Source organism: Leptidea sinapis, chromosome 12 (genome assembly GCF_905404315.1).
Source record: "Leptidea sinapis chromosome 12, ilLepSina1.1, whole genome shotgun sequence".
NCBI lineage: Eukaryota > Metazoa > Arthropoda > Insecta > Lepidoptera > Pieridae > Leptidea > Leptidea sinapis.
The window spans coordinates 472,606-616,784 of record NC_066276.1 but is presented as its reverse complement, the minus strand read 5'-3'; the positions used below and the strand labels follow the sequence as shown (position 1 = coordinate 616,784).

At 37.4% G+C, this 144,179-nt stretch overlaps 2 protein-coding genes across 2 annotated transcripts; one reads left to right on the top strand and one right to left on the bottom strand.

Moving 5' to 3' along the window:
• Positions 1 to 40,687: 40,687 nt before the first annotated feature.
• LOC126967028 (probable 39S ribosomal protein L23, mitochondrial) lies at positions 40,688 to 41,598 on the bottom strand. The gene is made up of 3 exons (XM_050811341.1): positions 41,390 to 41,598; positions 41,024 to 41,303; positions 40,688 to 40,907 (listed from the first exon to the last, which is right to left on the bottom strand). Exons 1-3 carry the CDS (start codon positions 41,401 to 41,403, stop codon positions 40,749 to 40,751), a joined length of 453 nt encoding a protein of 150 aa, XP_050667298.1. The 5' UTR covers positions 41,404 to 41,598; the 3' UTR covers positions 40,688 to 40,748.
• Positions 41,599 to 42,479: 881 nt separating this feature from the next.
• Positions 42,480 to 142,933, top strand: LOC126967010 (tyrosine-protein phosphatase non-receptor type 9-like). The gene is made up of 15 exons (XM_050811310.1): positions 42,480 to 42,510; positions 52,651 to 52,872; positions 60,466 to 60,555; positions 62,411 to 62,551; positions 106,231 to 106,439; positions 116,352 to 116,464; positions 116,731 to 116,854; positions 118,679 to 118,755; positions 124,301 to 124,496; positions 125,231 to 125,394; positions 127,762 to 127,988; positions 132,134 to 132,270; positions 133,279 to 133,355; positions 133,610 to 133,767; positions 139,596 to 142,933. The coding sequence occupies exons 4-15, from the start codon at positions 62,486 to 62,488 to the stop codon at positions 139,665 to 139,667; spliced, it is 1,620 nt and encodes a 539-aa protein (XP_050667267.1). The 5' UTR covers positions 42,480 to 42,510; positions 52,651 to 52,872; positions 60,466 to 60,555; positions 62,411 to 62,485; the 3' UTR covers positions 139,668 to 142,933.
• Positions 142,934 to 144,179: the final 1,246 nt, after the last annotated feature.

The following is a 144,179-nucleotide window of genomic DNA, read 5'->3' as shown; positions in this document are numbered from 1 at the left end:
ATGGATTTTTTATTATACTTTCATAAAGTTAAGTGATAATTCTCTAAGTTATGGAAGAAAGTGGTGTAATTAATAGTGCCGGAAAAACTGATAAGCTCGTGGGTCTAAGTAAGTTACAATTCATACATTACTATGACATGTATTGTATACATTATAAACATGTGTGCTTTATTTATTATTATATTATATTATATTTTCATTTATTAAATATTGAATTATCAATATAGTTCATACGAATTTATATGAGCTTTGCACATAATTAAATGTTTAATTGAATATGGAGAGTACATATAGCGCATTTTACGCTAACCGCTAAAGCTATAGACAATTTTTAAGCTAACCTTTTCTTTTATTTTTTTTAATATATATATTTTATTTATTTATTGTGATTTATTTTCTATTAACTATTTCTGTAGTTTCAGTTATGATAATTAATGACTCGATACTATAATTATAATGATGTAATCATGTAAGATCTACTTAAATGTAAAATATTTGATATATAATATTTCACCGAATAGTCGTAAAAAATGTAAATAAAATAAAAATATACTTACATATTCTTTAAGAATTTTCATTAATGCGTTTATTTACCCTTACATATGATGTCGATCTTTATATTTAATACGCTTTTCTTAGCTTCTGCTGTATGTCTGTTTGTAACCGACTCCATAGTCCATTGGACTTGATGTTGTTTAGTACCTGTTCAAAGACAATCGTTCTTGAGGAGTGAACTCCAGTCGTGCGTCGGAGCTGACACACACTTTTTTTTTCCCTGTCTCCTTCCCCTTCCGCGTAGATTCGCTCTCTCATCATCCTATTTTCTTTTCCTATTATGCTCAATTTCGGGAAAGACTGCCGCGAGTTGAAGAGTAAATACAATAAGTATATCCCGGTACGAATGTTTTAACTAATAAATTTCGACACGGTAACAATATGATTTTTCAAATCTACCATAATATTTTTATATAGTCTTTTTAACTATCCAAAGTTTAACAAGAGTGAAAAAATAATATAAGTGAGTAACATGTTTTCACCTAAAATATTTCGATGCGGTAGCACTACAATTTTCAAGAGTACTAAAGAAGTACCTATCATATCTATAAATGCAAAGAAATATAATAAAACCTAATATTAATATTATACCTAATCTGATTATACAGGAATTGTTATTGTACCTACCTCCAAAAATAATTAAAATTGATTGAATCAGCCCCAATTATTTAGTTGTAACAACTGATTTCAAATAGGCATTGTTAGGAGCATCTATTATATTGCACGTTTACCACTACAGTACCCATTTTTAGAACAATAGATTGTTTTCGGCTTATCACTGTTGGAACTTTAGTTGTTCAGGCGTATAAAAACGTGCACGGCGGTACTTCTATTAACTACTATTTTTACTATTTTTCTAACATTACCCACAATGTTGTAGTTGGATCTATCACATTGATTTTATATACACGTAATGGAGGTTGCTCGCATCATTCTTTATATCAAACTTCGATTGTAATTAACGAGTACTTACATTAAACCGTTTCTACAATTTATTCGGTATTATCATTAAAATAAGTACTCCAGTGTACGAGTAACGTACGTAATTGGCGACCGTGACAGGACACGTACCAAACGGACCGGAATAGTGAATCGAGATCCGAAATTATTACACAGTTTCAAAGTCTAGCTGAAGTTGGCCAGCACAGCACCGCAGCCATCAGTCGGTCAGCACCGCGCCACAACCAGCCTTCGGAATATACAACGGGAATAGCATAGAAGGAATCTAGCATCGCCGGACATTGATGAGATTTGCAACGTCACGCCGCAGCGCAGCAGGATTCACCAAGCTAAGTGCCTTTCCTTTCCATTCTATTAAATCACATCTACATCCTATCCTCTTAATCCATTTTTTGAATTGTAGAAACGGTTTAATTACAAGTACTCATTAATTACAATCGAAGCTTGATATAAAGAATGATGCGAGCAACCTCCATTACGTGTATATAAAATCAATGTTACACATCCAACTAGAACATTGTGGGTAATGTTAGAAAAATATTGACGCGTTGTGAAGTACCGCCGTGCATGTTTTTAGACGCCTGAACATCTTTTTTTTTTAAATTGTAGAAACGGTTTAATTACAAGTACTCATTAATTACAATCGAAGCTTGATATAATGAATGATGCGAGCAACCTCCATTACGTGTATATAAAATCAATGTGACACATCCAACTACAACATTGTGGGTAATGTTAGAAAAATATTGACGCGTTGTGAAGTACCGCCGTGCATGTTTTTAATAATAATAATAAACTTTATTGGCAACATAATTACACTGCTAAAATAGGTCATAGTTTATAATATAATAACTTTAACAAACAAGTAATTTTAACGTAAAATATTAGATTAAAATTATAAGTTAACAAAATTATGAACTTTTTAAACGCCTGAACATCCTCCCGGCCGTTAAAAGTCTCCGAATTTTAACTCTCGACGAGTTCCTCCGCGGCTAATAAGGGGCAGATTCGTGTGAAGGGCCTCCGGTAACATCTATGGGTAGTTTGAACGTCAGCTACACGGCTTACACCATCAGGGCCAGGAAAGAGTTTGATGATGCGGCCCATACGCCAGCATAGTGGTGGCAGGTTGTCATCCTTTAGCAGTACTAGATCACCAACGTTCAGGGAAGAGTCATTAGTCCTCCATTTTGATCTTTGTTGGAGTTCGGACAAATACTCCTTCTGCCATCTACGTCAAAAATGCTGCCGGATTTGTTCTATCCGCTGGTATCGCTTCAATTGAGAGGCCTTGCAATCTTCTAAGCTCGGTGAAGGTAAAGCAGTTTAATTGAATCTTGAACTAATTTTCGTTCAATAAACTTCATGTTGCGTAGGTAGTTAATTAAATAAATATATTAGTTATAATAAAATATCTCCTTCGCTAAGTGTATTATTAAGGTAAGACTACTAAATGCTATTTGTGTATTTTTATTTGCTGAAGATACAAATGTGTCCATTTGGAGGCTGTCAGTGATCTCTCGAAGGACTCCTTCATCCTTACTTTACGTAGATTCATATCTCGCCGGGGTAGACCTGCAGAAATATTTAACGATAATGGTCGCAACTTCGTAGGAGCAGCTAAGGAAATAAGTGACTTCTTAAAACTTAATCGCAAGTCAATTCTAGATTTTTCCAATGAAGAACAAATTAAGTTTGTCTTCACTCCTTCGTACGCTCCCCACTTTGGTGGCATTTGGGAGGCCGGGGTCAAGTCGGCAAAATTTCACATAAGACGTGTGATGGGCAACACACATTTAATTTTCCAAGAATTATCCACATTGTTTGCACAACTGGAGGCCGTTTTAAATAGTCGCCCACTTTATCCTATGTCCACCGACCCAAATGACCTTCTTTTCCTTACCCCAGGGCACTTCCTGCTTGGACGGCCGCTGACTGCGTTACCTTCACCGAGCTTAGAATATTGCAAGGCCTCTCAATTGAAGCGATACCAGTGGATAGAACAAATCCGGCAGCATTTTTGGCGTGGATGGCAGAAGGAGTATTTGTCCGAACTCCAACAAAGATCAAAATGGAGGACTAATGACTCTTCCCTGAACGTTGGTGATCTAGTACTGCTAAAGGAGGACAACCTGCCACCACTATGCTGGCATATGGGCCGCATCATCAAACTCTTTCCTGGCCCTGATGGTGTAAGCCGTGTAGCTGACGTTCAAACTACCCATGAATGTTACCGGAGGCCCTTCACACGACTCTGCCCCTTACTAGCCGCGGAGGAACTCATCGGGAGTTAAAATTTGGAGACTTTTAACGGCCGGGAGGATGTTCAGGCGTATAAAAACGTGCACGGCGGTACTTCTATTAACTACTATTTTTACTATTTTTCTAACATTACCCACAATGTTGTAGTTGGATCTATCACATTGATTTTATATACACGTAATGGAGGTTGCTCGCATCATTCTTTATATCAAACTTCGATTGTAATTAACGAGTACTTACATTAAACCGTTTCTACAATTTATTCGGTATTATCATTAAAATAAGTACTCCAGTGTACGAGTAACGTACATTAGTGATAGCGCCAAAGAGGATATATCTAATAATCTGTTATAGAAATGGTCTATTGTTTTATTGAAATATAAAATATTTTCTCAGGAATACCAAAAGGCAGGTGCATGTAGTAAAATTATTATCAATTTTCAACATTGTATTCAAATAGGCAGAACGTACCTTAAGTTATTAAATTTATTTTATGTCGCTTATTTACTTAGTAGGTATTTGTATTCTTTGTTTATAAAATTCCGGTAACAACACTAATCCAATATTTTTATAAATTGTTAATGTATATTTTGATACACAAAAGAAATAAAAACTCTAGTTAATGGACTTATAAGTTGATGAACGTCTATAACTAATAACCATTTAAAACAGTAAAATATCAGAATACATGAAGTCCTAAAACTGAAAAAACAATTTTAATGTTTTAGAAAATAATGAACACTAGAACACGCGAATAGAGCACCCTCTTTAATATAATAGATCCCAAACATTATGCACTTGGTGTGTGTTCGCACTATCGGCAAGACGATCACGAAATGCCGATTATTCATCTACTCACAACGCGAATTTTTGCAGGGAAACAACAGATCGCTGTGCATGTGCAGATATGATGCTATCATTAAAAAAATAAATAACACCCTACTAATTTGATGCATCAACACATTCCGAGGAGAAAGATATTTTTAACCGACTTCAAAAAGGAGGAGGTTCCAAATGCGAATGATTTTTTTTTGTGTACGACGTTTTAGGAGTTTTTAGTTCCAGTTGATCATATATAATTATTATTCACAAAAAAAACTACATTTAAAAAAACCGACTTCAAAAACTGAAAAGTATCAAATTAGTAAAAATTTAATTTTATACACCTCTTATGCACCTTTACCTTTAATATTAATAAAAACTATTATTTGTATGTGCTACATAATAAGTGCTATATGAAAGCTTTGAAGTCAGTGCCAAGTCAAATGTAGTAGTACGACTTTGAGCGGGATAGCTTCGTTTAGAACAAAACAACCCAAGCGGACAGACAACCTTAACAAGTATCGTAAGAAAGCTGTTTATAATATTTCGTTTTATTTTGTTTATGGTTTGGCACCAACTTAAAACCTATCAATAGGTATTCTTTAGTGGATTTCACTTCCTCAAAATCTGATTTTATTTCTTTCATTTCTTTTGATGAAGTAGTCCCCTTTTCAGCTTTAATAATAGCCACGTCATTCCATAAAATCGCTATTTTGTTTAGAAACGATGTCGAGTCAATATAATTAAAAGAGACAGGTGGGGTTTTCTTTAGATCTTTTGCGACAAAAATAGGCAGATAATCAGGGTCGCACTCTTTTATCAACTTAATCATGCTTTTCTGTTCTCCGCCGCTTTTTCTTCTTAAAAATTTCTTGTGTGGTGCCAACAATTTACAAGCTTCTACGCTGCTACGAGCTTCTTCCATTTTTTCCTGTTTATGGTGTATGCAGTCATGCATATCTCTAAAATCGCCGTCTCGGGTAAACATCAACTTTATTATTGAGGAATGCAAGTAGTATATAATAACTGCACATCCAGAACACTGCACGTCCGTGGCTGTATCCGCAGGTGGCGCGTTGCGATTTGTATTTGCTTGCGAAGCGACAGGGGATCGAGAAAAAAATCATCGTGCGACTCGGGCGCATCTCGCACGGCAGCCGGCGAGTGTCTCAATGTACCTTTACGAACTGATGTACCATACTCAGTAATGTAATTGGCTAGAATGCAAGTTCTGTCTATGCGCTTAGACTTCCCCCTTGGCAATAGATTGTTAATAGGGCCGGACCAGTTATCAATCTAATAGTAGTAATCTTGGACTTGTGAGTTTCACCAAGTTTGTGAGAGAGCTTAAATTCTATGCATCGTAGAGTTTCTATTCCCTGTCAGCAGCCACTGATCTCCATTCAGTATTTAACACATAGCTTCTTGGATGCCGCATGATTGATGCAGGTCATCTAGAAGGGAGGGGGACAATCAGTTCTGGTCCAAATGCATCTGTCATCTAGCTTTGGCTAGTAAATCAGTGGTATCGTTACCTCTTGAATCTTGATAAATTTGAACCTTGATAGATTGAAAGGCTTTCAAGTGTGTGATAGTGTTATATAAGAAAAAAATCCAGTCTGTGCTGTTAACAACTAAGAAGTTTCCTCCCTAAATAATAACCGGAAGCACAGTTCATGTCATAATAAGAAATAAAATTTCATATTCAATTGTGTAACTTTAATTTTTAGTAGATATCGATAGAAGCTAAAACTAGAAACCCCACAAACCTAACCGATAATTAGTGAATGATTATTTTTAAATTGCATTATTAGTTATGAATGGAAAAAATTATCCTTTGCGTGTTGGTAACGAGCCGCCCTTAGCTTCTCGTCGTCTGCGAAAAGAATTTTCAATTTCCATTTCCATTTCTGGAGGTGGTGGCATTTCTGGCGGTGGGGGCATTTCTGGTGGTGGCATGGGTTCTTGTCTCACGACCTGTGAATATAGAACATAATATTTTTGTAATAAGAACTAGGCGCACTTATCGCTTTATTTTGTGGGAACTGAATGAGGAATGAGACTGAGCGCTTGTTTGAGAAAAGTCGTTTATTCCGTCACTCTTATTATTATTATCCATCCGATCCAAAAAAGGCGAGAGTTCAGATCCAGCAAACTACAGGCCTACTGCTATTACCTCCCTGCTTTCCAAAATCATGGAGAGCATAATTAACCGCCAGCTCTTGATATACCTTGAGGGTCACCAGTTTATCAACGAGGTACGGCTTTTCAAATATTGCGCGATGCATAGCGATATCGAAATATCGAGTGAATAAGCTGCCTATGCGTCGATTCCTTGCTCATTCTATCACTCCCTTTGGACAATCAGTAAGCCGCTCGCCGTTAATTACGAAACACCTGTATTTTGTGTCTGTAAAAACCTTAATGGCCCTCGTGAGACGCCATACCTATAATCTATCCTAATTAATCCCGCTGAACCTTGTGTAAAAGCTTGGAAGTATAGTGCGATTCTGCTTAAAACATTATAAATTGTGTGAGATACAGTGAAATTTAGCAGGCCTGCGATGTAGGGTTTTTTGTGAACATCAAGAAAATCAGTGCATTGGCGTACTCTGGACAATTGGGCTGCATCGTGTACGTCAAATACCTCGAATAAGAAGAATCGTGACGTGACTCCCTTAAGTTTCCTACTATAATCAATCCTATTATCCATTCTCCTGGTAGTGCGTGGACAGATATATTCCAATGTGTATAATTTTTGTATGTTAGCGTCGTATGAAATAAAAATGGGTTTTTGAGATTAAAAGCAAATACAGTAGTGTGGATCTGAGCTGAATTAGCTCCTAATAAATATACAGTCCACCAAAAAATATTACAACATAAAATAACTCATTAAAGATCCACCCCTCAGACAAAAACATTTACGAGGATTGCCACTAACATTATTATTTTTTATGTCCTTCATAAATATACCAACCATCAAGGCAAATTATCAACGAGGGACAACATACACAAAAAGCTCTGGACTGACTATGACTTACAGGAATATGTCACGCTACTGCTGATATATAATGTACAAAAGTCTCAGCACGTCACCATATTAAAATATTTAAGTTTTACGGTCTATGCGCCATGGGTTATATTATAACTTTCTAATACAAACGGGTCGTAAAACTTTACTGAAGGCATAGATACTCGCCTCACTGAACACGTTAAAGAAAAATATAGGTAACAAATACCAATTGACCTTGAAACTATATTGCATTCGTTGATAAAGAAATAGATTCCTGGTTTAATTTACATAAATGGGAGGTTTCAACGCCATTGGGATTGAAATCAACAAAAGCAAGGCGTACCATTACGAATAAGAAAAAATGTTATACAAGGAAATATTATATAATGTACTCTGTGAAGGAAACCCTGGCTTATCGTCAAATCTACTCTCAGCGGTAGTTATTAAAATAAATCTAAGATCTTTTCTAGTTGAGAAAAGCTTGGGATCAATTTGGACGGTGTCTCATTAAAACTAAAACACAAGACTTAACAAGGTAGAAAGCGTAGAAATTTTCCTGGGTAAATCAAAGGTTATGCAAAACGGTTAGAAAACTCTCAAATTGATTACACCGAAGAGTATAAAATATATAGATGCTATTTTATTTCTAAGGGAAATCAAGCCTCTACAAAAAAATAGATAAAAGAATAACAAATGACTGGAGAATATTCTGGGGCCTGAAAAAAGTTACGAAAGATAAACAGCGTCATAAAAATATTCAGTGCAAATTAATTAACATCTGCATACTACCTGTTCTTACGTATGACAGCCAAACATTGATTTTAACACTGAACATGATCTCGTAATATTAAGTCAGTACCTAATTGTATTGTGAATGTGAAAACAAAGATACTAAAAGAGTTCATGCAGAAGTACAGTAGCATCTGAAATTAGAAAGCTGAAATGACGATGACAAGACAAACCTGTAACCTGAAAGTCAGAGAAGGTCAAAGGAAAAGAGGTAGACTTCAAAAAGATTGGAAGTTTATGGCAAGAGTAATATGGAATAGAGTGGTTAGTGAAAGAATGCCATAGAAGAGGTTGGGGGAGGCCTTTGCAGACTGGCTGACAAATTTACAGTAAAATACTATTATTATTATGTAGTCGGAATTAGCGATTCACAAAAGTATAGAAATAAGCAACTTACTCTAGTCAATGTTGGCATTGACATTTTCATGTGAGCATTTAGCTCGTATTTATTGGTTTCATCACCATAACACGAAACTATAGTAACAAATAATATGACGCAACAATATTTCATTTTGTATGACTTCTACTTGAGGATACAGCTATTACACCCAACACTCATATTTATAATGGTTCCACAACTCCAGTCCTACATTGTAAATTGTAATATAATCGGAAAATATGATTGCCTTTGACAAACAATACACAGTTTCCTGTGATGAACAAGAGCATGTACCTAATTGAAAAGATTAAATATTTTAGATGTTGATAAACCTAATTACCCCGTCCATTTAGCTCATCAAAATAATTACGGTACCTATTGTTATTAGCACGGAATGGCGTGTCGATTGTTTAACTTGATAATTGTTGATCCACAGTGTTGACTGTTGATCATTATAAAATGAAGGTATGTATGTATTTTTAAAAAGATGAATTGTAATGGAGGTAGAAAAATGTAGTGCTTTTGTATCTATACAGTATGGTAAAGGTATTCTAATTAAAAGGATTAATTTACTTAGTCAGGCCATAAATTAAAAATAAACAAAATATAACATTTCAATAAGGAATCTGTCATTTTTATACGATTGCTCATTGAATTTTCTCATTTTGGCGCCAATACGTTGAAATCCGTTCATTAGTTGAGGAGTTCACTGGAAACAAACATCAGGACACTGGATTGAGATATAATAAAATTGTACAGAGGCACGTAATAGGATTTATTTTTATATCTACACCCATGCTTTAAATCCTCTATTAAAGATTCTGAAACAGTTAGCTTATTGCCAACATTAAAACACCCAATGTTCTAATAACCATTTCATCACCCAAAAGAGTGTTGTAATGCTGTGCTGAATTTCATAACAACACTCCTATGTTTTTTTTTATCCCTTCATGCGCAAAGAGTTTCAACATACAGCCACATTCTTATTGATCGATGCGTGGTATCTGTATGAATTTCAAAAAAAGAACATTTTCGTTTACGCGCGCTCCACACTCCCAGAACGTCGCGTGCCGTAAAAAAAAGTAGGTTATTCGAATCCCCGCCATTTTTCTTCGATATTTTTATTGTTTTGTTTACAAAAAATGAGCGATTCATTTTAAACGCTGCAAAAGAACATTATATTCGAGTGAATTTTAATTATTGCACTATACAAAATGTAAATTACTACTAAAATAAATAATTGTTTCTTAATACTTATTTTATTTGTATATAATCAGTAACGCATGATATTAGGTTACTACTAGGACTGGTGTTTTAATGTTAGCAGTAAGCTATCTGTTCCAGAATCTTTTAGAGGATTCATATTCTGGGTGTAGATAAAGTCTTGTACGCAACTGTTGATAATTAGGTATTAAAACACTCATGTGATACTATTATCACACTCGGCCCCTTATTACACAACAGTTGCGTAAATAACTATAACATGTCACTCAGGCGGCGGCAGGGATCTTGCACTGTCACTTGATTTTGCACTATGTCACTAATTTCACTGACAAGAATCAATCTGTCGCACGAAAAGCACTCGCATATAAATATGAAATGTTCGATATCAGATTTAAAGTAAAGACGGATAATCAGATGACGTAAATGTATTAGCCAAAGAGGCATAAGTACTTTTTTTTTTCTTGTTTTGGCAATAGCGCTTACTTTTTGCCAATAACGTAAATTAAAAGATTGGGAAACTAAGTTAAAAAAGGATACGGAACACGGGAAAGGATCAGATAAGTACAAAGAGGATTGAAACGGATATTAAAAATTTCATAAATATACATATATACTTGCTACTTACACAACATTACAAATATTTAAACTTTAATATGATTCTGAAGAATGAAAGATGACAATATTTTATAAAATTTACATGGATACATAATTAGACAGGATATACAGGTAGGAAAAGGAAATTTTTTTTTTTATGGAAGAGGAGGACAAACGAGCGTACGGGTCACCTGGTGTTAAGTGATCACCGCCGCCCACACTCTCCTGCAACACCAGAGGAATCACAAGAGCGTTGCCGGCCTTTAAGGAAGGTGTACGCGCTTTTCTTGAAGGTACCCATGTCGTATCGTCCCGGAAACACCGCATAAGGAAGCTCACTCCACAGCTTCGTGGTACGAGGAAGAAAGCTCCTTGAAAACCGCACTGTGGAGGACCGCCATACATCCAGATGGTGGGGATGATATCGTAACTTGTGGCGTGTCGTGCGAAGGTGAAATTCGGCGGCAGGAATCAGGTTGAACAGCTCTTCGGAACACTCCCCGTGATAAATGCGGTAGAAGACACACAATGAAGCGACGTCTCTACGCAACGCCAAGTGATCCAGCCGTTCACAGAGTACTGGGTCCCCGACAATACGAGCTGCTCTGCGGTGCACGCGGTCAAATGGATCGAGCTGATACTGGGGTGCGCCAGACCAGAGATGACAGCAATACTCCATGTGAGGCCGGACCTGCGCTTTGTAGAGCGCTAGAATGTGGGCCGGCTTGAAGTATTGCCGTGCTCTATTTATGACACCCAGTTTCTTTGAAGCCAAATTGGCTTTGCCCTCCAGATGGCCACGGAATTGGCAATTGCTCGAGATTTCGAGACCCAGTATTCCGATACTAGGCGAGGCTTTAAGGGAAGTGATACGGCAAATGGGGTTTTTTTAGTGGTAAACGCGCAAACTTGAGTCTTCTGGGGGTTAAATTGGACAAGGTTCAACTTACCCCATTCCGCGACCTTCTCGAGAGAGGACTCGATAGAAGACACAAGTTTCTCCCGGCACTGGTCGACGTTTTCCCGAGAGAGACCTGCATGGCCCGAGTATACGGCATTACCAGTGCTGTCGTCTGCATAGCAATGCATGTTGGCGGTGTCCAACATATCATTGATATGCAGAAGAAACAGCGTGGGAGATAGCACACAGCCTTGGGGCACTCCAGCGTTCACGGGCTTGGGATTCGAGCAATAACCGTCGATAACGACCTGTATGCTGCGCCCAGTGAGGAAGCTGGAGGTCCACTTGCATAAGCTCTCCAAATGATGGAAGTTTTGCGAGGAGCGCCTTGTGCCATACACGATCAAAGGCCTTCGCTATATCCAGACCAACTGCCAGGCCTTCCCCCTTGCTTTCAATAGCCGCCGCCCATCTATGTGTTAGGTATACCAGAAGATCGCCAGTCGACCGACCATGGCGAAAGCCGTACTGCCGGTCGTTGAACAACTGGTGACCCTCAAGGTATACCAAGAGCTGGCGGTTAATTATGCTCTCCATGATTTTGGAGAGTAGGGAGGTAATAGCAATAGGAGACAGTTCGCAGGATCCGAACTGTCTCCTTTTTTTGGGATCGAATGGACAAGGGCTGACTTCCATGAATCAGGGACTACGCCTTTTGAATAAGAGTGCCGGAATAAACGCGTTAGCACCGGCGTCAACTCAGGGGCACACATTCTAAGCACGATTGGAGAAATGCCATCCGGCCCGCTCGACTTCCTGACGTCCAACGAAAACAGAGCTCGCCTAACAGTTTTCTGTCGGAACTGTACTTCAGGCATGGAGCTCTGACACCGCGGGATGGTCGGCGGTGTTTTTCCGTTGTCGTCAAGAGTCGAGTTGGAGGCAAAAAGAGTGCACAGGAGATCGGCTTTCTCTTTTGCCGTATGGGCCAGGGTGTCATTCCTCATGTGCAACGGTGGCATGGACGGCTGGTTGAAGTTACCAAGAGCAGCTTTCGACAACGACCAGAACTTGCGTGTTCCGGTCGGGTAACTGGAAAGCTGCTCGCCAATTTTGATGACGTGCTTCGATTTCGCACGGGCGATTTGCCGCTTAAATAATCTGGAGGCACGGTTATATTTCCTCTTCAGAACTTTGCAGTTCGGATCCTTTGAGCCCAGCGCCGCAACCCAAGTTCGATACGCCTGTTTTTTGCAGTCAGATGCCGCATTAACTGACGCATCGAACCAGGGCTGTGATCTGCCACCGATCGGTACTACAGAGCTTGGTATAAAAATATCCATGACCTGCAGTATCACATCGGCTACTGCAACGGCGCAGGCACTAGGATCATCCGAAGGGAAACAAACCCTGCCCCAAGGGTAGGATGCAAAAAAGGAACGCATCCTATCCCAATCTGCTGACTTGTAGTGCCAAACGCGGCGGGTCGCTGGTGGTCTGCGACGTTGGCGTCGGATAGGCACTACACTCCTGACCAGGCAATGGTCGGACGTTCCGAGAGGGGCGTCGACAGAGACCTGGTAACCATCGGGATGTGTAGTTAGCAGAAGATCTAATAAGGACGGCATGTGGCTATCCACATCCGGGAGCCGCGTCGGCGACTCAACCAATTGGGACAGACCATACGCCAATGCAAAATTATGCACAGATCGCCCTGCGTAGTCTGTGGTACGTGATCCAAGCCACTCGGCATTGTGCCCGTTGAAATCACCCAAGACTACGATTTCAGCGGAGGGGATCTGAGCAAGCACGTCATCAAATGCCGCTTGAACGCAGCCCATGAGGTGATCCGTTTCTGCGTTACCACTATGGGACCTGTAGACACACGCATAGATGCGGACGCGGTCCTCTAAATCTACGCGGAGCCAGAGAGTAGACAGGTCTCTACCCTCAAAATTGCCGAGACGGCGACAGCAGATATCCTCCCTAACGTACACACATACCCCGGCATGAGGCATGAAATTATGCTCAATTTTGTACCCGGGTACGTTAAATATGACGTATCGCTAGGTCGAGATATCTGCGTCTCCGTAAGGAAACACAAGGCCGGCTGCGCCGTCTCAAGGTGGTGGTGGACGGCGTTTAAGTTGGAGTGAATTCCCCGGATGTTACAAAAGTCCACATTAAGCGTGGAGCGGGGTGCCGTGGTGTTGCTGCCCTGTTTGTCCTGTGACATACGCGGTACTGTGCCCTCCCCAGAATACGAGGGGCAGCCCGAGCGCGAATGCTCGGGGAGGGATTCTCCGGCTCTACAAGAGCCGGTACCCTCCTGGGGTAATTTCTTTTTTAGGACCGCTCTCATATTTTGTTGGGGGGGGGGGGGGGAAAGGACGGGGGGGAATGGCCTCCGGTCCTCGACACTAACCTATGCGAAACATAGCGGCACTAGGCCGCTACTTCACGCCGGTATTCTGTGCGAGTGTGGTAAGTAACCCGGACGAGTCTGGCCCGATTGTGCTGACGTCATAAGACAGCAGCGTGACTCTCCCACTTTCAAAAAGCCCGTAGTCGCCTCTTACGACACCTTTGGACCTGGGACTACCCTATTCTTTTTACGCCCCGGGGCAGCACAGGGCAAAACAAGGGAACATTAAGAGATATTAGATCATTCAGGAATGAGGAGCGGTCGTATAGAGAACATGAAAGGAAAATGTGATCTAGATCACATTTATCGGATTCACATTCACACATGTCAGTAGATACAATGCCTAATCTATTAAGATGAACAGGAGTGCAAACATGACCCAAACGCATTCTTATGATAGAAGAACATACTAATTTATTGCATTTGGCACGGAAAAACCATGGTTTAAATGAAATAAGTGGCTGAAGGTTTATTTCCTGCCTTTTGATTGACCAGTTTCAGTCCAAAGTCTATTCCAGCAATCCTGAAGGTGAACTATAGGAAGAGCACCTAGATCCTGACAAAAAACTTTATAAGGGAAAATGTCGCCATCGACCACGGCTTCATTAGCTAGTTGGTCTGCTTTTATATTACCAGGAATGTCCCTATGGCTGGGGATCCATACAAACAAAACAGAAAGACCAAAGTGATTGCATTTATTTTATAGATTTCTTATTTCTATGACAACAGAAGAAATATTTTTTGATTTAAATGGGAACCTATTGAAAGACTGTAAGGCACTTTTTGAATCAGAGAAAATTATTGTTTTTGGAAGTTTAAATAGAATAATATATTCAATAGCCTTAAAAATACCATAACATTCCCCAGTAAACACCGATGTTTCCGGAGGTAGTTTAATTTACTGTGATATTTTAAATTGAGCGTGATAGACACCTACACCAACAGGATCCGAGGAGGAATGTTTAGACGCGTCTGTGTAAATATGATGGTAATCAACCCAAACAGTATTTTTAAGAAGATTAAATGAAAAATTTGATAAAGTTAAAACAAATATCGTGCTTATTTAAATCTGAGTTAAAATGAATTTCTGGAAGAAACATTAATGCTTCAAAGCTAGTACTGAAAAGAGGATAATTAATGGATCGATGAATAGGAGCTTTTATGTTGATAAATTGCTTAAAACTATTGATTAGACAAGGTGGTTTTTTATTTGACCAATATGCAGATGAATCTATATAATGAGAAAGTTTCTGAAGTTTGATATAAAGAGAGTGGTTAAGAAACTGAAAAGATCGGAATATAAATTTGTCTGCTAAATATTGACGACGTAGATGTAGTGGAGGATCACCACATTCTACTTGAAGAGCATTGATAGGACTTGACCGCATAGCACCAGAAACTACTCGTAAAGCTTTGGACTGTATGAGATCTAGTTTTTTAAAAAATGGCGTGACTACAAAGTACACATGTCAGAAGTGAAACTTATTTGTGAAAACCAATTTTTAAATCTCGTTTATATTAATAATTATCCTAGTCTGTTCTCTAAACCAATTGATTTTAATCAATATTAGAAATTCTTAGATGTTTTACTAATTATTATTACTCATTAAACCTGCACGATACAAAGCTAGTAGGGAAGATGTTCTACATACTCGCAGCCGCGCGCTAAACCTGTGTGATACAACGCTAGTAGTGAAGTTGTTTTACTTCATAGCGGTACCGTCTGCTTCATGCTACATTCGCATTTTCTCAGTCTATCTCAATCAGACTCAATCTCCCTCCCCTCTTCTTGGATAAAACGTCCTTCATTTTCGTAACATTTTATTCCGTTCCATCCGTAAAAATTTTACCCTCATGCGGGCAAAGAAGTTTCACTTCAAAAATGATCCCAAATTCGTTCTCTGCACCCTCGAGAACCTCGAATACGATATCCATATTGTTGAAATCATAATTTTGCGCGGCGGCCATCTTGTATTTCAAAAGTGATCCCAATTTCGTTCTCTGCGCCTTCGAAAACCTCGGAGTCGATATCCATATGTTGAAATCATAAATTTGCGCGGCGACCATCTTGGATTTCAAAAATGATCCCAAAATCGTTCTGTGCACCCTCGAGAACCTCGGATACGATACTCATATTGTTGAAATCATATATTGCGCGGCGGCCATCTTGGATTTCAAAAATGATCCCAAAATCGTTCTCTGCACCCTCGATAACCTCGGATCCGATACCCATATTGTTGAAATCATAATTTTGCGCGGGGACCATCTTGGATTTCAAAAATGATCCCAAAATATTAAAATATGAAGTAAATCAATTTATTTGGGTTTAAGATAATAATAACATTAAAATGAAGAAGCGCACATACATCTCATCTAAACAGCATTTTACAATAATTCATAATATATGTATAATATTCCTATGTTGTAAACAGTATATACTCAATAGTAATTTTTAGTTTTATACGTTACATATCTTGAGGAGATTTTCAGTTTCTGTGTATGTTTTTGGTAGGAGCCATTTATTAACAACGGATTTACATGAAAATTTTGCAAGAGGATTAATGTTACATTGTTGATTTATTTTATTATAGAGATGACTTACTTGATGATGTCGACTGGCTAGAGAAGTTCTAAAATTTGGAACTGGACAAACTCTTTGCGATTTTCTTCTTTTACTTTTATTTTTATCGTATGAGAGTGTGTTGAGTTTTCTTAATATGGAATGAAGTATAAAGAGCTTCATCTATCCAGATTCTTTGTAAAGCAAGCGCGTAGAGTATCTAAAAGGTTTACACGTCATTACCTTGATAACAGCTCTTTGTGCCCGTTCTAGTTCTAGAAATCTGGTCTTTGCGGCACCTCCCCTTATTGAAATGCAATAGCTGATGATGGACTGGCACAGAGCAAAGTAAATTAATTTTAGCGTATCAGCGGATGATCTTATCATTTTAAATATGATTTAATTAGTAGGTTCACTTTTAAGTTTACGGCCCATAGCGTTTCTGTTGCGAATGCATTTAAGCAAACCCTGTGTAATCCATGGTTTTATCAATCTATTTTTAGATGGAACTTGTCTAATTTTAGTTTGCTGTTTAAGGATTTCACCAAGTTTCATCACAAACAATTCTGTTGCTTTTTTGGCGCTGGAGGTGTTTAATACTTGGCTGAAGAACGTGTTCGATATGTCAGTATGAATAGCGGTATAATCGATTTGGGTTAGTTTAGTATTTTTATTAAGTAGGACTATTTTTAATTTCATTATTAGTAAATATTTGAGAAATTTAGATAACAAAACCTATAATATTTAATCTTCATTCTTAAAATACAATATAATTTAAACAAATTACTTCATATTTCAATAGCTGGTTCATAAATTGCCAAGGAATACTATTCCTCATTCGAAACTGGTAGATTCAATATTTTTCATGATTTTATAAACCATGAGTACTATCGAATCTGCCACTTTCTATGAATTGGCAATTTATATTGACAAGGCACATCATCGCAAATGAAATATATATAAACTGCAAATTAAATTCTAAAAGGTGTAAGCAAAGGAAAACACATTAAATGAACTATCTTTTATAACATTCTTATAATTTATCATTTGAGATCAAAATACAACTTCAAACTGTGCTGCTGTAAAATATGTGATTTGTACTTTCGATACTGTTCGTTGCGGCAGTCGATAGTACTTATACTAATTTATCGACGCCGGAAAGCAATCTTGTCTTAACACCAGAGCCAAAAAAGTATTTCAAAAATTCATAACTTGTAAACTACAGGACTCAAAATTTTTCTATTGATTAAATTTTAAACTGAAATCTTTTATATGCAATCAATCGATATATTCTAAGATTATTGTAATTGGTTTAATTATCAGATACAGCAATCCGTTTTTGAAATACAAACAGCAAATATGGTGTATCTCCAAAGAGTATAATAATATATAGGGAATCAAAAGGGAATAATGTGTATGTCAAAAGATGAATGTATGGAACAACACTGATTTGTACAAATGGGCGGGCAGCAAACTTGCTGTATATGAATATGATTTTTAAATGATTGGCATTTCTTTGTTTTAAATCAATATTTATTTTGAAGTGTTTTTGCGATTTGTTATTGTAATAATACGTAACTAGTATTACGACCATTAGGGTCGTACAAATAAAATGTTGTTCGTATGAAAATGTATTTATTCAATAAAAACAAAAATGTAAAATATCAATGCTAAAAACTATATTGGTTATTAATAAAAAGTGTCTGTGTGTCAGCTCCGACGCACCACTGGAGCTTACTCCTCAAAAAACGATTGTTTTTGAACAGGTACCAAACAAAATCAAGTCCAATAGAGTCAGTTACAAACAGACATAACTACTGCAGAAGCTAATAAAAGCGTATTAATTTAAAAAAATATATAAATTTTAAAACTTACAACAACTTTTAAGTTGTAATGGTAACTTTTAATAAAACTTTTAACGTCCGTGGTAGTGGTGGGTGCTAAAAGTTATAACAATTAATATTAATTGTTTTAAGTCAATATTTATTTTGAAGTGTTTTTGCGATTTGTTATTATTACGTACGTAACCAGTATTACGACCATTAGGGTCGTACAAATAAAATGCTGTTCGTATGAAAATGTATTTATTCAATAAAAACAAAAATGTAAAATATCAATGCTAAAAACTACATTGGTTATTAAAAAAAGTGTGTGTGTGTCAGCTCCGACGCACCACTGGAGCTTACTCCTCAAGAACGATTGTTTTTGAACAGGTACTAAACAAAATCAAGTCCAATGGAGTCGGTTACAAACAGACATAACTGCAGAAGCTAATAAAAGCGTATTAATTTTAAAAAATATATAGATTTTAAAACTTACAACAACTTTTAAGTTGTAATGGTAACTTTTAATAAAACTTTTAACGGGTACTGGTGGGTGCTAAAAGTTATAACAATTAATATTAACTGTTAACCAGAAAATAACATTAGCAATGCTATTAATAAATGCTTTATAAGACTATATTTAACTTCATTCATCAGGACGCGTTCTCAAAACAGTGACGAATCGAATCGCACTACTACACTGACACCGCTCAAACACATACACCGCAATTAACATAAGTACGTGACTTAAAGTTAATTGCGGGAATCAAATGAATTTGATACTTTAGCAAGTTTGAACTTTATTTTTTTAATACCTATAATATGATAATTGGTTGATGTATTCGTTTAGTAGTTAAATATTTGAATTTTAGATGGCAATTCTGTCGCAAAACGTCGTGTGCAGTAAACGCAGTTTTTTTTTAAATTCAAGATGGCCGCCGCGAATAATTATGATTTCAACAATATGGGTATCGTATTCGAGGTTATCGAGGGTGCAGAGAACGATTTTGGGATCATTTTTGAAGTGAAACTTCTTTGCCCGCATGAGGGTAAAATTTTTACGGATGGAACGGAATAAAATGTTACGAAAATGAAGGATGTTTTTATCCAAGAAGAGGGGAGGGAGATTGAGTCTGATTGAGATAGACTGAGAAAATGCGAATGTAGCATGAAGCAGACGGTACCGCTATGAAGTAAAACAACTTCACTACTAGCATTGTATCACACAGGTTTAGCGCGCGGCTGCGAGTATGTAGAACATCTTCCCTACTAGCTTTGTATCGTGCAGGTTTAATGAGTAATAATAATTAGTAAAACATCTAATAATTTCTAATATTGATTAAAATGAATTGGTTTAGAGAACAGATTAGGATAATTATTAATATAAACGAGATTTAAAAATTGGTAGAAGATATACGTTACATTTATGTAATAGCTTATACCTTATGATTACAATACCTATTGAAATAACTATTCTTAACATAATATGGTGGTAATAATTGATAAGAAGGGTAGAGCTTCTTGTGGTTAAAAAGGGGATGAAAATGTAGGGTATCATTAGATCGGTCTTTCAAAATCAAATTTTGAGATTTTTTAATTAGATTGGTAACGGAATGTGTTTTGTACATATTGTGGGTGAAAATTTGAAACGTAAATATTTCTATATTTAGGGAATGAAGAATTAATTAAGCATGTGGGATATTGTAAGTTATATATTGTTTGAAAATTTTGTAGATTTCATAGGTGCCATAATGGATTTCGAATTTGACCCGCTGTTCGTTATTGTTAACCCCAAAAACTATGAAAATGACACCCATGATAAGAAGTTGGTAAATTTCATAGTCGCCATCTTGAATATCGATTTTGACCCGATATTCGATATTGTTGACCCCGAAAACCATGAAAATGAAACCCATGAAGAGAAGTTGGTAAGTTTAATAGGCTTTTATGTATAGAACATCATTGGGTTTTATAGTTGATTTATTGATGTCATAAGGATATATTTTATTTTGTTTAAAAGGTCAAAGTTATAACTTATCTATTATTTATTCAAACCTATTGTTATTTTATTTATAAGAAAAATTTTGCTGATTTCTTACCAATGTTTTGATATTATGATTTAATGTTATGTTATTAATATTTTTCTTAATTTGAGAAGTGTATTAGTTATTAACAGATTTAAATTTTATTTTATTTTTTGTATATATATATAATTTTATTGCCAATGTTTATGGTAGCAGTAGACTTGGGGGATTATAAATATATAAATATTTAATTCTCAAAGTCTGTGTCTCGGTGTCTAGACAATACCAGCGTTGAGAAGTAATATTCCCAACATAATGCTGACTAGACACCATTTTGGTTCTGTAATGTCCATAATATTGTTATTAATATCAATTAATACAAATGTCTAATATCTAACTTGTAACGTAATACCTTCGTAGCATCGTAGAAATATTAATCGTGCATAATAACTGTAATAAGCGTATGCCGAAAGATTTGTTCTGAAAAGAACATTTTATTTTATATAACGTAATATTAGCTCTGATAAGAACCATTTCATAATGCTGTACATCAACTCATAGAATCATACAGATCACCAGTAGTCATCTCATCGAAGCACAAGCATCGTCACGTTCTCTCGACGACCGCAGATATACTCACGTGATCAGTCATATGCTCCGCGTTACACAACCTCATAGCAAGGCCGAGCGTACTCGACTGATGCGTCGGGGCGTCGATCACTATTCATGCAATTTTAATCAATGAGCGACAGAGTAGGTGTTACATGCTCGTTGACATCGTATGATCGAGGTTCAACGCGAGTTTACACAAGCCCGCGCTCGCTGGCCGGTTTACTGCGATAGCATTAGTTTTAGAGCGAGATAGAATACATAATATTATTCTCAATTCTTATTGAATGAAACGTTTTACTATTGGTCAAAATGTAAGCTTTAGTATTGGTGTGTATTTTCTAAACTTGTGAATATTTTTTAAGTAACAGGCTTAATTAAAATTAGTTTTAAGGATTTTGTATATATATCATGTAACTTTCTAATAAATCATCTTCCACATATTCCTCACAGTCAAGCAGTTGTTTTATTTAACCGTCAAACGCTGTCTCTAAAAGGTGAAAGAAGGCACCCTTGTCGTAGACCCGCATGTACCGCTATTTCATCCGAGATGAGCCCATTATGTGTCTCTGTATAAGAATAGTTCTTGTATAGAGCTTTAGTGATATTTATTATTTTCTCGGGGACGCCGATTTCTCGTAAGCGAGACCATACACCGGTCCACTTCAACGTGTCAAAGGCTTTTTCAAATTCCACGAATGTAAGGTACATTTCTCTTTGCCATTCTGATGCCTGTTCTAGTATGATACGTAAAGTGTTTATGTACACGATCGATTGGGGCGGAAACCTGCTTGCTCACTACGGATGAGGGGGTCGATGACCGTCGAAAGCCTATCCATGATAACTTTACATAGCACATGCATCTTTACCAAAAATAAATTATTTTAAAAAATTATTCGCATAATTTATCAAATATCTAGGCATTTTGTATTAACTTTCGTTATTTTTTCAGTCATCGAATTTGAAAATGAAATATGAATGAGTGTCCAATGTATAGTAATATTAGCATTTGAATTACAAATAACGCCCTTATCAAAATTTTTCACAAAACTGTCTGTTGCCTTCTCCTTCTATTTTTATTAGAGAAAAGTGGTAAGGCCCATGGACACCCGCAACACCAGGGGTCAAGAGATGCGTTGCCGTCCTTTAATTGGGAGTATGTCTTGAAGGTCCCTAAGTTCTCCTTATTATTTCTTTTCTTTCATTTATATAATATTCATACGTCCATTATATCCGTGAATCTGTCCTGTTGATTTCACGTTTATGTGTAATATGATTTTTGCTTCCAATGCAATTCTTTCCAACCAATCCTTTCTCTGAAGGCTTTCTTAAACTCTAGTAATAAGTGGAAAAGCGATGATTAAATCTGGTTACGTCTTCCTCCTGACATATCTTTGCAGTTATATTTATATTATGTAATTAAACAAGAATAGCCTTAGACAGCGATCCTTTTTCATTGCTATAAAGTCATTCATGAGGATCTTATAATCAGTCTCTTTTCCATTTATAAATTAAGTATTTCCTTCATATCATTTTATTTTTCCATCTTAACAGTGCTTTGATTTTGAATTTTCAGAGGAGTATTCACACTCCATGATAATTTAAAATCATCATTAAAATTAAGCTATGGTGTATCACACTCTTATATTCTAATTAAATTGAGTTTATATTTTCTGTTATGTCCGCTTTTTTGTATTTGTTACTTACCAGGACCGCTATATTGAACAACGAGAAATTGATTACTATTTGCTGGTAGACCTTCAACATGAAAGCTCGTAGTTTTATATTGTATACCTTCAGAATCAATAGTAACTTAGATGTTATGATCCATAAGACTTAAGTTTCTTTGGTTTTTTATAATATTATTGTCGTCAAAATTGTTTTCAAGTGCTGTAAATGTATTCAATGATTATGTAGTGTTTTCTCTGGTTCTAAATTACTTTCCATGGTAGGCATGAATCTCTTGAATCTTCTACCAAAATATTTATATCAAATACATACACATCTACTTATTGCATTAGACATACATCGGAATGCCAGTATATGAAATATTCTCAACCATTGTATTTGTTTAGGAAAACATTATATACTTTTTATATGTTCAAGACTTGGTGGAACAATAATGTTCGTATAATGAATTGTAAGAACTTTTACTGATCGATTGACCATATTTTAGAGACTGAGCGTTTGGCGATTAAATAAAACAACTGCTTGACTGTGAGGAATATGTGGAAGATATGATTTATTAAAAAGTTACACGATATATATACAAAATCCTTAAAACTAGTTACCCAATTACAATCGTTACTTAAAAAATATTTACAAGTTCAGAAAATACACACCAATACTAGAGCTTACATTTTAACCAATAGTAAAACGTTTCATTCAATAAGATTTGAGAATAATATTATGTGTTCTATCACGCTCTAAAACTAATGCTATCGCAGTTTGTGTAAACTCACGTCGAACCTCGATCATACGATGTCAATGAGCATTCCGCACCTACGCTATTGCTCATTGATTAAAATTGCATGAATAGCGATCGACGCCCGAGACCCGATCAACAGCAATATGAACTTCAAGAAACATATTGATACGGTATGCAATAGAGCCCGATTTGTCCTCAGTCGCCTTTATCCACTTGTGTGTGGGCGAAGCAAACTTCCGCTCAAACACAAAGTGACGCTGTACAAAACCATCGTACGGCCCATACTGTCATATGCAAGCGTCGTTTTCGCGCACACCCGACCGAGCTACTTACGTCGTTTGCAAGTAGTTCAAAATAAATTCACGCGCATGGCAACCGGAGCCCCGTGGTTCATCCGAAACGTTGACCTTCACCGCGACCTAGAGCTTCCGACGATAGCTCAACACTTTAAAGAGATCTCGCGACGCTTCTTTGACAAAGCGCCTAACCATCCCAACATCTTGGTAAGGAAGGCATGCGGGTACACCCCCCTTCACCATAGTCTCAACCCAATAAGACGTCCCAGACACGTAACGGTAGACCCGGATGACGACATCACCATCGCGAACGCGAAACCCACACAAACACCGACACAGACACGCACACACCGCCTTCGCAGGCGTAGGCGCGGTCAAACCGCAAACCACTGGCACTCGTCACTCTGACGATGGCCAGCGGCCCGCACCCTAGATACACCACACATTGTTTTGATACCCGACGAGACGTTAGTCCTCGTCCTGTAATCGCTTCACTACACTCACTCACACACGGACTGACATACACCACTTACACAATCACAAACACACTCCACAAACAGACACAAACACAAACATACATGCACACAAACATTTACACTACGTACATACATACAAACACACATACATACAATCATAAACACATACATACACACTTACATACATTACACAAAACATCACCACACTCGCCGGCGAGTGTGTTCTTATCACCTTTTCATCTTATCTTCATTTTCATTCTCTCTCCTTCCCACAAGCACACAGCCGGTCTGAGGTTCGAGTCTCCTTAGGAGACGCCCCGCGACTGTTGTTGCGTAGTCTTTGCGGCCTCCACGGCCCACGTCCTACTTCGCTGTGAAAGCCAGGGCTGCTAACAGCACAGAGGAGGTTTTAGTCGGTATGGGGTGTCCGCTAACGCGGACACTCGAGTCCGAGTATTTCCTCCTCTCAAAAAAAAAAAAAAAGCCCGAGTCCCGACGCTTCATTCGAGGACCCTCGGCCTTGCTGTGCGGTTGTGTAACGCGGAGCATATGACTGATCACGTGAGTATAGCTGCGATCGTCGAGAGAAAGTACGATGCTTGAAACTTCACTGATATGACTAAACTGGTGATCTGTATGATTCTATGAGTTGATGTACAGCATTATGAAATGGTTCTTATCAGAGCTAATATTACGTTATATAAAATTTTCTTGTCAGAGCTAATATTACGTTATATAAAATAAAATGTTCTTGTCAGAACGAATCTTTCGGCATACGCTTATTACAGTTATTATGCACGATTACTATTTCTACGATCTATAATGCTACGTTACAAGTTAGGTATTAGACATTTGTGTTAATTGATATTATTGGTTGTAGGTACAGCTACAGGAGTCCCCTTCAAGTGAAACGCACCGGCAACTTGATGTGTCCTTGACATTTTGATAGGCTGGGACGTCAAGTTGTTCGTAGGGTCCGGTAACGTGGTATTTTGGGTATTGGTGGTATGTTTGTTAGGTATGGTATCGGTAAGGTTTTGGGTAGCTTGTACAGGTAAAGGTAATGAATATAATGTACTGTTTTCTTCAGTTTCATTTAATAAATATGCAGGTTTTAAACGGTCGATCGATATGTTTGTTTGTCGACCTGGTAACTGAATGGTATTTTAGAGACTGAGCGTTTGGCGATTAAATAAAACAACTGCTTGACTGTGAGGAATATGTGGAAGATATATGGAAGATATGATTTATTCAAATCAAAAAAAAATTTCAAATTCCAAATTTCTATAATTGATCTTAAAGTATATATACAAAATTACTTAAATCTACTTATTAAAGCAATTTACAATTAAGCCTTATATATGTAGTTATCAGAAAACTTATTTCTACAACCCTATCTACGTATTGAGGGATAAAACTTTATTATGCTTAAAAAACTAATACATGAGGTTTGTGGGGGGGGGGGAATCCAGGAAACTGGGAAAACCTGGCTATTTGCTATTGATATAACGTAATATTAATCGTAACCTATCACTTAACCTAACTTAAGACTAATGACTAGAACTTAAACTAAGGTAAATAAATACATAGATATGTATACATACATATATAATATATAAATATAAGAGGGGGGGGGGGATCTTGGGAAAGGGAAGGAGGGAGAGGAAATAGGAGGCCAGTTTTCGCCGTTATTTAATTCTTATAATTAAACCAATTTACAATATATTGGTTTTACATTTACCTAGCTAGAACTCTGTGTGCGTGAGTGTGTGTGTGTGTATACGCTAGTGTTCTGTGAGCTCTAACCAGTTGTGATGTGGTAATGCATGTTTATAACGTTTTATGCGAGAGAGGCAGTACTCTGTGAGTGACTTACGACTACAAGTCGACCGGAGGGCGGGGTTTATTCCGTCCTTCAGTCGGCGTAGCCCTCTGTAGAAGCTATGAGATATCTCTTGTATGTGTTGTTCTAGTGTTGGGATGTTTTTCTTTACATGAAGTCGTTTAAGATTTGTACGCGGGTGGGTCCGGTAGATGGTTTTAAGGGATCTATTTTGCACAGTTTGTAGTTTACGATAATTGTTTTGATTTGTGTTAATCCATACCGGACTTGCGTATGTCATGACCGGGCGTATGTAGGACTGGTATAGTAGACGCTTGTTACTAGTTGAGAGAGTGGAATTCCTATAGAAAATGGGTCTCAACAGGCTCAAGACAGTAAGTGCCTTAGAGCGGGCGTAATTAATGTGAGGCGTGAAGGAAAGTTTCCGGTCGAGGATAAGTCCTAGGTATTTAGCCTGTGACTGCCATTCGACCGGGTGGTTATTAATATGTTTTAAAGAGATATTGAGGTTACGGGAAGTTTTGTATAAGAAAAGAACCGCCTCGGTCTTTGTGTCATTGATTTTAAGCTTCCACTTAGAGAAGTAGTTGCTTACACAATGTAGGGCTGTATTAAGGTGGGAGACTATAGATTTGATGTTCTTACTGCTGCACAGATAAGCTGTGTCATCAGCGTACAGGGCGAGGACCGTGTTCGGAGGTTTTGGGATGTCTCTCATATAGAGTAAAAATGCCCTCGGTGAGATGATGGAGCCCTGTGGAACACCTGCTACTACTGGATGTGGGGGGGATAAACTATTTTTGACTCTAACTCTAAGAAATCTATTCGTAAGGAATGATTTTATTATTCTACAATATTCAAAGGGGACTTGTGCTTCGAATAATTTGTGAACTAAGGCATCATGCCAGATGGTATCGAAGGCTTTCTCAAGGTCGAGTAGAACCATACCAGTCTGGTGTCTCAAGTTAAATTGGTGTGTTATATGTTCGACTACGCGCGCCAGTTAGTGAGTAGTCGCGTGTGACCTTCGGAAACCGAATTGTTCCTCAGGTAGGTTTGATTCTATAAGTGAGTTTATTCTATTATTAATTAAAATTTCAAATATTTTACTTTGTGTGCAAAGTAAACTAATTGGTCTGTAGTTCGCGGGGGAGGTGGGGTCTTTTCCCGGTTTGTGTATCGCGGTGATTACTGCTATTTTCCAGGACGAGGGAAAATAGGTAAGACGGAGGCACGCATTAAATATATTAACTAAGGTGTCTATTGCTTTTGAAGGGAGGTGTTTTAGAAGTATGTTCTGTATGTCGTCGTGCCCGGGGGCTTTTCACGGTTTACAGGTTTTTAAAATTAATTTGACTTCGCGAGGTACAACTGGTGTAGGTGCGGTCGGTCCGTTTATTTTGTAAAGGTGGTCTAGAGACCGCGACACCTCGCGTTCGTCGTCGGGGTCGCTCAGATCCACGGTGAGGCTATGCTGTCGCTCAAAGTGTGTATGTACCTAGGGCCTCGGCCTTTTCAGCGTCCGACCGGGCGGGGCCCGAGGGGGTGCTGAAGCAGGGTAGAGGGGTGTGTACGTTTTTAAGGCGTCTCGCGAACTGCCAGAGGGAATTGTCGCGGGTTTCAAGCGATTCGAGCTTTTTGTTCCATTCGTTGGAAGTGAGAGATTTTATTTTAAAAGATATTTGGTTTTGAAGTGAATTAATAATCGTGTTAAACCGACGCGTATGAAGTCTCTGTGCGTGATGTCGGTATTGGTTTTTTAGTTTGATAAGTCTTGTTATGTCGTGTGGAAGTTTGTTTGTTTGTTTCGGTGTGAACGTCGGGATGTTCGCGTTACGGGCTTTGATTATAGTGTCAGTCAGTGTTTGTATGGCGTTGTCCACTAATTCGGGTCGGTGTTATTTTAAGGAGCCGGAGGAGGGGAGGGCTTCGTTAATATGTTTTTTATAAGTGTCCCATTTAGCATTACCGTATTTAAAGATAGGTCGCGAGATGCGCGGGATGAGGCTATTAATTTCGAAAATAATGGGACAATGGTCTGAGATAACGTCATAAGTCAGTGGGTCTGTAACGTTTGTGATATTTTTGGCAAGGGTGAGTTGTAATTTAGCGGCAGAGTGCCTAGGGTTGGAGGGGAGGTGGGTCGGTTTGTCCGGAATTAAAATATTATATTCGTGACCTGCAAAGTGATTAAAAAGACGCGATCCATTGGAATTTGCTCGATTGCAATCCCAGTGTCTATGGCGGGCGTTAAAATCTCCGGAACAGATGACGGTGTTGCCGAGAGAGAGAGCTTTTGCGATGGCTGTCGTGATTTTACTATCTTGCTTAGGGCAATAAAAGTTAACTATTGTGATGGGTGTCTGTCCGCGGTGAGACTCTAATCTAATTGCAATTATATCGCATATATCATGCTCCACCGGTGGAAGTGAATGATGCGATATATTTGACTTGACAAAAATTGCGACGCCACCTCGGGCGCGGTTGTCTGTCTGTCCGTCACGTCTGTAACAGGTGTAACCGGGAATTGAAAAACGTCGTGTGGGAACGAGGTGTGTTTCTTGTATGAGTGTAATGTCGATGTTGTGTGTACCTAGGAAATGTATGAGTTCTCTTTTCCTACTCACAATACCGTTTATGTTAAGCGACGCTACTCGTAGAGGACGAGCAGTGCCAGTCGGGGGAGGGGTCGCCGTCTCTTCATCCACGGATGCTCAGGAACTAAAACACTGTGATGATTTGCTCCTCGTAGCTCATGCTGCGGCGGAGCAGAGGCTTCAGCTGACCTGCGATTTTAATTAGTTTTATAATTTCGTGGGTTGACATTTCCTCAGAGTCTGGCTCTTCGGTTGTCTTAAAGGGGGCTGAGTCTGTCTCGACTCTTTTAAAGCCACCTGGCATAGGGCCAGTGGGCCTAAGGCCTGGGAAGATTTGTCATCCGGACTGGGTGCCCGTGAGGGGCGGCGGTCCGGCAGTGGACCGCGTTGTGGGTGGCTGAAGGCCCTGTGGCTGAAGGCCTGACGGTGACGGGGCGTTCCCTGTCATTACTGAGTTCCACCCGCGGCCGTTCGCCATGTTCGATTTGAACAGGCGGGGCTGGGGTGGTGCGCTTTGGCGGGTCTGGAAGCGCTCCTGGCGCTCCTTGACGGCCGCAAGGTAGATGCGGCGTTGGGGGCACTGGCGGTACGAAGCCGCGTGCTCTCCGCCGCAGTTGCAGCACCGGACTGGAGCCTCCTCCTTCCGGTCGCGCTCCGCTGTGAGGTGGGCTCCCGTGCACTTGACGCAGCGGGCGGCCCGGTTGCAGTTCCGTTCTGCATGTCCGAAAGTCTGGCACCTGGAACACATGGTGCCGTATTTATTGTTTGCTTTATATTTATAAATTCGCACCGATTGGTGACAGATATATTTGATTTTCCTGAAGGCACCGATATCAGTGCTCTTCGGGAGCGTCACTTGGTACCTCAGTACCAGTGCGTCTCCCTTGAAGGCGACAACTTTGGTGGGTTTGAACCCCAGTTCCAGATGTGCACTACCTAGCTCCTCTGCGGAGCTATAGTACAGGCCTTGGACGACAGAGATGTGGGCTCTGTCGTCCTTGTCAGTGTTTGTGTGGAACTGCAAACGTTCCACACCTTTGAGCGCTGCAAGGGCTGATTCTTTATCGGCCTTAGTCTTGCAGGACAGCTGTGCCATATGAGGCTGTATATTAAAATTAAAATTTTTAATGCCCGCGGTGAGAAGCGCCGCTCGGCACCTTTCAAAATCAAAATTCTCCTTGGAGATAATAATTGGAGTCGGCCTCGCCTGTGAGGGCTTGGCCTTTACCTTGGCTCCCGGTGTCTCCTTTACTGGGAGCGGCTTAAACACGTTGGCCGTCGCCAACGGCTTGGGGCGACCGTTGTCCGGGCGCAGCTTGGCCGCACGCCGCCGCTTCACGGCGATCCAGTCCGGCAGGCCGCCGTGCAGCCGCTGGCCGGACTCCTGCTCCGGCGGCGAGGCCGGGCTGTCCACATCCATCTCCGCGATCACCTTCGCCGAGGGTTGCTCACCGGGGCTAGGGCAGCCCCTCTTCATGTCCTGCGACACAGAACTACAACACACTAATTAACTTTCAACTGTTTCGAACCGTTAAAAAACGCGCCAAAGGGGCGCGTATAATTAATAATACAAGGAATTGCGATAGTAAGTTCCCCGAAAACCAGCGCGCAAACACGTCTCGTCCGTTGAAGCGCAGGTAGCGGAATCCTTATAAAAAAACCGATATGATTTATTAAAAAGTTACACGATATATATACTAAATCCTTAAAACTAAAAAAAAATATTTACAAGTTCAGAAAATACACACCAATACTAGAGCTTACATTTTAACCAATAGTTAAACGTTTCATTCACTAAGAATTGAGAATAATATAATGTGTTCTATCACGCTCTAAAACTAATGTTATCGCAGTTTGTGTAAACTCGCGTCGAACCTCGATCATACGATGTCAATGAGCATTCCGCACCTACGGCTTTTGTTCATTGATTAAAATTGCATGAATAGTGATCGACGCCCGAGTCTCCCCCCCGGCGGCGTCGGTCCCGCGACCGAGGCCACCGGCGCCCGCGTCCGCGGCAACAGGTAACTAAGGCGGCAGCGCCTTTGCCTTCATGTTCGAGCTGTCAGAGCTGTTCGACATAGATGAAATCACAGCCCTGGCCAGCAGGCTCGAGGCTGTCCGGGACGACCCGCCGTCGCTCCTGCAAGTTATGGCAGACAACGCCAAAATTTTCCGAGCCCTCACCGATATAGGGCGAAAGTATAAAAACATTCGCGATGCCTAATTACGTAAGCGGACGGGTTAAACCACATACGCTCCGTATAGCGTATTTTAACGCCCAAGGCCTTAAGCTTCAACTAGACTTGGTGAAGGAGTTCGCTCACGAACATCCGCGATTGTGGTATCACAGCTTTGAAGCCGCCACCGATGATCTCAAGAGGAGTCAAGCCCAGCTGACACAGATGGTGCTCGTCCAATTATAAAAGGCTGACATCGAACAAATCTCCGACATCCTATTTAACATACCGAGAGACAAACAATATTCAGCAATCAAGGAACGTCTCATATCGGTGTTTGAAGAATCCGACAGCCGCAAGTTAAGCCGCTTAGAGAGAGCTGAGGCGCCGGTGGCAAGACACCAGGTATCTTCCGCTCAGGACCGAACTGAACAGGCTGGCAGCTCAGATAAAGAGGGAGTTGGATGAGGCAGCCGCAGAGAGCTGGGAGGAGCGGATTGACGGTGCAATGGATGACTGGGCATCATTGCACAGGCTGTGCCGTCAATTCACGAACACATCACCCCCAGTAAGACCTCTGCGGCACGAAGATGGCTCGATGCGGTACGCTGCGGAGGACCGCGCCGACATCTTCGCCAAACACCTCGAACGCCAGTTCCAGCCGAACCCGACGGACGACACCGCTCATCTGACAGCAGTCGAGCAACACCTGGAGGACTACTTCAGAACACCGATAGCTACAAAAGAAGATGCGATGTTCTTCTCGCCCAACCAAGTCGCCAAAGCCATCAGACGCACGAGGCCTAAAAATGCCCCGGGCGTGGATGGCATTACAAACTCAGCACTGCGGCATCTGCCGCGGCAAACCATCGCGGCAATGACGCGGCTCTATAATGGCATCCTACGCACGGGGCACTTTCCGTCCATCTGGAAAGAGGGCCTCGTGATAGTGCTTCCAAAGCCCGGGAAGGACACGCTGCAGGCCGGAAGCTATCGGCCCATCACGCTGCTCCCCACCGCCTCCAAGGTGTTCGAAAAGCTCCTGCTGTCTCACATCACGCCACACATCCAACTGCGTGAAGAGCAATACGGGTTCCGCGCTGAACACAGCACAACGCTTCAGCTATCCAGAGTACTGCATCTCCTCACAGCAGCCCGAAATAAAAGGGAGAGTGCTGTTCCAGTATTTCTGGATATGGAAAAGGCGTTCGACCGTGTTTGGCACCAAGGACCGACTTATAAGCTCTCCCAGACTTCAGCTCCAAGGCGACTGGTGAAGATAGTCGCCAGCTTTCTTGAAGATCGCCGATTCCGAGTGCGGATCGATCATCATATAACGCAACCGCACAAGATCTGCGCGGGCGTACCACAGGGCAGTTGCCTTTCTCCCTTGTTGTACGCCCTATATACAAACGACATCCCACTCGGAGCTTCCACCACTCTGGTGCTGTTTGCAGACGACGCGGCGTACATCACCACTTCCCTCACGTCGAAACACGCCGCGTTGAAGATGCAGCGCCAGCTGGATGAACTACCAGCCTAGCTGAAAAGCTGGCGACTCTCGGCAAATGCCAGGAAAAGCCAGGCCATCTGCCTATACAGGCAGTCCATAAGCCTGCAAAAGCTGAAGTTCTGCGGAGAGGACATCCCGTGGTCTTCGATGGTCAAGTACCTCGGAGTCACGATAGATCGTCGCCTCAACATGACGCAGCACGTCGAAGACACTGTGACGAAGGCCAACGTCGCCGCAGCGCTCCTCCGTCCGGTGCTCTCCTCCAGCCTCCCTCTAAAGAACAAGGTGGGGGTCTACAAGACTTACATCCGATCCCGCCTCACGTACGCAGCACCAGCATGGTACGCGCTCGTGACAGGCGGCTCAAAAAAGCGACATTGCGTAGAGACGTCGCTTCATTGTGTGTCTTCTACCGCATTTATCACGGGGAGTGTTCCGAAGAGCTGTTTTACCTAATTCCTGCCGCCAAATTCCACCTTCGCACGACACGCCACAAGTTAGGATATCATCCTCACCATCTGGATGTGTGGCGGTCCTCCACAGTGCGGTTTACAAGGAGCTTTGGTACTAAGCTACTGGAGCTAAGGTACCTTAAAAAAAAGCGCGTACACCTTCCTTAAAGGCCGGCAACGCTCCTGTGATTCCTCTGGTGTTGCAAGAGAGTATGGGCGGCGGTGATCACTTAACAACAGGTGACCCGTCCGCTCGTTTGTCCTCCTATTCCATAAAAAAAATAATCCTCTTCTTGAGATGTTAGAGGAGCGGATGCTCCCCTTTACGGTCATCTTCTTCATGAATTGGTAGGGGAGCGGATGCTCCCCATGCGGTCATCTTTTGGTTTTTGCGCCCAATGTAAGGATAATTGGGCGCGGCGTCATATCCGGTAGCGTGGCGATCGTCGCCCCGGGTGGCCCAGCGATCAAGCCCCTATGAAGCGATCAGCCGTGCAGTGGGACGAGCACGTCGTCACTCCTCCTCTTCTTCGACCCGCGACAGAAGATCTCGCGGGAAGCGGCGGCCGTCGGGTGGCCTCGCGTGCAAGGGCGCCAGGTCCCGCAAATGTGCGAAGTCCGACGCGTCTGCTTGCGAGAACATTGCGACGGCGAGGCGCCTAATGAAGGCGTCCAGGCTCTCAACTCCCAAGTCCCTCTGGATCGTGGTGTTCCTCACGTACTATGGGGCGCCCGCGACACGGCGGAGAATCTTATTTTGAAAAACTTGTAATCGCTTTTTTGAGCCGCCTGTCACGAGCGCGTACCATGCTGGTGCTGCGTACGTGAGGCGGGATCGGATGTAGGTCTCGTAGACCCCCACCTTGTTCTTTAGAGGGAGGCTGGAGGAGAGCACCGGACGGAGGAGCGCTGCGGCGACGTTGGCCTTCGTCACAGTATCTTCGACGTGCTGCGTCATGTTGAGGCGACGATCTATCGTGACTCCGAGGTACTTGACCATCGAAGACCACGGGATGTCCTCTCCGCAGAACTTCAGCTTTTGCAGGCTTATGGACTGTCTGTATAGGCAGATGGCCTGGGTTTTCCTGGCATTTGCCGAGAGTTGCCAGCTTTTCAGCCAGGCTGGTAGTTCATCCAGCTGGTGCTGCATCTTTAACGCGGCGTGTTTCGACGTGAGGGAAGTGGTGATGTACGCCGCGTCGTCTGCAAACAGCGCCAGAGTGGTGGAAGCTCCGAGTGGGATGTCGTTTGTATACAGGGCGTACAACAAGGGAGAAAGGCAACTGTCCTGTGGTACGCCCGCGCAGATCTTGTGCGGTTGCGTTATATGATGATCGATCCGCACTCGGAATCGGCGATCTTCAAGAAAGCTGGCGACAATCTTCACCAGTCGCCTTGGAGCTGAAGTCTGGGAGAGCTTATAAGTCAGTCCTTGGTGCCAAACACGGTCGAAAGCCTTTTCCATATCCAGAAATACTGCAACAGCACCCTCCCTTTTATTTCGGGCTGCTGTGAGGAGATGCAGTACTCTGGATAACTGAAGTGTTGTGCTGTGTTCAGCGCGGAACCCGTATTGCTCTTCACGCAGTTGGATGTGTGGCGTGATGTGAGACAGCAGGAGCTTTTCGAACACCTTGGAGGCGTTGGGGAGCAGCGTGATGGGCCGATAGCTTCCGGCCTGCAGCGTGTCCTTCCCGGGCTTTGGAAGCACTATCACGAGGCCCTCTTTCCAGATGGACGGAAAGTGCCCCGTGCGTAGGATGCCATTATAGAGCCGCGTCATTGCCGCGATGGTTTGCCGCGGCAGATGCCGCAGTGCTGAGTTTGTAATGCCATCCACGCCCGGGGCATTTTTAGGCCTCGTGCGCCTGATGGCTTTGGCGACTTGGTTGGGCGAGAAGAACATCGCATTTTCTTTTGTAGCTATCGGTGTTCTGAAGTAGTCCTCCAGGTGTTGCTCGACTGCTGTCAGATGAGCGGTGTCGTCCGTCGGGTTCGGCTGGAACTGGCGTTCGAGGTGTTTGGTGAAGATTTCGGCGCGGTCCTCCGCAGCGTACCGCATCGAGCCATCTTCGTGCCGCAGAGGTCTTACTGGGGGCGATGTGTTCGTGAATTGACGGCACAGCCTGTGCAATGATGCCCAGTCATCCATTGCACTGTCAATCCGCTCCTCCCAGCTCTCTGCGGCTGCCTCATCCAACTCCCTCTTTATCTGAGCTGCCAGCCTGTTCAGTTCGGTCCTGAGCGGAGGATACCTGGTGTCTTGCCACCGGCGCCTCAGCTCTCTCTTGTGGGTAATGAGGTGCCAGATTTTGGCCGGCAGCTCTGGGAGTCGGTGAGACGACTATTCTGTCGGCGAAGCACCGCCAGTCTATCACCTTGCGTGGTGGTGGTGGTGGAGTACGTAAGGATTCGTTTTCTAGTGTGATCAAGACTGGCAGGTGGTCCAATTGGAGCTCATCAATGAGCACCTCCTGAGACATCTGGCAGTCGAGGCCCTTAAGCACGGCGAAGTCTATGACATCCGGCTGGTAGCCATAATAGTCTGGATAGTGTGTTGGAGTCTCCGGGCCGTGGACCTCATACCCTTGAAGTACGGCATCTCTCCATAGCCTAAGTCCGTCCGCTGTTGTCCGGCTTGAATTCCACGCTGGGTGTTTGCAATTCCAATCACCCGCCGCGAGAGTTGCTTTCGGAGAGTTAAGCAGCTCTCGTACTTCTTCTATGTCTAGTCGATGTTTTGGCGGGTGATATATTGCGTAGATCCTGGTGTCTTTTTCGTTGATTCTGGTTTCCACACCCAGCGCGTAAAAGCTGGAGAGGTGCAGGTGTGGCAGTGGTAGGTGAAGCAATCCCCTCCTCACGAGCACGGCGAAGCCCCGATAAACGCCGTACTCGCCGACTTCATCCTTCCTAAAGACGACGAAGCCGGGGACCCGAAAGGCGTCCGCGCTCGCCAGCAGTGTTTCACTGATGAGCGCGATGTCTATCTTCTGGTCGCGGAGGAGATGCTTCAATAATGTGGCTTTCTTCTTTAGGCCACGTGCGTTCCAGTGAACGATCCTCAGCGGGCTAGCCATTTGTGTTGTATTGTATCGTTCCGCCGAGGAACGTTCGTGCAAAGGTCTCTAGAAAGGCGCGCATTGCCTCCATCGTTAATGCTGTCCCGGGCATTGTATTGGTGGGTACAGTATCGGCTCTTGCCTTTCTAGGCACAGTCGGCGCTTTCTCTGGCGCCGCAAGAGGGGCGCTTTTCTTGGTTTTTGGCCTCCTCTTCTTTGCTTGACCCTTTGGCCCTGGCTGTCGGGATTTGGGCATATTTGCAGGGGCCATAAGGGTCGGGGCTTCCGGCGGCTGTTCAACTGCTGTTTGATTTGTATGCGTGGCGGCAATCCTTGCGCTTGTTGTGCGCGCCACTGTGCCGGCCTTCTTGTTTCGTGCCTCCTGTTTGAAGACGGGGCACGAAGAGTTGTTGGCCGGATGGGGGCCTCCGCAATTTGCGCATGTTGGAGGCTCCGAGAGTGGGCGCGGGCACTCCTTGACAGTGTGTTCCTCGCCGCAGCGCACACATGCCAGTCTACGATGGCACCCATGCGAGGAGTGCCTAAATTCTTGGCACCTGTGGCACTGGGCGGGACCTTTTTTTGGAGCGGCACAGCTCGATCTTTACCCCTGACATATTAAGTAGTTCGTCTACTTCGTAAATGCCAGGGGTAAGGCCGGGGGTTTTCTTCAAAATAACGAAGAAAATACACCCCGGTCGGCCTTTTGCGAGCTTGTACTCAATATATCGGTGTCTGGCTGGAGACGGCAGCTACCTCCTGGATTTGCTCCATCATCGTGTCAGCAAGCAACGCTAGTTCCTACAGCGTGGACTTCGCGCTGAATGACTCGCTGACGGCGAGCACGGAGCGGACGTGGGCTGGCAGCAGCTTACTCCACATCATGCGGAGGGTGGAGTCGGTAACCTTGTCCCTTGCAAGGTTACGCATGCGTCGCAGTAGTTGTGAAGGCTTCTGGTCTCCAAGCTCCATCTCGGCGAGTAGCTTCTGGAACTTGCGGCTGTCGGATTCTTCATACACCGATATGAGACGTTCCTTGATTGCTGAATATTGTTTGTCTCTCGGTATGTTAAATAGGATGTCGGAGATTTGTTCGATGTCAGCCTTTTCTAATTGGACGAGCACCATCTGTGTCAGCTGGGCTTGACTCCTCTTGAGATCATCGGTGGCGGCTTCAAAGCTGTGATACCACAATCGCGGATTTTCCCGCCAAAATGGTGGTATGCGCATCGACAGTGAAATGCTGGAGATTTCTGTCGCGGTGGGCGCTGGGAGTGGCTGAGCCTGGTTTGTTTCTTCCATTTCTTCGTCGGGTTGATATTCCTCGAGCAGAGATTCGTCGAACAGGAATTCGTCATTTCGGCGAGCTGGTGAAGCTGTTCTTCGATGTGTAGCCGGGCAGAGGTTCGGTGTATTCTGTTCTGGCTTCCTTCCGTCGGCGTTCTTGTTCAGGTTCCTTCCGTCGGTGTTCTTGTTCGGGTTCCTGGCTTCCTTCCGTCGGCGTTCTTGTTCGGGGTCACCACTTAAGAGACTGAGCGTTTGGCGATTAAATAAAACAACTGCTTGACTGTGAGGAATATGTGGAAGATATATGGAAGATATGATTTATTAAAAAGTTACACGATATATATACAAAATCCTTAAAACTAGTTACCCAATTACAATCGTTACTTAAAAAATATTTACAAGTTCAGAAAATACACACCAATACTAGAGCTTACATTTTAACCAATAGTAAAACGTTTCATTCAATAAGATTTGAGAATAATATTATGTGTTCTATGACGCTCTAAAACTAATGCTATCGCAGTTTGTGTAAACTCGCGTCGTACCTCGATCATACGATGTCAATGAGCATTCCGCACCTACGCTATTGCTCATTGATGAAAATTGCATGAATAGCGATCGACGCCCGAGTCCCGACGCTTCATTCGAGGACGCTCGGCCTTGCTGTGCGGTTGCGTAACGCGGAGCATATGACTGATCACGTGAGTATGTCTGCGATCGTCGAGAGAAAGTACGATGCTTGAAACTTCACTGAGATGACTAAACTGGTGATCTGTATGATTCTATGAGTTGATATACAGCATTATGAAATGGTTCTTATCAGAGCTAATATTACGTTATATAAAATAAAATGTTCTTGTCAGAGCTAATATTACGTTATATAAAATAAAATGTTCTTGTCAGAGCTAATATTACGTCATATAAAATAAAATGTTCTTGTCAGAACGAATCTTTCGGCATACGCTTATTACAGTTATTATGCACGATTACTATTTCTACGATCTATAATGCTACGTTACAAGTTAGGTATTAGACATTTGTGTTAATTGATATTATTGGTTGTAGGTACAGCTACAATATCTTTACTCCATCTTTGTATACAATTTCACTTAGGAAGTCATAATTGGATTATCTTCTTTCTTATTTTCCTAAAAGCAAAAGAGCGTGAATCTTTAGAGCAATTTACAACTATATAGGTATCACAAGTTATTAAATTTATTATTATCACTCAATTAAAATTATTTTTTAAGAAAAAAATTCAAATTATAACTACCAATGATAAACTTAATTGTGAGTAACATTCACTTTTAATTCATTTTAAAATATTATTTAGACAAAGGTGATACACTGTATCTTCTTCACACTACATAATCGAATTCCCAGTGAGGCCTTTTAGGTCAAACTGACGAAAAACCATCCACGTTGTATCTACGCGCCGAAGGTGAGGTGCAAGCTTAGCAGTGTATAATCCAGAAAAAAGTATAACAGACACTTTAAAATTGGGTAAAGCATCGAATTTTAATAAAACTATGCACTAGGCACATTAAAATAGTGTAGGTATAGAATGAACATGACTGAAAGTGAACTAGATAATATCTCAAAGTGATCTATAAATCTAGAGCGGCGATTTTTCTGTATCTAAGTTAAACTAAATTGCAGTGTGATGAAATGATGTAACTCATCACAATTAATGCAGCTCGGCCGAAGTAAATGGCTTTCTTTACAAAATAGCGGATTTTGGGTGACATTCAATAATTTTCTTAATTTGAAATATTTACAAGAAAATTAACGTCGTGTAACATGAAATACTCGTTGAATAAGTAAGTATTAGACCCAGATCATTCGATGAAGTATTTTTTTCTGATTCAAATGATGTAAAAAACACATTTTCGCATTTTTCGAGATACGACAATATTGATTTCCGGTGTCGATATATTCTTTGTTAATAGTGTTCTGTGGTATTAGCGGACAGCGACAGCGGCGGTTGCTCTCAAAGAGCAATTAAAGAGAATTTAAATTTTATCCACTACGTTTCAGTTGCTCTCGCAAGTCCCAGTTTAAGTTTATTATTACGCGAAAAAGATAAGATATTTAAAACATGGAAACTATAAAAGCTCCAACTATTGCAGATACGTCAAAGAAAGTTTATAAATTATCCAAAAGGCTTGGGAGAGGTATTCCTACAATAACATCAGCATATGGAAATATATGCTCATGCAATAGGGCTAAAGCAATTGTATTTTGTCGAGGCTGTGGTTATCACTGTCAGGGCCGAATAAAGCTTAAGTGCCAACAACATCCACACGTAAGTATTCTCGTGTTTTAAGTTGCTGATGCCTATAATGTGCCACACCCACTCACATATTATTGAGGGTAGCTATATATTGGAGTAATTGGGATTCTTGTTTGAATTGCATAGCATTAAATATGACTAAAACATATCCAATACATTATAATAATTTATACTTTCATATTCTCTTAATTAATATCTATAATTGTTTGAAAACAAAAACTCAATGGTATATATTATTATGTTACAGGTAACATTTTTGTTTGATATTGCACAGTGCCCAAAATGTTACTCATCAGTGTATTTAGATGAGCATCGACAAGGATAGCTTTTATGGCTGCTGATGTATTATGTAAATTAGAAGATATATGTTTTGTTATATTTGTCGTTTAAATTTTATTTAAACTATAGATATATATTTTTCTGTGTTTCTACATCATAAGTGAAACTGAGTTTTTTTGATAAAAAATATCATATGTTTCTACAAATGTGAGTCCTCAAAGTGGAGCTTAAAGTTGTAAGGTGCTTATAAAACATACCATAATTTAGCCTTGTTGATTAGTTCCTAGACTTGGGAAGTTTATTTTTCATGAATAAATTTATTTTAGACCTACAATGTTTTATTTACATAGAAATGATAACCATCTACAAGCTACAATCATAACATTATGTTATGATTGTAGCTGACTAAATTAAACAACTTGTTATATATATACAACAGTTCTTTTCCATATTTAACTAACATTACTTTTAACATCATATTAGAGAAAATACTGAGTAAGGCTTCTTTGTTGTCAGCAGTTTCTTAACTATTGTGTGAGAAAAATAACCTGTGTGAGCTTGTATGAGCAAAACTATATTTTTCTTACTATTGCTACAGTGACAACACTGAGCTTAGTCGACATAACAGTGTTACACAACTTAGGAAAAAATCATGCTGTGTGTATATATGAGGTATATAAATTGAGCTAGGGACAAATACATAGAACACTTATGGCCATACACACTAGGACTTTGTTATGAGCATATCATAAGAGTATATGTCCCTCTGCTATGTAGAAAATGACTGTGCCCCATCTTAGTTTATCACTACCCCTGATCGAAGTTATTTTACTCACAGCTTTTAGAAATAAGGTAATTCAGTACCTACAAGCGAATCTTTTCAATTTATTTTGTAGAAGGTAGAAAAGTTATATTGAAAGTTTATTAAATTCAAATGGGTTTTAAAAAGTTTAAAGCTGTGCAGAGTGGTTATTGTTAGATATGAAAAGAATTTAATGGAGAGGAACTTTTAAGGAGCCTTTTTGAAATAAAAGAAATCAGTATTGCATCTAAATTTATTTTCTATATCTATTAACTTACAAAGTTCATCCTAATCCAAGACTTAAATAGAAAACCAGCTTGGCACATCTGGTCTATCCTTATTACGATTAATATATTTTCTAAATGATTTCTTAGTTTCCTCTAGAGATTTTGTATCATCTTCCAAATCTCCTTTTTTCTTTTCAAATATGTTTGGAAACTCAAATGTCATAGTTTTTGGCTGGAATTAATAAAATTATGTAAATAAACAAGTCAAAAAGAAATACCAATTTCAGTAATTTAAGTAAGTATACTTAATAACACAAAACTGAAGTATATAAAAAACGGGCTACTTACCAACACCACCATTGCATACTTGATATCATCATCCTTTACAATGTAACCCTTTCCAGCATCTTTTCTAAATCTACCTGTGGTGATTTTGGTTCTAATATCAATAATTGGGACATTATATATTTTATCTAAATAGTTCTTGATGTCATGTTTCGTCATTTCCATTGAACATTGAAAGTGAACTATGTTTGATGCTTGCTGTGGTAGAGGACGGACTAATTTCATCCAAAAGTTGGGCAGGAAGACACGAAGTTGTGGATTACCCCTTTGATATATTGGGTACCTGAAGTGATGCAATACGATTTATGTGATTATAAATTCTAGTCAATGCCTTTTTGAATTAATATTCTTTAGGTAACCAAAACTTACCAACGAGTCGACATTATAAATTTATTAGGGTTACAAATTCCTTATATCATATGTTGAACCATACTAATAAATATTTGTTGGTTACGAATATAAAACTCAACTTTACTGTTTAATACCTAATTAATAATATTACAAGTATTAATTAAATATTATGGATAAATTTGATATTTTTTTTTTTAATTTATTAACGGCTTTGGAAGTTTGGACATAACTTTGATAAAACTATTACAAATTCCACATAACTTTAATACTCTTTCCACAGAATACTAGCTATCGTACTCTGTAACTATTACTTTACTCTAGAGTCTAGTCTGTAACGACAACGGCTTGACAAAGTTATACGGCTCATCAAACTTAGCCCCCCAAAAAAAAATTTTTTCTATTTTTGATTTTTTTTTATCGCATATCGTTATTTCGTAGTTTGTTCTTAATTGTTCGCTATAAATAATTGCTTGTTCTTTTGTTGTTTATTTAAAAACAATTAATTAAAAATGGGGGGAAACGCCTACTATTTGGTTCTGGCATTGTTTTAACTGTTCTAACATAACCTAACCCAACCAATTTTAATGAATTGCAAATTTAAAAAAAAAATCGAGAAAAAACAAATGTTTAGAGAGAACAATCAAGAACCAATGGCGAACTAACGATGTAATAAAAAAAAAATCTGGGGGGCTAACTTCCTTGAGCTAAGTTATACGACTACGAGTCCTAAACTAAACTCTAACAATACCTAATTCTATGGGTATGTTCCGATATGCACTGCGAGCACTGCACAGTGCTATCACTAGAAAATTCATTCCGTATATAATATTTTTACAAATTATTATTACTGCTATAAATATATTTAGAATGTTAAGTCTTTAGATAAGCCCTAACAGAGGAAAGAAGATTGTACAGGTTTAAAGCGAAAGAAACACTGAGGGATATATACAAACTACCTATCTCACTATATATATTAGCCGTAGCTTATATCAAGCTTTAGCTAGGCAACTCCCTACCTTTACTTTATCTATGGCACTCCATATGTCAACTGTCAATTTGTCAATGCCATGTTCTACGTCACAAACATAAAAATAATAGTCGTAAAAATGGCGGTGGCACTGTCACCGGATCAAGAGTTGGTAAGTTAAAAGGAATTTTTATATATAAATGTAACTTATAATTAATAATGCCATTAGTGTTCTGGAAGGAACCCCAGCTATCTATCTTTATTTAAATCATATTAAGGGGTAACCTTAATTATTGATCTCTGATTGAAAATTATTGAGCCTCTTGCTTACCATGTCATCACTCTCAACAAACAATGTTTGTTTTGATTTCCGTTCCATGAAAGTTGAAATAGGATAACTTAGAATAATATTGTTGATAATTGATATGCATACTAAATGACATAACTTAACATAACTACATATATCTGTTAATTAACAATTTTGTGTTTTGATAACATACCATATTCACGTTAATTTTAAAATACATCATTTTTATATTGCAATTCAGCATCATTAACAAAATATTAAATTTTTTAATTTATTTTTGCCTACTAGGCTACTACGTCTTGAATAAGCATAGTATAATATTTTATTCTGTAGTTTTTGTGACATAAGTCTATATTATATTATAGCAATAGCTTTCTTGCAAACCATATCATTTTGATTTAATTAAGGCATGAGTAGCATCATATTTTTTGACATTGATTGTGTATCTAATTTCCCAAACAGATATCAATGCTGACATTTTTTTAGATGTCAATGCAACATATCTGGTGACTAAACAATAATTTAGGTATGGTTACATTTGTTTGGTTTGCACTTGATATTTTGATAATATATATCGGATTTACTACCCTAATATCTAAATTATCTCAATATTATTTAATTTTAAGTTTATTATTTAATAGTTGTTAATCACAAGTAGTAACTTGATAATGTTAATTAAATCCATGTGGTTGAAATTTTGACTTTTATATTAGCTTGACCTGTATCTATCTATGAATCATTCGCAATTGACATTAAATATGTTTTTACAATAAATACATTTTTATTATGATGGATACTATATATATTTTTTATTTAATTTCATTCCAATTGCATGAATTGTGGTTGCATCAGAACTCTTCACCTAAAGCCATGATCCATCTTATTCCATGATTCATGCAATTGGATGGCAAAGTACCCATCATAATAATTACAATGTCAAAGTTTCCCCATGATATAAGTTTAAAAACATAAAATATTGTTGTTATTCCTTATTGAATTTTTTTTTCTATAATATTGAGTTTGAAATTTGTTGAGTATAAAAATTACTATGACGCCATAAGAGTTATTTTATTGATCTAAATAATAAAAGCATTGAATAAAATTAATACCAACCTAACAATAGCCATCCAATGATAATATTTTTTGTTCAATGATGTTTCATCTCTATACAAATAACACTATCATTTCATGTTATGCAGAAAGTACAGTTCTATATTTATGGATATTTATCAGATGTGATATGTTGATCTTCAAATTAATTCAAAATAATGTATGTTTTGGAAGCTGTTATGATAAATCCAAATATCTTAGCAACTGACTGGGAAATATCTTGTATAAACAGCTGTACATCAATGAAAATCATTTGGATTTTTCATCTTTTAATCTGTTCTGTGTGTATGTTAATGTCAACATTCAGTGTATGTTTTAGAATTATGGAGTACTTAAAACAAGTTAAAGTTCCCCTAAACTTCTCTAATATGGGAACAATTAATGTCACCAAAACTCCCATATTTCCAAATTTAAATCTATTTGTAATACTCAGATAGCAATTATATAACAAATTTATGTAAGACTGCCAAGAAGCCTTTTTATTGTTGTTCAAAATTAACTCTTATTACAATCCCGAATGTAGCTATTATTTTAAATTTCATAATCAACATAGATATTTTTCCATTACACAATCTAATAGCACAAAGCAAATAGTACAGCAAATGCAAGAGAAACATGTAGCCAAATTAAAATATTTAGCACTACCAGCAATAGATCTTTCATTTCTAACTTTAGAGCAGGGGTGCTCAAGCTTGAACTGCTGGCGATCTACCTCAAAATTGTTAGACTACGATCGATTGGCTCTGAGAGGCTTCAAGTATGTGTGATGAAGGATTGTCGTCTAGGTAGAGTGTCACGATAACATAGATATTAGTTTTGCGCAAAGTATGCATTTTTTTAGTTAAGGTAAGTGTAGGTCTGCTCTTAAATGTCAATGAAAAAAACTCATAATTATTATTCAAAATTGCGAGTTTATTGGTTCTTACAAATCAAACGCGTTCTAAAGTTCTAAGCGTAACTAAAGAGCAACTTTGGATGTTGAATCTGCATGACACTGCATGTCCTGAGCATACTTTTCATTAGATGGTACGTAATTACCGAGTTTAGTTTATCATACCGGATTTTTTTCTCGAGATCCACTCAAAAGGCACTCGCGATCGACCAGTTGATCCCGATCAACCATTTGAGCACCTCCGCGCTAGAGGGTGTGGTATTGAAGCAAATCTATCACATAGTAATTCATGTTCGCATGCATCTATTATAAATGTATATTTTGACTAAATCTCTTAACTTCATAAGTGAAAAACAATTAAGACCTTTGAATACATATTCTTATTCACATGTTTTTAGTACACTCCAAAGTTATAGACATGGATTTGTTAAAAAAAATGATATTATGGTTACCAGAGCAATTGTCATCAAAATTCCTGAATTGAAATCACTTAAATCAACCTTTTTTTTTTATTTACTGGCTCCGTCTACTGAATGTCGACAATTCGGCCAATGTCAAGGTGGAGAGATTTTTTTATTTTAATTTAGCTGATTGAATTATATAAAGAGCTGATTTAAAAGGAAATGATCGGTTGATATAGCTGTGGTTTGTTTTGTGAACTGAAGAATAGGCAACAAGAGTTACGGTTAGTAAAAAACACCCATAATAATATTAACTACCTTGTTAGTATCTAATCTATTAAACAACTTTTTGCTTCTCTTACTGACAATGCATTAGGTCCATAAACATTACAATTTTTTTCATGGATTGATTTGCATCTTTTCTTTTTTGTAATAAAATTTTAAAATGTATGGATTCTCTTCATAAGAATCACTCATTTTGACTGAAAGAAAAACAAATGAAAAATAGCCGGAAACAGCATTTTATGAATTTGCTTAGATAGAGATTTAGAGCAATTCACACACACTAACACAAAGTGTACAAACCGCAATTGTAAGATGTAGCTTGCCACGCAAACTAAACTAATATTCCTGGCCTGTTTTTCTCAGTTGTCTAAGAGACTATCTAGTTTCAAACATAACATTTTTAATTTCATCAAAACCATCTAAAAGCAGAGAGTGCAGTCACAGATATTTTATTAGTTTCTACATATTATAACACTAATAGACTAATAGACATTTTTCCCTGGCCTATTATTACGAAGATACAAAATTTATTATTTCTTAATAATAATTCTTACTAATGGAATGTAATAAATATTAAAAAACAATGAATTGTCTTATTGACAAATTAAAATGTCTTCATCATACAAAATAAGGATGTATGTCTTGTGCTTTTTATATTACGATATACCAGCTCCCTCCCAGTATCACAGTATCAATAAATTACATTTTATTCCTACACTTACTAACAGTATTAGTGGACTGTATATCTTGATAACATGATTCAATTTGCTCAAGGGAAAGTGAAGTTTATTGCCAGTTTTGAGTTTGATAAGTTATATCAAAAGGAGGAGAATCAAGGAGTTCCTTACATACATACATCATGTTGCTCACATAGCTGGCAATACTTGTAATTCTGTAAAAAGCAAAGCAAGTAGGTGATGCTGACATACACCATTCTTTGCCTCCATTTGCCTTTTTTCTTAGATATTTTACTCTTTTCTTCTACTTTTTTTTTATGGAATAGGAGGACAAACGAGCGTATGGGTCACCTGTTGTTAAGTGATCACCGCCGCCCACAATCTCTTGCAACACCAGAGGAATGACAGTAGCGTTGCCGGCCTTTAAGGAAGGTGTACGCGCTTTTTTTGAAGGTACCCATGTCTTATCGTCCCGGAAACACCGCACAAGGAAGTTCATTCCACAGCTTTGTAGTACGTGGATGAAAGCTCCTAGAAAACCGCACTGTGGAGGACCGCCACACATCCAGATGGTAGGGATGATATCCTAACTTGTGGCGTGTCTTATTATTATCCTACTTGCTTCAACACTACTATGAAAATGTTCTGGATCCCGCATATCCACCGGCTGCGGCCACGCAGGTCTCGATCAATTGAGTTATCTCTTAATTTTTTTTTTGGATTTTATCGCCTGGTAAGTTATCTCTTGACAATGTCGTGGAATGCGGTAAATGAACCTTGTTCAATTTACCAAATTAAATTAACACAAGTTTACGCGTTAACAACTAAAATCTCGTTCGTTGTATCAGCGCTCCTCGGAAATACTCTACATTTATTAGCTAAACATTAAGATATCGTATTTATATCTCTCAAATGTGCGTACGAAACCTGCATCCGTAAGAAAATTTATAAAATTATCAGTCTCACGATGTCGTGCGTTGTTGCCGCCATCGTCCAACGTGCAAACGCGTCTATATTAAGTTTTTTAAACTGAAATGTTGTTGCTATATCACTTTTTTTATGCAAAAGGAGGACAAACGAGCGTACGGGTCACCTGGTGTTAAGTGATCACCGACGCCCACAAAATGGCCGTATAGCATTAAGGCCACCATACGAATTTATGATATTTTTTATGACAGTAAGACGAGACCACCCGAAAATTCTGAGTGGTAGCATAATCGCGCTCGCCACCCTGCGATGTTAAGTATCATTTGCCCAACAATTTCACTAGCTACGCCGCCCTTTAGACTGAAGCAATAATTCTTATTCATTACTGCTTCACGGCAGAAATAGGCGCCGTTGTGGTACCCATAATCTAGCCGGCATCCTGTGCGAAGGAGCCACTGGTAAACCACATAGTTTACTCTTTTCTTTCTGTGACTGGCAAAATACGTGGTAACCGTTTTCATGAAAGCCATTTTAAGATGAGTTTCGCGATGAAGACATTTACAACAACGCGCTGTTAGCTACATTTTCTCTCAATTAAAGTTTTCAGTGTTCACGCGTAAGAAGCACAATTTGTTTTATAATAATAACCGTTTATTTATTCGGTGTTAGTAAATAATGCGTTGATGAATGCAATTGTATTGTAATGAGCCTTACAGTGACTCTGTTGAATGTATGAAGTAGTTCTGAACGTCGATAGCTGGCTTACGATCGTGCCGTACCAGCGTGGGCTGTGAGTCCTTCTACAACTATTAATATATTCGTGATTCGATTGTGTTTTGTGTATATAACATATTGCATACAGTGCCGAATAGGTTTTTACAAATAATCAAGTGATTTGATACAAAGTATACATACCTAGTAATGCATTTTAATAATATTTTAAGACATGTATCCTAGACCTGTAGTAGAGCCTTTGGTCATAAAATACCTATTTCTTATTAGGATTCGTTGAATCGTTTATCAAACATGAAAATTTGTCGCGGTGTCTTATATATATTTTTCTTTCTTAAAATACTACCTGTTATGATTAGTAATGTTTATATATTTGTATGTATGTATTTCTCGTTGTATTTAATAAACCTTAATAAAAATTGATAGATGTGTATGTAAATGGGAATGATGACAGTATTAAAAAAATTATTATGATAATAGGATTTTAAAAATTGAACACATTTTGGATTCCAATAATTTTTAAAAGATTAAAAAGATATTTAATGAAATGATTCTCGTGCCAGATTTTGGCGAGACAACACGTCCTGAGGATGCCTCGTGTAGAGGCGAAACACGTGTCGAATTGTTTTAAAAACAAATATTGGCGAAATTAACACTAAAGAAAACTTAAATGATTTGTATAATTATGGATTTCCGCAAAGTAACGCCTATTTCAATAAATTTTCTGAAATGAAGGTATACAATACGAAAATTACTTGTGTCAACTCAAACATGAATGACGTCACTTCTCAATAATCATCACTGCGGTCTGCGTCGCTTAAAGTTTTGGTGATTGCATTACGCGTTATTATTAATTTCTAAAGCGTGACTTCAAAATCGGCTCATAAGGACGAGCGTTACCGTGTGTGATACGAAGTAGGTACATTGATAACAATACAGTAGTAAGTAACATCGCTGAAGCTTTTTTTTCTCAAAAATACGTGTACCGTACCGTATACGTGTATATTACCTAATATGCCATTTTGTAAAAATTTATAGCAAGGCGTTTTTACTTCTTATACATCAAATTCAGAATAAACAAACTCGCGATTATTAATTAAATTTTATGAAACCATTATGATGATTATTAATAAAAAGTTATTCCAAAGAAATGTTGGTTAAGAATTATTTATTTATTATCTTTGAGACTGTAGCACCGTAGTAAATTCATACATATTTTGTGGACCCTACATAATGTGTTTCAAACCTTAGCAGTTGCGGGATCGGGGCTAGTAAATTGGGATTTGGGTATTAATCTACTTTTGCTCATCCGGAATTTCATTATACGTAGGCCTAATGTGGTGTTGAGAAACGTTTACTTAGGCGTCGTATAGTCCAGGATAAGCTGAAAATGAGCCAGCTCAGGAATATCAAAGATTCTTCCTCATCATGTGCTTCACTAAATAAATTTGTGTTTATCCTGAATGGCCTTCGCTACAGATTTATAAATAAGGACAAGTCTGTCCCCGGCATGTCGCAGGGCATTTGAGATATTAAGTATCAACATGTCTCTATTTGGCTGGACCAACAGGTCAGTGATTGATTCCGCCACCTTTTGCACACGATCTCTCTCCCACTTCAACTTGTTTCTCCAGCTTATCTAGTTGCTTCCCGGCAATATTACCAAATCGAATTAAAGACAGAACTTAAATTAGAGGTTTGCTCGAGTGGAAGACGCCAGGGAAGTATGTCAGGATATGCGTCTGAAGATTTGCAAAGGTTGCTCGCAGAGCGTTGTGATTCCAGCTTGGTATGACATGTGTGTCTTAAAAATCGCGCCCGGAGTATCTTAAATTAGCAATTAGCTCATGTGATCTCTCTGGTGTCGCAAGAGACGTCCTGTGCCATTTCCATATACAGATGACATAATTTTCGATATTTTTAAACATTTGTTATGGCATGCTACATTTGCTATCGGCAGTGGTAAATATATCATGCATTCACAGTGCGTGCTCAGCAATACTAATAAGTGAACAGGATATACATCCCGGAAGACCGAGCCCCTCGCGTTCGCTTACCAGCAGTACCCGACGCTCTACACGCGTACAGTACTTACATAACATAACATTGAACCACAGACTAAGAATATACTAGACCACCTGGCAGATAATGTGACCATTATATGACATAATGCTAACAAAGCTAATGCCAAGTCTTGTTGACTGTTTTCGACTTGTCAATCAAAATAGGTGACAATAATAATAAATTCGCTGCTATATTTCCTTTAGAGATATTCTTCTCTCTCGCTTTGTTTGTCTTAACTCTGGTATTTGTAATTTCATGTATTGAACTATCGAAACCCCGGACGCTTCAGTGTGGTTTACTCTACATAAAATCTTATAATAAAGATATAATTTAATCTTATACCAAGTGCAAGCAGTAAGTTGCCAAAGTTTCATATCATTACATACATTCTGTCGATAATTACTTCATGTTTATCAATTTAGAAGTTCAGAGATTAAAAAGTTTAAAACTATGCGAAGGCAATACGTTATTCTCGAAATGTAACTAATAGTAATTTACTACGTTTGTTAGTCGATTTAAAAGTAGATATTATATTATGAAATATGGGAAAGGAAAGCCCTTAAAGTTTTTGTAATCATTTATCGACATACTTATTATTATTCAATAGATACAACTATTAAAATTCCTCTTCTTAATTCTGTACACTACATTGCATGCCAAACCATGTTTCATTATGATGCGACGAAAGTGTGACAAAATAGTGAAATCTAGTTAGCCATAAAATGAATTGTGGTTTCATCGAACATTGCTTATAATGAAGTGGTATTACCAAAAGAAGGCTGAGGGGCTGAAGATGAATACGGCTTTCTTGAGGAAACTTATGGCGCTTCTACGGGTATAATCTACTTGTATTATATTATTTACTTTTTAAAATTTATTTTCATGATCCTTGTTCATTCAAAAATAAGATTAGACTTCATTTGTCGTCGTACATTTTTCTTTTCTATTTGATTTATTTACTGCATCTACTTATATTGTATCTATCATATGTAATTTGTTCAACGAAGAAAGTCAAAAAGCATTTTCCATAGCACGCTGAGCAAGTTTAGATTTGTGGAGCATTTGTACTACCTTGAGTTCGTTTTCCCACTACGTCCTATCCGAATCCGATTCGTACCCCTGAGGACACAGTCTGAAGTAGAACTATTTCGAGTACGGAAGCCGGATCTAGTTCGTAAACTACCATAGAAATAGTTTTACGACTACTTCGGACCGTGTTTTCACGGGTACGGATCGGATTCGGTTCGGACGTAATGCGAAAGCGATCTGAGTGCCAACGTTCCGGATACGTGATAACGGGAGAAAGTAGAACCCGTTGAAAGACTCACTAGCCACTAGGAAAAAAGTTTTGTACTATTTACATATTAGGTTATAAGGTGCTGCATTCAAGAGACAAATCGGTTCAAGCTTTATGGACTGTATATATCGTAAAAACGATATAAATAAAGTATGAGGTCTACAAAACAATATATTCAATATTTTAATTTTATCTGTTGTTTCGATCTTGTCCGATGTTCCGGATGCCTTCTTGTAAGTCATGATAATATATATATTTATCCTGTAAAATGTTCTAAAGTTTTGTACCTAATAATGTACCAAATTAAAGTTTTTAGGGTCAAAATATCATTCCCTTTTTGAGCTGCGGTATACGACGACTGGTGGACTAGTTTTGCTACGCAGTTGTTGAGTTTATTGTCGATTCTTCTCGCCGCTTTACACGAATGTGTGTTAAAATAATAATATTTGACGATCCAAAAGTATTTTTGAGCGAAGCTAACCTGAGCGGAGTTCCCACCGGGTGACTCCAATAATTGATTTCTATGTTAAATTGTTTCTCGACCATTTCTGACCGATTTGAATAAATTTTGAATTCATAGAAAGCTTTCGAAATTTTGTTGGTTATTGTCGAGACAGAATTTTGAATTTCAACTTGATTCAATTATTATAATTTGAAAACAAACATGATTTTTAAATTATTCAAAATTAGCACGCGCTATTTATATTTATATAAAAATTGAGCCGATTGATCAAGTATTGTTTGTTTTTGTACACACATTTAGTTTACCTCGCTTCACTCAAATAAGCGCCGCATCGAACGGTATGACAGGCGACTGCGCCATCCTAGTTATTAATCTGATTGGATAACTTTTGGATGATTTTCATTATACACTAGAAATAAGTGATTGCTTGTAACTAATTCTAGAAGCTTCATAAGATACATAATAGCTTTAAGGGTAAATGTATACACTTTTATAATGAAGTCCCAGCCACTGTTCAGGCATTATCTATAAATAAATTTAAATGTTTTATAAAAAAAATGGCTCTTGTTCCCGAAGCTCTAGAAAAAGTAAAATCTAGAATCTAATAATCTAAGAATCTATTAAAAAAATAATTCTAAAGGAATCAATTTTGAGAAAATAAATGCCTTTTAACATATGCTATGACTTAAGCCTTCTGTAATAAACAAGATGGCGGATTCTTATATAGTTTATATCTATTTTATGACACTTTGTGTTAGTTTGCATGCATTGCTCAATATAGAGGTATAGAAATATTATCACAAAACTCAATTTATTTCAACGTTTTCACAGCTGTCTCAGTCTATCTAGTGTCTAACCCCCTTATTCATAATAGTCTGCTAACTTAAAGCATTGCTAATTCGCACTCTGTCTTCTTCTATTGACATATGTCAGAGTGAGAAAAAAACACTCCTTAGCGGCTGTTTAAAGTTAGCGGACCATTATGAATAAGGGGGTAGATGTATAAAATATGATCTAAGGGTGTTGTTAGCTGATGAATGAATATGGTATTGTTGCTGTATGCCTATTGTGCCCCACGCTCTACCGACAGTAACTGAATATAAAATTTGCTTTCAACACATTTTATTTATATTTAACAGCAGTGTGTAACGTTACAGGCGACAAAGGCGTTTCTAGACGCGCTAAGCGAGTCGGGCGCGGGGTGCGTGTCTCGCGCGACTGCGCTCAAGTTTCTATTGGCTCGCAAGTTTGACGTCGCCCGCGCGCACACGCTATGGCGGCAACACGACGCGACGCGACGCCGCGAGGGACTCGTCAAGTTCGAGCCCTTCGAGGACCCACTCAAGTCGGAGCTTGAGACGGGGAAGTTTACCATATTGGTAATTATTTCTTTTATTTCTAGTGTTCAGTAGCCAAATGGCAAAAAGCGGAACCCTTCTAGATTCGTCTTGTATGTAATTTTTTTCCAAAACTATACTGTTGGAACTTGGTAAGTAGATGTATCCTGTGAACCGCATTAAAATTTTCACACAAAAACAATAAATTTTGGGGCTTCTAAAATAATTTTACTTTCTGTATAAATTTTATATTATGTTACTTGCTACTACGGAACCCTTCATGGGCGAGTCTGACTTGCACTTGGCCGCTTTTTTAATTACGTATAGATGTAATTCGGGCGCGATCAGCATGTGCGATCTTTTGGAACTTAGCTACGCGAACCTTCGACCGGCCATAGCGTCGGCAAAGCAAGCTCGCGTCCAGGCTTGCGACAGGATTAGGCTAAAAACGCATAGCGATAGCAAAGCTTTGATGAAACATGAATACAGAAACAAAATAGTATTAAACAACCGCAACTAAATATGTGTGTTCTATCCACCGCCTCCACTCAGATTTTTTTTTAATGAAAATAAGGGATGAGACGAACAGGACGTTCAGTTGATGGTAACTGATACGCCTTGCCCAGTGCGGTGCCGCTTAGGATTCTTGAAAAATCCAAACATTGTGAGTGGCACTACAATTGCGCTCGTCACCTTGAGACATAAGCTGTTAAGTCCCATTTGCCCAGTAATTTTACTAGATACGGCGCCCTTCAGACCGTAACACAATAATTGCTTAGAAACTGAAAAAAAAAATTAGAAAGGAATTCAATACGTGTGTTATAAAATGCCTGGAAGAAAATCGTCTGGATTTGCTTCAACTTAGCGCTCGAGAACTGTGATTTTTAAATTTTATTTACAATTTTGTTAAACGATATCTTAAGGTGTCCGGTACTTATAAAATGTTTACTCCAACAACAAGTATTAACTTGAGCTCGAATTATTAAATATGTCTATTTTGTTCTTGTCCAGAGATTGCCATATTCTTGTTCTCTGAGACCAATTTCAGAATGTTACTGGTTTCGGTGACAGCGCCTCCCCCTCTGCTGCTATATTTCTTCCTTATATCCAAAACTTTCCTAAAAGTCATAACTAAGGATAGAAATTTAGGTGTCTCAGTTCCAACGCTAACTTCAAAGAGTATCTACCTAAAAAAAACTTCGTCATTATGTATCATAATTTTAATGCGATGTAGATTGCAGATTCCCGATGGATTGACAGATAATTATCCATATTTGGATTCAGTTTTGTTCGTAGTTCATATTATCTTTTATTTTTATTCTATTACTAGCTTTTACCCGCGACTTCGTTCGAGTTCAATAGTCACTTTGAGCAGCTTTTTTTATTTTTTAATAAGTATACTCACTTTGCAAATAATACACATAGAAACTGCTGTGGTTAATACATTTTTATAAGCTACTAAAATCGCGATACAAAAGTAACTGTTTATCGTAGATGGGTGAAAATTTGAAGTTGTATGTATGTTTTAATGCTGACTCATAATCACACTTTAAAACAAACAAAATTTAAAAAAAATATCAAAAAAATTAAAAAAAAAATTCGTGTGGACCACCCTTAACATGTAGGGGGATGAAAAATAAATGTTGTCCGATTCTCAGACCTACCCAATATGCACTCAAATTTCATGAGAATCGGTCAAGCCGATTCGGAGGAGTTCAAAGTTTAACAATATGACACGAGAATTTCATATATTAGATTACTTTGTGATGCACCACAGTCGGGCAAATAATATATTTTGTAATAAAAAGTACTAAATGTTCATTATCGGCTTCCTGTTCTCCTTTTAAATTATCGAATTACAAATATAGTATTATTACAATATAAAAGTACTTACAAGGCATATTCAGCCAGCACTGGTAAACAAAAGTAGACTTACTCACTTTTTTGATGAGAAAGGCATAAAAATAATGAAGAATTGCAAGCATAGCACAGGTCGTATTTCGTCCCTTTGCTCGTTTGAACATCGTTCCGGCGAGCGACCGGCGCTTTACAAGTCTCGACGCTTTGTACTGAATATGCAAGTTTTTTTTTACAGTAGGTACTTTCGAAACTAGATAAAATTTTCGTGATCCCCCACTTACACCTTGTGACCCATCAATATTTTTCCCGCCAACGTACACCGCCGCCGGATCACTTAGGGAATCACTCGTCTTGTCAAAAGTACCTACAGTAATACAGACGTTAAGAGCGCTCTGGCACTACGTCCGATCCGTATCCGATAAAACACGGTTCGAGGTAGTCGTAGAACTATTTCTGTTGTAGTTTACTCACTAGGTCCGGTTTTCGTCATCCGATTTCTGTCAATCGTAGAAATTGTTCTACGACTACTTCGGACTGTGTTTTCATCGATATGGATCGGACTCTGATCGGCAGTAGTGCGAAAGCGCTCTAACGTTGATATTACATTTAGCAACACCACACGTGGCAAACGCTGAGTATACGCAGAGTGTTTGCTATCTACACATGTTTAGGGGAAACATGTCCCCTCTGTCCCCCTGCACCCCCCGCCAGTGAGACCCTATTTCCTATTTCACGGCAGTAAAAGGCGTCGCTGTGGTAAACCTAGCCGGCATCATGTGCAAAGAGCCACTGACTCCCACTTGTAAATTAATTCAAATTCAAATATTTTTATTCAAAATAGGATGTGAAATCACTTATTGAAAGTCAAAAAACTACCACCCATTCCAAAATGAATGCCTCAGGCCTGAGAAGAATGGGCGCAACAAACTCAGCGGGCTTTGTTTTTTCATCAAAAATATGTTTCTCAATTAAAGTAACATTTACAAAGTAACATTGTACAATTAAACTTATTATTTAATAGCCTGAGGGCGGTCGCTCCATTCCCATAAATTAAATAAATTATTGAACTGGTATTGATTGTTATATAAAATAACAGCTTTTAACTAAATACATAATATGAATGTCTACAAGCTGCTAATAACAGAGAACCAAATTAAAAAAGAATCCTTCTGACTTTGTGTTGGTCTGTTTGGTTCTCGCCTCTCTCCGTTTATAATGATTTATACGGGACTTTAAAACTGGCACATGGCCCATGTTATTAAGTAGTAACTTGGCCACTTTAACATAACAATAATATGTGTGAAGGTTGAACTGTCCTTGGAATGACAATTGAGCGTCAGACTCACTGAAAAGTGTGATGACAATAACGTTGAGTTCCGGTTGACCGCTCAATGTGCCCCCTATGAGTACAATTTTATCATTTAATATACATATTTATCTTGTTAAACTTTATACTGTAATCATGTTTGGTTTTACTTCTTAATCTATATCTTTATATATACATTTCTTGTGTGCGTGTGTATGTCACTGAACTCCTCCTAGACGGCTGGACCGATTTTGATGAAATTTTTTGTGTGATTTCAAGGGGATTCGAGGATGGTTTAGATTCACAATTGAACTACCTCCTAAGCGGCTGGACCGATTATGATGATACTTTTGTGTGTTCCAGTGAATTTGAGATTGGTGTGTGTTTTCAGGTGGATTCGAGAATGGTTTAGATTCACAATTAAACTACCTCCTAAACGGCTGGACCGATTTTGATGATTTTTTTGTATGTTTCAGTGAATTTGAGATTGGTTTAGATTCTCAATTCTGTCCATATAATATAATTCTCCTGCTCATGTGTATTTTAGTGAACTCCTCCTAACGGCTGGGCCGATTTTTCAAATTTAAGACGTGTATACATGACAACGTCTGTCGGGTCCACTAGTAGTATATAAAAGAGAATGTATGTTTGTATGTTCCCTAATAACTGCTAAACTATTCAACCGATCTCAATGAAATCTTTTGTAATAGATTCGTTGAAGCTCAAGTAAGGTTTATATTATATATAGGTGTTTGTCGTGTCACGATCCCACCCACGCATTTACCATATCTCTCGAACCATTTATTGACAGAACAACGTCTGTCGGGTCAGCTAGTTTTATTATAAAGGAGGATCAACAGTCTTAAATTAAAATACTTAATTAATAATTAATTTGAATTCAATAGATCAATTACAGGTCATCGCTAGTAGAAATACAGTAGAGGCTAGACGTACTACTCTAATTTTAATAATGGTTAAAAGAAAACAATGAACTGAAGTATTAAGTAAGATTAAGTATACAAATAGAGTGCAAAATTAATTAAAATTATTTTTTGAAGAACATCATTTCAATTGATGACTCTTTGACTAGTAAGAAAAATATTAAGGTTGTTGTTATTCTCTATTTCATTCTAATTAATAATGAAGGTATTACTCTTTCGTCATATGAATTCTGTGAACAGTTAGAGTGCTCACATGCGAAACAGAAAGCGGAGTATTCGTATGCGATGAAGTACCTACAGGGAATTTCAAATAATATAATTAAGAGAGAAGTATCGGAATTTTTTACTTTATTTAATGAAAATAAGGGTCGAGACGATTTAATTTATTCGCCTTGCCCATTACAATAAAGTAACGCGTAGGATTCGTGAAAAACCATATAATTCTGAGCGGTACCACAATCGCGCTCGTTGCCTTGAGATGTTAGTATCATTTGCCCAATAATTTAACTAGCTATGCCGCCCTTCGACCGAAACACATTAATTCTTACTCTACTGCTTCACGGCAGAAATAGGCGCCGTTCTGGTACCCATAATGTAGCTGTCATCCTGTTCAAAGGAGCCTCTCACTGTCAATTAAACCGGACACAATTTTCATGAGATATATATCATCAGCTATTTCTCTTTTGTGTTCCCATTTGAAAAGGCAAATAAAATGACTAAATAGTGCTGCACTCTGTTTGCAACGACAATCTATAAACATTCCACGGGCTTATAGTTATATAATGACTCAAATATGCCGCCAGCAATTAAATTTTTATAATGGAATATCTTTTACCATCATTCTTTCTAAAACAATATTTTTAGCGTTTTATTGTTATATTTTTCTGTGAATGCCTAGAGGTAGTGCTGTTTATTAAAAAAACAACCAATGGATGGCATTACTAATGGATTTTACCAAGCATCGATTCTTGTTCATGGGGCTCCAATCAGTGGTCGGGATTCGGCGTAGAATAGAATGTCTCCGTGCTTATAAATTTAAATTCAAATATTTTTATTCAAAATAGGATTAAAAATCACCTACACATAGACTGCCACAGAACTGAGAAGAACAGGCACAATAAACTCAGCGGACTTTTTTTTATATAAATATGGATTACATTGTAATATCGTACAATAAACATTAATAATTAAAGAGCCTGAGGGTTTTCGCTTCATTCCCAGTCTGTGGTATCATAAAGAAAATCGTTAATGCTATAGTAACCTTTCCCACACAAACGTTTTTAACAATTGTTTTTAATTTCGTAACACATTTGTTTTGTACATTTTCTGGGATCATATTGTAGAAACATATACAGGCACAACAAGCTCATGTTTGTTCCTCGTGTTAACATTATGACTGTCACAATTCCTAAATGACTTCTTGTCTTATGACGATACGTCACTCGAACGGTTAGCTGAGTTGGTTAGAGCACTGGCACGGAACGCCAGAAGCCGTTCATAAAATTTTGTTTTTCTAATTTTATTTGTGTATATAGAACATTATCAACAATGTACCTATTATTTAAGAACACTTTAGTAAAGAAGTTAACGGTAACAGCAACCTATAGGACGCTGTTGCTGTGGTGACACAGCAATGAAATGGAAGCTTTTGCCATTCTATGCGTAAACTTGTTTTTTTTTTTTTATTATAGTTTGATTTGAGTAAGTGAAACCTTTTATGTGGCGCTGAGCACTTTTTATTAAGGGTCTCGAATGAGATTGACTTATCAGGCTCGGCTATGTAACGCTCGTTCGACTAATGTCGGCTCGAGTCGACTTACGGCCGTTTACAATAACCTATCTATCCTTAGTTTAACTTACTAGAGGAAGACAAATCGATCCTTCTAAGCTTACTTACATTTCAATAACCTATCGACAGATAGCATTGGACTGTAACTAATAATAAAACTGTATTGGACATAACTATGGATAGATAAGATCTAGTCATTAAACGGTGGTAGCAATGTATCCGTAGCTAGAGATACGTTATTGAAAACGGCCGTAAGGGAGCGCCGGGTGTCATATCAACCAGAGTCCTTTAGAAATAATTATAATTATACACCGTTGTTAAAAAATTAACAAATAAAACTGAATTTGAATTAAACAATGTCAAAATTTATAGAGTCCCGTGATAGCCACTCCAGTCTTTATTAATGAACATCAATTATATTCATAATTTTAGCCAGGATATAATTAAAATTTACCCCCTTATTCATAATGGTCCGCTAACTTTAAACAGCCGCTTAGGAGTGTTTTTTCTCATTCTGACTTAGGTCAATAGAAGAAGACAGATCTCAATCTGTCTTCTTTTATTTTTATTTCTATTTTTTAGAATTAGCAATGCTTTCAGTTAGCAGACTATTATGAATAAGGGGGTAAATGTATAAAAATTGTATTACGTTGCAGTCCAAAAATAAACTGACTACATATTTACGATCTCTTAATTATTCTGCACTGCGCGACCTCTTTTTGTTTGTAAAACCTAACTAGCTGGATATATATTGTAAATTTTATTCATATATGTAGAACAAAAAATAAATGTATTTTCAAGACACCTGCTCATAAAGTTTGTTCTTATTTCATCGTTCATAGGGCCTAAAACCGAACTATACACACAAGTGCATAATACAACCCTACAAAGTTAAGTTAGTACCTAACTGCAAATTATATGAAGTACACAGAGCATTTTCAATTTTGGCAGGGTTAAACAGATTTTTTTGTAATGTGTTCTTAATTAAGTCGAAATTAATATTATAAATTATTTATAATTCAAAATAATTTGTTATAAAATATGTATATGGATTTTATCACTAAAATTACAATTTTGAAGTAGGCTTAATGGCTATGCTATCAAATCCACCTTACATTTGGCGCGTTCAAAAAAAAAATAATCCCTTAATTTTCATAATATGTTTGTATCGCATTTGTTGCTGTGGGGTAAATAATTGTAATAAAAAAATCATGTTTTAGTACAGAAGACAAACATTTGATAGATTTATCCCCGCCAGAAATATTAAATGCAGCAGAAACTGTTAAATTGCCATAAAAAAAACGTTTTAAAAATTGTACATTCACCAATTGTTTTAATATTAAAACGATGCCGCTCAGGATTCTTGAAAATCCCAAAAATTCTGAGCGGCACTACAATAATTGCGCTCGTCATCTTGAGACGTAAGATGTTAAGTCTCATTTGCCCAGTCATTTCACTAACTACGACGCCCTTCAGACCGAAACACAGTAATGTTTACACATTAATACTTCACGGCAGAAATAGGCGCCGTTGTGGTACCCATAATCTAGCTGACATCCTGTGCAAAGAAGCCTCCCACTGGTAGAGCCTCGTGTATAATGAGCAACTTATCTCACTTGTATCATAATATACTGTACTATACTATACTCTATTATGAACCTCGCGCAGCCTGATCGTTTATGTTAACATTATTTCCTTACGGTTTAACATTTGTAATAAATATGGTTGTTATGTTGCAGCCCAGTCGAGATGCCACAGGAGCGGCCATCGCGGTGTTCACAGCCAACAAACATTTCCCCACTCAAACCACGCATCAGACTACGTTACAGGTATTCCTTCAAACTAAAATATCTATTTACTAAAATTGCCAATAGATGGCGTTGCTACCAGACTTTACCTAATTATAAGTGGAGACATGTAAGTCTAGCGCTGACCGCTATTGTGCAGAAGTCAAAAAAAAATCTTAATCTAGGGGGGGCTAGAGGGATAAAGGGCGAGCTTGCGTAGTGCCGATTGGGTCGGCAGTCGTATTCCATTCCCCGTGCTGATACGGTACACCGGGCACTTCCAGTGTACAGTCAAGTTCTGTCTGTTAAACACACACACTCTCGCACACACGCTCACACATTCACGCACACACACACACATTCTATAGTTGAGAATTTTTTGACGACTATGGCACGTAATTAACTTTGTACAGAAATACCTAACACTTTAACATTAAATATTTTTCAAAGTATAATAGTTGCGTTCGCAACAGTACCTTCCCACACGCAGCTATCCTCCACATTTTGCTCTGTGCAAGACTAACTATTTATCATTACATTAAAATAATGTCATTAATATTATTTTACTATAAATTAATTAAAGTAATATTTGTAAAGTGTGCGCGACAGTACCCATGCGCAGCTATCCCCTACACGTTTTGTTCAGCGCTAGACTTACGCGCCTCAACTTATACTGCTAGTGGTGGTAAACTCTAAAGTGTAGAAATTGTGTCGAAAATGTCGACATGCTCATTTCGAGAACAGACTTATTTTATGCGGTGTCATCTGCCCGTAATAGTGGCAATATGATCTGAGCTTTAACTCATAATGGATGAAAAAACGACTTACCGCGTAATATAATGCCCGAGACAACCCTGATTAACTGGCTGGTAACGATCCTTTGATTCCTCTGGTGTTATTATGTGAAATGTGGATGGTGATCACTTTATATCAAGTGACTCACACGCTCGTTTGGTCACTTTCACCAACAAAATAGAAGAAGAGCGAAAGATAAATAAATACCATACCAAATACAAGTAGCAGAAGTAAGAGGATTGTATAGTATAGAAAGAGAATAAAAAAAGAAGCGATTTTTGAATTTGCTACTGGCAAGTAAATTTTGAGATGAAGAAAGGAGCATGTTTGCGCATGGTGTTAATGAGGTTAGAAGTGTTTGAACAAGTCTGGGAAGTATGTAGGTAGATTAATCTCCACCTGTCTCTTTGGAAACAACTGTGGATGTGTGTATATCACGGTTGAATTATCTGCACTCATGTAGAATTCTTCATTCGCCTCGAAGTGTACAACCAGAGCGTACCGACACCATGTTTATTACCATATTTTACTCTTAAAATATGTATTATTTAATGAAAATATAAAAGCATATGAAGAAAAAGTACATTAATAATATATATATTTAATTTCTCTTGTGGGCGAAACAACCATCGCTCAGATTCTGACACTAGTGGAGTAATGATTACAGTAACGCCAGCGATAACTGTCATATTCTTGCAAACTGCAGTATACCTGTCTTCCTAGCATCATAACGCGTCGTGAGTAGTTAACTCGTACTTACAGGATGTTAGCTCTCAACTAAGACCAAAAACTGAAAAATACGGGAAATAATTCGTGTATAAGCGATTTTTACTACAGTTGTACGTATTGGTCTTTATTACATTATTTGACAACTTTTGTGATACCTGATACCGTCTCAACGAGTGCTGCTTGCAAGCTGCTCTGGTAGGAGGAAGTGTGGGCTGATCGGATTTCGACTTCATCGATGCTCTCAAAAAAACTACAACTATGCCAAAAATCGCTTATGCACGAATTATTTCCCCTATTTTTCCTTTGTTGAGTGGACTGTATACGTGATTGATTAGAGCCATATCGAGTCGCGATGTAACGGCGACCGTTGCAGGGTGTGGTGTACCAGCTGGACGTGGCGCTTCAGTCCGTGGAGACGCAGCGCGCAGGCCTGGTCTTCATCTACGACATGACCGACTCCAAGTACACCAACTTCGACTACGACCTCTCGCAGAAGATACTCACCATGCTCAAGGTAAGTGCTTGTTCTAAGGCGCCTATACCACAATCAAGTTGCAACTGCCTGCAGACACACTAGGAGACAGTAGTCGAAAGATTTGTTTGACATTATTATCGTTGTATATATCTATAGCAGCATTACAATAGAAATATTTTTAAGTATACATAGTTCTTACAGCACTAATTTTGAACTGTTTACGTAAAGTACTTCAATATCGAATGTAAAATATCCCGCTGATGCTATTCGATGCAGTTCAGAGGATGCAGGTTCGTATAGTCTGTCAGTCTTAATAATATATACACCATTCACAAATGCAAGCAAGACGGTGCATCCATTTAAGCAGTGAGGCAGCCTACCTCGTTGAGAACGATATCAATAACTTATCAAATATTTACAACGCCTCTAGATACTAAATATTTAACGGTAGGCAGTCTCCAGGTTGCGTATTCTAAACAAGCATCATTTCATCCGACTTATTTGAACATTATGTAAGTATTTTTTATGAAACGGCTACTGATTTTATTTGAGGCATTTTAGGACCACAAAATTGACATGTCACAACGTCAACCGCCTCGCGTTGTGAGGTGTGCAATATTTAAATTTATAACTATTATAATATTATTAGGTACATAGAGTGAGACAAACTATAGTATTAGGTTGACCAACTGGTCTGGAAACTATATGCGAAACACACAACTTCAATATTTAGACCTCAAATGGAAGAAAATGAAGATGAAGACCATTTGAGGTCTAAATATTGATGTTACGGATACATTGCTGTCACCGTTTAATGAGAAGGTCTTATCTATATAGTTATGTTTAATTTAGTTATAGTCCAATGCTTTATGTCGATAGGTTATGGAAATGTAAGTAAGTGTAAAAGGATAGATTTGTCTACCTCTAGTAATTTAAACTAAGGATAAATAGGTTATTGAAAACGGCCGCAAAAGAAATGCTTTTGAAACGGCCAGCGAAATAGGAACACAAAAGCAGGCGAGGTCTGCTTTGTGTTTATAATTTTATTTTGTAGTTTTAAATACTACGAAAATCACCTCCGTAATAGTGAGGTTCAAGAAAGACATGGCCAAACGCTGGTAATAAACTTCCGAGCTTTCTCACTATCACGGAGCGTGTGACGTTATATAGGTACTAAACTTAGTCGAAACTAAACCTGAACTGAAAGCAATAAGGATGACTTATTTATCTGTTTCTAAGCTGTGTTCACATGCAAAACTGAATCTAGTACATATTTGATCGAAGCTGACAGGCTAATGTGTGGTCACTGATATCCAGTGTTATCTATTGACTCCGTATAGTCGGTCATTGTTCTCAATTCAGCGCCATCTCGCTCTAGTTAGTGCTATTATATCTTGTAACTGAAAGCGGTACGCGGTCTTGTAACTGAAGAAATACTGATTCCAACGCCATCTAGTGACAAGTGATCAAGTAGTTTTATTGCATCGAGCGCTACCTAGGTATACAGTACCTCTAATAAAAAACAACTTAAATTCCTTAAAAGCTTACAATGTTCCTCCTCTGGTGTAAGCAGGAGAGTTTGGGCGGAGGCGATCCGTTAAAATCTGGTGAACTCGTATGTACGTAAGTCCTCCGCGTCGATATATTTAATAAATAAAAAGAAGAATCATAAAATCGTTAAATATAGACGACCCCTATAGCCCAGTGGTTAGTGACCCTGCCTACTGAGCTAGAGGTCCCGGGTTCGAAGCCCGCTAGGTGCAATCATTTATATGATGAATATGAATGTTTGTTTCCGGAATATTTATGTATGTTCAAGTATGTATATTGTATTCCAACGCCATCTTGTGACAAGTGACCAAGTAGTTTTATTGCATCGAGCGTTACCTAGGTATACAGTACCTGTAATAAAACGAGCGCCATCTCGTAATTCGAGATAATAGATTTTAATATCTTTTCACCATGTTTAATAACCTGGAGATCTCCTGGGTGACCCGAAGACCTTGACCTGATTCCTGCCGCCGAATTCCACTTTCGCACCACAGGCCGCAAACTTGGATATCATCCTCACCATCTGGATGCTTGGCGTTCCTCCGCAGTACGTTTTTTAAAACTTACTGCTACCTATTACCAAACTGGACTGAGCTTCCTTGTGTATGACATGGGTACCTTACGTAAGCGTGTGCAAATTCCATAAAAGCTTACAATGCTCCCCTTCTGGTATAAGCAGTGAGAGTGTGGGTGGAGGTGATCACTTATAATTGGGTAAACTCGTATGTACTTTAATCCTCCGCGTCGATAAAGCGTAAACGTAAGTGTAATCTTGTTGAATTAGTTAAAAATGAAACAGGACGTATTTCTGAATGAGCATAGCCTTCAACTGCCGTTCCTTGTCATTGTCCTTGTCGCATCAAACATTTATATGGTGTACAAGAGTAAAATATCTTATTTGTTTAAAATGATAAGGAATAATATCTTATTTGTGTAAACAGCTTTTACAATAATCACTTTATAATTGCCAATTTTTAAAGTATTAAAATGAATATCGTGTATTATTTATCCTTTAGGCGAGGTTTTCCCAACACTTTAGTTAAAAATTGCGCGAACGTTAGATTTGACAGGTACGCATGGACACGGGCGTCGGGCATGGCTGAGAACGAACCGAGCGATGCGGGTCAACGACCGCCGACCCAGAAGGACCGCGTAATATTTTTTAAAACTTACAGTTGTGCTAAAGTACGGAATTACTGTGATAATATTTTTTATGCATTTTTGAAGTAAATCTTTTTTATCGACGTATGAGAGAAATGTTATATTACGCGCAAAATTATGATTTCAACATTATGGATATCGTGTCCGAGGTTCTCGAGAGTGTCGAGGACGAATTTTGAGCGGTGGCCATCTTGGATTTCAAAAATGATCACACAATCGTTCTCTCCACCCTCGAGAACCTCCGACACGATATCCATATTGCTGAAATCATAATTTTGTGCGGCGGCCATCTTGAATTTCAAAAATGATCACAAAATCGTAATCTGCACCCTCGAGAACCTCGGTTACGATACCTATAATTTTGTAATCATAATTTTGCGCGGCGGCCATCTTGGATTTAAAAAATGATCCCAAAATCGTTCTCTGCACCCTCGAGAACCTCGGACACGATATCCATATTGATTAAATCATAATTTTGTGCGGCGGCCATCTTGGATTTATCTAACTTCCATAAAGTACATACATACAAAAATCCCGCGTGGCATAATATTCAAAATAATATTACGTATATTTTATTTTAGTACTTTCCGACTTACATTTACCTATATATTTCAACAAATACGCTGTAGCATCATCATTATTTTTTTACTATGATTCCCGCTTTGTACTTGTTTGCTAAAATATAACGTAATGTGAGCCCGAGAGACACGAACACAGTACCTTCCTTGACAGTGGTCACGGGCGTACTGCTGGCTTGAGCGAGCATGCAACCAAGGCGTCGCGTTTGGTTTATTACGAAAAAAATTAATATAAAATAGTTCACAAAGCGTATGGAGAAATCCCACAATGAAAACTTATAAATACTAATAAACTATCGAATAAAATAAGTTTTGTGTTTATAGCTATCATAGTTTTATGATAATATAAACAATTCAAATAAAAAAAGACTATTTTTCAAAAAATAAATCTATCGAGAATTTTTTTCGTAATCGTATTTTCCAAACAGCGATAATTTAGATAAAGAAATGAAGATAAACATGTCAAAAAATTGGAACCGTAGTATTTCTAGAAGTATTTTAAGTAGATTTTTAAAAATGTTACTTTTTAGGACTATAGCGCCTTAAGAGATAGCCAAATGCCATCGCGGACTTTTCTATAGTCCTTAATAAGATACACAGTTCCACCAAACATTATTTTGTTATATCTTAAATGGCTTTGACAGCGCTTTTATTTAAAGCTTCCTTCTTTACTTTTTTTCGATACCTACAACAAATATCGTTAAGGCGAGGTTTTCCCAACACTTTAGGTAAAAATTGTGCGAACGTTAGATTCGATAGGTACGCATGGACACGGGCGTCGGGCATGGCTAAGAACGAACCGAGCGATGCGGGTTAACGACCGCCGACCCAGAAGGACCGCGTAATATTTTTTAAAACTTACAGTTGTGCTAGACTACGGAATTACTGTGATATTTTTCATGCATTTTTGAAGTAAATCTTTTTATCGACGTATGAGAGAAATGTTATATTACGCGCAAAATTATGATTTCAACATTATGGATATCGTAGCCGAGATTCTCGAAGGTGCAGAGAACTAATTTGGGATCATTTTTGAAATCCAAGATGGCCGCCGCGCAAAATTATGATTTCAACAATATGGGTATCGTATCCGAGGTTCTCGAGAGTGCAGAGAACGAATTTGGGATCATTTTTTAAATCCAAGATGGCCGCCGCATAAAATATGATTTCAGCAATATGGATATCGTATCCGAGGTTCTCGAGGGTGTAGAGAACGATTCTGTGGTCATTTTTGAATTCAATGATGGCCGCCGCTCATAATTATGATTTCAGCAATATGGATATCGTGTCCGAGGTTCTCGAGGGTGCAGATAACGATTTTGTGATCATTTTTGTAATCCAAGATGGCCGCCGCGCAAAATTATAATAACAACAATATGGATATCGTATCCGAGGGTGTCGAGGACGAATTTTGAGCGGCGGCCATCTTGGATTTTAAAAATAATCACAAAATCGTTATCTGCACCCTCGAGAACTTCGGACACAATATCCATATTGCTGAAATCTTAATTATGAGCGGCGGCCATCTTTGAATTCAAAAATGATCACAGAATCGTTCTCTGCACCCTCGAGAACCTCGGACACAATATCCATATTGCTGAAGTCATAATTTTGTGCGGCGGCCATCTTGGATTTCAAATATGATCACACAATCGTTCTCTGCACCCTCGAGAACCTCAGACACGATATCCATATTGCTAAAATCATAATTTTGTGCGGCGGCCATCTTGGATTTCAAAAATGATCACAAAATCGTTCTCTGCACCCTCGAGAACCTCGGAGACGATATCCATATTGATGAAATCATAATTTTGTGCGGCGGTCATCTTGGATTTATCTAACTTCCCTAAAGTACATATTATATACAAAAATCCCGTGTTGCATAATATTCAAAATAATATTACGTAAATTTTATTTTAGTACTTTCCGACTTACATTTACCTATATATTTCAACAAATACGCTGTCGCATCATCATTATTTTTTTACTATGATTCACGCTTTGTACTTGTTTGCTAAAATATAACGTAATGTGAGCCCGAGAGACACGAACACAGTACCTCCCATGACAGTGGTCACGGGCGTACTGCTGGCTTGAGCGAGCATGCAACCAAGGCGTCGCGTTTGATGTAATACGAAAAAAATTAATATAAAATAATTCAAAAAGCGTATTGATAAATCCCACAGTGAAAACTTATAAATACTAATAAACTATCGAATAAAATTAGTTTTGTGTTTATAGCTATCATAGTTTTATGATAATAGTAAACAATTCAAATAAAAAAGACTATTTTTCAAAAAAATAAATCTATCGAGATTTTTTTTCGTAATCGTGTTTTCGAAACAGCGATAATTTAGGTACAGAAATGAAGATAAACATGTCAAAAAATTGGAGCCGTAGTATTTCTAGAAGTATTTTAAGTAGATTTTTAAAAATGTTACTTTTTAGGACTATAGCGCCTTAATGTATACAAAAATTTATTAAATGATATAATAAAACCTTATTCGAGAACCACGTTATCCACTGGTGAAAACAGCAGGAAATTCAGTGCAGAATTTTTTGAGTATATCGCGAACAGACAGACAGACAGACGCAGCGGAGGTCTTTGTTTTATAATATGTAGTGATAACTTGTGTCATTTTGATGTCCTTGAAAAGGCAATATTAAATAAACGTTTATCAGATCACTGCGGTCATAAATTCTGGGTTTCAAACAAGCGCGAGAAGTCATTAAACTGCCTGCAGACGAATAACAGAAAAACGTTCACGTGTTTTTCAATATAATGTGTGTGAATAATTAGCATATATCAATGTGAACCCAAGTGACCCCTTTTATTATTCAATTACCTACTTATTTCATGTATTGTGTAATGAATTTGATAAAAAATACCTAACGTATCGCTAGAGTACCTAAGAAGTAGCTGTCATGCACACTAAAGTAATAAACCTGGACTGTTATCATGTGTTGCGTAACAACAAGACGTTCTTTCTATCTAGACGTATAAATTATCTAAGTACTTTATTTGAAATTTTTGTACATTTCGCAAAAAACTAGATTCCTGCATTCCTGAGAGTTTACTTACAAAATGTATCGATGAATGAATATATATATATACAAATTAATTTTCAAAATTTTTAAATCCAAAGAAAAATGCTTCAATAGTGAATTTTCTAGAAACTGTCATAACCATAATGTTAACAACAGGAACACACAAAAACTTATTATGCCTACTACTCGGCTAAGTCGAGGTAGTAGGTCTTTTGTGGGGCGGTGTACATGCTTTTACATCAAGATCCCAAAAAATGTTCAAAACAAATGTATTATGAAATACAAAAGAATTAGCCTGTAGTAAATGACTTTCTTAATAAGATACCACAATTTGGGAATGGAGCGACAGCCGTGAGGCTGTTTAAATTATAAATTTGATTGTACCGAAATTTTATTTAAAAAAAGAAGACGCCCGCTGAGTTTCGTACACCCGTTTTTCTTACGTCTGAGACATTCATTTCCGAGTGGGTATTGAAATTTTATTTGAAAATAAAGACGACGCCCGCTGAGTTTCGTACACCCGTTCTTCTTACGTCTGAGACATTCATTTCCGAGTGGGTATTGAAATTTTATTTGAAAATAAAGACGACGCCCGCTGAGTTTCGTACACCCGTTTTTCTTACGTCTGAGACATTCATTTCCGAGTGGGTATTGAAATTTTATTTGAAAATAAAAACGACGCCCGCTGAGTTTCGTACACCCGTTTTTCTTACGTCTGAGACATTCATTTCCGAGTGGGTATTGAAATTTTATTTGAAAATAAAGACGACGCCCGCTGAGTTTCGTACACCCGTTATTCTTACGTCTGAGACATTCATTTCCGAGTGGGTATTGAAATTTTATTTGAAAATAAAGACGACGCCCGCTGAGTTTCGTACACCCGTTTTTCTTACGTCTGAGACATTCATTTCCGAGTGGGTATTGAAATTTTATTTGAAAATAAAGACGACGCCCGCTGAGTTTCGTACACCCGTTTTTCTTTCGTCATTTCCGAATGAGTGGTAGTTTTTGACTTTCAATAGGTGATGTCATATCCTATATTGAATAAAAAGACTTGAATATTGCCTAACAGACCGAGTTCAGGTTGCCTTTGTTGTGCCTTTCCGAGGCAGGATATGTAATGCTCGCTTAAATGGCACTGCTCGTGGCGGCGTCGTGGGGCAGGTTTCCTTTCCACAAACACAAACATCCCTCGAGCAAACGATCCGCATGATTCCCTCTAACAAACTCGAGCCGGCAATTAGCGGTGTTGCTTTTCATATTCAGCGCGCTTGTTATTCAAGACATTTCATCTTGATATGCGCTAGGCGGCGACCCGACATACTTAACCCTGTAACCCATTTTTTATTTTAATAAATCTTGTCGCTGTAACATTTAGAATTTTATATTTCATGTAGTTACTTTGTTTAGATTTATGCTTAAGTTCCTTGAAAGGATATAAAGATTTCTCTTTTACAACCCTAATTATTTTTATTCAACATTCTTCGTTCTTTATTCTTATTCCCTATTAATTCAATTACTGAGCTAATGAAATTTAATATCTTATACTCAAAGTGAGGAGCACAAGTTCGATGCTGCTCCTATTATCAGGTGATTGTCTTGTTCGTCTCGTCAAATTCCCAATGAGTTAAAGCAATAACTTTTTGAAAATGAGACTAAAACAGAACCTTATACGAACCATATAAAAAAAATGACACTCGCATACGACTTGTATGACGTTAAGAGAGAGAGAGAGGCTAAAATTACTACAACATGATACTTATTGCGCGTTATGGAAAATTATAAATAAAAAGAGAATTTTCCCACAACGTTTTAGTAAATCGATAAATTTCGCTCTTCTAGTATGTTGTGAACGTTGATCATTTATACGACTAGAATCTAGATAGACTATTATTGTGCTAAAGCTGTGAAAACGTCGAAAAAAATTCTCTCACTCACACTAACACAAAGCGCATGCAAATGGCGAGTGTAAGACGTAGCTCTTCACGCACACTAAAGTATTAAACCTGGCCCGTTTTCATCGGTTGTCCAACAGCAAAACAACTCGATCTAGAGGTAAAAATTATAATATCCGGACGACCGAGCCTTGATCGGATTTTTAAGAATGTACAAAACTTGAACACAAAAAAACTAATATGACATCTGGATTCGAACCGGGGGTCTTCTGCTTTCCGGATCGGGTGATCCATCCAATGTAACATCTGAGTTATTATAGTCTTGTATAGTGGCGAAACTTACCTTTGTATTCTAATGTTATTGTAGCTATTTCTCATTAAAACTCGGATAAAATTACATTTTTTTTAAATTGAAACCTAGCTAGATCAATTTATCGACCCCGAAATTCCGTGTATTTTAAATTTTATGAAATCGTTTAATGCAATTTAATGAGCAGCAACAACAATTGCTCGTTTAATGATATAAGATAAGGGTGTAAATAATAATAATTATTTAGTAAGTGACGTAATAGAAATAGAGGTTCGTATTCAAAGTAGTGTTAACTTGTTATGCTGCAGCCACATTGTCGAGATAAGCCGAAGATTTGTTTATCGCGACACGTGTTGATAAGCAATTAGTCACACCAATTATGTATAAAAGTTTTGGCTTCCTGGCATCCTGTGCAAGGGAGCTTCCCACTGGTTAAAAACTTTCGATTTAAAAATTACTGAGCTACTGAGATTTACCCTGTATGTACTTTTTTTTTTAAAAGAATAATTTTCTTTTGTTATTTATAGAGGTCTGACTCATATTTTTACAAAACTACGGAATTACAAATGCTACTTCGGCAAGACATTCGTAGCAGATATTGCGTAGCGCTTTGGGCGGGTACGGCCCGTGGCTTAGGCGGCTGCTAGCCAACTAACTACCCGTTTACGTCATACGTCAGTACAGCTCGCGCGTTCATGAGGTGCGCACGTGCCTGTCACACTCGTACAAACGGATTGAAAATTGAAAATAGTATATATATATATATATATATATATATATATATATATATATAAGTGCCACTTTCTCTGCGAATATATTTGGTTCGAGAAGCAAGTTCAAGTGTTTGTTAAGTGAATATTTGGTGTGACGACGCTGGACCGTGACGATTGTTGTTGACTGTCGTGATTTTGGTACGTTTGAACAATTTGTTGATTCCAATCGATAAGGTTAACAGCTGAGTAAAATATTATTTTATATATTATTTTGGTTTGTATAACAACATTTTGAAATACTTCATACTGTGTACTTCAGTTTTCTGTGCGCCTTATTCACAGACTACTAATAGTTGAATAAATACATCTTATCTTAGCAAATAATAAGATATACTATGATTTGTTGTGACTTAAATACGGGTTCGATCAATCACAGCTATGTTTAATAAGATTAGGATATGACATTGCGATTGTACAAATAAGAAAACACTTTACTTTTAGTTTTTCATAGGAACGAATGCGACGTTATTCTTGGCACGCGTGTGCGAGCTAAATATAATATATTATGATACTACTCGTACCTCCGTACTCGGTAAGGTCGAATATAATGAAAATTGGTTACAATTAATGTTATTTACGTTTCAATGGAGACAATTCGTAGAAGTGTAGTCGCGTGGCTTAACATTTTCCTTACAGTGGAATGTACAATACGGCGAATAATAAAGATATTGTTATTGATGTATTGAGCAGCCCCGCGGTTGTGACTTCTGTCTTTCAATTACCTATTATTATTAAATTTTTAGTTATTTGATACTTTTCAGTTTTTGAAGTCGGTTTTTTTAAACGTACTTTATTTTTTACTTTTTACGTTTTAGTATCAGTTAATAATAATATATTATCAACTTGAATGAAAACTCCAAAAAAAGCCGTACACAGAAAACAATTATGTCATTATGCCAGGTAGACGAAAATTTTCATATAAAATATGTTCATAAAATGAAAACTAATGGACCTACTAAAATTCTTATGGGACCAAATGGCATCTATTTCGCATCAAACAAAAAAAGAATAACGAAAATCGGATCGTAAATCTCAGAGTAATCGGTGTACATACATAAAAAAAATACCGATCGAATTGATAACCTCCTCCTTTTTGGAAGTCGATTAAAAATATCGTATTGGTCGTCCATCTGCTCCGTTACTTAAATTACGTTACTTAAAAACGGGATAAAGATAATATTGTTCTGAGGGCCGTAAATTGTTCAGATTGCTATATTAGTAAAAGACAGGACAGGACTCTTAGACTTCATATTACTATTAAGTAGCGAGAGTCATCAGTCAAAAAGTAGCCCTTCTTCAAAAAAGACTTATTAAACCTTCAGAACTGAATTTAGTAATACATATTAAAAGTAAAGAGTGGTACAGAAACGAGCAATGGGTTGCTGTGTTCGTTCTCCGCTTGGAACATATTTCGTATACTAGTTCGGCTTGAGTAAACTCTCTGTCTAGCATACAAGTTGCAATAATGCATTAATAATGATGGAATGGAGTGGTTGATCATCGACATCCAAGTGGGCTATCGTCTAACAAAACACTGCCAATAAAAGTACTTGAAATCGGAGAGCAGCACCGTGAAGTTAATGAATGCTTGAAAGGAATACTGAAACCTTTAATTGTTTTTGTTATTTCTAAATGCTAGGCTCATTGATTCATCGCAGCCGATATCATTGAAGTAGGTACAAGAAGTGACATTTTGTATTTATCATACCTATGCTATTACACGGTTCGTCATGCTCACTAAAATGGCTGCTTGCTTGGCGGTGTCGTGTGCCGGGTTGTCTCCTTGCGTCTACTAAACGGGTGTTGTTTGTGGTGTCAGGTCGAGCTGTTATATTTAATAAATCAATGTATTTGTTGGATGCAATTGCTGACTATGACAGTAAACAAGGCCACATTTTTTTAATGTTCTTTTTCAGTAATCATTAGTCAATTAAACTGTCCTTGTCACATTATAAACTTTAAATCTTAGTGAGAAATTTCCAAGGAACAATTGTTTTAGCTTTATATATTATAAGCCACTTATTTGTACCTAGATTTAAGATTATTGTTCTGTTTTTATTCTCCAAATAAAAAAAAATTATGATCATGAAGCATCCTTTCACAAACGATATAACATAACACTAACAAAGGGAAGAAATCTCATATTTCTTCCCGCACAACCTTTGGTTTTGAGCAGCCTCCGCCGCCGCACTAATAACGACCCACCGTAAATTAATTACATGCGTTAAGTAGACTCACTATTACGAACTGTATTTCCGACGCAAATAAATTTATTAATTTCCAATAGCATGGCCAGACAGTGCTTGAGACAGTCAATAATTCATTAATTAATGACGACTTACGGGGAAGAGATCGATCAATGCATAAATTACTTTATACTCTTATGTTTTTACGTCGAAATTGGCATGGGACTCACTTTCATGTATGTGAACATATTATATACTTACCCTACATATACCCTGCCAGTGGGAGGCTCCTTTGCACAGGATGCCGGCTAGATTATGGGTACCACAACGGCGCCTATTTCTGCCGTAAAGCAGTAATGTGTAAGCATTACTGTGTTTCGGTCTGAAGGGCGCCGCTCCGAATTTTTGGGGTTTTTCAAGAATCCTGAGCGGCATTGCATTGTAACGGGCAGAGCGTATCAATTACCATCAGCTGAACGTCCTGCTCGTCACGTCCATTATTTTTATATGACCTTATTTTACTGACAGTTATATGATGGAACATTGAAATGGAATGGTATGATGATATATGAAAGATTGTATAGAAAAGGAATTTAGAAGCGTGAGGATTGTATCAGTTAGATTTTTGATTAAATAACACGTTTACAAAATAAATGTGAAAAATGTAGCGTTTTTTTAACTGTGATTTTAACAGATGAGAGAGAGTGTGATTCTAACAGACTAGACTAGATAGGTACATTGATAGAGATTAGCTTACGCGTTTTAAACCGTGAGTTAATCTCAGTAGAAAACTAACTATCCGAAATAAAGTAACGATTCATTATCTAATATATAAAATTCACATGTCGCGGTGTTTGTAGTTAAACTCCTTCAAAACGGCTTGACCGGTTCTCATGAAATTTTGAATGCATATTGGGTAGGTCTGAGAATAGGACAACATCTATTTTTCATCCCCCTTAATGTTAAGGGTGGTCCACACGAATTATTTTTTTAATTTTTTTGCCTTTTTTTTTAAATTTGTTTGATTATGCATTATCAGCATTAAAAATACATACAACTTCAAATTTTCACCCATCTACGTTCAACAGTTACTTTTGTATCGCGATTTTAATATCGGCAATACAACGTTTGCTGGGACAGCTAGTAGTATATATGACTAGCTGACCCGACAGACGTTGTTCTGTTCATTATAAAAAAAAAACTCCTGCGAGTGGAATTTCGTAAAATCCGTTCTTAGCTGACCTCTGCTCGGCGAAAGGAATATTCCTAACATATTTCAAGTCTCTACGGCTTATGATTTTAGAGATATCGTGATGAATGACTATATACGTGGAAATCTCTTATATATATAGATTTGATAAAAAATATTAATTAACTTCAGGTTAACACCCTGCTTCTAAAAAATAATCATTATTATATATTTTCAACAGACATGAAACTTGATAAAGCGATGAAATCACACACAAAGCTTGGTTTTCTTTATTCTCATGAATTCGAAGTTGTTACACGAGCCTGCCAAAAAGTTCGCTAACAACAGTGAGAGTGAAGCGCTTTTATTGTTATACATTTAGAAATTTTCCTTTTACGCGGAACCCGTATTGATTTCGTTAATGATTGATTGTTGTTCTTCGGGGAAAATAAAAGTGGAACAATTATTGAAAAAAAATTTCACACCCGCTTAAAATACCCTTTTAATTATTAGTGTAAAGATAATTTCATTGATTGGTTTATCAGCTTGGTTATAGACAGTCTCTCAAAGAAAAATTTAAAGAAATAAATATTATGACTGTTCATTGTCAGTACATTTATGAAAATTTAATATACGTTCACAATAATCGTCACCCTTTTGCTCTTAATAGTAATTTTCATTATTATAACACTAGAAATATGGGATTGCTTGTAACTAATTCAAGTAGGCTTCATAAGATACATAATAGCTTTAAGGGAAGTCCCAACCACTGTTCAGTTATTATCTATAAATAAATTTAAATGTTTTATAAAAAAATGGCTCTGTCGTAAATCCTATTACTCCACTGCTGAATATCTAAATGATCAGACAGTCTGGGACTAGATTGTGATTATTTTATAGCGAGAGAAATGACTGTACAATATTGTATATTTTTATTGAAAAGAGCGCAAAAAAAGAATGCTGGGAGAGTTACTTGCGCCTGTTCTCTCTCAGAGCGCCATGTTTCCGAAGCGGTAGTAGGTAGTAGTTATTAGAAATGACATTAAAAAGAATTCTAAAGGAATCAGTTTTGAGAAAACTAATGCCTATATGCCTTTTTACCTACTCTTACAACAAATTCTTAAAAATGTACGCTGCCCCGTGCGTAGTTACTCTGAAGTTTTATATAATAAAAGAATAATATCTGTTTATAATTTATAGAAATAAAAAACTTTATAAAACATAGTAAACTAAACTGCGTCATTAAATTGTCGTATTCGGGATGGGCATATAAATGCAACATTTTAAGAGTATAAAAATGGATTATCAAGAAGTGTTCAAAGGCAAAAAACAAAAATAATTACAAGAATGTGGACGACATTCTTGTAATTATTTTTGTATCGCAAGATGAATACTCCAACCCGTTTGTCTTCGTATATATTATAATTGTTTCATAATTGCTCAACATTAAGCGGAACAATAATAGACATGAAACCGTTAATGAAGTCAGAAATCTGTGCTGTGCAGAAAATATTGGCGGGAAGACGTAAAGAATCTTATAGGTTATGCTTCGTCACCGGAAGTAGTACGTCACGGGAAGACGAACGCGTCGATAATATTGCCAAACTATATGACAAATGGAATAGCGATTCTTTTATGATTATTTTTAGCAACCAACTTGTTTTTACGAAGAACTCATAAAGAGGTAAATTCTACGCAGATGAAGTCGTCCAGAAAAAAAATAGGAACCTTCCTTTCTATACACTGTTTAATACCATATAAAAACATTACAAAATTAGAACTTAACGATTATTTAACAATTTATGTGCGGCAATGGTCTTCAGCAGCAAGATACTTTGTAGATCTTAAAAGACACATTCGGTATTTTTTAAATGCATGTATGTGCATGCAGATTTTCAAATGCAGTTGCGAATATGGGTTGCCAGACATTTCTAAAAATCTATACAAATAAATAAAATAGATGCATTTTTTGTAATGTCAGTATAATAGCTGTTTACCAAAGGCATTTGTATATTATTATTTACTTAGCAGAAAACCAATGAAGTGTAAAATATTTATCTACTTTGCGATTTTAAAACGTTTTCTCTGATAGTTGGTTTTTAGTATGAATTAGGCTCTTCTAAATTTAGAAAACAAATAAATAGTGAACGATATTATTGACAGTTAACGGAGAATCTGGGTTCAATCAAAGCAGTCCTGGACGGTCAGATTGCTAACTAAATCTACTAAGGCGAAGTTACGAGTCTACTAGTGTATACTATTATAGATAGATCTTAAAATGTTATAAAATTTAAAGCACTGCTTGGAAACTTGGTCCAAAGATTCGTTTAATTTTAGTCGAATGTGCTCCTTATTGCAGTTTTAAGGCCCCGTTACTTAGCTCAATCGGATTATAATAATGGAGATTTAACTAAGCAGCAAAAGTCTCATTCGTAAAGTTCGTTTAAAGCTACGAGCTTAAAGCGAATATAAACTCTCATTTCACTTAAGTTTTGAGCGAGTATCTTATCTAAGAAGTAAAATGCTGAGGCAAATTTTGTGCTAACAATCATTTTTGGCTTATATAAAATTATTCAGAAAATAAAAATAAAATTGTGTTTATGGGAAGTTAAGGAAGCCTGTCATAGGACTTCGAATACTTTTGATGAAATAATTCTGATGCTATATTTGAGAAAAATGATTTGAAGGATATTTTTACGATGCGCGCACGCACACCACAACTTTCCGACGGGTCCATATTGGTTCACCTAAAGTTCTTTACCCGAAATTGTTCTTCCTAACTATTTGTAATCCGAATGATCATTCTTCCTAAAAATTTTCATCCTAAAGTTTTCATTCATACTATTTGTAGTGCTACCGGCGATGCTCATAACACTGATGTTTCCGAAAATTGTAATTAATAACATCATTAATGTAAATATATTTAAACTCCTACTGTTTTTTATCATAACGCTTTTATCCCTTAACATACTCACCATAATATTTTCACTCATACTCAAACCAAAATAAAAGTCTAACCTCCCCCCTCCCTAATTTGTTAATGGGGGGAAACGCGTTCAATTTGGTTCTCGCTGGTGGCTGCCGCGGCACGCTACGCTCGGCTCGTGCGTTGTTTTAACTGTTCTAACATAACCTAACCTAACCAATTTTAATGAATTGTAGTTGATAAGATACTTGTGGTAATGTTATTCGAATACTGTCAAACCAAGTACCATTTCCTCGGCTAACATTAGATTTGACTCTGCATGCTTTTTACTGCATATAAAAGAGCCCACAGTCCGATTGGATGAATATACAATCGTCATTGGTTTTTTATAATAATTACAAATTTTTGCCTTGGAATCATTCCTTTGCTCTCAGCAAGGGCAAGAGCTTGCTCGCGCGTACCCAATCGCTGATGGGTCCATTATGAATAAAAAGAAATCTAAACAAAAAAGATATGACTTTGAATAATAGTATAAACGATGGTTATGTTGAGAAAATATAGGAAAACAAATAAAAGTATAATAGATGTTTATTGCTACTGACATTATGAAGTTGAATGCTTCGGAATTATTAACATTAGAACAATTAATGTTAGGAATTGTGATTGTTAGGATGAAAAATGTTAGGAAGAACATTTTCGGATTTCCAATTATCGGAGTTGAAATTTTAGGTGAACTTTGGCGCACCCCTTTCCGACACCATGTAGTTACTCGATAAATATCGCACTAGTATAGTGTTGTTGTACTTTGTACCTTGATGACTTATTACATTAACTATGTACTTCAAGATTAGTGGAATTTGGAAGCGTCACCTGAAGGTACCTCACCACAATAGACAGCTAAAATTTTGTATAATAATGCACAAATTGTGTATTACTATTGGCGCTATAACAAATAAAAGAAAGCAAGATGGAGTGCTCCAAAATAAAATAAAATTTTTTAAAATGTGTAAATTTCCTACTTTTATGTTCTGTCGTATAAGATTTGACCGCGACGTGCGGTACTCTTTGTTTGTGAGTTCAATTTTCATATCACCTTTTTCAATCGTGGGCATCTACCTATGTCACACCCGTCTCCCAGAAGGTTAGGAGTGATTATAAAAACCCTTTTTCCCGGTCCTGACAAAGTTGGCTTCTTCTAGTTGCATAAATAAGGAAGGCAATGCAATAGTATTAACTAACTATAATCGGGTAATATAATAATAATAACGAGCTACGTATACTTACCAACACCATTATTCGTTAATACTTGAACTAACTGCAATTAATTATTTCTGTGTAATCTGTTTACTTAATTCGTATTGTTGGCATATATATATATATACGTGGCCGAGAGTAGACCGTATTGTTTCGACTCCATATTCATATTTCTTGAATGGGTAAATATTGCGCAGTTTTTACAGCTCTAAATGGCTTTGTTTCGAAAAATATTCCGAGAAAATGTGTCACGGTGAATTTCCGCCATAGTTGCTCACTATTGATAGCGATGTAAAAAATGTTGATGATTCAGTGATTTTAACATAAGCCTTGGAAAATAAAAATAATATCTAACCAGTTAAAGTTTATGTTTATAGAAATCTTTTTATTTGGTTTGGCTCGAGCTTTACGGAAAATTAGTTGTTTATGGTTATTTATTTTCGTTACAAAGGTTTTGAATGAATAAAACGGTTTAGAACGGTTTATACATCTCATCGTCATTTGTCAGATCAGTTTCGTTGTTATTGATATTATAATTACACGTACGAAGTAGTATGTACGTACACCCGTCTCACTATGCTCAACATACACATGAGCAGGAGAATTATATTATATGGACGGAATTGAGAATCTAAACCAATCTCAAATTCACTGGATTACACAAAAAAAACAAAAATCGGTACAGCCGTTTAGGAGGTAGTTCAATTGTGAATCTAAACCATTCCCGAATCCACCTGAAGACACACCAATCTCAAATTCCTGTGAACTGGAACATACAAAAAATCATCAAAATCGGTCCAACCGTTTAGGAGGTAGTTCAATTGTAAATCTAAACCATTCTCGAATCCACCTGAAGACACACAGAAAGTTTCATTAAAATCGGTCCAGGCGTAGGAGTTCAGTTACAACAGACGCACAAAAGAAATATATATATTAATATATATCAGAAAGGTATTATTATAACTTATCTTGAAAATATATATTTTTTTAATTAACAAGAGTATCATACATTCAAATTTAATACTATTTAAAGATTAAGAACTATATAATTGAGTTTTAACATTTTTATTACATTGTACGTTGCTCACCAAGAGACGAGGGCCTCGGTATAGACCCTATTAGTGCAGGATTCACACTTTCCTATGATACAAAGTATTTTATATGACATCTAGGAACAATGAAAATATATGAATGTTAGCACATACGCTGTTTATATCGATGTTACAATTGCAGATCGGATTGTTTCAACGAGACGAGCTTATTAAGAGTCAAATTAATATAAATAATCAAAATAAAAATATTAATTAAGCTGTCACATAATTGTTTTTATATAAATTGTAACTTGGTCAGTATCGTTTTTGTAAATAAATTGTAACTTGGTCAGTATCGTTTACGTAAATAAATTGTAACTTGGTCAGTATCGTTTTCGTAAATAAATTGTAACTTGGTCAGTATGGTTTTCGTAAATAAATTGTAACTTGGTCAGTATCGTTTTCGTAAATAAATTGTAACTTGGTCAGTATCGTTTTCGTAAATAAATTGTAACTTGGTCAGTATCGTTTTCGTAAATAAATTGTAACTTGGTCGGTATCGTTTTCGTAAATAAATTGTAACTTGGTCAGTATCGTTTTCGTAAATAAATTGTAACTTGGTCGGTATCGTTTTCGTAAATAAATTGTAACTTGGTCGGTATCGTTTTCGTAAATAAATTGTAACTTGGTCAGTATCGTTTTCGTAAATAAATTGTAACTTGGTCAGTATCGTTTTCGTAAATAAATTGTAACTTGGTCGGTATCGTTTTCGTAAATAAATTGTAACTTGGTCGGTATCGTTTTCGTAAATAAATTGTAACTTGGTCAGTATCGTTTTCGTAAATAAATTGTAACTTGGTCAGTATCGTTTTCGTAAATAAATTGTAACTTGGTCAGTATCGTTTTCGTAAATAAATTGTAACTTGGTCGGTATCGTTTTCGTAAATAAATTGTAACTTGGTCAGTATCGTTTTCGTAAATAAATTGTAACTTGGTCGGTATCGTTTTCGTAAATAAATTGTAACTTGGTCAGTATCGTTTTCGTAAATAAATTGTAACTTGATCAGTATCGTTTTCGTAAATAAATTGTAATTTTGTCAGTATGGTTTACGGTATAAATATTCAATAAACAACCAAAAAAACAATATAAAACTCTACTAGAAGATTTTCCCCTTGTTCATTGCCCCGAAAATCTGCAGTATCGCCAAAGTCTATCAAAACTCTTTTTATTTCCCACGTGTTGCGATGATCAAGTACCAGCAGGTTTCATAATCCGTAAAGAACTGTCTTATGACGTCACGACCTAATTATGTGAAAAAAATAATATAATTTTTAATGATATGCAGACAATAATTGGTCTCGTTGCGGTATGCGGCACTATTAATCATTACCTTTTGTCAAGTGAGTATCGATTCACATTTATCATTGTTCGCGTAGTTTCGGCATACTTACACCTTAATACAGCGTCACTCGACTCCCACATTTCATTATTAATTCAAATTACTGTATTAACTTGCAATATTTTCTCGAGCTCCAATTATTTTACTAGATGCCGAGTTCTGAAAGGTCGGTATGTGACCTTTACGAACCGCAATATACGTAGAGATTTGTTGTATGGGTGACGGAGGGGTTGGCTTTGGAAATGTCACATCTATTAATGTTATATCATAGGGGTGTGTTTGAAGCTCTTAGAGAGAAAGATAGAAGATACTTATCTGCTCCACAATGAGTTTTTTAAGTATCGGTAGTGAATAAGGCGTTAAAATACTTCCTAAACTATAACTAAGAAGACAATGGTCGGGTCGGATTCGCAGACGAAGAGTACTCTTATTACTACCGTACCGTAAGATATACATACTTTTGAAAATATTTTTGCGTAAAGAAATTGTATTGAGAAAGTGGTTCTGGATTATGATCGTTAGTTATTTTCCCCAGTATTGGAAGCTAAAATGAAGACTTTAAAGGTGATGTTAAGGGCGGGAGTAGCACGTGTGTTACTACGTTATTGACTGCCTTAGAAAAGACGATGTGTGTGTGCTTAAGTGTGAAAACTTCAACAAACCTAATAATACGAAGTACAACTACTTTTTTGTATTCATAAAAGTTATAACACTTATAATATGTATACATAATTATGATTGGTAACAAGTTACTTCAGTTTTTTTTTATGAAAATAAGGGACGAGACGAGCAGGACGTTCAGCTAATGTAATTGATACGCGCTACCCATTTCAATGCAGTGCCGCTCAGGATTCTTGAAAAACCCGAAAAATTCTGAGTGACCCTACAATTGCGCTCGTCATCTTGAGACACAAGATGTTAAGTCTCATTTGCCCAGTAATTTCACGGCAGAATAGCCGCCGTTGTGGTACTCACAATCTAGCCGGAAATTAGAATTATAGTTGCTACAATTTACAAACAGGATCACATCCGCTACGCTACAGGAACGTTACACGTGACCAAATAGTTAGTTGTCCATATTGAAATTGAAAATGTGTGGATTCTCCTTAGGCCTGTTTTTCAAGGTAATGTTTGGTGATGGTGAATTTTGTTAAAATCGACACTTTTTAATAAAGGTCCAAAATACAAGTAATTGGACAACTCTTTTGTTCTGCTAAATGACTACAACGCCTTCTAGTCGCTAGGAATATGCAAAGAGTTAACACAAAGATCTGTAAGTTGTTAGATTTAAATTATAATATCTGGACGATCGAGCCTTGCTCAGATTTTTAAGAATGTACAAAACTTGAACAAAAAAAACTAATTGGACATCTGGATTCGAACCGGGGTCTTCTGCTTTCGGGATCACGAAATGTCCCATCTGAGCTGTTAAAGTCTTGTATATAGTGGCGAAATCTACCTTTGTATTCTAATGTTATTTTAGCTGTTCTTATTAAAACACGGATATAACTACATTTTTTAAAATTGAAACCTAGCTTTATGGATTTCTCGCCTCGTTTCCGAGATTCAGATTATATATTATACAAGAATTGTTAGTTTTAAGGTATAAAATAAGTACTAATTTGATGTCTACATGACATACATAAAGACAAGTACTGAGACGCGAATCGGTGCGACCGAAGACGTCCCGGGTAGGAGGGTTACTTTGTTGCACTCGTAAGTCCTAAAATTCCAAGTAGTTCATATCCGCACCCCTTCGTTGCTCTGTCTAGTCGCAGAGTTGACTCATTGTATAAAATCGTTACAATGTGATACTAGCAATCAAAGTGCTAATTTCTTTCATTTGAAACGCGCCATTTAAATAGAGAATAATTATTATCGAAGACTCGTAAATAACAAGAAGCGTTGCATAATGTGTTTTCTTTATATTAATGCAAATACTGAAGGTCCGTCGTGACGCATATCGTTTATATATGCTATTGTTTTCATATCCTATTTAAATAAAAATATTTCAATTTAAATTGAAATTTGTGAAATTCTTTACCAATTGTATACTATCAACACTACACGTGAAGTGTCTGTTTGTCTACTGTCAAAATAACAGATTTTGATAAAATGCATACCCAAATGGACATAGTACATTCTCGAGTAGTTACTAGAAATTTTCATTTTTCCCCTAAAATCCCCGTTTTACTTTCACTGCAACATTATAAACATATTCAAACTTTGAATATAAAGCTCGTTTTTATTCTATATATTTTTATATGATTTTCAACTTTTCTCCTTTCGTTTGATACCCTCATCATCGGAGTGCAAAAACAGTAATTACTGGTCTACCATCTCCGTGAGTTGAATTATATTTGATTTTGAATGATGTCACTTTGCTAAAAGCCTACATCGTTTATTTTATTATTACATTATCGTTGTCATCCAAACTTCACGTACTGGTGTGTATACTAAAGTACTCTTTAAAATTCAGTTTAAATATTTGCCAATAAGGCAAGTAACGATTTGACTAAACTTGACACTTGTAATAATAGCTTAAAAGATTATTTGGTTATCGATGTTTTAGTCATAATGCGTGTTGTTATGGAATATCGATACAAGGTATGTTTTTGAGGCCGCAGTGGGCGAGTGATTAGTGAACCAGTCTTCTGGCAAGGTCGGACTCCCTCGCACATGTTACATACCTAACGACGGACTGCGAACTCACCGTTCCGTATTGCGGTTCTTCATTCGCACCGTTGGTTTTTTCTTAACACCTTGCAAATATTAGGGACCTATTAATTTAATATTATTAATTTAAAAACACAATATTTTTAGCAGCGAACATACCTCATAAAATAGTGTAACTTATACAAATTTACCTCATATCACATATGGCGTTAAATATGTGAATTAATTCATCAGATACACATACACCATTTTAACCGACGCAGACACTAAACCTCAACAGACTATGTCGCCACGAAGACAATTGGAGGGGTCAGGTTGAAAAGTAACATTTTTAGGTCATACTTTTGCGTCGCTCTGCTCAATGGTATCGCTTTTTAAATAGTCGAAAGTTCCAGAAATATATTGCACAAAAAAGTATTTATATCAAAATTATTGATTTAGGCGTTATTCTGACTCAAAAAAGTTTATTAAAAATGTATCTGAGTGCTATTGAAACATCATGCATATATACCCTATTCTGTTTTTTGTTATTCTGTGCCAACATGGTCGGCCATGTCATTTTAACATGCCTGAATAATGACTTTTTCATCAAAGTATGCTGTAAGTACCTTCACACGATAAGAAAAACATAAACTGTAAACAGCGTCACATATTCCTGGTATGGAACTTGTTTTTGTTATTTTACGACGTTAATTATCACATTACAATCTATTCGTATTCGCGAGTCGAGACGCTTTTGTTGACGCGCAATAGATGCGATATTATTGCGTTGCTTTATAAAGTTGTGGTAAACAACATTCATTCATAATTCTAAGAAAGAATTGATTTTTATAACTCAATTCTTAGTTGATGATTTTTTTTCTCATTATCTGTGTAGATCTTGCAATCAGTCCTAGAACTATGAGCATATGTTTTTCAGTGTGGAATTATTCCAACTCATACATTACTTCCATATGTAATTAGGACATGCTGACAAGGTCCATCAGCTTTCGTTTTTCACCCTTTTTTGTTTTTCTGTCAATCATTGGGCTGAGAGTGGTATGGGATGATTTTCAATCTATTATTGTAAGTTTCACAATACCTTGACCATATTCATGTTTAGGTAATAAACATCAGAGTTCCTGATAAACTATGATTAGTTGGAATTTTGTGTAAGCATATTGTTGTAAGCACTTTGAATAATGGTATCACTTCAATCACAAGGCTGAGCTCTACAACTGTAATCCGTTTTTCCATTTCGGCTTGATTTTAGTGGTGCGGCCTCGTAGATCAGCCAGCTTCTAAATATATACCAAAGTGAAATAGACAAAACAGTTTCACATTACGGTAGAGAGTGATCTCTTTAGTTTGTCCGTTGGATAACCTCCTTGCGGCAGGGTGAATGTAATGTGACGTGGACAGACTTCTCAACCCTGGCATTTATTCTATAATGTAAAAGCTCATTGACTTCGTCATTTATAACTTCTTGAACCGCTTCTGAGGCTTCCATTGGGTTGCCAGGAGAGGCTAAGGTTGCAGTGTCATCTGTCAAGTTGCTATTGTTAGCGCCAAATGCAAATCATGTAAAGCATCTAGTTTCGCATAAAATACACAGTAATAAGCATAAAATATGCACGAGACAAGTCTGCCATATTTCACAAACTAAAATACCATGGTATATCCTTTCAGATCATCAATTAGACCATCAATTTCTTGGGCATTTTCTCCGACGTTGCGACGACAGTGGTCGATACCTACAAAATTAAACCCCTTAAGGATTACACAAACGCAAAATATGCCAATATATATAAAAAAAAATTAGTTGTGATGCTAGTTCAAGAATTTTCTTATTCAAATTTCTTTATTGGTAGCAAAAGTTATGTTACATGATATAATTGGTTGGAACCTTCTTTTACGTGACAAAACCTGTGTCAGAAGATCCCGCTCTTCCATATCATCACTAAGTAGGTACCTACTTAACACTAATAAGATGTGTGTGTAATGTGCGTTTGTGTGAGTAAGTGTGTATGTGAATGTGTATTGTGTTAGCTAAAATATTGTGTTATAAGTTTTATAAATAAATAAAGATTAAAATTCTTAAGAATTCATTGTCTATTTTTCTTGTTAGAAATGTAAAGTGTTAATGGAGTGATAAATTAATACATACAAGAGTAGGCAGATATAAACTATTTTTTTTGTTACTGTAAAATACATAATAGGGCCTCCGTCTTCTTAAATTTTCTGGTCATATAACTGGATACATCGTCTCTTTCGGATTTGATAGTAGATACCATAAATAATGTAAAACATTATTTAAATCACGAAAGAATACCTCGTCTACTAGGAACGGTTTTTTTATTGCTTCTATTTAAATTATGTTTTTCCTGTTTTTAAAAACATGTTGGATGTAGGTATCTCCTTTAATGTAGCAAGGAAGCTGAGGCATTTACAACCTGGACAATAGAAATCTCCCATGCCTTTTTCAGTTTATTAAAAAAAATGTGCTTGCGTCACATTATCATTCATTATAATTTTTCTTTAATAGATGTCGTTAAGTTCTAATGATAATAGTGAAATATCTTAATTAATAATTGGTCCACGTAGTTGTAATGTGTTTTCCCGTTTGCGGAATTCAGTGTATATATTCTGTTTATAACATTCTTGATATTAATAGTAACTTGTTATGAATATTATTTAAGTGTCGTAGACATAAGTACTTGTAAACATCGGAGATCTTTCGGAGAAAATTAGCGTATATGTAGGTACTTGGTGTTTTGTGGCCAGTGTTCACCTTGAAGTCACGTGTGCAGAACTACGTGAGTCACAGATGCGCATCAGATCTCAGCCAAGCGTGTTGCGTTTACGAAGGTCATCCTTGCCCAGTGCGTGACGGAGTTTATTAGCGACTACAGGAAAATGTTATTGGACTCTATGTCCTTGTCCAGAAAAATTTAACGCAAATTTTTCGTGGATGTAAAAATGGTTCCCTTAGAACTTAGGTGAATAGCTTACTGTAAGTATCTAAAATATGAAAAGAAAACAAGTCGAAGGAACTTTGGGCGAATTATATTTATCCTATACACGATTAGACCATGTTCAGAAGGAGCTAATTTGGGCGTTAGCACTTAAACATCTCAAAATTATGCTGATTATACCATTAACATTGCACTGTAGAGACTTCTTAATATTATTTTCACTCCTGATATATAAACGAAGACGTTTCTCTTAAAAAGTAAATGTGTTTGTTGATTGTATTAATTAATTACGCTACCTAAAAGCCCGTATTACACCAACCTCGCGTGGCGGTCTACTGTGAAAAATTATTTTGACGTATAAACAAATGCGATCTATTTCGCAAACTAAATTGGTACTAACTGGTATTACGAATGTTAACGATGGATGAGTGTTGATTATAAATTATGGGCAACGAAGTTTAAAAGCTAAGTGATAACATCGGATTGGAACCTTTTTAGTTGGAAAGGGTTTGATAGAACAACTCATAGTTAGTTTAATTGGTATCTTAATGCTGTCTTCTCCAGATTGCCTTGTAAATGACAGAACCAGGCGCTAGGCTATTAATTACCTTACCTGGTTATGCCGATGTTTTTATCCATCATAAAATCATTATTATAAACTTTTCTCGTCCAACACGAAATGAATAACTGGAAATGTATACAGAATAGCATAACATCGGTCAATTTTAGTGACAATTTCCTGTGCATCGGCGTCGAAACAGACCGGTGCTACCTACGTTCAATTAGTTGAAGTATCAGATTGGATCAATATCTCGGCACGTGTAGGCAGCAGTAAGCTTTTCGGGCTTCACGTTTATAAAGCGGAATTGAATATTTTGAATCACTGTAAAGAATACAAGTATTTTATTACTGAAACGTTAATTTAGGACAAGTATCGTTTCTTCTAATGCAAAGAATTTACGTTAATATTTCATTACGCGACTGTAATTATTAAAGTTTCATTTATATAAACAAAAGAATGTAGAGCCATTGTTTTAGCCAAAAGGGTGCTAAGGGGTTCTGAAATTTAAATACGCTTGTGTTTTTTTCTGATTTGATGAATATTAACTCTAAGAAAAGTTTCTTTCAATATACTTTCCTGAATATTGACCTGCAACGTGCTATTAACCTGCAACGTGCTATTAACCTAAGACTAAGTCAAACCGAGAGTACAATTTAACAGCAAGTTAACATGTTTTCCTCTTCACATAAATGTTTGGTACGATAGGACTCTTAATTAATAGTTATATTTATTTTACTGAGGAAAACATTTACGAGTGCTCACTGTGTTTACGTCATGGCAAGTGAAGAAACAACAGCCCATGGACATACACAATAGTAGAGGTTAAGAGATGTATGTCCGACATTTAAGCAGTATGCACTGAATTTGAAGGTCCCTAAGTCGTATCACTTGAGTCCATACGGCAGCCGCTTATTGATTCCACAAATTGGCTTAGAGGGCAAAAAGATTCTTGAAAAAATGCACGGTTGTGGAATGCTAGAGAACATGAATATATATGTTTTATTTGGGGTAGAAGTAGCAGAGATAACCTTCATCCACGTAGGAATGATCCCTATTAATTCTCTATTTATTATCGGTATGTATGCTTTTTTATTCTGAATTACCCTTTTAATTGTTGAAATTTATTGAAGTAGGCGTTAGTTTGCGGAAATCCATAATTATACAAATGATTTAAGTTTTCTTTAGCGTTCATTCCGCCAATATTTGTTTTTAAACAATTCGACACGTGTTTCGCCTTTACACGAGACATCCTCAGACTGGCGAGACAACACGTCCTGAGGATGTGTAACACTAAAGAAAACTTAAGGCATTTGTATACTTTCAATTGTTGTTAATTAATTATTTAAATTGGCCAGTTTCTACAACTACTGGCGCTTATCAAATTAATTTTACCTTGAAGAAGTCAGGAAGGAGCAGCCGTGGGCCGTGGCCAATGAGCCCGTAATCTTTGTCTACCCCTCTGGGAGACTGGTGTGATTGCTGTGGGACCGCTCTTCAACATTCGTAGTATTCGGGATGATTAATATCCGGTGGAAGGTCGTGCGTGTGACGTCACCCCGCCAAGTGGTGCATACTTCCGCTCGTCGAGTACGTGCCCCGATTTCATTACCATATATGCCGCGCGTAAAAACTACGATAAATATTCAAATGAGACGTTCGCCTTGTTACCCTACCGTCATTGATAACCGAACGCTATAAGGAAAGGGAAAGGGCAATCGATATTCGGAAGGCAAGTTTTTTTGTTCAGTTAACTTGACGCGCGAGTTTCACTTACCCATTTCCTGTCGAACAAACTACTATTTAATCATTTTGAAGCTTCGAGTAGATATAGTGTAGGTATGTGATGATATTCAAAGTATTTACTTGCATTTCGTTTGTGCAGTTTCAATGTACAAACAATATTTTCGTACCAGCATAATCGCCAGTATTGGCTGTTGTCTTTGAATAAATTCGTTCCATTTTGTGAAGTCATACATTCATTCTCTCTAGAGCCTGAATCATCTTAACATTGCTGTTATTTTGCTGGGTCTTTTTACCCCACATTTCTCGCTGTGTTAAAATATTTCAGTTTAATTTCAATAGCAATTTACAGCGAAACTAAAAATACAAATGATATTATTACATAATGTTACTTATCATATAAAATTAGTTACATAATATGTACAGTGGTAGCGTGATGTGCAGCATATTATTATTATTATTAACAATCGGACTGAAGCAATAGTTAGTAGAGACCGGATTATATGCTACAAAAAATGCCCAAAATATGCATGCAAATATGCAAGTAAAATAACTAAAATATGCACGAAAATCCATAAAAAAGGCCAAAATATGCATAAAATTAAACAGAAAAAATAAAGTCATATTTTTATTTCATTTTATAAAGGCTTGTACTGACAATCGTATTTGTGAAAGAAACTATTATAAGATATACCTACTAAGGTAAGCGGAAAAGGAGAGTTCTACGTCTACTGAGGTTACTGGGCAGATTTTTTTGAGTGCAATGTTTGGGCGTAGTATGAAAAGCATCGAACGATGGGCGAGGTCGAGCGTAAATATGCATAATAATATTTTTTTTTTCTAAAATATGCAACTACCACTGAAAAGGTATTAAATATGCAAAAGCATGTGCAATATGCATTTGCATATAATCCGTTCTGTAGTTATTAGGCTGTTACTATGCAACTATAGGCTCTCGGGGAAATTCAATAAACATGTTAAGTTAATCGAAACACAAGATTGTATGGTAAACTATGTAACATGTACTGAAGCAATAATAAATATAAGTGTAAATGTTTACAAGATCATATAAATGATTTGACTCGTGAAATGTCCCCGACTGTCCTTGAGTAATGGCTGGAAACAGGAAAGGGAAGTCTCCGTCCAGCTGTTGCATGACAATACTGTATAGGATCTCAACGCTCACGACATGCTTCAGTGCGTTTACGACGTTACCGCGGTAATCGATAGCTACTGATTGGTTTTTATGTACAAAGAGATAAATATTCCTGGTATTAGTGAAATAAAACTCGCATTACTTTACACTAGTCATAAGCCAACGATTACGGCTAGTACACTCTGCAAAGTCGGCGAGGTCCTTGCGATTCATTTGGAGGACAACACAGCCGTGGTGTTTGTTCCCTTAAAGGCATAAAAGGCATTTATTTTCTCAAAATTGATTCCTTTAGAATTCTTTTTGATGTCATTTCTTAAACTACTAGATACTACTACCGCTTCGGAAATAAATGGCGCTCTGAGAGAGAAGAAGCGGCGCAAGAAACTGTCCCAGCATTCTCTTTTTTGCGCTCTTTTCAATAAAAATATACAATATTGTACAGTCATTTCTATCGCTATAAAATAATCCCAATCTAGTCCCAGGCTGTCCGATCATTTAGATATTCAGCAGTGGAGTAATAGGATTTACGACAGAGCTATTTTTTTAAAAAACATTTAAATTTATTTATAGATAATGCCTGAACAGTGGCTGGGACTTTATTGTAGAAGTGTATACATTTACCCTTAAAGCTTCATAAGATACATAATCTTATGAAGACCTTACCGTCGGGGCATCAGCACACTTATTGTTTGCTTGCATATTCTTGAAGTATGTAAATAAATGTGATTGTTGATTTTTAATAATTATTTTTAAGTGAAATTGCATAAAATTGTATGATTAATCGTTGGCGTCCGATCGTACACTGGTACATTACCTCTTATGGTGCTTTTTGTATGTTTTTGTTGTATTTATCTTAAAAAAACGTACGTTAATTTTGTTCAGAAAGATAATAATTTACGAAGAAATATCTATTAATTTCTGCTATAGATCGAATTAAAACAGACGAATAACACAAAAAATATAATATTTGAAAATAGCATATTATATAAGTTCTTTAATTAATATCAATAGAGTCGGTTTTTTAGTTAACAATAAAATAACTTCTTCAAATTTGAAAACTGCACCAGGTTAGGAACTAAAATTTATAGTGGAAACATATTTAATGCTTAATGTGCCCCTTTCGAATCTTATTTTTGAAAAAAAAAAAAATCTTTAAACTATTTCTTTTAGGGTGATTTGAGAAGGGCTTTACTATTGAATATAATATGAGGTCACCTTCGTACGTAGGTATGTCACATGGGGTAACGCAACCGACACCTGGCAGATGCGAGGAGAAAGCAGCTGCAATCGCTTATTTATTTCCTTTGTCCCTTTTTTCATGATCCCAGTCGCCCCAATCGTATATATGCACAGACAATATGTTGCTTTATGCGCACCATCGATAATGCAGATTCTCACAATGTTCCATGGCACACTTGGCTCAATTCCATCAGAGGAATCTAGAGCGAGGAGTGCAACAAAAGAGGTTGTGTTGTTTTGTTATGTGAATGCAAAAACCTAATTTTGTTGAGCCACATTGTTGCAAAAAGTAATTTAATGTAACTACCCACGTATAGTCTACTCTACAAACCAAAGACAACGTTTTTTTAGTATTGACACATTATTGCGTGATACGGAACGACTACAACAGATGGAGATTTTTTTATTGTTTTATGTTTAATTTATAATAATTCATTACAGGTTTTTAAGCATATTTTTAAATAAATTGACTTTCATAGAAAGCGTAATTATAATTCGTATTAATTAATTATAATAATTATAACCGATGTTATTTCAACCTGAGAACATTACCTAAGGAAGTCTTAATTTGATGTTTTTTTCAATTAAATCAATTGGTACGTTGGAAAATAGAAAGAGAATTAGCAATAAAATTGCATAAAAAACTTATAATCATGCTTACACACTCAACCAAACCACACATACACACACACACACAGAAGTGTGTGTGTGTGTGTGGAAAAAAAAAGTAAACATAATAAGCCGATTTCTTATACAGAAGCCTCAATAGGTAATTCATAACAAAAGGTTAATAGAAACAGTAGAGTACACCTAGTTCTGTAATAATATAGCATAATTATATTGACAAGGGTGTATAAGTGCAGCATTGAGGCGTGCGGTGGCTGACTCGTCCGCGTGTCGCGTGATGCGTGTGCGTGTGTACAGTGGCGCGCTCGTATCAACCGCCACGGTGAGCATCCATCGCACGCCTGACCTACTTAAATAGTGGCTAGCGGGTCGACTGGCTCCTGAGTTCTAGCCAACATTTTAAAACCTTTATACATTTTTAAATAACATCGCCATTTATTCATTGTGTACATAGTTTGATGAAAACTGAGAATGACTTTGTTGTTTGTTGACGTTGGATATATTTTTTGGGTATAGTCGCTTTTTAGCATAACTAACACTTGCAATATCTTTAATAAGAACGAAATTCCTTTCGTAATAACCTTTTCAGCCTGATACAATAGCTGTTGAACCTAAAAACTCCTTCAGGTACCTATGCAGCGACTACTTCTTTATGATTTTTGCAACTCTATCATCTAATCTTAATAAGTAGATATATACTCGTATAAATTACGTGACACGTTGTTTTTCCGCGATGGACTCCTAAACTAATAACGGATTTTAATGGGGATAACTTAATGGAGTGCAGTTTATTCCAACTTATAGGATACTTTTTATTTCGTTTTGGGACCCATATTTATCTTTATTTCGAATTTTTGTTTTGTATGTGCATATTTTCTATGAGAGAATTTATTGACGCACGGTTTGACAGTACTGCTGTGAAAGAATTTAACTAAGTCAATTGACAGAGACCATATTTTTATAATAATTCTTGGTGTTATGAAATACTAGCTGACCTGGCAAAAGTTTGCTTTGCCATATAAATATAAATTATATATGTAAACCTTCCTTGAGCTTCAACGAATCTATTATAAAAGATTTCATTGAGATCGGTCGAATAGTTTAGGAGTTATTAGGGAACATACAAACATACATTCTCTTTTATATATATATATATATATATATATATATAGATTACTTACCAATTCATAAAAAACAGTAATTTATTTACTATGCACAGAACGTCTTTCGTATTATTATACGACGAAGGATTATATATTTATAATCCTTCAACCTTGGAAATGCATTGTAATCACTAGGGATCTGGTGAATATTGAGGATGTTCATGTATTTCGAAGCCAGCATCTCGAACCGGCGCGAGCGCGGCGGACCTATTTTTTGCGCTCAGGCAAAGGAGAAAGGTCTACCCTCCGGGATAACGATGAGATGGAGGTGGTGAATGCTCATGTATAACAACGCAGCCGTCTGCGTTGGTTATGTGGGTTTCACGTAAAAACCTAAGTGCCTATACCCTCTAAACACCGCCTGAGGTTGGCTTTGAGCTATTTGCCCTCTTAGCTTTAATCTGAGGCGACCCTCTCTGGGAGTATCCGCTGGGACGCGTGGACCGCGCGTTATAGTGATACGCCCCTAGGCTATACTCGATCCGCGCACTGCGGTAAGCGTTACGCGTTCCGTGCCAGGACGGAGAACTCGCTGATATAGTATCTCCGCACTACGGGGTAAACCTCTTCCAGGTCATTCAAGGGGCTATGTTCTTCTGATTGAGGCTGGGGAGGTACTGCCTGCCTGGGACCATTGGAGGTGGCTGGGGCGGGACGGGAATAGGCATTGAATGCCTGGCAGGCCGGGGCTAAATTGTATCCGTGAGTTGAAGAGTAAAGGCACGGTAGTTCTATTCATCAGTTGAGGAAAGTGGGATTTCAGTGTTACGACCTAACAAAAATATTATATAATATATTTTTGTTAGGTGGTGATCGGTCTCCATATAGAAAAGTAAATGAACTGAGATTGGTTAGATATTTTTATTTAAATACCTAGTAGGATCTTATATTAATAATATCAATTTAAAATAATCTATAATCTAACCAGTTTGTAAAAATATAAAATGTAAATAGCAATACAATTGGAATCCATAATTCAACAAGTACATTCATGACATTCGTAGCAATTGCAAAGTTAAAGTTACGATAGTCAGAGAAGTGTGTATCTTAGAATGGTTCACAAAGAACTTTATTCCTCGCACTAACAATGTAGAGAATTTTGTGCGGTGGAGTTTTCAAGTCGATAAGATTTGTAGAATAAAGAAGATATGTTTCTATTTTTGGGTTTCGTCTACACTTAAGAAGGGTCAAAGGTTTTTCATAAAGATCAGTTATCGGAAAACTTATCATTATTATAGGAAATTAACTTAGAATGTAGCGAACTTATGTTAATAATTATAATTTTGGTAGTAGAAATGAGAGAAATTCTATTTTGTTTAACTCACTGTGCAATTGCACGCAGGTGTAGTCGCGGGCTACAGCTACTTACAGAATAAATATCAGATTATCAAGATGATATGATAGATTGGTAGAGTTCGCTCAAATTACACAGATTAGGATAATTTTTATATTAAAGCAGGGAAACAGGAAATGGCTCACTAGATGGAAATGAAAACCAGGCCTCCATGGACATCTGCAATACCAACGGCAAAGAGACGGTATGGTGGCCTCTGAAGTGGGAATATACTATTTAATAAAAGTAACAAAATCACTCAAATAAACTAACCCAGTTTATTTTACTTAATAGTGCCGCAATCTAGGGAGTTTATCATAAACTCACGTTACAATAGATATCCTGTGCCTAAGTGACTATTTAAGTACGTATAGCGAATAACCGTGAAACCCACGTACTACTTGGTGAAATGCTAATACTTGGAACGTCCCCGTCTCCCCTGGGGATGACCATCTGGTGACCCGTCTGTCCGTATCAACTTTACATAAGAAATGAAAGCGGCACCCTAAAAATATGTAGAATAGATCCACCTCACTCCGTCTCTCATTCGTTTAGAATCGTTCTCGATTTGACTCGAAACTGTTTTGTAACGCCAATATTTGATTTATACGTACCTACAGCGTACCGTGATGCCAATTTGCAAATACTACACCTACGCGTGCCATGTTTATGAATACACTGGTTAAGTGGTTATCTATAAAACATAGAATATGATCGCTTTTGAATGTCTTTTTTCTGTGTTATAAACCATTTACTAAAGGTTTGTTTTAGTCCGATTTATTTCGTAGTCGGTCAATTGTTGTTTTAATAATAGTGCTCTATAATAATTATTTATTCATGTTTGGTGTAATTGGTCTACGGCAGACGGAGAGGTCGAGAAAACGCTAACGACCTCGACCTTTATCTTGGCGAGAACATCAAAGATGCGCCAAATTAATGTATGAAAGCAGTATTTTTCTTACTATTGTCACAAGAGTAAATAGGTACTATTTTATTGTTTTATTACATAATCCCTATTTAAATTGTCTCGTTTGACGACTCCTACTTATAGACTTTTTTTTCATTCTACATAATTTGATACCAACCACCAGAGTATATTATAAAGATTAGTAAAAGAGATTTTTTTGTGTATTGGGAATTGCTGGTATGTGCCACGTGATTATCAGTTTATGTGAAAAATAGTATTTTAGCGAACTCTGTCTTATTAATAAACGCAATGTAAAATTACTCGTTTAAAATCACATCCACCTGCCATGTAATTCTGTAGTAACAAATCGAGGAGAAAGACAACAAATTTTAAATTTGGAACAGCTAATATTAGTGTTATAAAAGATTACAAAGGACTGGGTGTTCTTAATTAACTAAATCTTCACCATGATCGATTCATTTAACTTAATAATTTAAGTTAATGATGGAATGGTAGGGGCTTATCATCTATCATGAAGTAAGTACGATACTCGTTTTAAGATGGTTTGTTCATAGCTGTTCAATAAGAAGTATATATAATCTTTTAGCTGAAAAGGGAAGCCTCTTCTCATACATCCATTAAAATATATCATCCCACCACGTACTCTTTGGTAGTTGTACTGGTCTCGTCCCAGGTATCTTTAAATTGTGTTTTTTGCCAGCAAACTGTAGTTTTAGATTGTTTTTTTTTTTCATTCGATAAATTTCTCAGTCTTACCCAAACTTGCCAATTATCTTCGTCATTTGTCGATAGCATCAATATACTATGATAGAAAATTATAAATATTCACAAGGGTAAGTCCATCTGTATATTTTTATAGTGTCGTTGGAGCACATAAATTGCTAATAAAAGCTGACTACTCCTGACATTTATATCTAAAGGTCAGATTTATTTGTGGCAGATAGTCGCTGTGCTCGCCCGACTGTGTGCTGCGAGTAAATTTTGCGATATTTTTGTGACGCCCTTGCCTCTGTAGGGTTAGTTCATGCGTAAAGCTATTTGTATTACGCACCTACACAAATATGCTGTACTAATGTATTATCCATACAAATATAATATTATTATCTATCCAGTTTTATTCACAGACGATGACATAGGAGTAATGGCAGCCATATAAAGCATCTACTATCAGGAAAAATGTACCTGATAAGCTCTCTTATTTTGATGAGCAATACCCGATTGAGATACTTTGTCTTACCATCGAAAGATTTTGAATACAAAAAGGTATTTTTAACACTATTCGCCGTACCTACCACTCTCAATAGTTCATTTTTGTCAGGGTAATCTTACTAGAAGTCTACCCGGCCTTCAAGCGTGTATATAAAGAAATACATTCAGTTATACACAAGTTTGTACCTTACTCTAATCGTTTACGATCTATTTAATAGTTATTCTGTAGTGAGAGACACATTATAGCACTCATATAGTATTAATTGAACTCAAACACAAATTGTATGCGAGAAGTTTCTCGTTTAAACTCTGAATGCGCTCCATTTCCACCGAGAAATACACCATCTTTACAGTTCCTTTGATAGGTGCTAGCTTTCAATAAAGTTGCAATTTCAACAGATTCTGTGGAATGCTCGTCCTTTCTACGTCAAGTGAAATGTGCTCAAGATTGCGAGTTTCTTATCATAGTCTCTTCTCTTCAAGTGGACTCTTCATATATTATTGAGTTCACATAATATCTCAAACATCAGTTCTTGATAGATCATAAATCACAGAAAATTATCATGCGGGCAGTGTAATCTATTGTAAAAGATACGTAAAGCTGTAATTATTTACTGTCATGATTGCTTTTCAAGTTGAATAATAAATTTGGCAAATTCAGTATAGTAGATGCACCATGTATTTTTTAGCGAAGAATTTTATGGCTACAGTTATGACTTCAGACGAAGCAAACTTACCAGCGAGACATATCTACAACGTGTCTACTACAATCTAACAGTGGTGTGGTTATTAAATCAGCCGTTCACATAGATATTATAATTTATTTACCGTGGACACAACTATGCCAATTATTATTTAATTTAAATGTCTGTTAAAATATGGCAGATATTTTTAAATATACATATACATTCGTAACCGCCAACAAACGGCTAGCCATGTGCCTAAACTGTGCTTCAACGAAAATTATAAATACTTGAATCCATTATCCAGCTTAAATGCCATCATCGCATGGTCCAGATGGATGGTAGGCGTTCCTGCAAAGTGCGGTTTTTAAGGAACTTTCTTCCACGTTCAACCAAACTGGAATGAATTTCCTTGCGCGGTATTTACAAAACAGTACGACATAGACATTAAAAAAAAGCGTACTAAAAGGCTGGTTACCCTCGTGTGATTCCTTTGGTGTATCAGCGGGAGCGTCTGTCCTTCTATTCCATAGTTCGTATTACATATTATATTTGAATGCAAAACGTGCAGAAGTGATACTCGGAGCTCCACTTGAGCTGGCGTTCATGTTTATCGCGTCCTCTCCAGTCTCCACGCCACACTTGCTCTAATTTGAACAAACTTTGCTTCACAACTTGCGTGTTGAACTTTACCTCGACCTCGTTGTTAATGATATAATAATATTATAACATCCTTATTTTATTCGAATTTGTTTCTTATTTCGAGACATCGAGGTAGAAATATCGATGCACTTTTGACTGATTTTATTATTATTTGTATTACAACTATTGAAGAAGTCGCTAAGTAGACGAAATCGAAACGAGAAATTTAAATATAACTTGTTTAAAGCGATGAAGGTAAAACTTTTTTTTATTTGATAATATTTGTAGTTTAACTTTGGGTTGATTTACTATTGGGTGACTTATATTACGAAATTTGTACTTAATATGTGCAATTAAAATGTGTATCATGATATATTGGCTAGCCACTAATTAATCATTGATTTTAATTGGATCATAAATTTGAAAATGTTGACCAGAAGCAAATTTGCTATTTTGTTTTATTTGTTAACCTTGGTTTTGTTATATACGTTACAGTGTTCAACACATTATTTCTGGTTATAATTTACCTATATTCATAATGTAGTGATGTCTAGAAAAAAGCATTATGCATCTGATGTAAGGCATAGATGCTAGGCACTGAAAATATTCAGGCCATTTTAAAGAAAACGATAAAGCGGATGTTCAACTTGCGTGCAGGCTAACTTTTTCCTGCAACATTTAGGTAACAATATTCATGTTCGATCGCTCCAAGGTCCGCGTGTTGTGTAAACTAGTGCTGTGTAAACTATTGCTAGCAATAATTGATATCTACTGGATGAAGAACTGTAATATTAATATCCGCAGTAGGTTTTTAATTTGAATTTGTTAACGAATAGCGAACGCCCGCGACTTTATCAGCGTAGTAAGTACCTAAGTCGCAATATATTTCGTTGACAAAACTTTAATTCCATCAAGCAATATGACACGAGCCGTTGAGATCTGTGCAAAAAAAGAGAAAACTGACAACCAGGCAAAAACAATATTTGCAAATAACTAGTTTGGACCCACCTGTTTATACCTGCCAACCCAATAGCTTATTGCTTATAAAACTTGTCAATATAACATTTGCATATTGTTTTAGGCTCCAAACTTTCTATTGGTATCTATTTGGTGTATGAATTTTGTAATTGTGTAAATATTTATAGTCCTGAAATTATTCAGACAACCACTCGCAAAATATTTTTTTTTTTTTCATATTAAATTTGATATTTAATATCCATAAAACGGCCGGAGAAGGCTGTTTCCTACTCAGATCTTTATAATATTATCGAGCAACCTTTCCGTTTTCCCCATTTTGACGAATCCAATTTCTTCCTATAGAATATCTGTCTAACATTGCCCTTGAATTTTGATCGATGATATTTATATACGCCATTTCAGTCTCCATTTATCTTCCGCCTTATCCATGTCTTTTCGCCAATTTGAAGACGTTTTGTTACCATATACTGAGTAGGATCTTATCTACCTACATAGTATTTCTTTTTCTTTATTCTTTACTAGCTTATACCCGCGACTTCGTCTGCGGGGACTTTCATCTCTTATTCCATCTCGAAATAGATGACTGTTTGCTTCTTATCCGTTTCCGAAGCGGTAATAGTATATTAAAAATGACATCAAAAAGAATTCTAAAGGAATCAATTTTGAGAAAATAAATGCCTTTTATCAATTACCTAAAGTAAAGTTTCATGGCTTTTCTCCGAAAATGACCAATTTCTATGAAAAGTTTCATCCCTTATTTCAACCCCTTCATTCCCTTTTTTAACAACAAAGGGTAGCTTATGTGTCTTTTTTTATCACAATCACAATCGAATTCAGAGTTAAGCGTAAAAGCGTGACTTTGTTTGGACTTCCATACGAAATTTCAACCCCTCCAAGCCTTTTTTTCGCGATAAAAGGTAGCCTACGTCCTTTCCCAAGCTCTAATCTATATGTGTACTGAATATCATTAAAATTGGTTAATTGGTGTAGGCGTGAAAGCGTAGCAAACAAACTTACATTCACATTTATAATATCAGTAAGGATATTAAGCCTTCTGATAATGGTGAATACATATTCCAAGTTGTAAAAGTGTAATATAATTTTTACTAGCCTATCATTGATACGAGTTGGCGAATTTGAAAATTGATTTGAGTGTTAATGTTTCTCAATCGGATGTAACAACAGCGCCTCACTAAGATAACTGATGTAAGGTAAGAAATGATTAAAGTAATGTTTTTAGCACGTAACATTTTACGAGCTCATTTATCGAGTGGTGTGGGTGTCTACAGGTCAACGAAAACATTGCGGTTTATTGTTGACTTCGTGCTTATGATGCTATTCTAGAAGTTATTTAGGTGGCAGGTTATTAATAAGTTTCGTTCACAAATGTATGGTCCGGTCTCAGTGTGCAAATATTCCCAGTGCTCGAGCTCTTTTTAAGCTCGTTGGGCGCACCAATGTTGATGACGGTGGTGACGTTTATATTAATACGAGGGCTGCACTAAAAGTACCGGGAATGGAATATTTCCACTGTTCCTGTCATATTAAAATCTTTTTTGCGCACCGAACAAAAGATTTTTAGAGCAAGATGACATAGAATTATTAGACCATCCGCCGTACAGCACCGACCTAAGCCCTAATGATTTCTATACTTTCCCTAAAATAAAGAATAAATTGCGTGGTCAGAGATTTTCATCACCTGAAGAAGCTGTGGACGCCTACAACACGGCCATTTTGGAGACCCCAACTTCCAAATGGAATGGTTGCTTCAATGATTGGTTCTATCGTATGGAAAAATGTGTCAAATTTCGCGGAGAATACTTCGAAAAGCAATAAATATATTTTTAAATAGTAATGTTGTGTCACTTCCTTGATTCCTGAAATTTTCAGTGCTGCCCTCGTAACTAGCTGACTTAGTAAACGTTGTATTGCCATATAAAGTGATAAAAACACCAAAAATTCAATAATTAAAATTTTTGGTGTATAAAAAATAGATTACGACCGATTCTCAGACCAAATATATCGTACATAAAATTTATCGTACTGCAATAATCATTATATTCGATTGCCATCTTGCAACTCTATTGCGTATCTGTGGATGGAATAGAATAATATTATAACCGCGATACAAACATAGGCGTTGATCTTAGACGGGTGAAAATTTGAAGTTGTATGTATTTTTTAATGCTTAATCATTATAAAAAATGATATTTAGGGTTGGATGACCCTTATCATTTAGGGGTATGAAAAATTGATGTTGGCACACGAGAATTTAATATATAAGATGTTTTTAATAGGTATATGACAGCAGGGCTCTATTAGAATAAACCAGACGCGGTTCGTAACATGATCAGACAGTATATAGCTATAGATAAATATAGACTCATAAGTAAAATAAGTACCTATAATGAAAATTGCAATTCAAAGTACGACAGTGGTATAATTTATTAACAGTGCCATCGTGTCTACTGTCTGTGTGTTCACGAGCGAGGGTGGGTCAAATAATATCGTCTGAGGGACGTCTGTGTGCCGTCTGTCGTGCGCGCTTTCAATAGCGATACATATTAATATCGCTTTGTGTTCACCGCGAGCCAGGGGGCTGCATTCACCAGTTGCTACTAATTCCACTTTGCCGACACGTGCGCCTCGTGTCATCTGTTCAACAGCGCTAGTTCCGAATTATCTATTCGGATTGAAACTTTGTATAGACGCGCCGACCACTTCATTTCGAGCGCATAGGATGAGACTGAGCTGTCAAGCTAGAGGCGGCTCGAGTCGATTAAGGTGGTGCAATGATTCATAGTAATTTATACACATTATATTATATATTTATACATAATTATTAAAAGGCAGTAAAGTCCTCGAATAGCGATCACGTACCGGAAGACGCAGTTTTGGTAGGTCCCCCACAAGATTGATCGACGATCTGGTCAAGATCGCCGGAATACGTTGGATGAGGACAGCGCAGGACCGACCGTCGTGGAAATATTTGAGAGAGGCCTTTGCCCAGTAGTGGACGTCTTCCGGATGATGATAATGATACATAATTATATATACGTAATTGTTATATATAAGCATAGAACAAAAGAAATAGTCGACCGGTCAGTAACCGGGCACCAAAAATGATTTAACCACTTAACTGGGATAAGGTTGAGACAGCTCCTGTTTCATATCACAGTCGTTTGTTCATATTTACAATGCAAGAAAGAAAGACCGATCGGAATAATACATTTGAAGCCGAGGGTCGACGTGATCGACTTCCAAAAAGTAACTTCCCGAACTTTAGTTCCAAGTTTACTTGGTAATAAAAGTTGTTGAACAGAGAGAACTAAACTTTTTTTGTGTCCCGGCCTCTGTAAGACATAAAAAGCTATTATAACAATGCAGTATTGAACATTAAGTCGTTTTTAGTGACGCTAACGAGTAGATTGTACTTAATATATACAATATCGCTGTACACAACTCGTAATACATACATTACACCTAACCAAATACAGTGTTACACGACTGTTTAACAAATTATTCCACAATAATTATATACTGTATGTGTATGTAGTGTTAATACATAATTCGACACTTATATATGTTTCTTATTTGGTTCTTATCTTGGTCTCAAATCAAAATATAGATTTGTTTAAATAATTTTTTGAAAATTGATTTACAAACAAATAAAATTTGTCAAATAGCAAGAAAGTTATAAGGATTTTAATATTTCTGATTAGACAGAAATAGCTTTAATAAGATGTGACCTCATATCTTAGTTTTGCCATAGCAGCTCTGTATATTTTTTTTTGTGAAATTGGATTAGAATACACGTACAATAGTTTAAATGACCGTAACGTATTTTTTTATCTAAGTTTATAATAAAATAATCAACAACATCAAAATAATCACAGATTATTCAAACGATTCCTGGTCCGATCACCTAAACTATAAAGTAAGAACTAACTACAATATTTCTCTCAATACTATATTAATTACTTTAGTCGCTGCGTGGTTTTAATAAGCATACACTTACCTGTAAATACATATAATACATTATTTGAGGTCTCAAAAGCGAGTGCAACGACCTCGCTGAGCGCACCCCAGTACCTATCTTGACAACCGTAAGCCTGTCTGGTTCCACCCCTAACTTCTTGGGAGCATTCACTCTTATTGCACAGCGTATAGGCAAAATTATAATTTAATGTATATTATTAAAATATCATAAGTCGAGTTATATTTTAATTTCATTTATAAAAAAATGTTTAATTGCGTATGATTACACGTTAGTTGGCTAGTTTTAGAGCTCGGTGTTACATTAGTTCTTCATACATAAATATTCTTTTTTTTTTATGAGAAAAAGTGACGAGACGATCAAGAGTTTCAGTAATGGCAAGTGATATTCCCTGCCCATTTCAATGCAGTGGCGCTCAAGATTCTTGTTTGAACCGAAAACACTGAGCAGCATCGCGATTATGCTCGCTACATTGAGACATGAGATATTATGTCTCATTAGCCCAGTAATTTCAGTAGCTACAACGCGCTTCAAACCCCAAATAGTGTATTTTTGCTTGACAGCAGTACAAGGCACAGGCGGCTGTCGTACTCTGCTAGATACTGTGCACAGAAGCCTCCCGCTGGTGAAGAAGAAATTGTTGACCTTTTGTTAGGGTTGCCAACCGTACTCTTTTTAGAATATTGTACTCTATATGATGTAGGCGTACTCTATAATCTATAACACTAATAGAGTATTTTATAATATTCTTTTTTAAGCAATGTTTAGTAGTGCCAGTCATGTGATATTATGCAAACCTATTTTATTTTTATTCCTATATTATATTTTAAAATATATGATACTCTTTTTGGAAGTCCGTACTCTTTATTTGCCTCGTTTGAAATCAGATATACTTTATTTTTTCTAATAAAAATTGGCAAACTTACCTTTTGTAGATATAAATGAGATGTTCTTGGACTTAACGGGCTCGTGCCCATAGATGTAAAAAATACTGCCTATCGTGCCCGAAAAACATAGAAAACATACAAATTTAGTAAGAATTAAAATAAACGAACGTATTCCATTCGTGTGTTTTATTTCCTGAATATAACGAGCAAATTACTTTTATTTGTAATTCTTATTGAGTTCCATGAAGCAGATCGTGTTTGAAGCTCATTTGAGATATTTTCGTCTGTTATAATTGCCTATTCTTGCGAGATATAAAAGGACTTTCAATTCCTTCGGGCAGATGTAATGTTATTCCATAATCTAAAATCTTCAATGGGAAATTTTGGATAAGATTTCTGAGAAAAGGGAGCAGCCGCTTAAATACGAATGTATATTGGAGCAAACGGGGGAAACTGAACATGATATTCACTTATTTATATCAGACCCTCTTAAGTTAGCGCTTGTTAGCCGCAATAGTTATATGAAATTTTGACACAATGTGTATTTAAGTATCAAATTCTGGTTGATATTATTTATAAAGTTTCCTGTCGTGATGGCACGATGTTCCATGACACTTTCACTCTCTGTAATCTGAAAATATACCTTTTTTTAAGTGTAAATAATGATAATATTAAAAATAATAATTAAATTGTGAATTATGATTATTACTTCGAAAAATTTTTTATAAAAAAATTAAATAAAAAAGTTATTTAAACTATTGTCCCCACAGATTTCATAGGATAGTCCCGGGACTATCTATAATTAATGGAAGCAAATAAGCGCAGATAATAATAATAATAATATTGACACACTTTTTACACAAATTATCTTGCCCCAAGTTAAGCATATATAACCTGTGTTATGAGTTACAAGACAATGATATATTTAATACAATATACTTACTTAAACATACATAAATACATATAAACATACATAAATACATTTAAACATCCATGACTCGGAAACAAACATGTATATTCATCATATAAATGCTTGCACCTACCGGGATTCGAACCTGGGACCTCTAGCTTAGTAGGTAGGATCGCTAACCACTCGGCTATACAGGTTGTCTCTACATTGTTAGTTAGTTAGTTATAATTAACACATCGGTAGAAATATGAAATAAACGCGGCCAGCCATTGACGATTATAACCGAACTACTCTGGACACAACAGAACGTCTCCAGTGGCTGCGTAACAGATTTGGAGGCTTTTTTGTTACGTGATATTATGCTAGTAGACAGCACGAATTGCAGAAAAAAAAATTCCTTTAGGTAGATAATGCGATAAACTTTAGAACGTACATAGTGTTATAGTTTGTCCATTGGCAAGGAAACCTTAACTGCGAGTCTGAAAATTCTTTGAAGAGGTGATCTTTCAGGTTTTGGTCTCTCTACATGGTTCTAACATTTTTGTAAGACGGTTCGTTGCTCTTTAAATGAATGTTTTTTGAGATCAAACACTCGTATGAAACCGTAAAATGAAATTTGGACATGCTTTGGGCACGTGAAGGTCGCTCAATAGTTTTTCTATATTTTCATCCATATGTAGTTTATTAGTTTTCTTTGAAATTATAGTAATATGCCTGTTTCTACTGTTGCAGGGCGGCTACCCGGCAAAGTTAAAGAAGGTGTTGATAGTAACGGCGCCGCTGTGGTTCAAAGCGCCCTTTCGCATTCTCCGGCTGTTTGTGAGGGAGAAGTTACGAGAGCGCGTGCACACCGTGAGCGCACCGCAGCTGGGCTTGCACGTGCCGAGAGCCAGCCTGCCGAAACAACTCGGTGGACAGTTGGAGCCGGACCACGCAGCCTGGTATATTATATATTATGCTACTTAGGTTTATAAAGTGAAACAGATGTTAAGGAAGTGCTTGATTACAATCTCTAGAATTAGTAAATTGTTGTCGACTATTTTTCTTGACATGCCATACACAGTTAACTACAGTCGGACATTTCAGTAATTTTTTCAGTTTTTTTTGGCGTTAAAAAGATCAGACTTTTGACTGATGTGATTACAGCTCATTTGGTCTATTTTGCGTACTTCCATATTGACATACGGTTTATTATTGTTGGGAAACGCTGCGGATATTCATAGTATTTTTGTTCCAAAAGAGTTCTATTAGAGGTCGCTTCGGGAAAAGTTCAAGTTTTTAATCATCTTTAAATTCCCTTCACATTACAATTAATATATCCCTTCCGTCCGAGCTGTTGTAGTGTGTAGACGTGTTTTCTGTCGTGTCAAAGTTGTGTGTAGTGTTCAATTTCTATACTTGCAATATGGATTGCTGTAACAAGGTATTGAAGGATAACGTTCTGACCTGCAGCGACTGTAAAAAGGGATATCACTGCAGATGTGTGCACGTGAATACTGTGTCATATAATAAATTTAAAAAGTCCCAAACATGGAAATGTGCAAAATGTTCCACACCGCGGGGACGACGTGGAGACGACACACCAGTAGCGGCAGCTGTCCATGACACGGATGAGGTCCCATCAAGCGACGAAGAACTTAAGCTTGAGAAACTATGCTCACAGGAAGTGGATTTTACGTCGGTAACACTTAAGGAAATGTTTAACAGCTTCTTAAAAAAGGTAAACTCTAACATAAGTACAATAAAAAATGAGGTTTTGGAAAAAATTGCAATCTCAAAAAAAGGATTTAAGCAAGGATCTTAATGTCATTAAAAATAAATTCAGCGTTATAGAGAAAAAGCAGGAAAAAATTGAAGCCTCGCTAGATAACTTGTCAAGCTTTTATGATGACCTACAACAGCAAAACAAAAAACTCTTTAATGAGAACTTACAACTCAAAGTCCAAATTGCCACACTGACAAAGAGCTCTAATGATATGCAGCAGCAAATTGATGACTTGCAAAGTTATATTACATCTAAATTCATTGAAATTCGAAATGTACCACCGCGAACTGAAGAGAACTTACTGGATTACGTTAAAAATCTGTGTTCCGCTCTAAGCGTTGATTTCAAGCCCCATTACATCTCTCATATATTCCGTAAACATACATATAAACAGGGTTCTAAACATATCTTGATAGAACTAAACAATGAGAGCTATAAACGTGACCTATTGTCCGCAGTCAAGCAATGTATCAAACAGCACAATAAACTAAGCACTCAACACATTGGTATGAACGGCGAATCAAAATATATTTATATATCTGAACTGCTAAGCGCAAAGCAGAAATACTTATACTTCAAGGCGCGACAGCATGCTAAAACACATCATTACGTATATTGTTGGATTAAAAGCGGCAAGATCTATCTGAGAAAACACAAGACAGAACCAGCGTTGCTTATCCGTAGCGAACATCAACTGACGGAGCTCACTGCACTGCCGGCGACCGGTCTGCTGGACGTGCCCGCGTCCCCCACCCACCTCACCCCAACCGGTGACGCTGACAACTGACGGTGTCTCCTTAGCAAACTCAGTACATGTTCAAATATAAATTATACACAACTTATACACATCACAGATTTACTTAACAATATTTACATTCATTCATATAAATTATTTCGTGCACTCCCATTGAGATACTTAATAACGAAATCATTGCAACGTAAGTATTACTATATTAAAATAAAAACTTTATACGCTACTAAATTAATCATATTACTGATAGGTTTATATAAAACTTCCTATTTTATAATACCCAAATTGGCCTCTAGAAAACTAGCTTTACGTTCGATCCCTTTCAAAATAATTTAGCATCCGATATAAATCGACATACCACGGTGTCTTGTACACAAGTGGCTAATATTGATGGCTTTCATAGCACTTACATAGCGAGCATTGATAATACCTCAACATATCTTAATATACTAACTATGAATATCAGAAGTATTAACAAGAATTTAGACGATTTTCTTATTTTTATAACCCGTCTTAAACTTAAACCAGACATTATTATTTTGACTGAATGCTGGATAAAACATGTAATTAATCCCCCACTTATCGCGGTCTACTCAAGTGCTCATACACAAAATAACTATAATCAAAATGATGGAGTTATTGTTTACATAGCCACCTACTTGAACGTTGCATCTTTTGAGACTTCAATTTCGGAGGCTAACTGTCTTGTTATTTCATACAACGATATTCATATTATAGCAATATATAGACCCGCGGCCTTCAAAAATCCACGAACGTTCTTAGATTCTTTTAGTATGTTCTTAGAAAGTGCTAAATATAAACGAATTATTTTAACGGGTGACCTAAATCTAGACCTTCTTCCGGATAGTCTTTGCACTTATAGCCAGGAATACCAAAATATTCTTGCTCTCAACGCCCTCGTACCAGCAATCGATTGCCCTACGAGAGAAATGCGTTGTCTGGATCATTTTGCTATAAAGAACATAACACATTCCCATACATTTGTCTTTGAACCCCATATTACAGATCATGCTCCTATTCTATTAAACCTTAAATTAAACAACAAAATAATTAATACCTCGCTAAAATACAAAACTAAATACACATATGACTACGATGCCATGCAGGAAGGCTTAAGAAAACTAGACCTGGAAAGCTTTTATAAATCAAACGATACTAATTATACTGCAAACTATCTCGTAAAAAATGTTCAAGAATTAATTTCGAATAATACGCTAATCTCAATTGTCTCTAAGAAATTTAAACCTATCAAACCATGGATTACGTATAGTACTCTCAAGTGTATGAGGAAAAGAGATCGCCTGTACAAAGTTTCTACAAAATCGCCATCCGATCTAAATAGGATAACTTATACTAGGTATAGAAATATCTGTAACTCACTGTTGAAATCACTTAAGCGGCAATACTTACGAGGAAAATTAGAACAAAACACGGATAACTCTAAAGGTACTTGGGATACTATTTAAGAAATATGTAATTTACCTACTACTAATGATCTCCCAACTGAATTATTGAATACTAAGTCTACCCTAAGAGAATCATTAGCAGAAGTAAATAAATACTTTACTAATATTGGTAACAACCTTGCCTCATCAATATTTAGTAAACTAGGCGAACACAAAATTGATTGCTCTGATATGGCCTCAAATAATCCTCTCGGATCTCTTATGCTATACCCTACTGATATTGTCGAAGTGAAATGTATTATTCTCAAACTTAAATCAGCAAGTGCTCCAGGTTATGATAAAATTAACTTTTATTTTGTTAAGAGATTTATGAATTTACTCTTAGAACCGCTTGTTCATTTAATTAACTTAAGTCTTTCTAGTGGCATTTTCCCAGAGGTTTTTAAACAGGCAGTTGTAATTCCGGTTCATAAGAGTGGTGACAAAAAAGTTGCTTCAAACTATAGACCCATATCATTGCTGAGTGTTTTTAGTAAGATCTTGGAAAAAATAGTTAATATCAGATTAACAAAGTTTCTTGAAAAATACAAGCTACTTGCGCAAAACCAATTTGGTTTTCGGTCAAATCGATCTACTCTGGATGCAGTACTTGAGGTTACTAAATATATCACTAGTACCCTAGATAGAGGCAATAAATGCATAGGCGTTTTCCTAGATCTGCAAAAAGCATTCGATACAGTCTCAATTCCTATCTTACTCAACAGACTTTCCGATTTGGGAATTAGAGGAATAGCTTTGGACTGGTTCAAAAATTATCTTAATGGAAGACAGCAGTGTATTAAGATAGGCGATCTTACTAGTGATCTTATCACCATTGACTATGGAGTTCCCCAGGGAAGTGTTTTGGGCCCTACACTATTCCTAGCTTACATCAACCCTCTTTGTAAGATTTCTCCCACATCAGGACGTATCGTTTGCTTTGCCGATGATACTGTGGTTTTATTTCATGGAAATCAGTGGGATGACGTGAAATCGTTAGCTGAAGAAGGATTGAGCCAAATCACGTCTTGGCTGGAAAATAGTTTACTAACTGTCAATACTGCTAAGACTAAATATATGTGCTTCAATATCTCCAACAGAAATAATCCTGACGGACAATTTACTCTCCCAATACACACGTATCCTTGTAACCGGAAAAACAATCGATCTTATTGTAAATGTAACATCCTAGCCAAAGAGGAAACCATAAAATACCTTGGTGTTACGCTAGACGAACACCTTAATTGGACGGCCCACATTTATAATACAAAAAATAAAATAAAACGTCTCATTCCATTATTTAGAAACCTAAGAGACGTGGCACCAGTCGAGACAACTATGATGGTGTATCAATCTCTCTGTGTTCCAATCATGACCTATTGCATTTGTGCGTGGGGTGGAGCTGGCAAAACGTTTATGCTTCAGTTAGAACGAGCGCACAGAACTCTACTAAAAACAATTTTCAATAAGCCGTTTAGGTACCCAACCAACCAATTACATGAAGAGAGTAAACTTCTTAGTGTCCGTCAGCAATATATTTATGGAATAATTTCAAGATTTCATGTAAAAAGTAATATAAATTCTAATGATAATAACAGAATAAACACATTTCGTACCCCAATCACTAAAACAGACTTTGCTCAGTCACAGTATGAATTTAATTCGGCATACGCTTACAACTACTCCAGTAAATATAATAAAAATATAAGTAAAGTAAATAAATTCCTCTTTTTAGTGAGTTTGCTAATTATGTTTAATAATGGATAGCCTTTCGGAAGGACCTAGCCTCTGCAACTCAGGGTATCCTATCGCAGAGGGTAGGGCACAAAAACATTTTGTACCACATATTATTAGTTGAATAAAGGATTATTATTATTATTATTATTATATACATGAATATTATAATGTATGTTAGATTTTTTCTACTTACTTATTTATTTATTTATTTTATTCAGAAACAAACAGTCATTTATAACTATATTAGCTGAGAAACATTTAGTAAAATATAGACCTACAGTTTCCTAGATTTTTAAAAACTACATCATTAATTATTTTATATAACACAAATTCTTAATTATAGACATAAGTTTTGAAGAGTTTACATACTATCTACATTATTAACCTACAATTTCTTAATTTTTTTTAATCTATTTTATAGTTTTATTTAAAGCAAACAATATTAACATAAGTATTGAAGAGTAACATACCTATACATTATGGACCTACAGTTTCCTACATTTTACAAACGTCATTATTAATTATTTTATATAACACAAATACTTATTTATAGATATAAATTTTGAGGAGTTACACACTACTTCAATTTTAATAACTACTTAATTAATTATTTTATTTAAAGCAAACAATATTAACATAACTTTGAAGAGCAACATACCTACATTATAGACCTACCGTTTCTTACATTTGTAAAACTACGTCATTAATTAATTGATATAAAACAAATACGTACTTAATATAAATATCATTTTTGAAAACCATCATATCTATTTAAAATAACTTAGATTACTTTTTATCAGAAAGATACTCCAAAGCAGATTCTTTCAAACTGCTTAGGAATTCACTAAATAAATCTATGTGTAATAACTTATCATTGTACAACCTGCAAGCACGTCTTATGAATGCGTTTTCTGCGTAGTTTGTACGACTACGAGGTATTAGAAAAAGAGGCTTGCTCCGGCAAGTTCGTTCGCGACGTTGAGGTACTCTAAATGACAGTGAGTGCAATAATGGTGGGGAATCGATAATATTATTTATAATTTTAAAAATAATTGATATATCAGTACAATTTCGACGGCAACTTAATGAGCATATTTCATGCCTTTTCAGTGATGTGTCATAATCACTATATAAGTGACCTGTACGATAATTGAGAGCTCTTAAAAAAAAATTCTGGACCCTTTCTATTTTATTTGCATAGATATTAAAAAATGGATTTTAATTAATAATTAAAATGGACTTACATTACTGAATTCACGAATTACATAATTTTTAGGGTAGGTTTGTCTTGGAAAATGAGTGATATATTCTATTTATAAAAAAAAACATGAAGACATTATTTTAAACATTACTTAATATTAATATGCATACTTTAAGTTAATATTACAAATTCTCTAATAAGAAACACTTCCTTATTGCGAATAGAAGTAATTCTATTAAAGTAAATATAAATAAAAAAATACTTATTCCGATCCCATTTAAAAGTCTTTCAAGTGATGATTTAATCGTTCAGATAATTATTGAGCGTGATAAGCTGTTAATTCTTCTTGAAGGTTCTTGGCTGGCGGCCTTCCGTAAATTGAGTAATTAAAGTAATAAAAATGTTGATCAAATTATCCTTCAATGTGGTTTTTGTACGCAAGAACTGACATCTTCACTGCCTCATAATATTATAATAATGTTACGAGCTTAGGGCTTCGTGGATTGGAAAGTAGATAAACGAACTGAGAACAAACCTAGAACATTTCAATTGTTTACAAATAGGCATTTTGTTTACGATTGGTTTATTCGGACGTCTGACGTTTCCCGCGTTTATTTGCAAGACTGCTTGACATTTGGAAAACTTCAGAATTATCATTGAATTGACAGTATTGTCAACGATATAGTCAGCAATATGCATATTCTGAGGTACACCTTTTTACCAAGTTTATTTGTAAAGCCGTAGAGATTTATTTAAAAATAATCCGCGGATGCTTGGTTGATGGTCTTCCGTAAATTGACAAATTAAAATGATAAATGTTGTTTTTTTTTTTTCAAAGTCAAAGTTTTTATTTGTATAAACATGTTAGATTGATGTTACATAATAGTTATTTATGCAACTGTTGTGTAATAAGGGGTATTAAAACACGAATGTGTGAAATAGTATCACATGAGTGTTTTAATACCTAGTTATCAACAACTGTTGATGTTGTAGTCTTGTATGCAACTGCATACAAGACTATCTACACCCAGATTATGAATCCTCTAAAAGATTCTGGAATAGTTAGCTTACTTACCTAATATCATTCGTTACTGATTATATACAAATAAACTAAGTATTAATGAAACAATTATTTAATTTAGTAGTAATTTACATTTTGTATAGTGCAATAATTAAAATTCACTCGAATATAATGTTCTTTTGCAGCGTTTAAAATGAATCGCTCATTTTTTGTAAACAAAACAATAAAAATATCGAAGAAAAATGGCGGGGATTCGAATAACCTACTTTTTTTTACGGCACGCGACGTTCTGGGAGTGTGGAGCGCGAGTAAACGAAAATGTTCTTTTTTTGAAATTCATACAGATACCACGCATCGAGCAATAAGAATGTGGCTGTCTGTTGAGACTCTGCGCATGAAGGTATAAAAAAAACATAGGAGTGTTGTTATGAAATTCAGTACAACATTACAACACTCTTTTGGATGATGTAATGGTTATTAGAACATTGGGTGTTTTAATGTTGGCAATAAGCTAACGGTTTCAGAATCTTTAATAGAGGATTTAAAGCATGGGTGTAGATAAATATTATTAAGTACATGTTTGCCACATTTATGACGTGCAAATTTTATAAAATACATTTCTAAATCATTTATGATAACTATACAAAACGGGACCAAAGAACGCATTTATTTCACAACCATTGAGTATGTATATACTACGTAATAAATCACTCGATTGTATGAAACGTGCAGTGATTTGATATACGTTTGAAAAAGTAGTAATTACAGTATGGCGATTGGCGACGAAGTATAATCTGGCTAAGTTCGAAAGCGAACAGATGCCTAAAACGTAGTGGATTTCGGCTGTCTCCGTTTTTTACAAGATTATAGCCGTCATCTGTCAATCTATCATTGACTGCACGTTCCATACAATCTAGTGAATCGCTTTTTTCTTAAGAGAGTTTCGCTGGGCTGTTCACAACTACTTCGCGCTGTCAAGATGCGGGTAACGCGGTAAATGACGTATAAGAGTGATTTTATTAATATATATTAAAACGAGCAGTTTTTTATTTTCATTATCATTTTTCGAATTGCGAATATTTCAAGTGAATTCTATTTACTCCGAAGAATATCACAAAAAAGTAGGCTAACGAGGCGCATACATAAGTTCATGTCATTAAAAGTTCAGTAATTTAGAACTCAACGTAGAGAGAACGCATTCTATTGTAATAGTTGTTCTGTTGGCAGCCCTTTTAAATTGCAGCAACATTAGCAACGGGCAAAGAGTAATTGTGAATAAAATTAACATGTAAAGTTTTGTGTTGAAATTTATTCCTTATTAATATTTTTAATTGCTTAATATTAGCGGATATTATATTTACATAACATTTATATTAATATCCATTTATAGTAGCGTCCCACTTAAACATTTTGACATAATATTAAAAAAAGTAAAAAGAGCTATTTGAAGCGATTATAGGCATATATATACTGGGTTGCCGAGAAGTTGACGTCCAAAGCTAAAATTTGAATTTGGCTCATTTTATTGGCCAATGTTCTGGGAAGTTTTTAAAAATAGTTAGAAGCCATAGGCTCCCCTTTTTATTTTGATACCTTGAACATTTTCATGAATTTAGCTGGAGCAGTTATCTTGAACTTACGACTCAATTCTAAACTAGTTCCGCACTGTCTAAACTATTCATAGTTTCTTATGCGGCTATTGCAACTGTAGTTAATAATTATCAACAATAAAATTAACTAAAAGTGTTCAAAACAATTAGAAAAAAGTTCAAAACCACAATTAGGTGAAAAAAGCGGATAAAAGGGGAAAAAAATCTCCTAAACTACACAAAATCGTAGAACATACATGGGGTGATTCGGATACTCATCACCATGAGGCTTTCAAATTTTAGCTTTGGACGTCAACTTCTCGGCCACCCTGTATGTAGAAGCTCAACACGGATTTTGGCAATTCACGGTAAAAATTTGCTTATTTATCACACCGTTCGAGTTTAATTAGTAAGAGGTGAATAATTAAACGGCTACCTACTGGGTTGTTCGGCCGTGTTCAGTGCGCCTCTCATTTTATTTACGTGGATTCTATTTCGTGTAAACGCGGCCTCTGTTATTAACGACGATGTACTTACGTTTGTTTGACTACGTCAATCCTCACAGGCAATAATATTTGCTTATTGGCATTGTAACAGAAGCCCATCGTTTTTCTGATTTTCTAGTCTGTATGATCTTTATTTATTTACTTAATACCGTCATCAAATTAAATTAAGTTATAATAATACTATTGTAGAACTTACTTCTTATAATGGATTTACAATATTTTATATTTTAACCAAGACTATGTACTGAAGAGAGGACAATAGATAACATTATAAGTTATTATATTGTTTTCAATTTTAAAAATATGTATTTATTTTATTAAATTTATTATTTACTTATGTAAGTCAATATTTTATTTGCAGCTTTTATTTTTTATTGGGTTTTATTATTTCAATGAGCATCAGATTCGATGTTTTACATCAATGAAATAAACACCTGCTGGATTAAACCGCTACGTCTTGTTTTGTACATGAAAACAGCGTCTCCTTTTGGTAAAATATTCAAAAGCTGACACACAGACTACAGTTTAATACCCATATACCATCGTAACTTTTTATGAATGAACCATTTCTTTACTTCGTATCGACAACATAGATAGGGCCGAGTGAATGAACGTCCAAACGATACTATAAAATATATCATTGTCATATCAACGAAATTAGATTAGATAAAAGTACTTCGTACCCACAATTTTTATTCTTTGAAATACATAATATGACGCCGTTTTTTTTTTTTGCGAGAATCGTCTATGTAGTTGTCGTTGTTTTTGTTTTTCCATATTTTATATATTACTTAATAATAATCTATTCCATTCCCAGGTTGGAACACTGCAGAAATTGTTACACGAACAATCTTCAAACTTCAAAATTGGGTGAAGTCATAGACGACTATGTCATAAGCAACCACATACCACCGATAAAACCACAAAATGGTATGTGTTTTTAAATATCATGTAAAAATATTGTCTCTACTATTTTTTTTCTACGGTTTTGAATGTCCAATACCTCTGATACTTGATTCCTGACTTCAAATTCGGACTGTTGACAGTACGGTTTTTAAGGAAATTTATTCCTAAAAATCAAAATATATTCAAATCAAATCAATACAGAAACTATTGAAAGAAAGCCAGAAATTATTGTAGATTTAATTAGTAGCCTTTGGTGTGTATTATAAATTATCATAATATAACATTAACAGGTATGATAGACCAGTCGGTGACGCGGGACATGACAAGCGACCGGGTGACGCGGCATAAGGACGCTGACGACATCATGCACATATCCGGGGAGCTGCCTTACACCTGCGACCCCAGCCCGCTGCGGTATTCACCTCAATTTGTATATTATAAAGGAATACATTAATTTTATTTTCAGACACTGCAAGGAAATATATATTAGGAGTAGGTTGGGTCCTAAGACAGCACCTTGTGGGACACTTGTTATCACTCGATTCTTTGTTGATTTGTTATCCTTACATAACCTTCCAAATACTATTCAAAATGTCACACGGTTAACGTCACTGTTTACACCGTGACAATGGCAATGATTTTTAACATCGTATTTATTTCAAATGCAAATTTGCAAATTGCAAATTTTTTCTATGAAATTGCTTAGAGGTGGTCTTAAAGGCCTCTAAGGTCCTACATATTTTTAATCTCACTTAATTGTCTTTCTCCACGGTTTACTCTTTTTTTATGGAAGAGCCTCCACTGTCCTTCAACACCACATGAATCACGTTCGTTGACGGCAAATCGTGTCGTATCGTCCTGGAATTACCGGACAAGGAAGCTCATTCCACAGCTTGTTTGTACGTGGAAATAAGTTCCTCGACTAGCGCAGATCAACAGTTGATAATTATTAATACCCGCACGGAAAACTGGCATAAAGCAGCGGATACGCATTTCGCTGATTCCGGTTACCGGTATGTTTCGCATAGGTCGGTCTCCATCCTTCCACCACAGTATAGTGGCATAGCTCGCCTGAATCATTCAAATTCAGAATGTATGATTCTAGGTGGTCGCTTCATACAGTTAATTTATTTGACACCTCTAGTCTACCGAGTTTAGTCCATTTTTGCTGTTATTTTGGATAAATTTGCACCAACAATGGTAATGATGATAGCAGCTGACTGAAGTTTCATAGTATAGTGTGATAATAACATATTTTAAAATTTAATAAAAATAAGGATAATTTGTAAGATCGTTTAAACGAGCTGCTTTCACAAACTGTTAAATATTCTTATACTTGTTTGAAGAAATAATATTTGCACTTTAAATAGATTAATTATAATTTGTAAAACGAAGAAGCTGTAAATGCTAATTTAAAACAGTGGTAAGAAGTACATTTAACTTTTGACATTCATAAGTATCATTTGTTTGACCTAAATGAATAAAGAGATTTTGATTTGATTTGAATGTTGTATAAAAAATGTAGGTTCTTACACTCTTCTTTAATACTTAAAAAGTATGGCATAAATTGTGCAGTTCATAAACCAGTCCTTCTATGTTAGTTTCTCCGTTTACTTGTTCTGAGGTTGCTCGTCGTGTCTCCTCCACTTTGTAGTGACTTTAATCCCATGCAATGGCTAAAAGTGGCGAATGTGAAAGTTCACATACAAGTACATACTTAAGTTATTAGAAATATAAATCGTGGAGTGTTGGTGACGTCATAGAAGCAAATGAGTGTGTCTTGCGAGCGTCAGTTTTTACTTATCTCACGTAATATTTGGGCTTGCTTAATATGGCAGGCAGGTTAAACTATTCAATTGCCGGTTGATACTTAAAAATTAATAATTTTTTTTTTGGATCACACATACAACATGTATTAATAGAATTGACGTATTTACAGTTCTGGCATATACTTGGGAAACAGTTACCTTCAATTGCCTGTAACTTCCCATTTCAACTTGTTAAGACTAATTCAACTGGTATACTGTGAAAACGTCAATCTTTATCAAATATAAGGGGCTCTTTGTAACTCAAACAATCTGTATTCAGTACTTGCGAATTTCTGTACTTTACAATTTTTACTGGAGCCCAGCATGCCAGCTCTGTTATTGTTCATATCGCGAGCCACCCTTTTCAAAATATGTAACCGCAATATTCAAATGAACTATTCTTTAATATATTTTATTTGTTGTTCCACAGACATACACACGGCTACAATGGAGACGTGAAAGGCAATCATGTACATTCGGGTGACGAAGATGAAATAGATTTAATAAGTAAGTATACATTGTATTCATTGTGATAGTTACTTAAAAGGGAATTTTAAGGCTTTAGGGTTATGCAGAGAAGAAGTATGAAAGTAGATTGACAAAACACATTTATTCTGTCTGCCATTAAGGGGGGTTTTCTGCCATATTCGCGACGCTTGGCAGGCGGGTTGGCGATCGCAGTAGATGTTGGTGCTTTTAAGAATGGTGCTGTCGCCCATTCTCCGTTCTTTGAATCCCTTAGTCGCCTTTTACAACACCCACAGGAGGAGATGGGGTGGTGCTATTCTGGTACGATCCCACATGCACAGCAGTGGGCAGGGCACATAGCACGACGGCAGTAAAGTCCTCTAATCGCGACCACGTACCGGAAGGCGTAGTGTTCGTAGGCCCCCCACATCTGGTCAAGATCGCGAGAGTAGGTTGGATGAGGCCAGCGCAGGACCGATCGTCATGGCGTGCTTTGGGGGAGACCTTTGTCCCTAAGTGGAGGTCTTCCGGCTGAAATGATGATGATAATGAACAAAGTCGAGTGAATAAAGAATAATGTAAGTGTTTGTACGAAGACACTACGAGTAAGCCAGTAATGTCAGGACGATGGCAAACTAAGGGTCGTAATATCTGGGAGACACGTGTGATTACATTGTCTCATTTCCTCATTTGATGTTTGCTTGACCCTGCAATATTATGCTACTCTGCTACTCCAGGAGTCTATAATGTTGGGGCTACTGAAAACCAGGGGTAGCTTATTACCGCTGCCGCACAGTACCTACTTTTCGTTTTTACTAATAAATGGTATTATTTAATTGGTTTTATTATTTAGTTCTAAGAATTTATTACTCATTCAATTATTTTTTAGTATAATATTATCTTCTACATCTTTATCGTTTTTATTTCAATAAAACTTTTAACTTTTCTTTTTTATTATGATCATACCTACTGAATGTAATATGGAATATTGTCATGAGATCTTAAGGTGTGCACCAAATATGAGCTTTATCTGTCACTGGAATTGTGTAAAAATTTCAATTATTAAACATTACCCAAAAAGATAGAACAAGCTAAATAAACATTTTTGTTAAAAAGCTTGTTTAGTGAGCACTTTAGTGAATATGCACTATGACATATCTATAATATTTAAATATCATTGGTTTACGTCAACCTTCAAAATGCATCTAACAATTTTCTGCACTCGTATAGAACCTTTTTTGACAATGATAACATTCAAAATATGAAATTGGCATGTGGCATGTTACAATATTAAGACAATTTATTTTGATGTGGATATTGTTTATATTTTTACTATTTTTGTTTAGTTTAAAGTCTCGAATTAAATGCTTACAAATGTCGATAAATCCGGTACGTAATAGTTAGGAAGATAAACGAAATAGAAGGGTTCAAGTATTTGTTATTGTAAAATGTGTAGATAAGCCTAGTCTTGGCATAAATACTGAAACAAAGAAAAAAAAATCTATTGCATATAATATTTATTACTTTTACAGCGTGTTTAATACATTAACATAAAAAAAGTAGTAGTAGTAGTAGTTGGCTGCAATACAGTACTTTAACGTTGAGGCCAGTTATCAATAGAAGCACGCACTCTTTCCATGGAAAAATTCTTCACTGCAAATCGTACGGATTGTTTTAGGGACTACAAATTAGGTATCATACCGTTTAGAGCAAGCCGTACTCTCTAAAACTGGTTATTGAACATGGTGTTGTTTAGGGGCATCACTACCTTCCCAATAACGGTATCTTGATACACTTGTGCCGATGTTTTGATACCTTTTCCACAAAAGTATGGCTCAGTGACTCCTTCATAGCTAATCATAACTTCATAACTCCCATAATTTGGGCTTCGCGAGAGCTTATGCAAGTGGACCTCCACCTTCCTCACTGGGTGCAGCATACAAGTCGTTGTCGATGGTTTTTGCTCGAATCCCAAGCCCGTGAACGCTGGAGTGCCCCAAGGCTGTGTGCTATCTCCCACGCTGTTTCTTCTGCATATCAATGATATGTTGGACACCTCCAACATACATTGCTATGCAGACGACAGCACTGGTGATGCCGTATACACGGGCCATGCAGGTCTCTCTCGGGAAAACGTCAACCAGTGCCGTGAGAAACTTGTTTCTTCTATCGAGTCCTCTCTCGAGAAGGTCGCGGAATGGGGTAAATTGAACCTTCCAATTTATCCCCCACACACGCGGTTTTCAAGGAATTTTCTTCCACGTACAACCAAACTGTGGAGTGAGCTTCCATGTGCGGTGATTCCAGGGCGATACGACATGGGTACCTTCAAAAAAAGCGCGTACATTTTCTTATAGGTGGGCAACGCTCCTGTGATTTCTCTGGTGTTGCAAGATAATGTGGGCGGCAGTGATAACTTATCATCAGGTGACCCGTATGCTCGTTTGTCCTCCTCTTCCATAAAACATAAATTTTTAGTATATCTCATATTAAATTCACGAGTAAGATGTCACTTACTGTATGTTGGTGCGTAATAAAGTATTATGGTGATGTCGACATAAACTAGTTATATTGCATATTATGTTTATCGCTATGCTTGTGTGTTGGCTATCGAATATATTTTACATCTCGGGCGTGTTCTGTATTGAATTTACTTATCACTCTCCGTTTAACGAAAACAATTCATGTAATGGTAAATATTTTCTATTATCGCCTATAACCAAGTTATGGTTCGAAATTTTTACTATCACTACATTTTTTATGCAACCTGCAATGACCGTGAATGAGACTATAATTATATTCTACCGGCAGGTATATATGAGACTGATAATAATGTTATACAAATATTTAAACATGTAATAGTAAACAAATATGTAAACTATTCGTTATTTTACCCTTAACTGCACATAGAATCATCATCTTGGCTTAGCATTCGTCGAGTCATGTCTGATAGTTGCATTTTCTATAGCTGACATTGAAAAGCATTTCAAATTCGTATTTACTTTAGTTATGTATTACCCAATAAAAATATATATGTAATTCTAATTTAATTATGAAACTATGTTATTTTGTGCATTTAGGTTAAAAATGAAATATGTTCATATTTTTGATAAATTATTACCTATGCATTCCAATGTAGGATTATTTGAAATTTTCTTCAGCTGACATTGAAAATAAATACAAATTTGTTATTTACTGAGAGGTTCCCTTGCGCAGTTTTTGTGCCGTGAAGCAGTAATGTATAAGCATCATTGTGTTCCGGTCTGAAGGGCGCTGTAGCTAGTGAAATTACTGGGCAAATGAGACTTAACATCTTATGTCTTCAAGGTGACTGACTACTGCAATTGTAGTTCTGCTCAATATTTTTGGGTTTTTCAAAACTCTTGAGCGGCACTGTATTGTAATAGGCAGGACGTATCAATTACCATCCACTCAACGTCCAGCTTGTCTCGTCCCTTCTTAACATAAAAAAATGTATTACCCAATATTGTTCTTCACGGATAAATTTAGTCAAAAATGGATATCTTAGACCGTCCTCCCATTAATAGTAGTAGGTAGTATTCCATTCCCGGGCCGGACAAAAATAATATGGTTTTTCGTAAGAAATTTCTCAGTAGGAGCCCGGTGTTTAGAAATGTGGAGGCTCACTCAAGTTAAGTGTGAATTAAAAAATTACACCTCTGCTTAACCCTTCAGGAATACAGGCGTGAAACGATGTAATTTTATATAGTTCCTTATTTAAATTATTTGTTACGCAATAACAGGAAGTAAGTTATTGTAATTGCCACGTGCATGCCTATGTATTATTGTACTCTTGTGTGGTTCGGTCTAGTGTGCATACACCTTAATCATGATCCCAATTTCGAGGGATATTTACCTATTTACCAAAATAAGTATTTTAGACTTTAGTTGTCTTCCTGCAGTGGTGCTTGTCAGTTCGTTATTTATATTAGGTTCTTACATATGAAATTGGCGTTTTGTATGGGAGGAACAAAAAGTCGAATATTTTTAAATATATTACATTTAATTAATCAAAGTATGAATCATTGTTTTCTATGCACTTTTGCCATCTCATAGATAGTTCATTGATCCTTTTACTAAAAAAACCAGTCGGACGGGAATCAATAAAATCTGTGAAGGCGATTTGGACTGCCCCATCAGAGTTAAATTTTTTCCCTTGCAAGAAGTTGTCCAAATTTCGAAAAAAATGGTAATCTGTTGGAGCAAGGTCCGGGGAGTACGGAGGATGTCTTAGACATTCCAATTGAAGTTCTTCTAATTTGGTAGCTGGTCTGTTGTGCAGTGTGTGGTCTAGCGTTGTCGTGAAGTAGCAGTGGCGTGGAGCGATTGACCACCCTAGGTTGTTTAGCCGCTAGCTTTTCCATCATGGTTTGCAATTGCTGACAATAGACATCAGCCGTAATAGTCTGGCCAGATTTGAGAAAACTGCAATGAACAATACCGGCACTAGTCCACCAAACGCTTACAAGTAACTTTTTTGGGGTTAATTTTCAATTGGGGCAGGATTTGGCTGGCTGGCCAGGATCCAACCATTGCGCTGAGCGCTTCCGATTATCGTAAAGAATCCATTTTTCATCACAGGCAATGATTCGGTTTAAAATACCTTCATTATTGTGCCGGTTCAGTAATGTAACGCAGCAGTCGCGCGTTTGCCGGTTTGCTTCAGCCAATTCGTGAGGTACCCACCTTTCAAGCTTTTTAATCTTCCCAATTTGCTTCAAGTGAATTAAAACAGTTTTATCACTAACACCGCAGCCTGCAGCTAACTCGGACGTGGTTTGCGATGGATCCGCTTCCACAATAGCCTTCAATACTTCATTATCAACTTGGGTCTCAGGCCGTCCACGGGGCTTGTTCTGCAGGTGGAAATTTTCAGAACGAAAACGTTGGAACCAAAAACGAACTGTGTTTTCTTTTGCAACATGACCGCCATACACATCATTCACCCTTCGAGTCGTTTCCGCAGCACTAGTGCCACGGCGGAACTCGTACTCGTAAATAATGCGATACTTTAAATTTTCCATTTTGTAAAATGAGTGACGCAAACAGAAAAAAACAAATGAATGGCTTTTATCGAAGCACAAATACATGAGTAAATAGCTGTACAAATTTGAATTTGGAATTCCTTACCAAAGAGGAGAACATCGTGATTAAAGTGGCCAGTACGAAATACGTCATTTACATATGTAAGGACCTAATATAAGTGATTTGAGTTTTCTTTAGTGTTAATTCCGCCAATATTTGTCTTTAAACAATTCGACATGTGTTTCGCCTCTACACGAGACATTTCGACATTTCGAGTCTCGTGCCAGATTTTGGCGAGATAACACGTCCTGAGGATATCTTGTGTAGAGGCGAAACACGTGTCGTATTGTTTAAAGACAAATATTGGCGGAATTTACACTAATGAAAATTTAAATCATTTATATAATTATGGATTTCCGCAAAGTAACGCTTACTTCAATAAAAAAGTTCGTTATTATGCTACCTCGAAGAAATAACTTTTTTCGCGCGTACATAATCTCGGACACAAGTTTTTATTTAGCCATGTATTGTCGAGCAGGTCGCGGCGGTCGCGGTGCCTGGTCGTCGGGCGAGGTGTCCCCCGGGCTGTCGGACGAGGAGGGCGGCGGCGGCGGCCCGGGCGAGACCCCGGCCGCCCTGCTGGCCCGCCTCCAGCGACTGGGGCGCCGCGGACTGGTCGACGAGTACGAGATGATCCGCGCGCGGCCGCCGCACGGGACCTTCCACCACGCCAAGTGAGTACCAGTGGAGTGACCCGATACACACGGACACTTGAAATATACCAATCAAATGCTTGTTTTTGTTTAATATTACCTCAAAAATGCTGCTATCAGCATTTTACATGTCACGATCAATAAGGAGATTTTTAGGTCTGAGAATGCTAGCCTGAGCAATAAACCTAAATGATTCTAATATGTTAACTTCTATGTCACATTAGCATGCAACTTTTGCTGCCAACCTGACACTTAAAATGTATTTTAAACCGGAACTATAACACAAGAACACCTCTACTCTGCCGCTGAGATCGCTTTAAAATATTATGACTTGAACAACTCCGTTTTATTCCAATCGTATTCCATTATTGTTAGTTTTTTTTATTATATGAGAGGGGGCAAACTGGCAAGAAACTTATGTGATCGGAAGAGGTGACCGCCCACGGATATCCCAAAAATTTGGTACATGATACTCTCTAAATGCATGGAAAAGGAAGTATACTCTGGCTAATATGCAGGCCTGTAATTTTTGCACATCCATCTCGAAAGCATGTGTGATTCTATCTATGTATGTACGTAAATATCAAAATGCCATCTTTGAAACTTAGTATGCTACTAATTATCACGTCATTCAATGTAAATCCAATTGAATCCACTTTAATTTCCATCAATAAAACTAAATATATAAATTGTACAAGTCTGCGTGATTGTACAGTTGATCACATTACTACATTTATTATTTACTCACACCACAGACTGGCCACCAACCTCTCCAAGAACCGGTACACGGACGTGCTGTGTTACGACCACTCGCGCGTCGTGCTCTCGCAGACGGATCCCGACGACCCCACCACAGACTACATCAACGCCAATTACGTCGATGGCTACAAACAGAAGAACGCATTTATATGTACCCAGGGTAATATATTTATTGAAGCGGCTCGCAGGACCAATGGGCAGAGCAGCGTTATATCTATGCTGGTTAACTATAGCAGGCAGACACCAAAAAAATCACCAATTAATTTTATAACAATCACTTTATTGCGCGGTCCCCGAGTTGTGCTACACTAATTGCCTATAATAAACATTAGGTTATTTTAGCAACAGTTCCATTTGATAAAAGTTTTATATTTTAATATGTTTGTCTCGATTCGTCACTTCTATCATAAAAATCAAAAGAACAAAGAACAAATCAGAGTTGAGTTAGATCTCGCCGTCAACGTCGATGAAGAGCTTGCTACTATCCGCCAAGAATGATAAAGCTGTTGGCACCTTAGAGCAGCTCTTGACGTCACTAAGTTGTAGTGTAGTACATTCTCTTGTGCCACTTGTAGGCCATCCGCACTGTTCTCCTTAATCTCGTTCTGAGTCTGGCTCTCTTTCCTCAAAGCGTTTCTTTTTTGTCCAAGGCTCCTCATATATCGTACAGCTTCAAGCTTCCCTCGGTTTGTCTGTTGCGGGTTTCATTTAGAAATCTATATTTGCGTTTGTGATTTGCAGAAAGAACCTCACGACCTGTTTTTTCATTTATTTAAATTTATAATTGCTTTTTTATTTTAGTTTTGATTCTTAATATTTTTATAATTATTAATTGTAGGCAATTTTTTTCTCCAAATAAGTAATCTTATTAATGATAATAATACGGCCAGAAATAAATATCACATTGTTCGTGTATAGTGTTGTATTCACGAACGTTTATTACCTTTATACCATCATAATACACTGTTTGGCTATTCTAAATATAAATTGCTTTGAGGTAAATTTGTAAATTTCACATGAAATACAGTAACTGTTCCTCAATATAATTAGCTTGGCGTAATGCCACTCGTGTATCGGGAAATTTAAATGGAAAAGCTTTCACGGAAATATTAATTTGATGTACGCCTTAATACCTGGAGTGGGCTGTGATATTGAAGTGTGTGTGGGCGAAGTAAACAGTACGGACCTTACACGTGCCCGGGAATAAACATTCTCGATTAAATTCGTTATATAAGTATTGTTTTTTCTTACCTTATTTAATATTTATGTATTTTCTTACTATCCAGTAATAAATTCAAAAACCTATACTAAGAAAAGAAACTTAAACGTAATTTTTTTTTATAAAATGCATGAAACCCAAGTCCATTAGCCAAATGTTATCGTGTTGGAATAAAGTAGGAGAACAATTTCAGTCATCAATAGATCTTCCTTAGTGGAAAGTGATCACTTCCATCTATTGCCTCATAAATTACGTGTTGTCGTTTATAGGTTTTAGTTCGGGTACAGGCTTGTACTATTATATATTCTTTGGTACTGGGGAGAATTACAATTGTGATCGAATCGTGTCGGCTGTACTGCATAGTCTTTTCATTTATGATTTATGGAAGAGGTTATGTCAGCGGAATTGTTCTATTAAACGTTTTAATATTCCTCCCAATATAGTTACAGTAAAGCACTTATACTAACTGTCCAATAGGCTCATTCTTGTTAAGAAAGTTTCACTCACTTGTTTATTTCTGTTGGAAGATAAAGATAGGGCGGTGTGACGCCCTAAGTTGCTTACGATACGTTAGTCGTTACTATAGTAGATATAGTAGTAAGTGGTTTTTATCTTTTTTACTATAGGGATTTAGTGTCAATAATTTCGTAAATGTAGTGTATAAACATTTATATTATTCGCTAATATGGAAACAATTATATTATTGGCTACAAGTTATAAATGCAACTTCGGCGTAAATTTATATATTATATGAGTATTGTGTCTGTAATTTCATCAGTTACTCCTATCTCTTAGATTTAAATATATCGTATACTAGCTGATACCCGCGACATCGTCTGTGTACACACATGACTTAGTGCTAATAAAAATAAGTGTTTGTTACAACTTAAATAACTTTATATTAAATGAAGATATCGCAATATTTTTTGTTTGTATAAGGGCTAGAGGGCCGGGGTGTCTTAAAAATAAACTTTTATTTAATAATTTCAATTAAGTCCTCCGACTTAATTGAAATCTATCCAGTAGTTTCTTCGTGATTGCGCACAATTGAAAACCTTTTATCATTTTATTTACTCTTCTAGTTTTTCTTAGTTCTCTTTTTAATGTGGCAAATATAGGACAATGTATTGGAGCCATAATGAGAGAACTCTATGAACAGGCATATAAAAATTACAGATTCGAATTTCAATCGTAATATTTTGTTTATTTTTAATTGTAACAGTATTTATGGCCAGACTACTGTATTTTATTGTGTTAATTTTTTTAAATAATAATCTGTATTAAATAAATAAATGAATGAATGTGTAGGTCCGCTTCCGAAAACGTTTGGCGATTTCTGGCGCATGGTGTGGGAGCAGGGCAGCGTGGTGGTGGTGATGACGACACGGACAGTGGAGCGAGGCCGGGTCAAGTGTGGGCAGTACTGGCCGGCGGAGGGCGTCACCGACACGCACGGGGCCTTCGCCGTCACCACCGACCACGTGCAGCACGCCGACGACTACAGCGTGGCGCAGCTGCGGCTGACGGACCTGCGGGTACCGCTCACAACATACGTGATAGATATAGGTCCCGGCCGCTGGTCAGGCATTATCTACAAATTAATTTAAATCTTATTAAAAAATGGCTCTGTCGTAAATCCTACCACTCCAGAGCTGACTATCTAAGTGATCCAACAGCCTGGGAGTAAATTTTGATTATTTTATAGCGATAGAAATGACTGTACAATATTGTATATTTTTATTGAAAAGAGCGCAAAAAACAAAAGAATATTGGGAAAGTTTCTTGCGTCGCTCCTCTCTCAGAGCGCCATTTGTTTCCGAAACGGTATTAGTATCTAGTATATTAGAAATGACATCAAGAAGAATCCTAAAGTGATCCATTTTGAGAAAATAAATGCCATTAATGTGCTTCTTGACCGAACCACAAATTCCCAACTGAGGCCGGTCCTACATTGGAAACGGAACTTCTCCCGACCAAACCCGTCCAGACTGTCTGAACAAAACAAACATTAACGCGCCATGTCTCCTACACTGGAACCAGTGCTCGCTCCGGGGAGGCGAAACAAGACTGAACTGGTCTGACAACAACCAAACAGGGTTATTTTTCGGCTAGTCCAAATTCCAGTTTGCTCTAATGTCTCTATACAAGTCCTGAAATTGCCCCTTTTCCGTAGGTCTACTTTTATGTGAGACAAAATGTAATCAAAAGTTTCAACAGTCATTCTATGATACTTTTTGAATTTATCAGGGTGATTGCTTCATAGGTAGGCAGGTTATGTAAAAATCACTTTCACGTTGGTCTTCACTGAACTCATAGACCCATTTTCCTTTACGTGGATTTAATAATATGTTCCTGTCCAACAACATGAAATCAATAGTTTCGTCATTCATCTTTCAAAAGGTCAAAAGTATGTATAGAAACTCACAAAATCTACTCTTTCCACAAAATAGACACTTTTCTTCTTCGAAACTTCACAAAGTATTGACTCTGGATTCAGACCGCTCCTGTCTAGCTGCTATGTAGGAGCGCTAAGTCTGGACTGGTCTAGTCTAACCGGATCGGGCCTACTGACCAGTCCGATTCCGCTTCCAATATAGGACCGGCCTTAAGCGAAAAGCGCTAAATTTAAGGACAAAGAGCGTATGGGTCACCTGGTGTTAAGTGATCACCGCCGCCCGCATTCTCTTGCAACACCAGAAGAATTACAAGAGCGTTGCCGGCCTTTAAGGAAGTTGTACGCGCTTTTTTTGAAGGTACCCATCTCGTATCGTCCCAGAAACACCACACAAGGAAGCTCATTCCACAGCTTTGTAATACGTGGAAGAAAGCTCCTTGAAAACCGCACTGTGGAGGACCGCCACAAATCCAATTGGTGGGGATGATATCCTAACTTGTGGCGTGTCGTGCGAAGGTGGAATTCGGCGGCAGGAATCAGGTTAAACAGCTCTTCGGAACACTCCCCGATTTGTAGAGCGCTAGAATGTGGGCCAGCTTGAAGTATTGCCGTGCTCTTTTCTTATTCGTATTCTTTGAAGCAAATTTGGCTTTGCCCTACAGTTGGCCACGAAATTGGCAATCGGTCGAGATTTCTAGAGCCAGTATTCCGATACTAGGCGAGGCTTTAAGGGAAGTGTTGTCGAAGAGCGGTGATACGACAAATGGGGTTTTTTTTGTGGTAAACGCGCAAACTTGAGTCTTCTGGGGGTTAAATTGGACAAGGTTCAATTTTCCCCATTCCGCGACCTTCTCAAGAGAGGACTCGATAGAAGACACAAGTTACTTCCGGCACTGGTCGACGATTTCCCGAGAGAGACCTGCATGGCCAGTGTATACGGCATCACTAGTGCTGTCGTCTGCATAGCAATGATATTATCTCCTATAGTCTATCTTATATAGTCTCCCACTTATCAATGATATGTTGGAGGTGTCCAACATATCATTGATAAGTGGGAGACAGCACACAGCCTTGGGGCACTCCAGCATTCACGGGCTTCGGGTTCGAGCAATATCCGTCGACGACTTGTATGCTGCGCCCAGTGAGGAAGCTGGAGGTCCACTTGCATAAGCTTTCAGGAAGCCCAAATAATGAAAGTTTTGAGAGGAGCGCCTTGTGCCATGCACGATCAAAGGCCTTAGCTATATCCAGGCTAACTGCCAGGCCTTCCCCCTTGCTTTCAATAGCCGCCGCCCATCTATGTGTTAGGTATACCAGACCGACTGACCATGGTGAAAGCCGTATTGTCAGTCGTTGATCAACTGGTGACCCTCTAGGTATACTAAAAGCTGGCGGCTAATTATACTGTCCATGATTTTGAAGAGAAGGGAGGTAATAGCAATAGGCCTGTAGTTTGCCGGATCCGAACTGTCTCCTTTTTTTTGGATCGGATGGACAAGGGCTGACTTCCATGAGCTAGGGACTATGCCTTTGGAATAAGAGTGCCGGAATAAACGCGTTAGCACCGGCTTCAACTCAGGGGTACACGTTCTAAGCACGATTGGAGAAATGCCATGCGGCCCGCTCGACTTCCTGACGTCCAACGAAAACAGAGCTCGCCTAACAGTTTTCTGTCTGAACTGTACTTCAGGCATAGAGCTCTGACACCGCGGGATGGTCGGCGGTGTTTTTCCGTTGTCGTCAAGAGTCGAGTTGGAGGCGAAAAGAGCGCACAGGAGATCGGCTTTCTCTTTTGCCGTATGGGCTAGGGTGTCATTCTTCATGTGTAACGGTGGCATGGACGGCTAGTTGAAGTTACCAAGAGCAGCTTTCGACAACGACGGGTAACTGGAACGCATCCTATCCCAGTCTGCTGACTTGTAGTGTCAAACGCGGCGGGTCGCTGGTGGTCTGCGACGTTGGCGGTGGATGGGCTCTACACTCCTGACCAGGCAATGGTCGGACGTTCCAAGAGGGGCGTCGACAGAGACCTGGTAACTTGGGATGTGTAGTCAGCAGAAGATCTAATAAGGAAGGTATGTGGCTATCCACACCTGGGAGTCGCGTAGGCGACTCAACTAATTGGGACAGACCATACGCCAATGCAAAATTGTGCACATATCGCCCTGCGTAGTCTGTGGTACGTGATCCAAGACATTCGGCATTGTGTCCGTTGAAATCTCCCAGGACTACGATTTCAGCGGAGGGGATCTGTGCAAGCACGTCGTCAATTGCTGCTTGAACGCAGCCCATGAGATGATCGGTTTTTGCGTTACCACTATGGGACCTGTAAACACACGCATAGACGCAGACACGGTCCTCTAAATTTACGCAGAGCTAGAGAGTAGACAGGTCCTTATCTTCAAAATTGCCGAGACGGCGACAGCAGATATCCTCCCTAACGACACACATACCCCAGCATGACGCATAAAATTGTGTTTAATTTTTACTCCGGGTACGTTAAATATGATGTATTGCTTGGTCTAGATATCTGCGTCTCCGTAAGGAAACACAAGGCCGGCTGTGCCGTCTCTAGGTGGTGGTGGACGGCGTATAAGTTGGAGTGAATTTCCCTGGTGTTACAAAACATTAAGTGTGGAGCGGGGTGCCGTGGTGTTGTTGCTCTGTTTGTCCTGTGACATACGCGGTACTGTGACTTTCCTAGAATACGAGAGGCAGCACGAGCATTCGCGTTATATGTCTTCCGAGTTTCCACTAAGTTTTACTCAGCAGAATTCTCGATTTGATTACATGGAACATCCTGCATCACAAACGGACTGCAAGTCTTTTTTCAAAATATCGTATATGTGTACTTAGTTTTTGAATAACGTGGGGCTAATTGCATGTTTTTGAATAACATGGGGCCAATTGTATAAGTTTACTGATAATACTAGACAATAATAATAATACAAGCTACAAGCTAATGATTTAATTGTAATGATGTAATGGTCAGCTGATGGGAAGAGAGATGTCCTACCCGTTACAATGCAGTGCTGCTCAGGATTCTTGAAAAACCAAAAAATTCTGAGCCACTTAATAGTTGCGTTCGTCATCTTGAGACATAAGAAGTTAATTGTCATTTGCCCAGTAATTTCGCTAGCTACGGCGCCCTTCAGACCGAAACACAGTAATGTTTACACATTACTGCTTCACGGCAGAAATAGGCGCCGTTGTGGTACCCATAATGCCATATGTCCCCTGTGAATGTTGTTGCTACGTTGGCCAGTGACGCCAGTGTTGTTCCAGTCGCAGCAGGCCCGGCGCGTGCTGCACGCCCAGTACTCTCGCTGGCCCGACTACGGCGTGCCGGGCGGCGGCCGCGCGGCGCCCGTGCTGCGGTTCCTGTCGCTCGTGCGGCGCGCGCAGGAGACCGCCACCGCGCAGTCAGTACACACCCACTTATATATCGGTTATAGTGCGGCGATATAATTATATTTTGTGATAAAATACTAGTTTTAGCTTGTGTATATAAAATAGGCATACCGTCCGGCGAACATTATTTTAGACCAGCTGACCCAGCAAACGTTGTTTTGCTATAGAAATTATTTTTAGAGTTAAACCGTTTATTGGACGCAACATTACTTTCCTTTTCTAAAATAAACATAGCCTAAGCTAATCCTTATTACATCAACTGCTTGCCACTAAAAGTCCCGTCAGAATCGGTCCAGCCATTTCAGAGAATAGCCAAAACAAACAGACGGACAAAAATTGTAATAAATGTTAATTTCGTGATGTACCGCATATAAGCATGTTCATATACATGAAATAAGAAAGGTTATTACAATACAACAAACAGACGCTCCAATTATATTTATATGTATAAATGTACTAAGGGTTTTAAATACTATACAATAGAGTACTTCTCGGATGTTTTTTCTTCCAAATTACTTTATAGAGCTAGTTGTGAGATGTACTGGATACCCTATTAAAAATTTTCACATCCATATCCAAGCATATACTCATCAATGAGTTCAAGCAATAAAATAACTTTAAAAAAAACAAAGTGCCCCCTTAATTGAAAAGGTTTATCTAGTTACCACTCACATAGAATATTATTGCCACTCTGCATCAATTGTCTAGACTCAAAAAGAATATACCCACTTCCAGGATGAAGAAACAAGAAATCCCCAGTATGGCCAATTGCTCTTCAAGTCTTACTATCCGGAAGATGGCACAAACTCTTCAAAGTAGGGAAATTGAATAAATATTGAATATCCTCAGTGAGCTAATGAACATATTAACTAATTTACTTAAAGGACAATTTAGGAGGTACGTTGTCCCGTATTTATTACTTTGATGGGGCCCCGTAGCACATTGTCATCTAAAATATAAATTTTTATACACATATTAAAATTTTTAATAATTGGACTAATGTACTGTGTAATTTTCAGATTGGGTGATGCTTGGGCTGGCCACAGTAGAGGACCTCCTATTGTAGTACATTGTTCTGCTGGGATAGGACGAACTGGTATGTTGCAATTATACCCAATTGTTTCAAACAGCTTAAATCACATAAAATTGCTCACAACTGCTAGAAAAAAAGTGGACCATGTAAAATAGAAGGACAAACGAGCGTTCGGGTCACCTGGTGTTAAGTGATCACCGCCACCCATATTCTCTTGTAACATCAGAGAAATCACTTTACAATCATTTGCAGTAAATAACTTATAAAGTTTTGCTTTGAATAAAGATTTTTGAATTTGAACATAAAATGGTCCCCAGGCACGTTCCTCACACTGGACACGTGCACGCAGCGGCTGGCGGCGGAGGGCGTGGCCGACGTGCGCGGGACCGTCGAGCACATCCGCTCACAGCGGGCGCACTCCATACAGATGCCGGAGCAGTACGTGTTCTGTCATCTGGCGCTGCTGGAGTACGCGGTGAGTACATCTATAACAGGATCCCACATAACATACAAAACACTCCATACAGATGCCGGAGCAGTACGTGTTCTGTCATCTGGCGCTGCTGGAGTACGCGGTGAGTACATCTATAACAGGATCCCACATAACATACAAAACACTCCATACAGATGCCGGAGCAGTACGTGTTCTGTCATCTGGCGCTGCTGGAGTACGCGGTGAGTACATCTATAACAGGATCCCACATAACATACAAAACACTCCATACAGATGCCGGAGCAGTACGTGTTCTGTCATCTGGCGCTGCTGGAGTACGCGGTGAGTACATCTATAACAGGATCCCACATAACATACAAAACACTCCATACAGATGCCGGAGCAGTACGTGTTCTGTCATCTGGCGCTGCTGGAGTACGCGGTGAGTACATCTATAACAGGATCCCACATAACATACAAAACACTCCATACAGATGCCGGAGCAGTACGTGTTCTGTCATCTGGCGCTGCTGGAGTACGCGGTGAGTACATCTATAACAGGATCCCCCATAACATACAAAACACTCCATACAGATGCCGGAGCAGTACGTGTTCTGTCATCTGGCGCTGCTGGAGTACGCGGTGAGTACATCTACAACAGGATCCCACATAACATACAAAACACTCCATACAGATGCCGGAGCAGTACGTGTTCTGTCATCTGGCGCTGCTGGAGTACGCGGTGAGTACATCTATAACAGGATCCCACATAACATACAAAACACTCCATACAGATGCCGGAGCAGTACGTGTTCTGTCATCTGGCGCTGCTGGAGTACGCGGTGAGTACATCTATAACAGGATCCCACATAACATACAAAACACTCCATACAGATGCCGGAGCAGTACGTGTTCTGTCATCTGGCGCTGCTGGAGTACGCGGTGAGTACATCTATAACAGGATCCCACATAACATACAAAACACTCCATACAGATGCCGGAGCAGTACGTGTTCTGTCATATGGCGCTGCTGGAGTACGCGGTGAGTACATCTATAACAGGATCCCACATAACATACAAAACACTCCATACAGATGCCGGAGCAGTACGTGTTCTGTCATCTGGCGCTGCTGGAGTACGCGGTGAGTACATCTATAACAGGATCCCACATAATATACAAAACACTCCATACAGATGCCGGAGCAGTACGTGTTCTGTCATCTGGCGCTGCTGGAGTACGCGGTGAGTACATCTATAACAGGATCCCACATAATATACAAAACACTCCATACAGATGCCGGAGCAGTACGTGTTCTGTCATCTGGCGCTGCTGGAGTACGCGGTGAGTACATCTATAACAGGATCCCACATAACATACAAAACACTCCATACAGATGCCGGAGCAGTACGTGTTCTGTCATCTGGCGCTGCTGGAGTACGCGGTGAGTACATCTATAACAGGATCCCACATAACATACAAAACACTCCATACAGATGCCGGAGCAGTACGTGTTCTGTCATCTGGCGCTGCTGGAGTACGCGGTGAGTACATCTATAACAGGATCCCACATAACATACAAAACACTCCATACAGATGCCGGAGCAGTACGTGTTCTGTCATCTGGCGCTGCTGGAGTACGCGGTGAGTACATCTATAACAGGATCCCACATAACATACAAAACACTCCATACAGATGCCGGAGCAGTACGTGTTCTGTCATCTGGCGCTGCTGGAGTACGCGGTGAGTACATCTATAACAGGATCCCACATAACATACAAAACACTCCATACAGATGCCGGAGCAGTACGTGTTCTGTCATCTGGCGCTGCTGGAGTACGCGGTGAGTACATCTATAACAGGATCCCACATAACATACAAAACACTCCATACAGATGCCGGAGCAGTACGTGTTCTGTCATCTGGCGCTGCTGGAGTACGCGGTGAGTACATCTATAACAGGATCCCACATAACATACAAAACACTCCATACAGATGCCGGAGCAGTACGTGTTCTGTCATCTGGCGCTGCTGGAGTACGCGGTGAGTACATCTACAACAGGATCCCACATAACATACAAAACACTCCATACAGATGCCGGAGCAGTACGTGTTCTGTCATCTGGCGCTGCTGGAGTACGCGGTGAGTACATCTATAACAGGATCCCACATAACATACAAAACACTCCATACAGATGCCGGAGCAGTACGTGTTCTGTCATCTGGCGCTGCTGGAGTACGCGGTGAGTACATCTATAACAGGATCCCACATAACATACAAAACACTCCATACAGATGCCGGAGCAGTACGTGTTCTGTCATCTGGCGCTGCTGGAGTACGCGGTGAGTACATCTATAACAGGATCCCACATAACATACAAAACACTCCATACAGATGCCGGAGCAGTACGTGTTCTGTCATCTGGCGCTGCTGGAGTACGCGGTGAGTACATCTATAACAGGATCCCACATAACATACAAAACACTCCATACAGATGCCGGAGCAGTACGTGTTCTGTCATCTGGCGCTGCTGGAGTACGCGGTGAGTACATCTATAACAGGATCCCACATAATATACATAACACTCCATACAGATGCCGGAGCAGTACGTGTTCTGTCATCTGGCGCTGCTGGAGTACGCGGTGAGTACATCTATAACAGGATCCCACATAATATACAAAACACTCCATACAGATGCCGGAGCAGTACGTGTTCTGTCATCTGGCGCTGCTGGAGTACGCGGTGAGTACATCTATAACAGGATCCCACATAACATACAAAACACTCCATACAGATGCCGGAGCAGTACGTGTTCTGTCATCTGGCGCTGCTGGAGTACGCGGTGAGTACATCTATAACAGGATCCCACATAACATACAAAACACTCCATACAGATGCCGGAGCAGTACGTGTTCTGTCATCTGGCGCTGCTGGAGTACGCGGTGAGTACATCTATAACAGGATCCCACATAACATACAAAACACTCCATACAGATGCCGGAGCAGTACGTGTTCTGTCATCTGGCGCTGCTGGAGTACGCGGTGAGTACATCTATAACAGGATCCCACATAACATACAAAACACTCCATACAGATGCCGGAGCAGTACGTGTTCTGTCATCTGGCGCTGCTGGAGTACGCGGTGAGTACATCTATAACAGGATCCCACATAACATACAAAACACTCCATACAGATGCCGGAGCAGTACGTGTTCTGTCATCTGGCGCTGCTGGAGTACGCGGTGAGTACATCTATAACAGGATCCCACATAACATACAAAACACTCCATACAGATGCCGGAGCAGTACGTGTTCTGTCATCTGGCGCTGCTGGAGTACGCGGTGAGTACATCTACAACAGGATCCCACATAACATACAAAACACTCCATACAGATGCCGGAGCAGTACGTGTTCTGTCATCTGGCGCTGCTGGAGTACGCGGTGAGTACATCTATAACAGGATCCCACATAACATACAAAACACTCCATACAGATGCCGGAGCAGTACGTGTTCTGTCATCTGGCGCTGCTGGAGTACGCGGTGAGTACATCTATAACAGGATCCCACATAACATACAAAACACTCCATACAGATGCCGGAGCAGTACGTGTTCTGTCATCTGGCGCTGCTGGAGTACGCGGTGAGTACATCTACAACAGGATCCCACATAACATACAAAACACTCCATACAGATGCCGGAGCAGTACGTGTTCTGTCATCTGGCGCTGCTGGAGTACGCGGTGAGTACATCTATAACAGGATCCCACATAACATACAAAACACTCCATACAGATGCCGGAGCAGTACGTGTTCTGTCATCTGGCGCTGCTGGAGTACGCGGTGAGTACATCTATAACAGGATCCCACATAACATACAAAACACTCCATACAGATGCCGGAGCAGTACGTGTTCTGTCATCTGGCGCTGCTGGAGTACGCGGTGAGTACATCTATAACAGGATCCCACATAACATACAAAACACTCCATACAGATGCCGGAGCAGTACGTGTTCTGTCATCTGGCGCTGCTGGAGTACGCGGTGAGTACATCTATAACAGGATCCCACATAACATACAAAACACTCCATACAGATGCCGGAGCAGTACGTGTTCTGTCATCTGGCGCTGCTGGAGTACGCGGTGAGTACATCTATAACAGGATCCCACATAATATACAAAACACTCCATACAGATGCCGGAGCAGTACGTGTTCTGTCATCTGGCGCTGCTGGAGTACGCGGTGAGTACATCTATAACAGGATCCCACATAATATACAAAACACTCCATACAGATGCCGGAGCAGTACGTGTTCTGTCATCTGGCGCTGCTGGAGTACGCGGTGAGTACATCTATAACAGGATCCCACATAACATACAAAACACTCCATACAGATGCCGGAGCAGTACGTGTTCTGTCATCTGGCGCTGCTGGAGTACGCGGTGAGTACATCTATAACAGGATCCCACATAACATACAAAACACTCCATACAGATGCCGGAGCAGTACGTGTTCTGTCATCTGGCGCTGCTGGAGTACGCGGTGAGTACATCTATAACAGGATCCCACATAACATACAAAACACTCCATACAGATGCCGGAGCAGTACGTGTTCTGTCATCTGGCGCTGCTGGAGTACGCGGTGAGTACATCTATAACAGGATCCCACATAACATACAAAACACTCCATACAGATGCCGGAGCAGTACGTGTTCTATCATCTGGCGCTGCTGGAGTACGCGGTGAGTACATCTATAACAGGATCCCACATAACATACAAAACACTCCATACAGATGCCGGAGCAGTACGTGTTCTGTCATCTGGCGCTGCTGGAGTACGCGGTGAGTACATCTATAACAGGATCCCACATAACATACAAAACACTCCATACAGATGCCGGAGCAGTACGTGTTCTGTCATCTGGCGCTGCTGGAGTACGCGGTGAGTACATCTATAACAGGATCCCACATAACATACAAAACACTCCATACAGATGCCGGAGCAGTACGTGTTCTGTCATCTGGCGCTGCTGGAGTACGCGGTGAGTACATCTATAACAGGATCCCACATTACATACAAAACACTCCATACAGATGCCGGAGCAGTACGTGTTCTGTCATCTGGCGCTGCTGGAGTACGCGGTGAGTACATCTATAACAGGATCCCACATAACATACAAAACACTCCATACAGATGCCGGAGCAGTACGTGTTCTGTCATCTGGCGCTGCTGGAGTACGCGGTGAGTACATCTATAACAGGATCCCACATAATATACAAAACAATTGTGTTGCGAATTTTAAATAATTTTTAAGTGGTTTCCCGTTCTTCCGGCCGTTCCCAATATACTATCTACAGATAGAGATAAAATACTATGTTCTACTGTCAGTATTTAGCTGTCAATAATCTACCCGATAAATCATTCTTATCGCATTATATTAGAACGCGTGAATTGCAATTTTCATACAAACTTTTATCGCTATAGGTTCTATCGATAAGGTGAGTTACCGTCGATAAGTTTATTGGGACAGAAAAGTCGATAGTTTTTACCTCAAGTAGGCCACAACCGGAGATAGACTGAACATTGGGAGCAGCCGTTAGTGGTTATACAAATTCAATTTTTGCCACATATATATGGACGATGCGAGATTCAATCCCATGTCTCTAACCCAACACATCTTGGGCTTTGAGTGTTGGAGTGCTTATCACTATATCATTAACGTTCGACACAGCAATATGAAAGAATTTTTACAATCTATTTTAAAAGTTTCAATGTAATATGTCTACTCTAGATATAATTTTATTTTATATTGTTTTATTAAATCATATATTATCGTATTTATTGAATGAAATGAACATTTGTATTCCAGGTGATGCAAGGATACCTAGAGAATGTTGATCTCTCAGGATTCGAGGATGACAACGAGGAGGAGTCGGAATGAAGACTGTCGCGTCACGCCTGCGTGCTGCTCTGAAGGAAGGACACACAAACAAATATATGCATATTCATGTGTACAGTATTTAGCCACTGATGTACATATTCGATACCTATATCTGAAAATGTGCTGAACTTGGAAATTGATCATATTCAGAAATGGAATATATTCGTATTCAAATTCTGGTAAAAATACTTATGCGTCAGGATAATGGGCTCACAAAACTTCCAAACTAAACCTACAGATGAACCCGTCCGTCCATTCATATATGCTTGAAATTACAGCATAAATAATAAAACATGATGGCTACTGAAAAGAAATGAAATGCTGTATACTATTGAAAAAATTGTGTTTTAGAAAGCAAAGATTGTGTTGTGATGAAATATGAATTGTTTTTGTGTGTGATCAGTGGTGGCAGCGATAGACCAAAGATCGGAGACAGTGTGAATAATGTTGTTAGTAAAAGCACAACAGACTGTGTAATGTATCTTACCTTCCACATATTACAATCACAGAGAGATCATTTGGATATATATAGTATTATAGTACAAAGGATTTAACTTATCAGTTACTTTTTGCTGTAAATACTTGTGCTGTCTTATTAATAAACGCAAAGTAAAGTTATTCCAAGTTTAAGACTTTTTCTTTATCTTACCTTTGTCACTACAGAATTACATGACATGGAAAATTAATTTTAAACTTGAAATACCTTTTCATTCTGTTTATTGATAAGACAGTTTAAGATTGAGGCTGTATATGTTTAAAATTAAAATTTTTGTGTGTCACACTAACTATTACATACAATTGCTTCTGAAGTGAAGTGAATTTATTAGTTTCATTTTTATATATAAACTAGGTATTCGTAGTATACATATAGATGTGGATACTGTCCTTGTAGTATGTGGCAAGGACTGATTGAGGATTGGTATGGAGAAACGACAGAAATATGATGTTTTATACACTATAACTATTGTAAGGTAAACACTGTCCACATGTATTATCGTGTTGTCAAACACGTACAGAATATAGAAATTTAAGAGTACATTATCTGAATTTACTGTAAACATTAAACGTTCCTGCTGTCTCTGTAATAACTGGGAGATGATTGTTGAGTGTCAAAAGCTGGCTTCCAAAGAGAAGTGGTCGAGAATAATTGGCACAAATGACTTATTGTCACTGTAAGATTTGCAAGAACTTAATAATAAAATACGTACAAAACAGTTCATGCATAAACGATTGTTACGAATTATTGTTTAATACAATAATTATTCTCACTGACTTATCTTTGAATTTGAGCACTTGAGTCTCAAAAATCACACTTGTATTTAAATTCTGTATAATTTTCTTATCTGTATGTATTTTCTTTAAATAGTCCATTTATTTGTAGTGGTTAAATAACCTCCAAATTTCATGATAAGTTTATTTATATTTGTGTAAGAAGTATGGCTGTGTAATAATTCTTCTATAATTGTGTTGTATCCCCTATTTATTGATGTTGTTATCGTAAATATATTTATGGGTTTGGTGATGATTTGTTTGTATTAATTATTAATTGATCACAAACTTGTCAACTTAGAATGTGTTTGTAAATACAACTCAATATCCAAACATACTTAATTATAATCACTGATAGACTGAGTATTTATTAATTTGATCTGTGAACATAGACACCAATTAGCTTTTTTATGCATGTCTCATTTAATATAGAAGGAATCTGGCCATTTCTCCATGTTCTAGCAGAGCTGCTTTGTAAAATATCCACAAACCAATAACAGAATACTAAAAAATACTTGTGACACCCACACTCATATAATAAAAATACATATTGGAAGACCCAATGATGTATAGTCTAATGTTTTTTAAACTTATTTTTTTCTTTTTATAATTGCTTGCATGGTTATAGTTTGTGCTAGTATGGAGTTATGGGTAGAATCTAAAAAAAATCTTGTGTATAAATTATATGAGCTATAATATAAATAGAACAGTGCAGAGTATTTGTAGAACACAAAGAGTAAATTTATTTTTCAAATAAAGAATGTAAGCGACATATCTATGATCATAAATAAACATTTGTATGGCCGTCCCACAAGACAAGCTAAATACATATCTTGTAGACGCAAACTAAATTATTCTTAAAAGTAGAGGAGTTTATTTTTTCATCAAACCAATGTTCGATCTTTTATATTTTGTAATTATCACAAATGTCGCAACATGTATGGATCTAACAAATGAGAATATAGTTACTCTTTTTGTTATTTGAGCCCTTTTTACTTATGAATTTAACTAGAACATTGAAGCTGAGTTTGGATAGTACTTTTATATTTATGAAAATTACTTGGTATTTAATACAGTGTAACAAAACAATTGGCTTGAAACTTAAACAATTTTTAAAGGTAATTGCGGAATATTTCTCAAAGACTATCTTCTTAATTAATGGGAGTAATACTGATAACATAAAATGAATCAAATTTATCCGTCAACTATAATGCATGAAAAGAATGCAATAAACTAGTTTATACTTTATTGTATTAATTTAACAAAATTTAATCAAGGCATTGATAAAGTATTGTTTGTCGCTTAGATAATATTTTATATATCTAGATAGTCTCTTGCTGTGAGACAACCGAAAAGACAGGCCAGGAACATTAGTTTTGTATGCGTGATAAGCTATGTTTTACACTCGCGATTTGTATGATACTTGGTATTCGTGAGCATACATTGCTCAAAATAGAGGTTAGTTCTAAAGTCAGTTTTTTTTCGACGTTTTCACAGCTGTCATAGTCTATCTAGATGTATAAATGATCTAAGGTTTGATGTTTACACTAACATACATACAACATAAAAGTATTAATTTGAGCTTGTTTAATACTTACCAAAACAAAGGTAAGGTTTCATCAAATTGTATTATTGAAAAGTATTTTTACATTATGCAACTGAAAAACAACATAATATTATTAAACTCTTGAATGAATTATTATACATAAATTGAAGAAAAAGAACTTGTAAAATAAAATACCTTGGTGTAAATGAGAGGATAATGGTTTTACTTTGACATCATTATGTATTATTATAGTTTATGATACGATATTTTTGTCATTTATGTAATTGAAATGTGTTTTATTGAAATTGTTTAATAGTAAGTAAAATTGTTAAAACTGAATATGCCTGTTGATTCTTGTAAATGTAAATATTCTATTCATTTCATTTAAGATCTAAATTAAACTACATTGTGAAATATGTGTGAAATAAATAAAATACTTGTAATATATGGATATTATTGTTTGATTCGCAAATCACAAATTACAATAAGGGTCTCTGGCTCGTACTCAAATTTGACAATAAGATAACCTATATATTTAAATGAAAAATAAATTATATATATATCATTGAAAGGTTTTACCAGTGGGAGCTTTCTTTGCACAGGGTGCCGCCTAGGCGCCATCCGTGGACCATCCAACCACAGTGGTAGTATGTGTTTATGTTTGGAGTACTGACCTCTACTAAATACCACTGGACTGGCGGCTGTGAAAGGACTTAGGTGTCTGTTTGATATTCGAATTTAAACACTACGTGTATGTAGCGAGAGTTTACGGTACTAAAACTAGTGATGACAACCTCAGAAAACATCGATAGAGGGTGGGAAACTATTTACAAAAAAAAAATGTGTACTTTATTAGGTTGATTCTTGAAGCATAAATAACACGGAAAACGAACGAAATTAATTCAAAATGCAAAAATACTTCAGAGTACGTTCCTTCGCAGCCATTTGTATTATACGTCAAAATTAGTTCTCTGGACGCTCGCGAGTGGCGTTTCAAATAGGCCCAAAAAATTTGCTGTCAAACATGTGGAACAGCCTGTCTAGTAGTATTTATACAGGTCAGTGGTTTGGAGAACGCTATTGCTAGTGAAATTCCTGGGCTAATGAAACATCTTTTGTCTGAAAGTGACAATTGTCATGCCATGATCAAGAATACTAAGTGGTACTGCAGTATAATGGGCATGGGGCTACTTATCATCACGTCCATATTATTAGCCTGAGGCCCCATATCACAGTGTCACAATTGCCATGCGTTGTGCTTATTAGTTGCGTGAATCAAATGGACCGTCTTTTCTCTTGCGGTTACTCTTATCTGGAGCGAGAGTTGAAATCATAGCAGCCTCTACTTGCAGCCATTTTTAACTGGCGTCTATGGATTATCGTTAGCAGTAAATTATACAAAATTTCAATTTTGTATTAAAAATTTATTTGGAATACACTTATCCAAATTAATTATAATTGTTTACACTTGCTGCCATAATGTCGCCAAGAGGCTGAAACAAAATGGTCGCAAATTTTTTACATAGTTTCCTTCAAAATGACTTTAAATTGATTAAAAACATATGGTTGCAATCAATACCAGAAAAATTTAAATGAGGAAATTGCGGATAGTTTTTACAGGTAACCTATCGCTAATACATTGTATACTCTATCGATATTCATTTAAATCAACCGTCAGAGGTGAGCGGTCAGTGTCA

Coding starts and splice junctions, on each gene's coding strand:
- LOC126967028 (XM_050811341.1), bottom strand. Junction 40,908..41,023: donor AGTATGCAATGGTGGTGTTG/GTAAGTAGCCCG, acceptor TATTAATTCCAG/CCAAAAACTATGACATTTGA.
- LOC126967010 (XM_050811310.1), top strand. CDS start 62,486: ATGACCGACTCCAAGTACACCAACTTCGACTACGACCTCTCGCAGAAG. Junction 132,271..133,278: donor CAGGAGACCGCCACCGCGCA/GTCAGTACACAC, acceptor TGTAATTTTCAG/ATTGGGTGATGCTTGGGCTG. Junction 133,356..133,609: donor TGCTGGGATAGGACGAACTG/GTATGTTGCAAT, acceptor AATGGTCCCCAG/GCACGTTCCTCACACTGGAC.